This window comes from Streptopelia decaocto (genome assembly GCF_964273445.1).
Source record: "Streptopelia decaocto genome assembly, chromosome: 2".
In the NCBI taxonomy this organism is placed as follows: Eukaryota; Metazoa; Chordata; class Aves; order Columbiformes; family Columbidae; genus Streptopelia; species Streptopelia decaocto.
In genome coordinates this window covers 100,112,965-100,257,143 of record NC_138655.1, presented here as the reverse complement: position 1 = coordinate 100,257,143, position 144,179 = coordinate 100,112,965, and the positions used below count along the sequence as shown (strand labels likewise).

The window sequence follows — 144,179 nt, the reverse complement described above, 5'->3', positions numbered from 1 at the left end:
GTTGTCTATATAACCTTCAGTGCATTCGTTGGTACTTTCATTTCCCAACCCTCATCTCTTAAACAGACATGACCTTTCATTACTTGGTAGTTGAGCTTTATGCTAGTAGTTCCATCCAAACACCATTGTGTTACTTAAAAAAAAAAATTCTGTGCCATGGAAAATTTGGAGTAAGAATTGAGTGAAAACTTTTTTTTTTTTTTTTTCTCCTCTTTGAGTGTAGTAGTTTTAAAGGAGCTTTTTGTGATAGTAGATTTATTAGAATGCTTTATACCTGAAAGATATTACTGGCTCTGGAAGATCAGCTTACATCAGAGTTGTCATTCTCTCGTTGCATACTGTCATTGTCCCCTTCTAGAAAGGCATGTATTCATTTAAGTGAACTTGGAGACCTGACTGGTTTCTGTCTGTGTTCTTAAAATTACTGTAGTGCTTGTCTGAGTAGCGCATGGACTACTTGGACACAAAGCAAAAATATCTGTCTCCAAGAGGACAACAGTATGATTTTTTAAATTTTTTTTTCTTTGAGATTGTTTATAAGTGAAAACACTTCCTATAGGAATGAAGTCATTTAACTACTGTTGGTCATTAACATCTCATCCCACTGATGTTAAATTTCATCTACAGTGTGTTTGTTTGGTCTTTGTTCTTTTACACATAGATAAATGGAGAGTGAGGCATGGGCAAGGATATTCCATTTATTCTCCTCCTGGTATGGATCATTGCTGAAGAAGTTGAATTAGTTTTCCTGTTAGTAAAATATGGAAATTCTGCTGTTAGCCAGTTGAGTTGGAAGGCAAGAGTAGGAAGAGTGCTGAAGCATTTTTAATGTTTTTTGTTGTGTTTGGTTTGGGTTTTTGTTGTTGCTGAGGTTTTTTTGGTGTGTTTGTGTTTTTTGTGTGTGTGTGGTTTGGGGTTTTTGGTTTGTTTGTTTGCTTGTTGTGTTTTTGTGTTTTTGTTTTTGTTTTTTTTTTTAAGAGTATGTCCACTAGAGAGCAGCACAACCCTGTATTGCTAGAAGGTTTATGTATTCAGATCATTAGGCATTGTTTTCTGCTGTTAAGGGGTGGGGAGAGTAGCTTCAGATTTAGTGATCTATTTGTCCTGAGAAAACCATTCAGTTGTGTGTGACAGTAGACTGTGTCCTGGCAGGACACTAGAAGATAGTGGCATCAAACTGGAACAAAAGTATAAATTGTATCAAGTTGCACTCATTGGGAATCCTGTAACAAAGGAGAGCTGGAAACAAAATGAATGAGGAAAGTAAGACACCAAACACTTTATTTAGTGATAGAAGTATCAGTGTGTCTCTACAAATTCAGGAGATCAGAAAGATGAGTGAATGTAACAAAGTCAACCCAAATCTCATTTCTCACTTCAGGTAACTTGGCATCTGTACAGTGACTAAAAGTAAATATATCTTACTGAATATCTGTCTCTTACTGTAGGCATTCAGATGTGTATGCAGTTATGAAGAGCGAAGAATATTGTTTAAATAGAAACAAAGTAATGATGAAGCAAGATAAAGGCCTGCTTGTTAAGAAAGTTGAAAGAAGTAATGTGTGACTATTTTAAGAAACTTTTAATGGTTTTAATGGGTTAAAAAGTAATTTGTTCAACTGTAAATTACCAAAGGCACACAAACAAGAAATTGTCAGTTAAATATTCTCATAGTTAAACTCTGGCTCTCCTTTTTTTCCCCTCTGATGGGAGGGTTAGGGGTGGGAAATCTCATCTTCAAAAAGTGGTACTGTTAAGCTTTACTTTCTTTCCCATGTGCCAGTTCTAATTTTGTGTACCTTCTAAATATTTTTTCAATGATCTTCCTATTAAACAAAGAATTTTGCTGTCCCATTCATGGTGAGGTTTTTTTCTTGCCTTTTTCTGACTGGTCTATCACCTGGTGACTCTGAAACACAAGTTATCTTTCTGTAGTGAGTCCTAAGAACATTATCGTGTCTTTTCTGCAACAGTAGAGGATAATTGGCAATAATTTGTTTTGATTCAAAATCTTGGAGGAAGGAGGTGTTTTCAGAGAAAGGGGTACAACTCTGAAATCAAGACTTTGAGATTGAATGTATATTTGGGATCAGATCGCCAGTTATTTAAATAGAGAGGGATGTACATAACCAAAAAGATTATAGGCCTTGTAGTGTTTTGGATTTCTGTTTCTTTCTCTACTCAGAACATGTACCAATACTAATATTAATGTGTTTTTTTTTCTCAATACAGCATTACAGTGTTACTGCCACCTGTGTACAAAAGACAACTTTACATGTGTGACAGATGGGCTGTGTTTTACCTCAGTAACACGAACTGCAGACAAAGTCATACACAATAGTATGTGTATAGCAGAAACTGATCTAATTCCCCGAGACAGGCCGTTTATTTGTGCCCCTTCCTCCAGAGATGGTGTCATTACTGTGCCTCATTGCTGTGACAGAGACCACTGCAATAAAATAGAACTTCCAATTCCAACACCAGGTAAGGGCTTTGGCATATTTGGGGTTTTTTAATTATTATTATTATTTTTTTAAACAGAAAATTCTATAAGAGTGGAAATTTCAGTTTTGAAGTTGTAGGTGAATTTTGAAGGGCTAAAGTACACTTCAGATTACGCAAATAAAATTTCAAGATATTTGCAACCGGAAATATAGTCTTCTGGAGAAGGATGTTAGGGCCAGTTTTGAAGACTTAAATGCAAGTTAAATGGAATCGATGAGTAAGCACATAGTTGCTTTTAATACTTTTTTTGATTCTTGAAAATGTTATTGTGCAGAAGTTTTGGTAAATACAGTGAAATAATGTGAAGATCACTACAAAAGACGATAAATTTAGTTGTATAGAATGAAATATTTTTACCGTTTTCTTTTATTTTTATTGTCAGGCCCTACTCCAGGAAAACCATCTTCTAATCTAGGACCTGTGGAACTGGCTGCTGTCATTGCTGGACCTGTCTGCTTTGTCTGCATTTCACTAATGTTGCTTCTCTATCTTTGTCATAATCGTACTGTAATTCATCATCGTGTGCCAAGTGAAGAAGATCCCTCATTGGATCGTCCCTTTATAGCAGAAGGAACTACTTTAAAGGATTTAATTTATGATATGACAACTTCAGGATCTGGGTCAGGTAATGTCACACTTCAGCAGTAATTACTGTGCTTAAGGGGCTTGTAAGGCATCATTTAAAAAAAATGTCAAATCTACTTACACTTTTAATTCAGTAGCTATTTCCATGTAGATTCATTTCATATCAGTGAAGATCCAATATATAGAAGTAAAAGAAACACTGAGTTGCTGTCACTGTTCCTCATCATTCTCAGAGCACAGTCTGCAGGGAATGTCACAGTCAGCTATTGTAGATGTTTTGTTTCCTCTATTTGTAAGGCCTTTTTGTTCTGCACAGGATATCTAAATTACCATCTTCTGTGGTTTTAAGATAATTTCTGAAGTTTTTTCTTTGGTTTTAAACTGAACATTAAATTTTATCTGTAGCTATTGGTATATGAAGAATATTCTGAATTCCAAGTTAATTAGCCAGTTCTCTTCTTACAGAAGATGTGTTCTCAGTTGCAAGTAGCCATTTCTATGTGTATAGAATGGATGCAGTAGGCAGACCATGTCTGAAGAACTTCTATACCTTGATTTCATGAATTATTGTTTTAATTCTGACTTCAACAGATGTTGCTCTGGGAAGATGAGACATAGTCTCTGCTGCTGTAATCCTGCCATAGTTACTTGTAGAATTGTGGTGGTCTGTGTCACAGAAATATTATTTAATAGGGGTTGATGTGTCAGATAATTGTATAAATTAATTAATCTCTGGTTCATGTTGAACAGCGAGACATCAGATTGTGTACTGTAACCTCTTATCAGCCTTCTACTATATAAAAAGTTTTAATACTGAAAATTATTCCTACTACTTGCAAATGTATGTTCTGAAATCCATGTCCAGCCTGAATCTCTGCTCCTTTAGTTTAAAACCATTACCCCTTGTCTTATTGCAACGGGTCCTGCTGAAAAGTCTGTCCTCATCTTTCTTATAGGCTTCTTTTAAGTACCGAAAGACCACAATAAGGTCTCCCCACAGCCTTCTCTTATCCAGAATTGGAAAAAATGATAGTAACAAACCCCAACCATCTAGGTTGTATTTCTTTCCCAATGGCAGTAACTGGTAAAACTTAATAGCCTGTAGCTCTATCAAGTAAAATCAACATAACTTGGTAAACATGTTTAGAGTATAGGTCAAAATAATTAATCTTTAGTTGTATCTTCACTGGTGAGGTTGCACTGAGTCTGTAGGCAGTTATGTTTCAACTGAGAAAGCTTTTTTGTGTCCTAATAAGATTTGATTGTGATAGGGTAAGTTGCTTTCTGGTTAGAGCATTATTAGTTTATGTTTACCTCAATTTTATCTTTTGCTAACAGAGAACTAAAATAATGAAAGTGATTAGTAGTACTACCAACATAGTGGGCTAGAACTTGATAAACGCAAATTCTGGACTTCTCCACTTATGTTCTTTCTAGGGGAGATATACTGCAGTAAGAGACTTAGTAAGAGAATATGGAAGAGTCATACATTTTTTGGAATGCAGGAAGTTGTGATATATAATTGTTACACTATTAGAAGCATACAACTCTTAAAGTCTGCAGGTACAGACTTTTCCTAAAGGTGGCTGAAAACAAGTTCTAATTTAAAACAAGATAAACCTTAAAAGAGCAGGTGTTTATTTTATATATATATAGAATTAGTCATCCACAATGTGCTATCTGCTGTCACTTCAGTAAACCCTGGAAAAAAAAGCCTTTGAAGTCTTCCCCTGAATCTTTTAGTCATATTTGTTTTACTGTCTGATATACAGTTTGTCTTCTAACCTCTGTAGATAATCACAGCACTTCTGCCACTTTCTGCGTGGCTTCTTTCCCACACTTCTTTACATCAGAAGTCAGGCCTATGATAAAGTTAATTCAGACTTAGCTGTCAATTGGTCTTTCCATTTCTTATCAGGAACGTTCCTTCATTTTCCTTCTGGCCTTCTTCCCTGTGGTGCCTTTGTCTATTTACAAATTACACTTCAATTAAAAGCAACATGCTGGGGAATTACTTAGTTTTCAGAGCTTCAGGACAGTCACACTGGTCTTGACTCCCAGAGTGTTTGAGCACTGTTTACTATAGTGTTTGAACACTGTGCTGAAGTATGCCTGCAGCATTTGAATCGAATTGAAATATGTATTTTAATCCAGACTTTGGTACAGCACATTTAAATTTGAGAAGACTGTACATCTATGGAGTAAACTGGGGGTGCGGAACAGGGTCACTGAAGGGAGAAAAGTCAGAGCTGCTAAGTTAAAATAGTGCTTAAGCTTGTCAGAAACTGAACTGTGACAGGGATGTTGTTGGTGCAAGAGGTTGCAAGAGACATGATGAAGATGTACAGAACAAAGCAAATCCAGACCTAAGGAGCACAGCTAACGAAGCGTTTGATCTGGTGACCTAAAATAAATGTTCTGCTCTTAAATTCATGCTGAAGGGCCAAAAGAGCTCATAGTCAAATAAAAAAGATTGTAACAGTTTTGTATTACAGCATTGTCTGAAGAGAAGCATATAAACCAGAGAAGTGATCAAAACTTTAAAAATTAACATAGAATTCATTTTCTGCAATGCTGAATAGTAAGCTGTTGTTAATTATTCAGTCTTGAGTTCTGTTAACATTGCCCTGAAACCACTAGAAGTTTAATGAAAGGAATTGATGAAACATCTAAAATAGATATGCTGAAGCTTCTAAGAGAAGGATTTCAAAGTCTCCTGTAGCTGAGAATGATTTTCAGATCATGATACAAATCTCTGAATATCAACTACGTATTTTATAGACAGATGGGGATGCCAAGCTCTTACTTTCCAGCTCACAAATGACAGAGTAACTAAATTGGAAGGAAATAGGAAGAATTGCCAAAAACAGGGGAGATAAATTTGGTTATTATGGGTAGGTGACTTCAAGCAGGAACTTGGTATTTAGAAATCCAAAGGGTCACAAAAATCAATGTAAAGTTGAGTCAGTTTAAGTGAATGTAAAACTCCTTAAAAACTTATCTGCAGTTCATAGATGCTTGAAGGGAATGAGTTTTTTCACAGTTCTTGCGGTTGGGTTTTTTTATTACTCTTCAGAGGAAATATTATGGACAGGAACTTATGAACAAGAATAAAGAGCAGCTGCTTTTGTTGGCCACATTTAGTGCTTTAGAACTTAATTCCTTAATTCCCAAATTAATCAAATCAGATTCAAACTTATGCATTGGACAGTCATTGGTCCATACTAATCAGAATACAGTTAAGATACGGAAAAGCAAAAGAACTCTTTTGTTTAAACTCTCAGAAGGCTTGAGGATGCTTATGAAGATGATGATGGATGGATATATGAAGATGATGGAAGGCTCCAGGTATAAATTAGATGACTGTGGCTGAATACAAGTTGCTAAATGTTATGAGCTGCTTTTCAATTAAACATGGTCTTGAATTTTCTTATGCTCCTGATGAGCAAACTGACTGTCATCTTTTTTCCATGCACAGTTAAAAGAAGCTGTACACCAAGAGCTTGAAATACAGTTGCACCCAATGCGTATGTCAAAGGCTAACATTGCAGCTGTCTCCCGTGAGCTACTTTTCAGGCAGTCTGGTTTACAGTAAAACAATCGCTCAAGATCCATATTTCCTCTATAGCAAAAAGAGACTGCTCAGTTGCAACAGAACATCTGTAAGGAGTTCTTATGTATGTAAGATAAATATGGATTAGAATATTCTGGGTTTGTTCAGCAGCAGTAGTAAGGGAAAGCACAGTTGCAAAAAATACAAGCAAGCTGTATCTTATAAATATTGTAAAAAAAAAAAAAGCATAGGAGCAAGGTGATTAGATCACAGTTAACATGTACTGTGACATGCTAATGTGATGATTTGGCATTTGTAATGTTTAATGTCTGGAAGGTTTAGACCAAGTGTCTCCAACTTATTTTCACTGGGGGCCACATCAGCCTCGTGGTTGCCTTCAAAGGGCCGAACGAAATTTTAGGATTGTATAAATGTAACTACTGCTAAAATTACTGTATAAATGCCACAAATTTTAGGTGAAAGTGAGTTGGACACACCTGGTTTAGAGGTTAGCTGATAATCCTGGGACATCTTCTTTAAACAAGGAGGATTGTCTTTAAATGGTACAGCAAGTTGAGAGCGGTGCATCTGAAACTGAAAACATACAAACAGTTTTCTGAAGCAGCTGTAGGAAAAAAAATAATAGGCATGTCACCCATTTCAAGTATACAAAATCAAGTTGTATATAACATTTGTCAGTGGATTTTGCAGTAGTACATAAGTGCTAAGGAGGATGCTTTCTCTGCCCAACAAAGTCTAATTTTATATTTTCAGGTGTGAGTTTCGTTGTGTGTTTGTTCTAGTCTTGCCTTTTCTGCATTTCAAAAGTCTGTCCATAAAGAATGGAAGTTAGGCTTTTGCGGGTGAGCCTTTAGAGTTTGGGCACACAACACAATTGACCTGAGGACAGCTATTACAGCAAAAACTTTAATTTTCTCAGTAGGAATTATTGTAGCACCTGACAATTATTAAGTCACGGGTATGGTGCCTTTTTTTTTTTCCTTTCCTTTCTTCATGTAGGTATGTTGTCAGCACAGATCATGCAGAAAATTCCTGCAAGTCAGGAAGTCTTGAGGAACTCCTCTGAATGCTGTAGTGTTTTAATTTGCACTCCTCAGACTGAGACATAAGCATGACAATGCTGCTGACCACATCAGATGTTCTTCTAGTGCTGTTATTAGCAAAGAATATCCAGAGATTGGATAAAAACTAGTTGTTTGAGCTATTTGTTGGGATTTATTTTCCATAATGTAAGGAAATACAGATGTTCTTCTATCAGCTGTTGGAACAGTGATTATGGAGTAATAGATTATTTTATAAAGTGTTTAAATGAAATAATCTTGTACCAAGAGAGCTTAGTCTGAGCAGATAACCTGGCTGATGCATTCATCCTGTACTGTAGTATCACTACAGAATTCTGTGACAAGCCCTGCAGTTACAACAGAAAAGACATAAAATAAAGACTTAACAAAACAAAACCCAACAACAAACCCTACAAACAAAAACCAGACAAGCTAAACAAACAAACAATCAATCTTTGGGGGATGTTAGTGTTCTTGTTGTGTAAACTTACAGAAGCAAATTATGAGGTGCAGTGAGTTTGGAAGCATGTGGATGTTCTGAAGCTGTGAAGCCTTCATGAATGTAAGCATTTTTCTCAAGTATATCTATAGTAAAGGGCACAAGAATGGCCCGTAAAATGGGAAGATTGCATTACAGGGATGTGTTCCTGTTTTACTGTGGCTTGATAGTACTAGCAAGCTACTGGCATACTTGGGCATGAGTGTGAACATTCAGCAGTTAGTGTTGCTGATAAGCATGATTTCACTTAGAAATGGACCAAGTCATATCTAGTGATAAATCAAGTAAGTGAATCAGTAGTGAAAGTGCTCTTGAACTGCTTTGCCAGGGGAGTTATGGGCAGATTTGATTTTTTTTTTATTTTTTTTTATTTTTTTTTTTTTTTTTAGGCAGCAACAAAAACACCCCCACAAAACTCAATCCTGATCACTTCATGGTTTATTTTTTTCATTAAAATAAAACTTTATGGGTCAACAACTGCCAAAATTCTAAACTGAAAGGAAGTTTGTTTTCTGTGTAGACACAGTTTGTAGCATAATAACTTTGAATACTTTTATTGCTGGCCTATAAGGTTGAAAGCAGCATCTTCCCTACATGCTTGTTAGCAGTTCACAACAGCTGTTAAAATCTTAAGAGGGTTTATGTGCATTCTAAGAGAAATATCTTTTCAAATATGGATCTTGTATTTAGTACCTAAGTCCTTATTTTCTTAGTGCTGTTTAAGGCTAATGCTAAATCTGTTTTTTAGGTTTACCTTTACTTGTGCAAAGAACAATTGCAAGAACTATAGTACTTCAAGAAAGCATTGGTAAGGGTCGCTTTGGAGAAGTCTGGCGAGGGAAGTGGAGAGGAGAAGAAGTTGCTGTGAAGATCTTTTCCTCAAGAGAGGAACGCTCATGGTTTCGTGAAGCAGAAATTTATCAAACAGTTATGCTACGGCATGAAAACATTCTTGGATTTATAGCTGCAGACAACAAAGGTTAGTGGCACTATGAATTCATTTTACTGATTGTGTACTCAGAATAGATGGTATATGAAAGGGAAAATTAGATTGTGAGTATTCAATTAAGAACAGCAAAAAATAATTTTGTTACTAGAGCATTTCAGAGTTTGGCAGGTTTTTCATAGGTTTAACGAGGGAAAAAAGTACATTTTCCTTTCTCTGGAAAACATGCTTTGTTTACATCTAAAAAATTTGCATATTTAATGAAGTGTAATTTCTACAAGCAAGTTAAAATACTGGCTAAGTTTGGTATCAAAAAGGACATACCTTATCCTGTTGGCTTACACATCTGTGGCATACCTGTATGTGTACTTCCATAAAAAGATAAGTGTGGGACCAAAAGTGATCATGTCTAATCTTGTCCTGATATAAAGCAGGAGGCAGGGGATTCATTTCTCAGGCTGAGATACAAGAAGTTACTCATTTAGAACTCCAGTTAGAGAAAAAAAATGGAAAAAGGGAATTAATTATTTGTTCCTAGTATTAAAAAAAAACCCTGTACCTGTTTCCTGAAGCTCTCCTGATAACCCTTTAAATATCTGCTAAAACGAGCAGTTTAACAATTTTTTCCAACTTGAGTTGTTATGATTTCGGTCAGATGAAAGTTTCTTATGTTTTCCTGAAGTCCAATTTAAGACACAAAAGTTTGGCAAAATCAACAAAAGTTTTTAATTTCTTACATTAAGGGGAGCTCAAATATTATTCTGTTTCATTCAGTTATATTAATCTGTAATTCTGTGTTTCACCACAAACAGACTTTTTAATGAAGAAAGCATTAGCAGAAAATTCTGTCACCTTAGGGAGGAGTCAAGAATCCATACACATCCTGGATTCTTAAAGAGTTCTTAGTTTTGTGGGGAATTCCTAAATGGTTTTAGTGTTGTTGAAGTATACATGTAAATAGTTCTTTTTGATTACCTGTTCTTTTTAGTTACCAGTAGTTTGATGTCAAGTTTCTATATATAAATCTCTAGAGTTGGAACAGAACCCAAGAGGTTGTGCAGAACACAGGAAAGGGTTAACTTCTCCAGGAAAGGGTTAACGTTAGCTAAGTTGTCCTTAACAGTAGTTTGTGCAACTTGTTAACCTCCAAGAGCTTGCAGATCTACAGCATACCAGACAACTTCTTCCTGCAGCTTATTATGCTTCCCATTAGAAGCTGTCTTACTTTCATGCCTGAAGTTGTATTGGATATTAATAGCACCTGTGAGAGCTTGAATTTGTTCTGATGGACCTGCTAGAGTGTCTGGAGCCTGGGTGTAAAATTAGTAGATCAATCACATTAAAGACAAATTAAAATCCATCTTTGCAGAAGCCTTAGGTGCTATGTCTCACTTAAAAGCATAAATGATATATTGCATTACCTTAGCTATAACTTTTTAATACAATCTATCTATAGTATCTAACAATACTACTCTCCCATTTTGCCCCAAACCCATAAATAGTTTGTCCCAAAAATACGCTTCACTGCTGTGTGGAGGAGGTATGAGGAAGGTTTCCTAAATGAGTGAGTTCCTAAAATAATTTCCTGATTGCTGTCTCAGGTTCCAGATGCAATAGAATGAAATTCCATTTGACTTCATCATCTTTGGGTTCCTTGTAATATAATGTGATATAAAATTGTTTCGAATTTCTATTGTTAATATGCTCTACATGCAAAGAAAAAATCCTTAGTTGATAGGTCATGCCATTACTTGAGGCTTTAAGGCTTTAGGGTAAAGCTCTTCTCTTCTCTTGAGCTCTAGTTGGTAATTGATTTGCAAAAAATGGATGAGACACATTTTGAAAATGCTGCTATTCTTGTGTCTATTTTCTAACAGTGTTGCTGTCTGAGCAGATGTGGAAACTGGATTACTATTTTTAGTCCAACAGTGCAGAATTCTCAGTATAACATTCTGCATTCTCAGTGAGGAAATAGGTACACACCATTCTTTTTGTGGGTTAAGCATTCAGAAATCCTGAATATTGAAGGGGTTAATACTTAAGCTCTTGCTTGGAATACATCAGGCTCCCATTAAATGGGAGAACACAGAGGGACCATTAAGGAGGTAGTGCTTCCAGTTTAGTAGGTATGCTGTCATGGTACTCTGAGAGGAGCAAGTGTATCACAACATGGCTTTAGAGACCAATGGCTTAAAAACACCTGTTAAGTCTTTCATTGTAGATGCTGGTGCTAACTGATAAATACTTATTAGATGCCAGGTGCAAGATGAAGTATTAGTTCACAGCAATAGTAGCTGTGAAGGATTTGCCTCCATTTCTCCGTAGGGTAGACTGTTGAATGCATTCAGGAGTTACTACAGTTTAGCTGGATTGCAGTCATGAGACTTTTAAGTATCTGACTGTCTGAGACCTTGCAAAGATGACTACAGAGATATATCAGTACAAGGAACTGCTTGTGCAATCCCAATTCAGTGCTTGCTGGAAGCTTCAGTGATCTATGAAGAAGAATTAGGAGTAGGTTCTCATATATCCATCATGAATGCTGAGGACTCTTATCGCTTGACATGTAGTTTGTGGTGTAAGTGTGGACCAGTGTCATGCTGCAATTCTCCCTACTAGTAAAGGTTTTAATTAGGTGTCTCCTCTTAATGCAACTGTGTATTTTTCACAACTGCTGGGGAACATCTGGCTGGCCACTGTAGTTGTAAAATGGGAGGGGGGGGTACCTTCAAGTATAAGGGTGCATATATAGATTAGAAAGTGTTTACAAGTCAGATCAGTTAAGTCAGTGGCTTCAGCTCAGATAGTAGAGACACAGAGCTTGTGACTGGGCTACTGTCTTCATTCCTTGTTCTACACGGTTCAGATATTTCATGTGGGTTAATGGCACACTCTCCTCCTTGGCTTCCCCACAGCTGTATGGTGTTCAGAAGGCTACAGGAGCTGGTTCAATCTGTCTGCTTTCCCATCCCAAAATTTACTGGGAAATAGGTGCTGCTCTTAAGCCACCTTGGCGGCTGAGAAGCAATAAATGATTTTAACTGCAGTTGTGTTCTCTCTGGTTAGCATGTTTGTTTTCTGAATAACCCTTTACTTAGACAGGAGTACTGCCAGGTCAAGGAAATTACGTTCTGGGCCGTGTGTTGCCTTGTTTTGAACCACCTGAACAGGTGGCTTGGGTTTTGGGTGAGGTTTTTTTTTGTTTTGGTCTTTCTAACCTAGACACTTAATTGTAAAGTGTATCAGGTACTACTCATCTGTACTATTCTACTAGTAGAAGAGCAGTGGCAGTAGCCTTTATTTACAATACTAAAGGTTTCCCTGGATTAGATGTCTGTAACCCTAATTATCTGTAGTCATGTTACAAGTAATATGAAGTCTTTTACTGCACACTTTCAGATAACGTTGTGTTAAAATATGCTAGCCTCTTCATTCCTTCCTCTTAATTGAAAACTGTGCTTTTGTAGATGAAAGTGTTGTTCAGACTGACTACCTTACATGATAAGTAGATCTGCAAGAATGATGTTAGGCCATGTACTGTGGAGCAATGAGCATAATTCCGTCCTATTGAGAAAAGTAACATTTGAGCCATTTATTCTTTTTGAAGTTCTGGCTTTAGCCTGAGAAGAAGAAGTTTGACTGGAAGGTCTTGCTAATCTACACAGCTCAAGTGCTTTTTATCAATTTAATCAGATTACTATTTCAGTGTTAGAGTCAGACTGTTTCAGTAACAAAATATTAGTCCTCTTCCAGCCACAGACAAAAGTGTTTTCTCCCACATCTCTCTGAATACGTCATTTCTAAGAGTTTTCTAGTCATAGATCCCTTATGTATCTAACTTTTTCACTTCTTGTTCCCCTTTTTTTTTTCTCCTGTTACATTAGCCCTTTTTTGGCATGCAGATAATGTATCCCACTCCTTTCTTTGAAACACTTTACTACATGATACTAGTTCTGCAACTCCTTTTAAACATACAACTTGAAATCTAAGTCTGCAGTTCAAAACTCTGGTACTAAGCAATATTGTCACACCTTAATGAAGCATGTGTCAATTCCACATTTTTGTTTTGCAAGTACCAGTGTGGAAAAAGCATTTTTCACTGAAGTGGATTCAGTCAATTCTGTTTTAATTTAAACTTGACTATGTATTTGATAAAGCAGTTGTTACAAATTCATTTCTTCAAGCAGCAGCTTGTCTAAGATGGATGTCTCTCGGACATCACTCATGTTTTTGTTGTTTGTTTGTTTTTTCAAACTGTAGTCTTCTAACAACAAATCTGAAAGTTTATTTACTCAGTATTTTAAATTGTTACAAGGACAAAAGAAAAACCCTTTAGCGATTTTGATGGTCTAAAATACTTTTAGGTTTCTTACAAACAGATGTAATAACCATAATTATCTCTTAAATAGGTTTCCAAGAACATACGTACATTTTTTTCTAGTGTTTGAAATTGCTTGAGTTTCATGATGATAAATTAGTAAATTAGGTTACCTTCTCATGGAAGGCTGTAATTACTACTGGGTGTAATTACTTTTTCTTACCTGATAATGCAAATCCTGTGATTGAAGGCTTCATGGCAGATGCTGTTTACTGTGCAGCCTGAAATACTCAGGGTCAGGTTAATTACTTAGTAATAATTAACTAATGTCAACAGTAATAATTAACTAATGTCAACAGTATAGGACTTACATTAATCATAACATGTGTTCTCCTTAGATCGCTAAACAAATGTGTAGCTTGTCAAATATAGCCAGGTAAAGAAAATGTAGTAGGTGCTCTCTAATAACTAGACATTGTACTTAGTGCTGTGTTTCAGCTTGTCTGTAATTAATATTCATATAAGCTTGGATGTAACACTGTCTTTTTAAAATCTGGTTATGGGGCCACAAGTAGGACACACAATAGGAAAGAATCATGGCTCTTTTCAGAATGGATAGTTACCCCAGGTTTATATTTTCTTATTTGAAAGGAAGGTAAAAACAGACTGAATATTAAGACTTGTAGGTAGTAAATAAGATAAAACTGAGGTAGTCTGTAATCAGCAGCATATTCTGTTCATAGGTGGGCACCTGGAGTTAAGAGGGGAAAATCTTTATGCAAAGACACTATAATCTTGATTCAAAGTAATGATAATTCTTAAGGAACTTTGACATTTTTTAAAGTTTTCTTTATACACAATAGGTCTGGTAGACTACTTAAAATGTATCACTGATTTTCCTACTTATTGGTGTCTAGTTTAGACAACTGCTGAGCTACCCCATTCATAAGAAATGTAAGAAGAAATCAAATACAGGATCAAGCAAGGAGTGTGTATAGTGTTAATGCCCAGGAGAGGATTATTTCAGGCAATGTATAGTCGTAACTGGTGAAGCAGTAGAATAAAACCACATGGAGAGAATATTCTGAACTGATTAAGTTAACTTATTTTGAACTTCTACAGCACTTTAGAGCTCCTTGACTATATGTATTTGAGAGGCCTGTGAACACATACCTGTTTCTAATAGTTCTGTAAAACTGGTTCAGTGAAGCTAACACTGATGGAATGACTTTTCAGAGACCATAATTCTCTTTGGAAAAAATCACATATGCTGAGTTCTGCAGATTCAGACATGGATATGTGAAATAACAAAAGAAGCAGCAGTCCTGACTAAAAATTAATTGAAGATATTTTTTAAAAATCTTTCAGTATGGAAGTCTCTTCTGTGAGTGTATTATAAGAAGCTTCCCACTTCAGGAGCAACTTTCTAACAGTCTTTTCCAAGTATGATGGTTTGGCTTAGATAGGGTTAATTTCTACAAGTAGCTGGGGGGATGGCACAGCCAGGACAGCTGACCCAAATCTAGCCAAAGGGGTATTCATAGAATCATAGAATGTCCTGAGTTGGAAGGGGACCCACAATGATCTAGTCCATCTCCTGTCCCTGCATATGACAACCCTAAAATTCACACCATGTGTCTGAGGGCGTTGTCCAGTCTCTTCTTGAACACTGTCCAGCTTGGGGCCATGACCAACTCCTTCGGGAGCCTGTTCTAGTGCTCCACCACCCTCTGGGTGAAGAACCTTTTCCTAATGTCCAACCTAAACCTCCCTAGCACCTTTTCTTGCCATTCCCTTCAAAGTTATCATGGAGTCAGGTAGAAGATAAGTGCTCCAGGTGAGGCTGCACCAGTGCAGAGCAGACCAGGACATTCATCCCCCTCACCTGACTGGCAATGCTGTTCTTGGTGCACCTGGGACATGTTTGACCCTCTTGGCTGTCAGGGCACACTGGTGGCTTGTGTTCAACTTCCTGTCAACCAGAACTCCCAGATCCTTCTCTGTGGAGCTGCTTTCCAGCTTCTCATGCCCTGGTCTGTATGCGCAGACAGGGTTGCACTGTCCGAGGTGCAAAATCTGGCACTTGCCCTTGTTAAACTTCATGTAGTTGGTGATTGCCCCATTCTCTAATTTGTCCAGATCCCTCTACAGGGCCTCTCTGCCCTTGAGAGTGTCAACAGCTCCTCCCAATTTAGTGTCATTGGCAAACTTCATTAGTATTCCATCAGGTCCTTCACTGAAGAGCACTGCCCCTGCAGAACTCTGCTAGTGACTGGTTGCCAGCCCGACATAACCCCATTTTTTGTAACCCTTTGAACCTGGCCCGTCAGCCAGCTGCTTACCCACTGCATGGTGTGTTTATCCAGCAACATGCTGGACATCTTGTCCAGGAGGATACTGCGAGAGACAATATCAAAGGCTTTACTGAAATCCAAAAAGATCACATTGACTGGCTTCCCTGAGTCAACTAGGTAGGTAACCTTGTCATAGAAAGAAATTGTGTTAAGCAAGACTTTCCCCTCATGAACCTGTGCTGGGACTGATGACTGTTGTTCTCCAGGTGTTTTTCAATAGCTTCCATAATAATCATCTTCATAATTTTGTCAGTATTTAAGGTCACGCTCAGTTACAAAAGGGGGGCTGGCCATGTTGGCAGTCTCTTTTTCCTGCTGCCAGGCAACAGAGCAGTCCAGGATGCTCTTGGTTCTCTCTGGACTGCGTAGTTTAGTGCTATTGTGTTTTAGGTGTGAGCTTTTGTCTGGGACAGGGGAGGGAAGGTTTTGTCACAGGCTGTGGTTCAAAATTCACAAGTGGCTGCTTCAGAAAAGTTGAACGGCAATGATGGGATTATCACTTGGAGAGAGACTGTGCTGTGTATCCATCGCTTTGTATGTTCTTTTATTATTGTTGTTATTGTTTATTTGTAGCAGTTTTGGTTTTTTTTGGTGCTGTGGGTTTTTTTTTTTTGGTGCTGTGGGGTTTTTTTTTTTGGTGCTGTGGGGTTTTTTTTTGGTGCTGTGGGGTTTTTTTTGGTGTGTGGTTGGGAGGTTTTTTTGTTTGTTTTTTGGTTTCTTTGTTTAGGTTTTGTTTGTTTGGTTTTGTTTGGTTGTGTGGTTTTGTTTTTGTTTTTTTTTTTTTTACTGTTCTGTCAAACTATTCTTATCCCAACCCATGAGTTTTGCCTTTTGTTTCCTGATTCTCCTCCCCATCCCACTGGTGGCAGGGAAGAGGTGAGCAAGTGTGATTTTTAGTTGTGAGCCGGGGCTGAACTATGACAATAGGTTAGAGTACTTGACTGCTTTGTTTTGCCTGATTAAGTTAACCACTTAGTTGAGGCAATACTGTGAATGTAGCAAGGTAGAATTTTCTTTCTATTATCAGAGCTTTTTCAATGTAGCTTAGACTTTTATTTCCCTATTCTGAAGTATTTGGTGGGTTTTTAATAATCATTATTATTAATGGCATCACTGGCCTCCCTAGAAACCTCCAAGTAGAAGTGATGCTTGAAGGTTTTCCCACCACATGCTTATTTAAAGATAAGCAAAAGTACTTACATAAAGGTAGTTTCTGTCAAACTGTAGAATCGGGCATTTTGTGTCTGACTGTTCTGGGCCAAGTGTGTTCTTAGAAGGGAGGGGAAGGAACTGTAAGAACATCCTATTTGGAAATTAAAAATTTTTCAGTATGTTTATGATACGAACTAACTTCTGAGTTTACTTCTCTCCTTTCTATTTTTCATATTTACTTCTTGAGTATGCATTTTTATAATCCTTAGGGACTGCCACATAATGAGATACGTTTTTATCCTGTGCTGAGTAACCTCACTACTTCTTAGGGAATAGTGGCTGTATAATTCAGGATAGAAGTCCAACTGAAATATTTTATGGGATAACTGGTCTTTTAAACAGATGAAAGATGCTTCTACAGAAGTAGATGGCTATAAAAACAGATTTGCCACATGAGAGTTACTTCTATAACAAAACGAAATTGGAAAACCTGTTTAGTGGCAGGATTGTTCTTTTCTGGGTATATTTCTTCTACTTAGATCAAAAAAACTTTTGCCCGTGTGGCTTAAACTTCAAGGTATTTTCTGTCCACTGATTTAATAATGTGAACAGTTAGTACTTATCTGTAATTTGTATGCCTTGGAATATCTGCAAATATATTATGGCCTGTCTTATTCTTAATAGTTCAGTGAAAAATCATACAACAAACTGGATTTCCCATAATCTGTGTTCCTCATTCTCTTATGTCTTCTGGAAACCTGAGTTTTGTTGAGCAACTCAGAGGTCCCCAGAGGTGGGATTCAATTTTGCTTTTGAAGTTATGTGTCCAGTTGCTGCTTGTGAGCTTGTATCCAGGGGGGAAAAAATCTACCAGCTGCTGGTAACTGTGGAAACTGTCTCCCAGGCTGAGGCTAGAGAGGTTATGGGAAGACGGAAAGAGTTACGGGGCAAGCTTGAAAGCCATTTTTTTAACAGCTAGCCTGGACAATATTGTACTAGACCAGAATGACAGGATTAGTTTTACATTGTATATTCAGCACTTTTCCCCTCAAGCAGAAAAGTTAGTGGAAGGCAGAGCCTGGCTAATACCCTGAGTAGTTCACCTTGGAATCATAGGGATATCAGCTTTCTATGGTTTGTCTTTTAGTTTAAATAAGAGTGCTCACTAACCTGGTCACAAAATCTTGCATGGTAGTCCTAGCCCTTACAGAGGTGCTTAAATGTTACAGGAATAGAAGATGCAAAAGTCTGATTTGCAGAGGTTACTTGGAAAACATAATTTGTACTTCATAAGCATTGTATAAAAGTGGCATATGGTTTTCTTGTCTTCTGTGGGTGTATGTGTGATATTCATTACTGTTATTTTGCAGACAATGGTACATGGACTCAGCTGTGGTTGGTGTCAGACTATCATGAGCATGGATCACTCTTTGATTACCTGAACAGATATACTGTAACAGTGGAAGGAATGATAAAATTAGCTTTGTCCACTGCCAGTGGTCTTGCTCATCTTCATATGGAAATTGTTGGCACGCAAGGTAATCTTACAACTACTCATCCTCTCACATGGATAATACTAGATTTTTTTGAATGACACACATGTAGGTCTTTCTGCTATAATTCTCTTGTTAATTAAAACATTCAGCCTTTTCAGGGTGTAGTCACTTTGTACACAGCTGCTTATTTAAGTGATGAGAAGGCAGCTGAACTCAGCACAGATACCCAAGTTAATGCCTTGTAGAGTTTAGTGAATTGAAAAATGAAAAGACTTTTTGTTTTTTAATATTCCTTTTTATGGCATATCCAGGTCTTGCATTGTAACAGTCCTTCCTACAAAACACCTATTAAAAGCAACTAGGTAACGATACCTGTAGTATCTTTTAACTTTGAGACATCACTATGGGTCTGTTTCCAGAGATATTAGAAACATTTTTGGGGCAAGTAGTATGTGTGTGCAATAAGTATTTGCAGGAAGAAGGAAAGGAGCAGTAGAGTGGAGTGATATAGTAGACATTTAAGTCCCTTTTCTGGACAGCCGGACTCCTGAAACAGTGAATGGTTTCAGGAGTTAACCTTGATGTACGTAAAGCAGCAGAACTGGAAGAAATTCTGTAACTTAAGACAAAATCTGTACCAGGCTTAGAATAATAGCAATTCTCTTTTTTACAAATGATATTTCTATTTTTTTTTTCCCTTACAGGCAAACCAGCAATTGCCCACAGAGATTTGAAATCCAAAAATATATTGGTAAAAAAGAATGGAACATGCTGCATTGCAGACCTAGGATTGGCAGTTAGGCACGATTCAGCTACAGACACAATTGATATTGCCCCAAACCACAGAGTGGGCACAAAAAGGTAAAATTGTGTGATGTGTCAGGTGACTTTTATAATAAAATGCTTTGTTTTTTCTTGTCCCATATAGAAGATTTTTGTGGATACAAACACAAGCAGCAGGAACACGTAAATAATGGTGGGTAGAGTTCGTAGGCACTTCATTGCTAGCTGATAATATAGTTAGACAGTGGATGCTTAAAAGCATGTTGAATCTTGGCATCTTTTACTAGCATATGTAAAATAACAAAAGCTTGCAAAATATTGTAGGGCACAAATATATACGAAAACAATCAGGAGACTTCTTGAATGATAGTTTTAGAGACTTCACCGCTGTATCTTTATTCTTTCTACATTGTGTTGCGTGGAAATGTTCCTTGCAGCCAATCTGGATCGTAAGATGGGATATTGACAGGGAAAGTAAAATGCTGGGTTTTTTTTCAGTGTGAAGCCTGTGTGGTAGAGCATACAAGGTTCAGAGTCTTGAACGCGGGCTTTCATGGGATCATGTTTTTGAGAGAAATAAGAAAACTTAAAACAGCAGTCATCTTTGTTATCTAATGCATAAATAGAATTATCAGTGGATGAGTCACTGTACTCCCTTTCTTTTAAAGGCCTGCTTCTGAATTTGGAAATATGGATTTTCTTGTCCTCAAAAGAACTCAGAGCTGTTTATCTAAATCAACACAAGTGGAATTAAACTTATTGGCTGTAATTTATAATTACTGGACCTTCAGACAATAATAACTGGAAGCTGTTCTGAAGAGAAGATTAATTTCTGTTAGTAACGTGTGCAGCTATATAGCACACAGCAGCAATAACAGTGAACCACAGCAACAGTGTGGGCAACTTCTCATTCTTTTGATGCCTATAGGTCCAGTGGTATGTGAAATTGAATTTTCTGTGTCTGTCACGGAGAAATGTGTGGAAACCCAGAGGTTCAAGGCTGATTAACTCCAGTGTGTGTTGCCCGACACTGCTAGTGCATCAGTACCAAATTTTCTCAAATCCATGCATAAGAAAATGTTTTTTAATGTATCTCTTTAGTTATGTAGTGCAGGGGAGACAGGGCGTGATTGGGTTTATGCAATGAACTAGGATGCCCACTTAGTAGCTGTGGCTTTGTGGATGAAAAAAAGCTTTAAGGCTCAGTGAACAAAAGCTGTTAGTTAGAACGTGTACTGAAAATTTATTTTACTGACAGTTGTATCACTGACATTGCTTTGTTCTAAATCAGTGCTGTACTAATCCTTTGCCATCTTCAAAAATACCACACAAATGGTCAAATGAGATTTATTTTCTGAGCTACTATTACATTACAAAGTATTGGGCATTATTCCTTCTCAAAGTCTCCAGTAATCATTGGTAGTAAAACAGCAGACTACTTTGGAATTTGCCATTGCAAACCTAGCTGTGTGCAAGGTACATAGCACGTGTGACTTAGTATTTTCTACTATACCTACATGCAAAGAAAAATGATGTGCAAATCAGTTATTTCATTTACTTTGGTCTTTTGGGAAAGCATCCTTTCAGCTGTATCTGTAGATCCCACTTACAAGATCTCTTCTTGCATAGGTGCTACTGAATAGCTTGTTCATCTGCTTTCACAAGAGTAAAGCTGTATCAGCTTGGCTTGTTTGCTGCCGTGGGCAACAGCAGGACTAATTCTGTTTCCCACTTTAAAGACATTAATCACTTCTACCTCTCTGAAAACTGTGTCATTCTCAAAAGTCTTGGTCCCCTCTTGCTTCCTCTTGTGCATTCTTAAGTAACTCTGCACCTCTAGTTCATTTTTCATAAGAAAGTTCAAGTCTTATCTGTTCAATGACAATTCTAACTCCAATTGATTGCCACTGTTGATACATGAAAGCTCTCTGTGCAGGTTCAGGGCGATCTGCCTAAGTTTATATTTTTCTAGGAACTGTCTGTTGTAGAAATATATGGTCTAGGGAGCAAGCAAGACTCGCTCTTGGGCGAGTGATCTAGATTCTGAGTCAGACTGATGATCGCTCTCTCTGCCTGAATGAATCTTTATTTCTTTCCTGTTCAGAGGTTTAGTTTTACCAGAGGGTGTGAACTTTTTTTTTTTTTTTTTGTACCGGGGGGTATACTTTCACAGTTCAGCCTGCAGCATAAAGCAGGGAATGTGTGCTTAAAACTGAGAAGGAAAGAATCCCTCTCTCACTTCCTGAGGCAGGTTTTTTGGAGGGGGAAAAAAAACCCACAAAAACAAACAAACAAAACAATAACCACAAAACACAACACCAAACCCCAACTAATTCTACTTTTTTGTTTTGTATTTTGGGTTTTTTTGAGAGATTTTTTGGCCCAACTGTTACTTCTTATAGCTGAAATAGGCTGTGTTTAAAAGAAGTTTGGCTGCAAATCCCATGGTAACATGGGTGCTTTTCTGCAGTTGACCTAAACCCAATATGAGAAGAATTCTGTGCTTGTAGAAAACAAGCTTGGTGAAAGGAGATGTTGCACTCAACATGTTGTATATGGGTCCTGTTTTAAGTACTTGATGTTGTACAATAAATATACCCAACTAATACAGAGTTTTTTGACTAAAAGGGCTGGAGGTAAGAGGTCAGTGGGCAAAAGTTTGGCAAGGCCATGCTCAACAACATAATTTTTATACTTCTTTGTAGACTTATCCTCTCATTCTTGGAGGATACTGATCTGCAGACCTTGTTTAGAATGTCAAAATCTATGTAGAGTAGTTCTCTCCAGAACCTAAAATACTGCTTCTGACAAGCAATGCATTTCCAGTGTAGAAGCTGAGAAGGAGATGCATGTTTCTCTGCCTTTTGTCTGATAGCCATGAAACGGCTCATCTGCTAACCGCATTAGATGACCTACTTGCCTTTCACCTCTCTTGTTCCAGCAATAATCTCTCAAACTTTTTGAGCAGTCAGTCACCATTCTGAGTTATGGAAGCCAAAGACAATCTAAGTGCATTGATGGAGTACCATGGTAAGAGGTCAATTTACCAATAAATTCAATAGAAGTAACATTGGGAGCGGGGGGTATGTTCTAATGAGGGTATGAATTCAGCTTCATTGCTACGTTCAGACCTTCTATGGTCTTTCCTGTTAAAACCTTTGTCCTTAAGATGTTTTACAGAAACTGAGACAATCTCCTTTGCTGCCTGTAAAAGTGATTCTGGCTGACAGTCTGTCAACATGGTTGGAATTTTTGGTTTGTTGTTTTTCCAGCTTCAGCACTCTTCTCATCTCCATGTGATCTTAAGACAGAGCAAATATTCTTTCTTCTAGACCCAAAGCTGATCACTACTATACTGTCAAGTGCATGCAGTAGCATAAGATTATCCAATTATGCAAAATTCTTGGGAAGAATTAAAATATCCACCACAGTCTTGCAGTCTTGATTAAAAATTTTTTTATACAGTTCGCCCAGAATAATTTGAGCCTTGTCCATATCAGAGATTGTGGCATATGTAAACTTAAGATTCAGCTTCCATTCAATAAATACTGTCAAAGTAAACCTTATTCTTGAGAGAGTTGTCCTGTGCTTGTGATGTGTCATGACTTGTGGGGAATTTATATGCCTATACAGTGCTTAGGAGAACTCTGTCAGCAACCCTTGTTGAAGTTCTGGACTGTTTGCATTTTTGCTCTTTTGTTGATAGCCCTTGTTTCCTTGTTCGCATGTAATTTCCATAAGACACAGTACTGCTGAGAGAATTCTGAAAGGTCTTATCGTTCTGAAATTTAAGTGGCATGTGTTATATTCTGCCTACCATCTCTGGAACTAAGGAAGGAAAAATCCTAGTATTATGTTAATTAAATGAAATTCTGCATAGGTTTCAGTGGTTGTTCAGAGGTTGAGCTATTGCCTGAGGCTGTATTCCACTCCAGTAATCTGTACATGTTGCTTTTTTAACAGTTAACTGCTCTCCAAAGCCCTCATGTGATTGTTTGCCTGCTTCATTAATATGTCAGCTTGAGATTGACGAGGCAGTGATGTGGAGAAAGACACTGAACTCTGCTAAACATTACATATTGGGTTTAGCTGCTAGAGCCATACCACATTGAGAGAGCAATACTACAACTGATGTTGACTGATACAGCAAATAACATTCATTTTTTCCACCAACCAGTGGGAGGGATGCTGCTGTCAGTAACTCCCACAAGGTGGTTCACACTGACATTTTGCTTGATGCTCCCATATTAGACCTAGTCACTAAATAAGGTACTGATCATTTGGATGCCATGACCAGTTTTCAGTCCCTGTTTCCGAGTTGAAAGTCTGTCACAGATTTTTCTATTGCAGGTAATGTCAAACTTGTGAGCACAGTTGGTAATGTGTAACTCAAATTGGGTTTCCTGCTAAAAAAAAAAGCTTCACAAAGTGGGGGACCTACAGACCATATGATGAAGAATCGGTTATGGCAGTAGTAGGGAGTCTTAATTCCCAAGGAACCCTTAACTGTGCTGCTTTTATTTTTTAACCAGTCCTTTATCTCTTTCCCCTCTTTAGTCTTGCTAGGGGGTGTTACAAGTGGCTGCTATATCTTGCTGCCTTGGCTTCTTGCTGCCTGGCGTCTGGAGCCCAGCCTGATGTGTTCAAGAGCTGTGGCTGTGTCCATCCCAGGCCCTTGAATGTAGCTGCTGCTTGCTTTCTTGAATTTCTGCTGGTAGTGAGGCTGGATATACACAAACAAATACAATACTGACAGGGCTGATTACGCAGATTGCTGTATACCATGTGTTACTGTCGACACCCACATGAAACACTATCAGAACTTGTATAAAATATAAGTATAGACAGCCAAGTCTCCTTCCTTCTTGAACACCATCCCTGCCTTCTGTAGTCTCACCAGCCTGTGTGTGTTTGAATCCCTCAACTATCACTACAATACTCTGTGTCTAATGCTGCCTCCTGTGCTCCACAGCTCCCCTACTCACCAGCTGGGTGGGGTTAACCTGCAGTAGCAAACAGATGTGTGTACTCATATGCATACCTACATGCATGAATTCCCTCAAATACCAGTGCAGGTCAGACATCTCTGTCTGGGCCACCTATTTGCTAGACCAGCTTGAAGTTTGATAGTGAATTATACCAATGCATGCCTGCCAGGTTTGGGGGAAATATAAACCTTCCAGCTCACCCCAGGAGCTGGTATCCAGGCATGTAGACCTTATGACGTGTAATTCTCAGTCCAGTTGCTGGTGCTGAGAGGCTCTTACTCTGCTTTTCTCATTGCAGTTCTCTGTAGTGGGTACCTGTAACCATGTGACTCTGAAGCCTATGACCTCTGGTGCCACTTCAGTGGCTGAAGTAGACACCGTCATTTGCTCCAGTTACTGGCACCAGGGTGCCTTCACCCAATGTCTGACTGCAGTTGCTGGACCAGAATTCATTCATGCTCATGCCCCCACGGTGGCTCCAGATACATGCTCTTAAGACCTGTGGACACGTGCTCCTAGTATCCACAGTTCCCTTTCTAGCTGCGGATGCTAAGACTATTCCATTGCTGGCAGCCCAGGCCCAAGGGTGACTGCATTCCTTGTCTGACTCCAGTTGCTAGTCCTGAATTTACTCATGCCTGCCCCCAGTTGCTGGCATGTAGTCCTTACCACACACATGGACATGGGGTTGAAAGTGAGATTGCATAGAAAAATAGTTATGATTTAATAAGAAGATGGGATACACTGTGGTAAGCAGGTGCAGGGCTTGGTCAGACAAGCGAAGTAACTGGCTACTGTTTGTGCAACTGGCCCCTTTAATATCCTTTTCTATCTATTGCTCTACTTTTGTTCCTCCCATTTACCATTTTGCTAAATGTTCCTTGACAAGGACTGTATAATGCCACAGGCCTCCCTTGAATACCCTTGTGTTTCTCGTTTCCCACTTACTAGCAATTACAGCATCCAGACTGGCCATCTCTTAAGTTGTACCTGGAGTTTCTTAACAGCCCATTAGTTAACAACCAGAGGCTTTTGGTCTTTGTCATTGTCTCTGTTATCCTGTGTCTATCAGGTTTATGGCTCTGTTTGTTTATTGTTTCGTCTTTTACTTATTCACCCTATACCTTTGCTTGTTCCTCTCAGTTTACTTATTATTCTCATTGCACTGGATGGTCTTTGATTGGATAACCTTAATGAAGCAGATTTTCCTTTGTTTCCTTTTTCATACAAATATTTAAATATGGTGATCAGTAGCACTGAACTTTCTCTACAGTAAATATTTATGAAATAAAATGTTTTCTTCCTTTTTTTTTTTCATTGCAAATAGGTACATGGCACCTGAAGTTCTAGATGATTCCATAAATATGAAACATTTTGAGTCATTCAAACGAGCAGACATCTATGCAATGGGATTAGTGTTTTGGGAAATAGCTCGGCGATGTTCAATCGGTGGTATGTGGTAATCTTCACAAAATTGAATGTACTAAAGGAACTACAAGTAACTTACAGAACCTGAATTTGTTTGAGTAAAGTTTGCTTTAAGAATGGTGTGAGGTAGCAGCCAGTATGTCTCAGAGATACTGTTAGTCCTGTAAATGATGACTAGTTTATTTGACCTGTTCGTAAATTAATGAACCATACGTGTTGAAGAAAATAGGAAATATCCTTGTCTGTATTAATTTTTTTCGAAACCTTTACATAGAGGGGAGGAAAGAGTAAAGTTAAATGTCCTTGACAGCAAGGGGCAAACACCACAACTAAGGACCAGCTAGAATGTGTTCAGATAACATCTATACCTTATTTGAAATAAAACATGCTTTTATAAATCATATACTTCCAAGAAGTGTGTCTTTAGTATAATATATGAAAGATTTTACATAGCTTCTATCTCTTTCAAATATATAAATTTCAAAATTAAAAATTCTTCAAGGGTAATGTAAACACTCCTGTGATATGGTCAAGGATTTTTAAAATTTATTTGTTAGTCATTGTAACATAATTCTTAAAAATGAAAACTAAAAAAGAGAATGGTAAGGTACTGATAAGGAACACGGGAAAAAGTAAAGGATATGTAATTTTATATTAGCTAAATAAAGCTATTTTCAACCTATTACAGGAATCCATGAAGATTACCAGTTGCCATACTATGACCTCGTTCCTTCAGATCCTTCTGTTGAAGAAATGAGGAAAGTTGTGTGTGAGCAGAAGTTAAGGCCCAACATTCCAAACAGATGGCAGAGCTGTGAGGTATTAACTAACCTTACTAAAGCTGCTTTAATAGACACTAGAGCTTTTATTGATTTCAGTAGCTTAAAAATTGTGCTTGTGGTTGAAGGGAGAAGAGTTACTTCTAGGAGAACTTAATTTCATTCTGATCATTGTGGCTTTATTGGATGTTATTGATTCTTGATTATACATTAATATTTAATGTAATTTCACAAAAAATAATAGCTAAACCTGTGTGGAAGATTCTAGTATCTCTTCCTGTGAAGCATGGGTCACACTAATATAAATGAAAGTTAGTCTGAATTATATTATATAGGAAGTATCATTGCAAAGAAATTGTGCAAGTGGTGTTTTACTGCCTCTGACTGGGATTGACTTAACTTTCTTCATAGTAGCCTGTATGGTGCTGTGTTTTGGATTCTGAGCAAAATGGTTGGATAGCACACTCATGTTTTAGCTATTGCTGAGCAATGCTTACACAGCTTCAAGACTTACTTCATTTCTCACTCTCCTGCTGCTGCTGCTGGGTGGGCTGTGAGTAGACAAGAGGCTGAGAGGGAACACAACTGGGACAGCTGACCCAAATTGATCAGAGAGATATTCCATATTATGCAACATCATGCTCAGCAATAAAACTGTGGGAGGGGGTAGTTTTCCAGGGGTTGCTGTTGCTCAGGAACTGGCTGGACATCAGTTGGCTGATGGTCAGCAATTGGTTTTGTATCACTTGTTTTTCTTTGTTTTGGCTTGATTCCTGTCCCTCTTCCCCCTTTGCCTATTAAGCTGTCTTTATCTCAGCCCATAAGTTTTCTTAATTTTGCCCTCCTGATTCTCTCTGCCATGCCACTGTAGGGGAGTGAGTGAGTGGCTGTGTGGGGCTTAGCTGCCTAATGAGGTTAACCCACAACAGGGGTAGTAAAGATAAATAAGCTCATCAGGTCTGTGCCACTTGTTTTGTAACTAGGATGGCTGCCTCTTTCAAGAAGTGGACTTGCTAGTTTCAGCTCAGTACTCTGCCAGCACAGCAGTACTGCTCGTTGGGGCACAAATGGTATCTTGATCTGTGCCGCCTCATGTGAATGCTCACTTGGAACTAATTCACTTGGGAATCTTTGCCCTATCATTCCTACAGATTAGCCAAAATAGCAAATCCCTTTAGGAGGTTCTGTCTAAAACTGTAGTGGCCTTAGTACTTTGTGTGTCTCAGGAATTGCACTGTATGCACTTAGTGCAAGGTGTACACAGTTACTAGGGAGCTGAGACTCTATCAAGTTAAAGACTTAGAACTGAAGTGTGCATGCAGCAACCACTCCTGATCATGTGTCTGCAACCTGATTCTGGGGTGAGTTCACTATGCTGGTAATCACAGCACAGGCAGTAGTATAGAGAGTAGCAAACTCTTGCCTTTCCAGCCAACTTTGTTCAGATTGCTTGCTCTAGGAACCCAACTAGGGCTAGAACCAACGCTTTCTGACTGAGAGCTTCAGAAAATAGCTGCGGTATGCTATAGTGGGAGTCAGAGATTGATGAGATATGATGTACTTCGGATGGAAGAGGGAACTGGGTTGTGCCATGTGTGACTTGCCTGAGATAAGAGGTTGGGCAAGATAATGCAGGTAGGAGAGAAAAGTGATGACACACCAACACACTGTAGAGTAATTTTTGAAATGCTGTCATTCCAATCCTGCAAACTTATTTAGCAGCTCAATGTAATACAGCTTTGAGTGTAAAATCTTGGAATGTAGAGCTATTACTTTATTTCATCTTCAGTTTTTATGTTGTTTGCATTGTTGCTTGTGTAGTAGCATTTACAGATGTCAAAGAATGACTTTTTAAAGATAAAACTACTCCAAAAATTATCAGAGTCATTACAGAGCTTCAAGCTGAGGAAGATGCCTGATAAACCTCTGAACTGCTATACATTGAACTAACTCCTTAAAAAACAGTTTATGACTGAAAGAAGTAATTGAGTGCATTCTCAGCTACACAGTGCTTCTGTGCTAATACAGAATACCTCCTGTTTTATTACTGCTTTTCAACTGAAGGTACAATAAAGAAGAGTGTATTTTTGCCTAATGCAAAATTTCAGAAAACAGTTACAGACAGGCTACTAATTTTTCATTAAAGTATTTTTGTGGGGGCTGAAATTGTACTGAAAAGTACTAGTTCTGCTCTACAGTATTTTGAAGAATTTTATTTTTTTGTAAATAAAGAATGAGTTTTTTTATACAGCATACTTTCATGAAGCTGTAGTACTAGTAATAGACTTCAGAAATTCATGAAGAGGCTAAAGCAGAACAGAGGTTACGTGAGCTACATTAGAACTGCAGTATATGTAATTACTTGTCCTTCCTTTGCAGGTGTTACGAGTAATGGCAAAAATTATGCGGGAATGCTGGTATGCCAACGGAGCTGCAAGGCTGACAGCCTTGCGCATTAAGAAAACATTATCGCAACTCAGTCAGCAGGAGGGGATAAAGATGTAATCCTGGGTTTGCTACTGAAGAATACTGTAAAAATCCGTATCTGCACCAGAGTGGAGTGTTAAGAAGGTTTATTGTTCTACCTCATTGGGGGAACAGAAGGATATTGCTGCCTTTTAGTACTTCATAGGAACGTCACTTATTAGGATTTTTGTGGACGTGCTAAACAGTTGTGTTGGGTCCTTTCTGTGCACTATGAACCTCTTTCCCAGGTTACTTACAAAACATTGTGTAGTCTAGCTTTATTTTTACTAACCTGTAATTTTTTATTTGGAAAGTTGATAGCTGGTCCTAACTTCTAGTTAACTGTGCTAAACATAGGAGGTCACTTTTAAAATGGAACTAGTTGCCTATATTGTTCTAGAGTGTGTTGATGGCTCTTGAAGCAGCTTTATTCCTGGCTGGTACATTGACCATTCTGAATCACTGTCACAGTTCTTTGATTCAGACTGTGAATGTACTGTTGGAGTATGCTTTGCTAGCTATTAAGGTAGTATATCTTTTGGACTCTTACCTTGATTTACAAATTGGCCTCATTCAGTTGTGGGAACATAATTTACGCAACTATACTTCATACATGATTACTGGCGCTTTTTCCACTTTTTCAGAACGTTGCATTGCCTTCAAAGTAGATTGTATTATACCAGGAAGTGCCACTTTTGAGTCTTTTAATGCAAAACAGTAGGAGTACACAAAGCCTATGGTACTTTTGGTTTCAAAAATACAAGGTAAAAATCAATTGCTCCTTTGCCTAGCTAAGATTTAGTTCGCATTCTTTTCAGCAAGTGAGTGTGTAATTCATGGAATACCTTTAATTTTACCAAAATCTGACTCTTTAAGCCACTGTAGGAGTTTTAAATCGTGTAAGCTAGTTAATTCACTGTCATATTTTGTAATTGTCAAGTAATGAGTCATAATTTTTTTTTAATCAAATGGTACTTCTGTAATGCTTGAAGTACCTATACTTCAGAAAAGTAGCAAGAGGAGTAAGATGTTTTTAAGGGAGATTTTGCTCCATTAAATCAAACATGGAAAGGATATTTTCTGTGCAGTTCTGCAGAGTCTTAAGGCTCAAAGAACACTATTTGCAATTAAACAGGATTAAGTGCGCCTGTAATTAAGGAGAAGTTATTAGGGCTTTTGTACTAGAAAGTTCAAAGCTGCTTATAAATTATATGTGTATATTCTGTGTGTGCCTCATACATAGAAAGTGGTGATCTACAGAAAGTGGTGAGCTGCAGGTCTTTGGATACAAATACCAGAGGATTCCAGCAATCCTGTTCGTGGTTACAAGAACAACGCTTGTGTTGTCTTAAGAACACAGAAGAATGCGCAGGGCTTTAGTCAAAATTTGACTGAGATTTCAAGGGTATCACAAGTTTTTTTGCAAACTTGTTTAGAAATTGAATTTCTTCCTGCCCAAATGTACAATTTCTAATTTTTTGCTTTGTGATAGAAGCTTGCACAAAGAAAGTCCTTGATACAGTGTGTGACATTAGGAACATTGTTTTGGGACAACTTTATTATTCATATTGGAATGTTAGAACAGTAGAATTCTGGATAGAGCTATGTGTATACTCTGTTCTGACAACACAACTTCAAGCTTTGTTCTTCTTTTCCATTATATAAAACTGAACACCTTTTACAAAGGCTGTGTCTGTATATATTATGTAACTTTAAATGTTACCTGTGTAAGATCATATCTTATATATATGGACACAGGTACACGTAGGTATTTTTTAAATTAAGATTGTAATATCACCAGATCTGCTTTTGGAAATCCAGGGGGACCAAAATATTTTAGCATTCAGAATATTAATTTTGTATCATTTCAAGTATATACCAAAACAGTTTCTGATACTGATGCAAATGTTTATTGTAAATATTACAAACATTATGCATTCACTTATGTTTTGTGGATTTAATCAATTTGACATTTTAGTAGCATTGAAGCCTCAGTTGGGTTTACAGACTTCTGACCACGTGGATATGGACATGGAGAATAAAGAGCATTGGAAATGGTCTGATGCTGAAAAGCCCAAAACATTTTGGTTTTGGAATGCTGGAATTCTTCAGGGACCTTTCAACCTTAAAAGCTGGAATTCTGGGATGCTTCTCAAGCTGACTTTCCCAGTATGACATACTATCACCCTCCAGTGGTTCCACTTCTAATCCTGAGAAAGACTTTTGTATATAGGGTAAAGACATAGGGATTGACTCTATGGGGACATGAAGTTGTCAAGTGAAATAAGAGGCTATTTTATTTTTTTTTTTCAGTGGTGGTTCTGAGTCTGATTGCCATGAAATTCACCTTTTAGTTAGTTCCTTGTTTATATTGTGCCATTGAAGTCAGGGCAAGGTGTTAATCATTTTGTATTTAAAAAAAAAATTCACCATATCAGTTGCTTTAAATTCAGATTACCTCTTAAAAGACCAAGGTACATTTACCTCGTGTATATAATGTTTAATATTTTCCAGAACATTCTCCAGGTTTGCAGTTACAAGTTTCTAGAAATATGGGTATTACTCAATATACAGCTTCAGCGGTACTATGTGTATTATCTGGTGCCCCCAAACACTTTAATTTTCTGTATTTTATTGTATTAGCAAGTTTGCTGCTTTGTCACTGTAGCACCTGCCCTTACATAGCTGTGTGGATACTGCCTTGTAAATTTTACTTTTTGGATGATTTGAGGATCCTGTACAGATGAATGTCACTTTTCTAAACCTTACAAAATTGTGCATTTCCCTTACATTTCTGAAAATATATATTGTATTTGTAGAGTATACATTTCAATGGATTGTAAATAGGACAGTAGAAGAGTGGATGCTTATGTTAAGTGCTAACACTACAGTAGAGAGATGAAAGCAGTGAAAATAAATAACTTTTTTCAAAATGTGTGAGTTGTCTTTCAGAGGAAGAAATTTGGAGGTAGGTGTGGGTTTGGGCGTTGTGTTTTTACCTGCAAAAATGAGGGTTTATTGTGAGTTCCTTTCCTCAGAAGGAATTTCTGCTGGTATAAAAATGATGAAGGGATTTGCTAACACTGATACAATCCATCTCATGTACGCGATACAAATAATTATAAAAGTGCCTGATCTTCCCTGTGTCCTACAGTAATGTTTGAAAAAGTACCTTGCTGGTGTCTCTGATCACTCAGACAAAATAACTAAGGACAACATGTTCCTTCCCCCTGCTTACATTTACATAGAAGTAACAGCTGCTGAGTATTTCAGATTACTTGAAGGGCTGACCTCAATGCACTACAGAACAGCAAATAAAATCGACTTGTTTTGGAGTGAATTGTTTCTGTGCAAAACTTAGTTTTAGGCTGGTGTTACATTTTTGAAGGAAGATAAAGATATAGACAAAACAAACAACAAAAAAAGGACATCTTGCCCTTCTGTATCTTTGTGTGCATCTATTCAATTTGGTGTGGCTGCACCCATCAGCAGTGATGACATAGGTGACATCCTGGATTCAGGTGCCCTCCTGGGGTTTCAGATAGAGAACTAAGCATACTGCTGTGGAACACAGTAGTCCATATGATTTCAGGTGGGTTGGAAAGGCTTACTTACATCATCTCTGAGGCAGCAGAGGACACAGTGCTCACCTATGCTTTCTATGGAGAAGACAGAGGCAGACTCTTCTGAGAAATGTGCAGCAGAAAGGACAAGGGCTCTAATGGCAAAAGGAAAACACTGGGAAGGTGCTTAAACACAAGAACTGGTTGCTCAGAGCAATTATGGCCTGTTCTTCTTTAAGGACTTTCAGAACATGACTGAATGAGATTCTGAGCAACATGGTTTAGTTAGATTGCTCATAGAGGGCCCAGAGTGTGGACAGAGAGATGTTGGTCTCTATTGTCCACCAAAATTGGACACCTAGCAGTGGGAATATAGGCTCAGTCTTCCTGAAGAACCTGGTGAAGACATAACAGAGGACTTTGATTGTGCTTGTCCACATCTGAAAATTTTAGTGACTGTTGCCTGTTCTCTTAAAGATCAGTGTGTTGCCACCAGTCTGCGTTCATCTGGCATACTGAGAGTTTGTGGTAGGCCAAGGGCAAAGCAGTCACTGTGGTGAGACCTAGAAAGTTGTAACACCTAGAAAATAATCACAGAATGGCTGGGGTTGGAAGGGACCTCTGGAGATCATCTAGTCCAACCCATCTGCCAAAGCAGGTTCATGGAGAGCAAATCGCACAGGTATGCGTTCAGATGGGTTTTGAATGTCTCCAGAGAAATGACAGATGACTGGAACAAGCTGCCCAGACAGGTTGTGGACACACTCATCCTCCTCATGTTGCCTTTTGTTGGCTGGTGACCATGCCTGGAGCTGATAGATTGTTCAAATGGCAGACGTCACCTGTAACAAGCATTAACAGCAATGAAGCTTAAATGCCTAATAAATTTGTTAAGTAGGTAATGGACATATACTTCCATGCTTGTGAGACAAGAGAAAGGATGATGTGGCCCTTTCTAATGGCTCACTAAGGGCCCACAGTTCAGAAAGCAAGTTAGTGGTATAGCTTTTCATTTGAACAGCTTCAAACCACATGTTTAAGGGGGTTGTTCAATCCAGAGGGCCAGGTTAAGTATGATCTGAAGTGAAATCCTAACATACATTATAGATGAAGGATACTTAGTATAGCTGTTCTAATCTATCCATCTATTCTGATCGCTCTGCATTGCCTACTAGTGTAGACATACTCAGTTACTTGTTTTGCATGAATATTCGTGGCTGTATTCTGCAGCTGAAAGTATTTTTGAAATGTTTTTAAAAGAAAAAATTTCTGCTAAAGGCAGTATATTCAGTACACTTAAATTAAAACCAGTTTATTTAGACCATTTGAAACCTGGCTCAAGTTAAAGAAACTTATTTAATATGTGGTTCAGCAGATGTTTAAGTTCAGTGTTCTTCATGTCACATCAGTCTCATTTTTAGAAGCTGAATGACAGCTTGTCTCCTTTTTTTCATCCAGTGGATCTTCTCTGGTGGGAATAATTACACTGGTATTTTTGTGTTGCATTTTTTGTCTATTTAGTATTGTCATATGGAGAAAGAGACAAATCCAGCTCTCATCTTGCTTGCTCCCTCTTTTTTAGCTAATGCAAAATTCTGCTTGCTGGCTGTGTGTTGAGTCACAGAAGAGATAGCACCAGCTGCATTTCCTGCTCAGTGTGGGGAATCCATTTGGAAGTTCGGGGGAGAGTTGGTTTTAGTTCATTTGAAAAAGTGAACTTTCTCTGCAGTTTCATGAGCATCTGCCTTGCTTTTCTTCCACCATGTCTCTTGGAGACTTTCTTAATGAGCAACTGTTTGTGATAAATTTTATCCCAATAGTAGGTCTCCTTCTCCCTGCAGTCCTGCATTTGTTGATTGGTTTCAATTTGCATCAGCAGTTGCATTATAAAAGGACCCCTTGGCATAAAAACCAACGCTTTTTCTTTAAATAGAATGTAAGTTTTAAAAGCCTATTCTCCTAGTCCCAACTGTTTTTTCTCCAGGCCTTTTCAACCCAAAGGAAACATCAGGCTCCACTTTCCAGCTGCCATGAATCTAACTACTGCTTGCACTGTTGGATGTTTGGTTGAGAACAGGTAACATAGTCAATAATTGACACTACCCTGCATCTGTTTCAGGACCAAATCTGTCCTCATGTATGACAGCCCTCTAAAAATACACTATGCTGCCTCGATGATAGCCATAAAGCCATGAATCAGGGTTGCTTCTCTGCTTGCAAGTGGGAGTGCCTGTTCTGATTTGTATGTGTAGAGTACTTAAAAAATATACAGTGAAATAGAGCAAACTTGAATGCTTCATTTCTTCTGTATTATTTTTTCTGGTTGAAATGAGTTGGAATTGCAAGATTTCAATGTCTGACTTACAGAAGTAGACTTCTTTAATGATTTGTGATATCGTCCTGAGAAATACCTAAACACTAGCTAGATATAATTTCTTCAATGAAATAGTTTGGGAGAACAAGGAAGTCTCCTTGTTACAAGGCTAGAGATCATTCAGTGTTTTCTCCAGTGAAAGGATCATTATGATGTTATCCTTCATTTAACTGTAAAAAGATACAAAGCTGTTCTGATTGGAATTCTTAAAAGAATCTGAATGCTTTAAAGAGTACTTTGTTTACAACAACCCTTAAGAAAACCAAGAAGATAGAAAAATAATCAAATCAAAAGAACCGTGATGGCACTTTGAAGTACTAGCTCGTTAGCTTCAATATATACTGACATGAGTTTCCTTCAGTGTCCACCCCTTAGGCATGCTTAAGAAGGCAGATCTGCCCTGAGGTAAATAGATCTAAATTAGTTTGAGTTTCTCATTTGGAGGTTGATGCAGTCTTAGGTTACAGTAATACTTAGACATGGTGACTCCACTCCTGAGCTTCCATATCTGTTCAGAAAGCTAGGAGATTTAAAAGAAATTTGGAGGGTTTTTTTTATGCATTCCTGAGAGTAAGTTGCATCCACATGCTTTATGTAAGGGGTACTGCAAAAACTAGCTGGTCTGTCCAAGGCATAGGCAGACATGCACTTGTGAAGCAGCAGTTGTGGTCAAGGAGCTTCCAGGACCAGCTCTGTGTTACTGATTCCTAAGACACAACTGCTCAGGCAGTAATCTAGTAACTGAAGTTTTCATGTGGTTTGGTGTGTTTGTTTTTCGTTTATAGTCTTAAGCACTACTGGAGGTGATTTATATAGGTCAAAGTTCACAAAGCTTTTGTTTTTCAAGATTATCTGTTTACTATGTCTAAGCTGGAGTACAGTAACTTTATACATTATTATATATGTTTTACATATGGGTGGCTGATTAGGTTATGAATCAGTCCTTCAAATACAGATTTTTGGGCTTTTTCTAGCTCCCTGGCAGCTTCTTATCAATTATCTCCCCAGATGAATCCTGACACTCAGGAAGCAGAAACTATGTCTTAGCAGTGTAGGCGACTGTGGGCCTGAAAGAGGTGGCCAGGCTGAAGGGACATTAGCTCATCCCATTTTCCAAGGAAATACTTGGGAGGACTGATGGAAGAAATTCAAGCTGATTCTCAAGCGAAGTTGTTCCTGCCAGGGCCTACTCAAAGAAATGCATTGGAAAATTTCCATAAAAGCAAGGAAAGGGTATTTAAAATTGTCGTGGAATGCAACCCCCCTCCCCTCTTTCTCTGGTACTTGAGGCTAACAGCTTCTTTTGTGTGGCCCAGAGCACACCCTGCCAGGCCCATTAGGAGAAGGGAGTGCCCAGGCGCCACTGAGCCGCTGGGTCCCTGCGGCCAGTATGGGGGATGTTTGGAGGCTTCAGAGGCACCCACAGACAGTGTGGGGGTGCAGAGAAGCTTCTAGAGTGACTCCAGTCAGGTCTGATCAGCCTATAAAAACGGGACGCTCGTCGGCGACTCGGCCCATTGTGCGGGTCCCTCGGAGCACGAGCTTGGCCACTGCCGCCGGGAGCCACGGGCCCCCCCCGCTCCCCGGGATGGAGACTCCACTTGCCCTGCCGCCACGTGTGTAAGTAAAACTTCTCGCGGATTGCGAGCATATTTATACCTTCCGTGCACATTTGCACATATATTTTCCGTGCACATTTGCACGGATACTTTAAATTAATCCTCGCACAGTCGCGAGTGGCCGCTGAGAGCCCCTCGCACAACCGCGAGTGTATTTTCCTCCCGTGCTTTCAGATAAGCACGTGTAGGATTCCGTGCACACTGGCACGGGTAAGTAAATTATTTCATCGCACAATTGCGAGTGTATTATAAATTTACCCTCGCGGAATCGCGAGTGCACACTTCTCGTACTCACTACGAGTACGTGCATCTCTTTTGCACCGTGTTTGGCAAGTGTGTGCTTCTCCGGGACCCAAGGCTGGCTCCGGCATTGTTTTGGTGCAGCCACGTGCATGCACACTGTGGACCGCTGTTGTATTAGTTGCTGCCCCTTCAAATTCTTTCCTCAACTGATATCCGAACCTGTATTTAAGTCACTTGTGGAGTGCAAGAACCCTGTTTCTCATTGGATTAATAAAAGTTGTTGTGGACTCTGTTGTCCCTTAAATTAACCTCGGGGTGCCTCCGTGTAATATTTCGTGACAAAAATCAGAGATGACTACAGAGAGGCAAGGATGTGAGATAGCTGGCCATCGCTTGGTGATGCTTAGTCACAATTTAGTATGGATTGGTGGCTTTTTATCCAAGCAAGTATCTCCAATACCCTACTCAAAACAGCATTGAGACAATGACACATACACTGAGAAATGAAGTAATCTTCCTTGAAGAAGGCTTGGGAGTCATCTGACAAGCTAAAAATAATTATAGAAAGAAAAGCATCATAGCAAGGAACATAATGCAGGTATTTTTGAAGCTCTCAATAAAGAAATGCCTGCGCAAGACTACAAAAACGATCTTATACACTAAAAGTTCAAAATATGTGAAAACGAAAAATTAAATCAAGGGTAAAAAATCAGGCATAAGAAACTGAGAAAAAGGAATGAAGTTGTATTGCTAGCAGCTCTCATGCCATCTGTGCATATGAGGAGGTGCTAGACAGAATTTTGCCGATGCATCCTATTTTGAAGGCAATGTTGAAGGTAACAAAAGTATTGCATTGGCTGCACTGTTATTTTTGTTCTTTCATGTAGGAAATCATCCCAGAATCAGTTTGTTTTCATATGGAATTTGAATAACAACAACAAAAAGACCCCAAAACATGGAGCATTGTGGTCTAGGCAGCTAGAACAGAGATACGGAGAAAGCACAGCTCTCCAGCAGAGAAAAGGGGAGTGAAACGATAACCACTGAAGGAAAATACAATCCTTACGTAGGAGGAAAACAGTGATTCTTTTTATATATCAGCCATCTCCAGTATAGTGAAAGAACATAAAGCGAGCTGGAAAATACTGATGTAATAGATTATGTTTCTGCTGTGAATAAAGGGCATGTTACCCCTGATATTTCTATTCTGCAAGTGCATTTTGCTGACGGCTTAGGGGAGCCAGAAAAAGCAGTGAGCTTTGGTATCCTAGTCTGTGATGAGGTTTCTTCCCTTGCTTTCAATGGAAAAGCAAATGATAGCTTTACCTTGCGGCAAGTACTACTGGGCAGCTCTAACCTTTCTGTTAGCAAACACAGTCCATGTTTTAGCCTCCCACTGAATGCTCCGAGTCACCCTGCACTTACGTAAGGACCATAGTTAATTCACGTGGCACAAATACAATTGTACCCAAGTAGCCTATCAAGGGATGTGAAGACCAGAGCTGTAGGTAGGACAGAGATTCGTTGCTGTCAGGAGACCTCCAGCATTGCTAATGTTTCCAAACTGCCCACGTTGTACATTCCTGAATGGAAAGAGTAAGTTTTCCATTCAGGTGTGGTTTTATGCATGCGCAGTCATGTCATGCTGTAGTTAGCAAAGCTACACTTGGATCTTTTTGGAAGGGGGAACTTTTTCTGCCAGAAGCTCTACAAATACTAGTGTTTTACCTACGTTTACAGTACAGTAGTTTCCCATCTAGTTCCAAGAGTCCACGAATGATGGTGCATTGAGAAATGGAAGATTTTTTTTCAGAAACAGTTGTGCTTTACTTACAGTCCCCTAGGTTCGGCTGCAGGCATGCCTGATACTTCTTACATATTTTTGCTCTTGTCTTCCAAGTCACCATTTTGTAAATAACATGGACATCCAGGATATTTTAATATATTCAAGTTCATTACTGAAGTGATCTTCAAAAGCTAACTCTGGTATTTCACTGTGGCATGAGAGTGTCTGGATTCTCTTTCCATTTTCAGACATTCTTCTTCCACTGTTTTGTACAGTTTGAGTTCACTTGCAGAATTCAAGTACCTAAGTTTTACACATCTAGAGTAGGTTCAGTTGCCTAAACAAAGACTGCCGTAATGATGTCCTGGGATATCTCACACATTTACTTAAACCAGCTGAAAAAACACAAAAACGATAGAGACACACACCTTGCTGCAGTGACAACTGGCATGCACCAGCGTGTCTAAAATGACATTAACACTTGTGTATAGACTAAAACCTGTCCTTGGAGTGAGATGATGTGAATGTGTGTGTGTGTATGAGATTATGTACATAGGTATCTGAAGACTGTAAAGATAGCAACCAGACTTTTTGTAATTGCGATAGAAGCTTATCAGTTTAGGTTTTAGTTATTGTTTTGTTTACATCACAGGCACCTCATTTTTTTTTCTGTTTGAGAAAATGCTTAAGATGAGCCCAATGTTGTCATTATTCTGTATGCTTGCTTAATAATATCAAATCCTGTTCATTACAACAAGAAATCAACCTATAATGCTGATCTTTTCTGATCTGCTGCTCTGTATATTATCTGCCTTTGATTGTATGCTGCTCTGTGTGTTTACTCCACAAGTTGAAATAAAAATAGTAGACTGTGCAATATCTTTCTTTTTTCCTTTAACAAAGATTAACTTGGGGGGCTCTTTTAGCTTCATTTTAATATGAATTTTAAAATATTCTCTGCTTTTAAGATCAGTTTGGGACAGGCGTGACTGGTCAGAAACAAAGCAGTGGGAAAAAGCTTTGGGTTTGTTTTGTTTTCCTTTAAGAGAAAAGGAAATATTCTTCCAGGGATACACTGAACAGAATGACCTTTTGAATTAAGACTTCTGTCTGAAACAGTAGGCTTGTCCTGTGGGGAGAGCAAATCTACAGATCAAAAGATTACTTTCACTTTACTCGTGGTTAGAGTGATACTGTTATTTTAAGTTGCTCTTGTGCAAGGAAGAGCTGCTGATGTTCAATGTGAATATTTATATAAGCAATATTAGAAAGACATTATAATATCAGAGTGTGTCCAGAAGATGGAGACCAAGATGGTGAAAGGCCTCAAGGGCTGATCTCCTCTCTCTGGAGACTAGCGACAGAACACAAGGAAATGGAATTAAGCTGCATCAGGAGAAATTCAGGCTGGACGTTGGGAAAAGGTTCTTCACTGAGAGGGTGGTCAGTCACTGAAACAGGCTCCCTGGGGAAGTGGTCATGGCACCAAGCCCATCACAGTTCAAGGAGCATCTGGACAACACTCTTAGTCATATAGTTTTTAGGTAGTCCTGCAAGGAGGAGGGATATGATCCTTATGAGTCCCTTCCAACTCGAGACATTCTATGATTCTACTTGTGGCACCCTTTTTAAGCATGATCACAGAAAGAGAAGAGTGAGAAGCAAGATGAAGACTCTGTGTTCCTGTATCTTATATATATCAATAGTGTTTTAGTTGTTTTCATTTTGTAGAGCTAGTTAGGACTAAGTTTGTATTAGAATATACAAGATAAAACCCATTAGTAATTTAATAAATTTTTTTTCCACAGCTGAAGCTGTTAAATCCGTGCTATTTGAATGCATTTGTGAAGTGACTTCATGTGGTTGTCAGAATTGCTGCTTGGTTCAGCAGTATTTTGCTTCAGCGATCCTGAATGGCAAAACATATGTTTTCCAGAAAAGGTATTTTATCATTCTGGAATATGGAGAAACGACATGAAGGACTGTACCCTCAATAATTCAGGTTGTTTCATGTTGTTATGGAGATCTCCATAATTGGAATATAAATTAAGAGCCATTACTAACAAGGTATGAGTGTTTCAGTTTCTATGGTTCTGATTAATGTATTTAGTAACCAGATTAGTAAATATGAAACTACTTTTCATTTGTTTGTTGTATAATCACAAATCTATCTGGATATGTCAAACATTTTGACATGGTTACTACATGATTTATTGCTTTCATGCTGCTGAAGTTTTTTTGGTATTTTGGATTCTGCAACTGACCGTGCTATTTAGATAAAAATGGGACACTTCCTCTCCAAAAAACCTTACCTACAAAAATGCAGAACTATTCTGTGCAGGGAATCACAAGCATTCAGTTCTTGTAAAGTATTTTTATTAGTCTCAGTATGGTTCTGCATTGCACTATATAGGCTTGAAGTTTGTAATTTCCCACGCTCAGCTATGTGTCTTATGTGTCTTATTTACTGATATTTTAGAAAAAAGTTTATACAGAAGGAGGACGCACTTAACTGACCAAGAAATCAAGTTGTGGCTAAGAACTTTTCTCCTTTCTTTCCTTTTTTTTTTTTTTTTAATGCCTTTATTATCCTCGCTGCAATACCTGGAATTCTCTTTTCTGTCAATATATTTAGTAAAAAATTAGAACTATTTACATTTTTTTCTTTGACTGCCATGTTCAGGTAAGATGTATTTGTTGGCTTTGTTCTGTTTGTTTGGGGTATTTTGTGTGCTGACGGGGTTGTTTGGTTTTGATTTTTTTGTTGTTGTTGTTTGGTTTGTTTTTTGTTTTATTTTGTTTTGTTTGGTAGGTTTTGTTTTGTTTTGTTTTTTTTTTTTTGGTTTGGTTTGGTTTTGTGTTTGTTGTTGTTGTTTTCTGTTTCCTTAGTTTCAAAGGCATGAGCTCGACAGTCATGTAGGTAGATTGATAGGGTAACTGAAAGGAAGAAGACAGGCTGCTATCTAATGATGTCTGCCTCTGTTTTATGTGGTTATTTCATGTTCAAGTGCAATTAATCAGAGGAAATTTTCTTTGTGACAGGTTCTAAAGCTTCTTCAAACTGTAATACCCATATGGACTTGGCAGAAAATTTGAGTTAGGTAAAGTAAAAGCAGGTATGCAAACTGGTCATATCCTTTATTTTTTTAATATATCTGATGGAATACAATCCAGTTTTGATACTTTCCTTATTTGTCACAAGCCCTACTGTAGTGCTGCTAATTCAGTCTTTTTTGGCTATCACAACCTGTCACAAAATCAGCCAAGCTCTAACGTGTCAGTTATATGTCCACATTGATGCTGAACATGTAAAATAACTGTATTTACATATTACATGTATTTACATATACATGTATATCTACATATTACATTTAATATTCATTGTAAAATCTAGTTGATTTGGAAAATAAGATTGTCTTAATACTGAGAGGGAGGAGGGAGCAATTTAAGTGATGCCCGTCAAGAATTCTGAAACTCTGTATAAAAGCTGCTCTCTATTCCAATTATTTATTTGTTTCAACTGAAAAAAAATCTCCCCTTTGTTTAGGAACTGCTGAATTACTCTTGCATCTCAGCAAGTGGCTCAGCACTGCTATTTTAACTACAAAACACTAGGAGGTCAAGAGTTAATCATGCCTTACAGCAAAAATGCAAAAGCACCAAATCAAAACACTTTGTCAAAACTTACATTATACCTGTTAAGCATTCACATTTGAATTGAAAAAATTTACAAGTCTTGTTACATAAGATTATTCTATCTTTAAATAATTTGGTACACATTTTCTTCGTTGGAAGGAAGGTTGATTTGATAGTTACTCAGCTGATTTTAGTGACCTGCCTAAGTATAGTACAAAAACAACCATGCTATTTCACAGTTAAAGACAATGAATTGTAAATTATTATTATTATTCTCCTGCCTTCCATATTCTATGCACCTATATATATTCCTGTTTGGACCTGTGAGAATAAGAATGTATTTGCTGGAACCTCAATTAATTATTGTTCTGCTGCAATGGAATTAAAGATTTTGAGAAAGAACAGCACAGTTGGAAGAGGGAGAATGAGAAAGAACAGTTGTCAGCTCTACTTTCACTACTGAAGATCAAAGACACAAAATAGCAATAAATCTTTTAACAGTAAGTGGAAGTCTACTATCTTTATTCTTCCCCAAAACTGAACATTTTTGCTTTAGGCATCAGAGACACCATTTCTTAAGAAATGAATGGCAGTGAATTTGTTCACAAAAATCTATTTCAATATCACAGCTAGATGGTCTACTATCCAGAAGACTCACTGCACCACTTTAAAATCCTGAGACTGTCTCCCATCTTTAATCTTACTATAAAGGCTAAAAAGCTACAGAGAATAGCAAAGTCCTAAGTACATATCTGCTTAAATTGTGCCCAGGTCTGAAAAGAAATACAATAGGTATTATTCAACAAATTGATTTTTTTTTTTTTTAATTTTATTTTTTCTTTTAAGAAACGGCCCCAGTGAAGAAGTCTGGACAGCTCAGTGCAAGGAGAGAATGTTGCTGTGATAGTCTTTTCATCAAAGCATAAAAAAAGTAATTATTAAAAGAATCTGACATCATTCTTAGTACCATACGTCTTTAACACGAGCATATACTGATATCCTTTCCAAGTAAAAAGGGCTATTTTTTAATATATTTATCTGTTAATCTTAGTCATGTCCTTTTAGGGTTCTTAAAGTGGGGCAAAGGGAAAGGAGTTATCCTGTACTTAATTTTTGTTCAATATATAATTTACTTGAAATTTTTATAGAGAAAAGAACTTCTGAAGTATCTGAATTATACAGCTTTGAAATATTTTTTTACAAGCCTGTAATTTTGCAGATAGTTATCTCTTCGGTTTTGTTTGCTGTTTCTTGAAGAGAGGTTAGAAAAGAACATGATCTGTATGATACAGAGGCTTTTAATTTCCTTTTTTCAAACCGAAGTAACAAACATCTGGACTCCATTATATGTTATGGGACTGTAGGAAAGGGTCCATTACAAATTTGTCTAAAATTATCACTGTCATAGTCTATTCATTTACTTAAATCCCAATAAAAAGCAATTTTACATAATAAGTGAAACACAAAAATAGTTGTAAGAATAAAGCCTAGGATGAACTAATCTCTTAAGAGATTACATTTCTTACTGATCAGTAAGTTCATACTCATTGGCACAAAAAAGATGCTTTGATATGAAACAAGGATTGTGGTTTGATTTTTTTTTTCCTTTAAAAAAAAATCTGGAGTTAATTAATAGCTCTACTGATAGATTTACTGATCCACTCCTGCCACATCAAATTATTTTCAAATGCAAGCATAGTAACACAAGTTAATGAGAAGAATTTCCTTTTTGTTTTAGGGTTCATTGCATCAGAAACTACATCAAGAAATTCCAGTAGAAATTCAGCCTTGCTACCACAAAAATGAGTCACTGTATAAATACATGCAGTGACATACAGTTCATCCTTTATGGTTGTTTAAATTTTATCATTTTTGTTGCTGGTGTATGTCTACATATTAAAATATTTGGGTCTGAAGGTACACCAGGAATACCGTATCACAGACATTAAAAAGCAAAAATATCTTTGTTAAGAACTGTGCTGCTCCATTGCTGATCTCAGTAAGGGATTTTCATTCTTTGAAAAATAATCTCTTTTATAACAAATTCTGGATTAAAAATAACCTGTAGATCTGGCATGTTTTCGAATTAGTAAAATGTAGCATTTGTTGGACAACTCATGTTGCATGCAAAACACCGTATGATATTTAGCCTCAGGAATAATGTATCAATTGATCAGAAGCACTACTCTAATAATACTAATACCTTGCAATTGATAACACGTGGTTCACGATTTGTTCACTTGTACACAGAAAATGCTAAACAGGGTAGAAAGACTGTGATGAGAATATATAATGTCTGTTTAGCTGCATGGTACTTCACAAAACAATGTTATGTCTTTTAACTGCCAGTACTGATAGTTGAGGGAATTATAAAATCAGTGATCCAGAAGCAAGGCAGAAACCTATCAAGGATAAATTCTCAAAAAATTATCAATATCACTAGAGAGGATTCTCAATCTAAATTGCCTTTATTCATGACATTTTTTTGAAACCTTCCTGATTTTTGCCACTTGATACTTAGGATTAAATAATAAAATTATTGAACAATCATTTAAACAATTAATTTGAATAATTAAATAAGTATTTTAATATTTTTGTAATAATTAATGGGACTGTTAAATAAAATATTATTTAATTTTTTAATTTCCTACATTATAAAGTATAAACTACCACACATTTATTCATAAGTGTGCAAAACTAAATATTTTATGTCTTTTGGGATCTAGATAATCTCATTTAGCTATATATTTTCTATAGTGTGCTTTCTCAGATAGACTGATGCTATATGTTCTTTTGAAGAAAATAGTTCTATAAATATATTTAACTCAAAGCACAGATTTTGCCAAGATTTACTATTGTCAGTCAAGCATCTGCAGCAGCAATAAAGAAAGAAAAGTATATATAACTAATTTTCTTGGAATTAATTCTGCAGGATTATTTCTCACTTCTTTCATATTGTCTATAATTCCTTTAGTTTTCATTGCTAGTTTAAAAAAAACCCTTATATTATGGAGCAGAGGGTAGTGCTGTTAAGAGATTGCTGCAGTGGTTGACTGTGACTGGACTGCATATATAGAGCATTTGTGCTAAAGCAAAGTCATGGAAAAGTCACGTGAACTTTCATTGGTTTTTGAATGAGCTTTTTACAAAATTTAAGTTGACTTGGTAAGACCAAGCAATTAGTTTCACAAGAGCAAACAAATTCTCCTGCAACTATATAACGTGAAGTAAAAAAGCCCTTCATTTTCTGTCTCCTTTAATGCATTTGAGGTAGTACGTAATCCCAGTTTGTTTCTACTATATATTAAAATATAGTAATGTGTCACACAGAAGATGCATGGAACAGATATGCAACAAGGAGTTTGAGCTTCATGCTCAAAAAAGATAAAATCCAGGAAGTTTTAAATGTGGGAGACATCCTAGAGAGGAAACAGTTTTGTTTGTTGCCCTCTTTTGTGGTGATTAGGTCTTATTCTCAGACTGAAAATGTGACTTTTGGTTTTGAATCTCCAGAAAGGCTGAAAAAATTCAACAACTCCCTTGGATAGGTTTCTCTTCTTTGCCACAGTATAAAAAAGATATAAAGCTACTGGAAGTGTCCAGAAGAGGACTATGAAGTTGATGAAGGGTTTGGAGAGGAAGCTGTATGAGGAGCGGCTAAAGTCACTTGATTTGTTCAGCCTGGAGAAGGGGAGACTGAGGGGAGACCTCATGGTGGCTACGGCTTCCTCACAAAGGGAGGGGGAGAGGCAGGCACCGATCTCTTCTGTCTGTCAACCAGTGATAGGACCTGAGGAAATGGCAGGAAGATGTGCCAAGGGAGGTTTAGGTTGGACATTAGGAAAAGGTTCTTCACCCAGAGGGTGGTGAAGCACTGGAACAAGCTCCCCAGTCATGGCCCCAAGCCTGACAGTGTTCAAGAAGAGGCTGGACAATGCCCTCAGACACATGGTGTGAACTGTGGAGTTGTCATATGCAGGGACGGCAGTTGGACTCGATGATCCTTGTGGATTCCTTCTAACTCAGGACATTCTATGATTCTGTGATTCTCCTCTGGAGCCCACTTACAAGCAGTCACTTACAAAAGCCCAACCAGAACACGGTTGCTTTCCGCTGCTCCAGGTTTGTGGATGAGCACCTTCAGATCTGCCCTTTACAACCAGAAGCCCTTCACAGTGGTCTCTGCCCTGCTAGTCAAGGCCCCATTCATTTTCTGTGACACAGCCTGGAGGTCTGTGTGAAGAATCAGAGAAAAAGAGGCCTCAAAAAGATTCCGGAAATCATCAAACCTTTCACGCTCCTCCAAAAAGAGGCAACAAAGCTGTTGAAGGATCTGGAGCACAAGTCTTATGAGAAGCAGCTGAGGGAACTGGGGCTGTTCAGCCTGGAGAAAGGGAGACTGAGGGAGACTTGCTCTCTACAACTTGCTGAAAGGAGGCTGTAGCATGGAGGGTGTTGGTCCCTTTTCCCAAGTAGCAAGTGATAGGACAAGAGGAAATGGCCTCAAGTTGTGCCAGGGGAGGTTTAGATTGGATATTAGGAAACATTTATTTACAGAAAGGGTTGTCAAGCACTGGAACAGGCTGCCCAGGGAAACGGTGTAGTCACCATCCCTGGAGGTGTTAAAAGATATGTAGACGAGGCTCTTAGAGACACGGTTTAGTGCTGGAGTTAGGTTATGATTGGGCTCAATTATCTTGAGGGTCTCTCCCAACTGGAATGATACTATGATTCTAAACCATATCCATGTGCTTGGCAAGCGTTTGCCTAGACTATTTCTGAAAGATTTTCCAGACTCTTTCAGGTGGATATTCTACAACTTCCCCAGGCAATACATTCCTTTACTTCACTAGAAAGAGCTTTTTTTTTTTTGACGTCCAACCTGAATTTTCCTTGCTTCAGTTGTTATCAAGGGAAATGAAATAGATTTGCCACACCTTGTTCATGACAAAATGCTTGTTGACTTTTGCTTGCTGTTGTGGGGGTACTCAAAAATAATGTTGGATGACTCATTCCAGGTTTTTGTTTTGGTTTGGTTTTCCCAAAAAATCAAACCAAATTTGACTGGTATATAATTTCTTATCTCTTTCCTTCTTTCTCCTTCAAAAGAATCACTGCCCACTATCCCAGCCTTTCACTACATTCTCAGTCCTTCACAAGCTCTCAACATGAAGTCCCAACATTGTTTCAGGTGCTTCTTTAAACTCCTGTAATGAACGAATTACCTTGAAATAATTCGAATGCAGTATTCTACCTGGTTTTATTTTTTCTTACTAAGTGACACAGTCAGCTAGCCAGCAACTTCCAGTAATTTCAGAGTTTAATTAGCTTTGATGAAATAATCTGCCACTTCCTGTTAGAGTATTTCTGCTTTAGAGCACTTCAGCCTTTCTACAGACCTGATTTGGTATTAGATAGAAAATCCTGATTAATTTAATGTGATAACGCTAACTTCAAATCTAAATGAATTAAACTGATTTGGAAGTATTTTTTAATCTTAATTTTGGGCCTTACAGTAACACATTCCTGGACAAAAAACTGATCAGATATTGGAAACAATGCTAAACTTGGCACAAAATGGTACATGGCACCAGAACTTCTTGATGACTCAACTTTGGTTGATGGCTTTGATGCCCATGAGCATACTGACGTGGGCATTTGTCCAATAACAAGAACATTCAGTAATGACAAGTCCAAAAAAAAAAAGAAAAGAAAAAATAAATTTGAGGTTTTTCTAAACCTATAAACAGAATTAGGGATTCCTTGTCAATGGGTGTTTTAGTGACTAATTAGCAATATTAGAATTGCACTGCTTAATAAAAAACCTGCTTGGTAGCAACAATAAAAAGAGAAAAAATAACAAATGTTAACTTAGCCAGCCAGAAAATCAATATGCCAAAATGCTCTTTTCCCTTACCTGCATTGCATTTGGAAGCATGAGCTCGATGCTTTCTAGAAAGAATGAGTTTGCTCTGCTCTTTGCATACCACTTTTTAGGAGCAAGATGGAGTCTTCAGGCATTTTGTAGAAATGGTCTCTTCAAAATTGCACGCTGCTGTTTAAGATGGCATGTTTTGCACATATGTAAATTATTCAGAAGTTGCAGCATGTTTTACAGGGATATATGAATGGTAATATGCTCCTCCAGGAAAAATTTGGGGAATATAAGAGGAAGGGTAAGGCCTGTACGATGTACCTCTAGATAAGTGATCTGTTTTCAGCTGTTGTTTTTTCTATTCATTGGGGTTTTCTCCAATTTGTTTTACTTCCATGGTTGCATATTTTCTTCAATTTATATTCTGAGTGACTTCTAATAATTTATTTCTTCCCTATTTTGCTTTTCTAACATAACTGTTAAATCTTCCATGTCCTTTTCAAAGAAGAGGATCTCAAGCTGGTTATCGTAAGGCTAGTGACGCACAGACAGCTAGCTGATTAGGTGTCCTGGTTTTCTTTGGATTACAGACAATGTATTAAGTGATCTAAAAGTGAATTATATTATTTGGTTCAACATTGGTTTATGTGATAAACAGCTTGTCCTCACAAACACAGAGGAGCACAGAGGCACAGCAGCAAGTGAAGGAACCCCTATGGCCCAGTAAGAGGAATGGACGCTTCTGTCCCCAGGCTGTCCTGGGAAAGCCTTCAGCCTCACTGTCCAGGTGTGAGATGCAGACAATGAACCTGCTGGAGAGGCTCTCTGAACCACCCTGCAGACCAAGGGAGGGCCACCACCAGCAGGGCTGCAGCACATGGCATAAGATGCAGCTGAAGAGTGTGTGGTGGTTGTGCTAGACTTGCCATGGCACGTTTAGGGAAGGAATCAAAGGTGGGGAAAGGGAGGTGGTTTGAGGAGGAGCAAGCATGGGAAAAGAGGGGGAAAGAGGATAAAAGGGGCTTGTTGTATAAAGCATGTGGCCAGTCATTACACTTAAGGTCATTATGATTTGGTTATCACATTAAGACTGCACCCTGTGCTGTACCAGCACAGTCTTTCCTGTCGTCTCATGGAATTCAATTTCTAATTATTTTCCTAGGTGAGGGGCAGTGTATTCTTTGTGCACCAAGGTTCAAGTGCCAGCAAGTGGAGCTGTGCCACAGATGACAGGGCCCATGCATCTGTGCTGCAGCAGCTGGAACAAAGGAAGGTTCTACTTGAGTGCATAGTCATCAGGGAAGGTCAGGCTGGGTTTGGTGGCAAGTAGGTCACAGAATCACTGACTGGTTGCGGATATCATCTAGTGCAACCCACCTGCTAAAGCAGGTTCATCTAGAGCAGATCACACAGGAATGCGTCCAGGTGGGTTTTGAATGTCTCCAGGGAAGAAGACTCCACAACCTCTCTGGGCAGCCTGTTCCAGTGCTCTATCACCCTCAGAGTAAAGAAGTTTCTTCTCATATTCAGATGGAACCTCCTATGCTTCAGTCTGTGCTCATTGCCTGTCATCCTATCATTGGGCGCCACTGAGAAGAGTCTGGTACCATCCTCTTGACATCCACTATTGAGATATTTATAAACATTAATAAGATCCCTTCTCAGCCTTCTCCAGGCTGAACAGACTCAGCTCTCTCATCTTTCCTCGCAGGAAAGATGCTCCAGACCCTTAATCATCTTTGTAGCCCATGCTGGACTCTTTCCAGTAATTCCTTGTCCTTCTTAAACTAGGGAGCCCAGAACTGGACTCAGTACTCCAGTGACTCCAGGTCAAGTGGCCTGAGACTGAGTATGTGTGTGCCAGTCTGTGTCTCAGCCCAGTTACTGGAGGGATCCCAGGCGTGAGTACCTGTGTGCTGGTATGTGTATGGGGTGTGAGATCTTCCCCCAGCAGCTGAAGTGGGGCCGCAGGCCATGGAACTCACACACCCAGGTACTGGTAGCTGGGCAGGTGTGAGGATCCAGAGGCAGCAGGGACAAACTGCCTGAGCCCAGCTGCTGGAGGGATCTGCGCTGTACCTACACATAGAGGTCTTCCACTCACAGACCTCCATCCTGACCAGACAGAGAAGGAGGCAGGATGAGGCTGTCGGTGCCTTTTGCATGTGTGCCTAGTGTTTCTTGCTGTGTTGTTCTGTGTGCATGTGGACTGTGTCTGCCTCTGCCCCTGCTCACTGGGAAGAGCTCAGCACGGTGACTGGTGGGACGTGCAGGCAGGAGCTACAGCATCCTCACTGCTGTTCTGCTGTTGCATTCTGCAGATCCCAAACATGTTGTTCTCGTGACATTTGTTTTTTTTAATGTTTTCCTCACCTTTCAGCAAAATGACTATAATAACATTTTGCAGACTTCCTTTCTCTTATTAATGCTATGATTATGATGTTAATTTGCTTTCAGTTGTTTGCTTAGCAATTTGTTGCTCTTTGTTGCTGGATAGGTGTAGTCATAGTTGTTGAATAAATAAGTGAATAAAGTTTAATTTTAAAAAAACTTTTTCTTTAGGAACTACACAAGAATTTTAAGTACCATTTTAGGATTGTATTCCACTACTGTTCTCATATCTTCAAAGCTATGATGTACAGAAGAGCAAAAACCACACCAGATGACTTTCAGACCCTATAAATGTTTTAAAGACTGAAAATGGGTTAATTTTCTTCATGCAGTTAGAAACCTTCCTTTTCATAGCTAGTACTCTCATTATTTGGACTTAGTTTGAGAACAAGAGATAACACCCCAGCACAGAGTTAATGTTTTTAATTTCTCTGGTCTGAGAACCAAGGACACTCTGAGTGCTCTGCCCACAGGTGTGAGGCATCGAGGAAGGGGATGTGGATGGGGTAGAGCTTCACTGACATCCAGACTGATCAATAAGAGTATTTCATCACATTGGCATAATGCTCCATGTTTAAGGAGTCTTCTGCTCTCTCTCTGGCCTCTTGGGCACTTTCTCTTGAGCGCATTGGTTTTTTTTTCTTCTTCACTCTTTTTTTGTCAGAGCCAGGGTAATTTTTGGTGCAGGATGTTTCATTTGGCTTTTTTTTTTTTTTTTAATTTTGCAGAGGCCTCTGAGCCTTTCTGCCTTTTTCCTCTCTTTTCTCTCTCTGGGAACAGATGTGGGACCAGGTGCTGTTTCCTAGGACTGGCTGCTCAGTGTGTTCATGAGCAATTGCCTTGAGTATCTTTTATTTCTATTTTATATATATATTTACTAGTATTGTATTAGTATTTTGTTATTTTATTAAACTGTGTTTATCTCAGTTCAAGTTTCTCCCTTTCCTTTTGATCGTCTCCCCTGTTTTTGGGGTTGGATGAGGGGGTGAGTGAGCGGCTATCGTGGTTGTATTGCTAGCTCGGGTTAAAGCATGAGAAGAGAACATCTTGGTTCTGTTTCTGATAATACTCTTGCACCTCTAGATGTGCATCATGTATAATAAAATGCAGCTTGATAAAGTACACTGACAGTTCCCCCTTCCCCAGCTTTCATCTCATTATTGTGTCTTCCATATTTGCAATTTACTGAGTTAAAACATAATTTGTAGTGTGTGTAGGGCAGATAGGTACACATAAAGGCCATCACTTATTTAATTTGTGACATCACTGAAGTATTACTTGATTTACCTATTGGACACTAGTAAGAACATTTTTCAACCAAGCTAATTCTTCATTTTCTCCTTTTAAGGACTTCACTATATTTCTGAAAAGCTGAGAAAAGTGTAAGCACTCAGGAAGGTGAGGTACTCAAAGCTTTTGTCTGGAATGTCAGTGCCCATATACTGCCTCTGTTCCCCCGGAGGAGCTGAGATTTGGAGAATGGTAATCCACCAGGACAGAGGAGAATTTAGGAAGAAGCAGGTGCCAAAGGAACCCTGGAAGCTGAAGCATGAAGTGTATACAATGTCTACATGCTTCCAAGCAGTCAATATTTTTTTGCCAATTTCAATTTTAGTTGTATGTATCTTGAATCTTGATCTAGGTCACAAAATTTTACTTCAATCTTGCTGTGCTTTGTGTACATATATATATATATTTAATTTAGATATCAGTTATGAGAGAGATGTGGTGCTTAGTGATTTTTAAGGTCTAGTTTAGATTCACTAGCCAAGAAAAGTAAATACAAGCATTTTGAAGTGAAAAGGTTTTTTTTTTTTAGTCTTAGTTATCAAAGACAATAAGAATTTAGCTATGAATTATTCTTTAGGATCTGAATTCTGATCTGTTGTATATTACTTCAAAATTAGCCAGTTATTTTGCTGTAGTGTATATCATTTAAAGCTGCTTAACAGAAGAAGTTCCATTTGACCCTTGTGTCCCTGTGCAGTGATAGTGAGGAGAGGACTCCTGCCCATGGAGGACCCACTACACCGTGTGCCTGAGTGCCGTACGTGGCCCTTTGCTGTGGGACAAACCCAGCCAGCTCACCACACAGCAGGAGCCTGCAGGCAGCCTTTGCTCTTGCCAGCCTCGCTACCCCGTCCCAGCGCACCCTTCCTCAGTCTCATCAAAAACTGCGACTCCCTCTGACTGTTCTTCTCAGACAGAGCTGGCTTTTCCTTTCCTAGCAAAGACATCAGAGCTCTCTAACAACTTCCTTCACTGTTAATGGGGAAATCATGTATACCTATCTTAATTACGAAAGGTTACATAAGTTAGAATAGACTACCTTTTAACATTTTCATTAAGGTATTTTGAGAAGTATTCAGGATTCATGCATACTAGCAAAGTTCTATCCTAAATCACTCACGTCACTCAAGTGTGGGTAGAAATCGGAATAGGCATTGTTCTGTCATTCACATAATTATGTCAGCTTGACAGAACTTGCTAGCTAATGTATAAAATAGCAAGAATAAAATAATTTTATTTAACTAAAACTGATTTAAATAGCATGACACAACCTGGTTGCAAAAAAATGGAATTTTATGCTTTCTTCTTTTTAATTTTATCTGCCAGTTGACATTGATTTTTTTTCTGTTTGAAACTAGAAGCAACTGCATAATTGTCAATTAGCAACATAAATTATTTCATACCACCCACATCCATGTTTGCAACACTTGCAGACTGTGTTCACACAGAAATGTATGTAGAGCAGTGAATTAATTACAAAGAGTTATTCAAAGATTACTGATTGAGAAAGCATTATAATTGCTAAACATAAAGGAAGATGTATAAAACCCTTTGGGTGCTTTAAGATATATCACTGTAAGTGCTGGTTATGATGTCATTTTTAACACAATTGCAAAGTACAGCAAACCATAAAAATAACCTTTGGAAAATATTCCAACAGCAATTTGGTCCTTAAACACCATATGAAGAAGTAACTAATCCTATACATGACTCGATGGTTCAGTGGGATAATCCACAGAAGAATTTCCATATGGCATTCTCAGTATTCTTCAACACGTGCTTTTCTATCTCCAACCCATGCTTGTGATACGCTGGCAAATGCACTGCTGTTACTGAAGCCTGACTTGAAAAGCAAAATGATTATCTGTTTTATCTGTATTCAAAGACACAGGTGTGTCATCACTTGCTAAATGCTGTTATTTGTCCTCTTGGGATGGTGAGTGAAGGCCAGAAAGAAGACAGGATTTCAAATGGCACGAGCATGGCCCATTACTACTATGGTATAGGTATATCAGACTTTATATTTAGACACTTGAGTTTAGATTCAGATTTAGACCGTTAGGATGGTTGAAGGATTCAACTGGACTGAACACAATTCCATTTGAAATACTCCTTTCCACATTTTGAAGGGATCCATTTTCTACTCCCCAAACTCCCGAATCTTCTAGTGTAATTTCTCTCTTTTTCAGTTTCTCAAACTGAAAAAAACTTTTTCCTGTTATCAATCCCTTAATGTTATTCCAGAAATCAAATTGAAGTTAACTTCTGTCCCATCAGAGAGCCCTTTGCATGAAGGTACTCCACACTTGCTAGCAACCCTGGCCTTGAAGGAAGTATATTGATACTGTTACATTAACACATAACTCCTTTATAGAAAGTATACAGTACAAAGACTACAGAGCATACAAACCAGTATAGAAAGTAAAAAGCATCTGACCAAACAGCATGTGACAGCTTTTTTAGGCATTATTTTTTAGCATCACCCTCTTTAACATGGAAGAACATGGTAATTAGGTTTTAATGACACAGTTTTTCTATGTCAAAGAGAATGAATGGTCTTGATGTTTCTATCAGTCCACAACCCATTTTTAAATTATCCATTTCATAAGCTCTGTGACCAAGAGGTATATTTTACTTCACTCAATGTTCTCATTTGAAGAGAAGCAGACCTGTCTCTAATACCATTACTGATTTCAGGGGTTTAAAATTCAGACTGACTGGCAACTTTAGTTTCAGGTCATTTCCCCTGTTGAGAAAAGTTACACAACGTAAAGCAGAGCCAGATTTTTTTATGGTACCTTTTATGAACATGAAAACTGCCTCTTTCAGCAAATATTAAATCTATATCAAATTTCTTCTGAAAACTATAGAATAGTTTCTTAACTTATGCTCACTGATGGTGACAGAATCTTACTTCTTAATTACCTTCATAGCAAATTCTAATTAATTATATACTCCACTATTATTTAATAACTTTCAGTTGGCTATCCTTCAAGACTTGATGTATGCAATATTAATTATTTGCCTATAGCAAGATTTTATAAAGTCTAATATGCACCACATGTGCAACTTAACATTAATTGCAGACATTGTATTTACCATTAATGTATATCTTTATTGGCTTTAATTTCACATCTGTATTGCTTATATGCAACGTTCTTTATCAGTGTAACTGCACACTACTTCTGGTGTGTCTAACAACAGCCACTAAACCCTGCTTTTGTATTTGTGTTGTATCTTTTATAATAAAATTGTTTTGAAAGAAAAACCCACATTCTACTTTTCTGTTTTTTTAAAAAAAGTGAAGACATTTGAAAACAAATTAATCTTTATTATTCATTATTTGGAAAGTCGGATGCCTGAGATCTAATGGAGAAAAAATAAAGTAGTTAAGGGTTGCCTAAACAAAAAGGTTTGCCACTTTAAGAACAAAATCTGTTTGAAAGAGGCTTTGTTGCAGCAATCCATCTTTAGCCTGAAGAAGCAGGCAAAAGCCTCACTTACTAACTAGCAGCGTGTTAGGGACAGTTTCGGTCCCTCAGTTCCTACCAGTTTGCACACAGATGCATTTGACGTACCCTGTAGAGCCCTACTGAGTTCCAACACTGAGAAGAAATAGAACAAGCCTCATCACAGGAAAGCTATTTTCAACACACACTAAAAAAATCTGGCACTGGCTTATCAGTCAGGTATCTAGGTGTCGATACACAGATTAGACAAATTAATGCTAACTAGGGTAGGTCTATAAATGTTGAGAGTACCTTTCCAATTGCAAGGTCTAGCTATCCTAAACATTACAGCAACGCAATTTTGCTTAAATATTCATAGCTAAAATGCAATGGTTTTAGAAATTAAAATGCAATGGTTTTAGAAATTAAAATGCTACTGGCTTCCTGTAATGAGACAAAAATAGAAACAGAAGGTACATAAGCTGAAAACAACCTTTTGTCTGCTGATATACTGTGTTGAAATGGGTAGGTCTCTATATTGGTTCTTGAAGTTCTTAAAAGATAGGGAAAACAATTTTATGGTGCACAGAATTTATATACATCTCAAAACAGAGATATTAAATGTTAAATTCAAATATAGGACAGTATATTTTCAGTTCAGAGAGTACTCTACTGAAACATGCAGAGATTTGCCACAATGACAACATTTTTCCCTGGCCGTAAGAAAAATGTGGCATCATTTTACTTTCTGAGGGCATCCTGATCAGGTTGTATCTCTTTCAGTAAAATGTATGTTTGAACCAGTATTTCAGACCATGACTACTTCAGAACCTTCACCTGTTGGTGAAGGACACTTCAACATAAAATACAGAGTAACATTCAAACCTTTTAATGTTTCAGCAATTTTTAGGATAAAGGAGCAGGATCAAATGCAGCTCAGAATAAAATACAGTTACTATTCAAGCTAATACAAAAGAATGTAACTGAATGAGAAGATATTATTATATTCTAAGCAACAGGAAATATATAGAATAAAGTATTCCTTTTCCTTTAGCAGCTGACAGGAGCAGCAAAAAATTATACATTTGCAGAAGGGTTTCTTTCTTATTACCACACTTTAAAAGTATGCTGTCAGTATACTTGTATCAAACTGCTTTACACTGAGGCATTTAATAATTTCAAGCGTCAAAATTCCACTTCTCATTGTTAAAGGTTGGGTAGAAATCAATTTCAAATGGGTCTGTTTAAAAAGACTGATATGCATGGTTTAACTGGAAAACAGTAGTCTGCAGATTCAACATCCAAACTCCTAAGGAACAAAAATCGTTGCTTTCTAGAACAACTAGGTTAAAATTTATACTGTCTTTGCTGAAGGCAAATTTTAAAAGCTTGTATTATTTCAAAGTTCAATTTTCTTCTTCAAAGTGAAGGAAATAATTTCAGTGGTCTCAGTTATTTCTTCTGAAACTGAAGGGGTGACTTGGAGTGACAATGCAGAGCCCTTAAATTACCAGACATACCAGCATCTTTTCTCTGCCTGTTTGCTTGTGGGGTTAATTATTCTTGATAATGACTTCACATATGAATGGAATTCAGGGGAAGCAGACCGCACAGCAGTTCACCCTTACCCAAAATTGAGCCAAATTAAACCATGTAGCATAAGTGGGGAAAAAAACACATCTAATCGGTTCAGGCCCCTGTATTCTCAGGGAAACTAAAGCAGTTTGTTTATTTGGCCATTTGGCTAACTTTGCTTTTGAATCTGCTGCCACCTCGTGGGCCCATAATGAATGTTAAGTCCCAAGATAGCAAAAAATTATCAGAAGTTAAGCTTGGGTTTGAGGGAAAAGCCAAGTTATTTAACTGACATGTAAGCCCACTAACATATAAGCACCATTTCTGTCCTGGTGTCAAAAGTTTTTTTTATAATCCGGTTACACTTGCCACTGTTCAGTGTTTTGAATTCACAATTACAGCAACAACTTTAATTTATTAGATTTCAAATTTAAATACAACTAAATGTCCTGGCTTTTTTTTTTTTTTTTTTTTTTTACAGATTTGTTCCATAAAGAAGCAGTACAATTTAATCATTCTATACTGGTGCATATGTAGATGGACAAGAGACAAAAGTTTCTTATCTCATTGGAGTGCATTCCTGGATCACCTTAAAATTTTTCTCTTGACCATTTATGAATTTGATACTGGAATTAAAAAGCATTGGGTTCCTACAGATTCTCCAGGCTGTAAAAGACTATGGAGTCATTAATAGCTTGGTAGTTTGTGAGACTGCCTTTGGAGAAGGAGTTCATTGATATGATAGTTTGGAAAAAGGCTATAAGCAGTTTGTGGGACACTGAATTTTCTGGGTTCTTAGAAGTTTTCCTTTTACTATTGCCAGAAAATCCAATAACAGGGTGCCAAGGTGCTCATCCAAGAAGTCTGAAGCTGCCAGAAGCTGATCCATTTACTTTGGAATGGCCAGATAGTTACTAGCTGTGAAATGAGCAGGAATTTAAGTTTGCTTTGGATTCATTGATAGCTTACATCTAATTTCTCTTGAATTTAAAAAAACCCTTTTTTTAAAAAAAGTGATCATTTGATCTCTACAGGGAAAAGAGACTACAGTGGTGGCCCCACTGTACAGAGGCTTCTTCAGTTACAGCTTCCTTTGCAAGTTGTCTAAATGTGGACAGGCAGATTGCCTTCCTGCTGCCAGGGACAGGAACACCTTGCCACTGACCTGGGCTGCAGTGTAGACACAGAAAACCAACAGCCAAAAAAAATGTTAAAGAAGAGCAAAAGTAGTAGCAGCCCAGCAGAGCATTCCAGATTCCTTTCCCAAACTGAAGCCCACCATAGGCAACACCGCCAGTGAACGAGAGGAACGGCAATGGCTGCTGCATGGGCAGCCCTAAGATACGCTGGCCCTGGGAAGCTGAGACAGCTTCCCTGCCCGTCTGTCACCTTCAACCTGGGCATGAGCCATCCCCAGCTGCGCAGTGGGCTCAAACCATGTAAATACCTGCCCAAACACTTCCGGTAGCTTGACTCACAACAAATGCTTGACATGGAGCAAGTTACAAGAGGTGATGATGAATCAACAAGGTCCCTCTTCAACAGCATGGTGCGGGGGCGAGGCCATCTGTGGGGTCCCAAAGCCTGGGGTTTATGGCATTGCCTGCAGAGATGGGGTGCAGCTGGTGCCACAGGGCACTCCTGTCTTGCCCCAGGCGGGGGCGGGCTGGCTGCAGCCAGTATATTTCAACAAGATGGACCCAAAGCATAACCAACACAGTGGTGTTAAATGCACTTTGCATGAAGCTGGGAAAGAAGCCTACTAACAAATTTATCCATCCTTATATGGGTATGAGATCCACTTACAATTATATTATGAGAGATGGTACTTATCCTCTACAGACATGTCCATCTTTTTGAAACACCCTGTAATTTCAAGCAAAACCCAGTGTTATACAGAAGTCTTTCGATCCATACTCTATAAGTAATGTGTAGAAATATATTAATAATGCAAACATTATATAAATAGAAACCAACTAATTCAGTTGAGGTCTCTGCCTCCTTCACAAAAACCTTCTCTTAAACACTGTTTCTTCAGTCCTTAGCCCTCTTTCAACCCATACGCGCCCGATCTCTCCCCTCCGAGCACACCTCTGCTGCTCCATGAACCTGGGGGGAATGCTGCGGGATGCCTGTGCGGGCGGCGGCGAAGGTCGGTACAGGTACCACAGAACCGGTGCCCGCACACAGCCCAGCCACCCTGCAGCGGAACTATCGAGTCCACATCCGCGGCCGGGCCGCTGCGGGCACCGCCCTGCTGCAGGCCACGCCCCTTTCTGTCACCCGCCTATCCCCGCCGAGAGGGGCTGGGCTGCCGGCGGCGCGGGACGCCCCTCCCCGCGGCGGCCCCTCTGGCCCGCAGGAATGTCCGCGGCGGCCAGGCAGGAGGGGCGTGGCCTGGCTGGGCAGCCACAGCCAATGGGGGCAGCAGGAGGCAGAGTGGGGCTGGGAGCGGGCGCTGCCGGCGTCAGAACCCGTTTGTCTGGCGGGCGGGGGTCGCGGGGCGGAGCTGGGCGGCGGGCGCTGAGGCGCGTCAGCGCGCTGCGGGTTCGCGACCCGGCCATGGCGGTAACGGCCATTCGGTGGCCCTGGGCCCTCCTCTGCCTGGTGGCGGTTCCGCTGCTCCTCTCTGGGGCGGCCGGTGAGTAGCGAGCCGCGGAGGGGGGAGACGGCTCCGCGCGTCCCTCTTCAACAACATGGCGCAGGGGCGAGGCCATCCGCGGGATCCCGGAGCCTTGGGGATATGGCGTTGCCTGCGGAGCTGGGGTGCGGCCGGTGCCGCGGGGCGCTCGTGTCTCGCCCCAGCCGGGAGCGGGCTGGCTGCAGCTGGGGCAGAGGGGGCACGGCGCCCCGGCCCCCGCTTGCTGCCCGCACTTGCTCCGCAGAAGTGGGAGGCCGGTGGGCGCGATGCCGCAGCAGGTGAGGGTCGGGGGCGGGTCCCGGGTGCCCGCGGGGCGCTGGGAGGAAGGGGGAGTGTCGCCTTCCTAGTGTCGATCTCCCCCCTGCTGCTGTCTTGGTGTCCGCCTTCCCCACGCCCCCCGCTTTCCTGTGGAGAGCAGCCGCCTGACGCTCTGGTGGGAAGGCTGGCAGCCGAACGGAGGGGGCTTGCATGGCTGAGGTAGCGAGGAGGGGAGTGCAGGCCGTCTTTCTCATATGCCGCCTGGCTTTGTGATGGGGGTAGGCCCCTTCTTTAAACTCTCCGGGTTACGTGACTTGGGGCTGGGATTTGTGTCTTCAGCTGTCACGCTGGCAATATGTAAATTCACAGGATTGTGGGTTGAAATGGATAAGACCTGGTGTAAAACCCAACTTGAAATGTCGGAACAGCCCTTGTATTCTAAGGCTTGTCTTCCTTGTGGTTTTGCTAACGTTTTCAATAAGAAGAATGGTTCAGAACAAGGTGTTGAATTTTTTTAAAAGTGAAGGCAAGACGTTTAATAGAGAGAAGGACAGTGGTAATATAGTTCCTGCATTAAAGATGTGATAGCAGATAACCACTTGACAGGGCCAAAAAAGAGTAATGAAAAAAAAAGAAAAAGGCAGCACAAGCACAGTTATTGGCAAATAGCTTTTAATAAATAGATCATGTTGATAATGCTGTCACAGAAATGTAAAATACAAAATATGTAATACTTTAGAGCAGAAGACTGCAATCACTGAGGTACTTATAGGCATTTCACTGTTCTATAGTTCTGATTTCTAATGAGGCATGGTTTTGGGAAGAAGGCAGTAGAAAGCTAGTGGAATGAAATAAGGCATACTCTAGTCCAACTTCTGCTTGATAAACCTACTCAGATAGGAGATCTTATAAAAGAAAGAAGTAGGATATTTCATAGTGGGACATGAATAAAATTTTGAAAGGAAACCTGAACATTTTTTAGTAAAATCAGATAAAGTGGCAATAAGAAAGTAAGGGACTGGTTGAAAGAGATGTCATAAGAGGTTAACTGGAAAGAGAACTGAGGAATTCTGTTTGGAATGGATATTGTTTATAACTTTCATTTCTGACTTAAGCACTGAAGATCACTGTGGGCCAGTTTAATTTGCTGATAATTCAAGATACCACCAGTTGTTTAGGATTTTGTATAAAAGGAATGAAATGACCATGAAGTTTAGTATATTGCTACTTATTTGTTACACTCTTTAGCATAATTGCTAAGAGTTGAAGCTTGGTAATGGAAGTGTTTGAGGAGCGTTTAATAAACGTTGCCAAAGATACTAATGAACTCAGATTATAGTGATCTATGCATTTAAACCTATGCAGTGTCACCTAAGCCAATGTAAATTTTCTTTATAGACTAGGAACTCTGAATTCTTGAATCTCTTAAGTGTAGCAGTTACTCTCCATAAAAATTTATAGAATTAAAAATTTCTGGGATGTATGGTGAAACAAAACAACAAAAACTTGTTTGAGTAGCCAGCATTTCTGTTTGTAAGTAAAAGCCTATATTTAAGTACATTTGGTTGGATTTTTTTACTTAGGACAATTAATTTGCTGGCTATCTTTTCATTGTGAACCTGAATGTTTTCTCTGGCACTGTGCTATTGTTCTTGCAGTCTGATTGCGTAGGCACTAAAATTTAGCAATACTTCTGAAGTAAGTGCAACTCTTGCCTTAAGAAAAACTGCCTGTTCTTAGAAGTTAATGGTTTATATTGTTGTTACATATTTCTAATACCATGTCTTTATAACAGGACTAAGAGAGTATAAAGGAAAGCTTTTCTGTTGAGTGAAATAATGAGTTTTGAACATGGTGGAGCGTGCTCATGATGAAGTTGAGTGTTGAGACAGATCAGCTTACAGAAGGTCGCTGTGTAGCTCTCAAATAGGAAATATTTTTAAGCCACCTGTGCCATATCTCAGTCCTTTTCTCTGATGGTAGAAAATAATCAGAAAACGTTAAAGTCAATTTTACAATTTCATTATTTCATTTCATGAGGTTGTAAGCAGGATTTTGGTGCTGTCCTCATTTATTACAAGCATTTTGCTGCCTTGTTTCTAATTATTAATGGAAACATTCACCAGTTACAAGTCCTGCTTTGATTTCTCTTCTTTCCTCTTCAGAAATTATAGATTTCTGTATTAAAATATAGTTCATTCCTGTCACAGCCATTTGAAATTATGACTCTTTCAGACATCCTTTTCAGCAATTCTTCCCCACCCCTTCCCTGCCCACCCTTTCTCTGCCCAGTTCCTTGACATTTTCAGGCTGAAATTTACTTTTTTAATGTCATTTCAATATTGGAGAATTTTGGGTTAGCTGGTGGTGGATACTCTTTTTTTCTTCTTCCTTTTTTTTTTTTTTCTTTTTTTTAATTGATTATCTTCTTGTAACAGCTATGAACTTTCAGATGAAAACACTTGTAAGCTGTGAAATTGTCAAGGAATTCATGCCCAAGATCCCTCTTATTGGTTCAGTCAAAATCTATTTAGTAACTAGATATTGTGAAAGACAACTTTATATGTGTGGTATCATTGTACCGTATTGCTATTACGTTGTATCAGTGTGATACATAATTCAAATACAATTGATTAGAAATCTGTAATCATTAAATGTTCCTGTGGGTGAAGATGTCCGTGGAAATAAAAGCTTTGAAGGAAACCTCTGTCTGTCTGTTTTCTAATACACTATTCCAAACAGTGGGCAGTGAGGATGAAAATGGATATCAAAGAGTTGTGCAATTCATTTTGTACTTGCCAAGCTTAACTCTGAATGAAGGAATACTTGGATGTTGGGGGAACTAAGCACAACAAAGTATAATGTTAAAAATGCCACTTTAAACCTTGGCATTTCGTGACTTCTCAGTGCTTCATTTCTCATTTGTTTTGCTGTTGATGTGTTCATATCTGTGTTTGCTTCATGACTTTCATCTAGTCAGGCAAAACCACTCTTAATCATCCACCACACTGAAACGATTTATAATTGCATTCAAAGTTTCTAAGAAGCCAGAGTTAAATAAGCAGCTATGTTTACCTCTGTCTGAAAAGGGTTTCCTGCTCAAATTTTTTTTTCCACCTTTTCCTAACTGGTTCTTGTATTTTTCAGATTCTATGTGAGATGATTCAGTTTACAAAGGCATATAGTCTCCATACATGGAGTGGTTTGGTGGGTGTTCTGTTCACAAATCTATCTATCTATCTATCTATCTATCTATCTATCTATCTATTTTCCCTTGGGTTAATAAATTACCTCTGGAAAGAATTTGGCAGGTGCCAAGCTAGTGCATGTTAAGCAGCAGAAATGTGTCTAGAATCAGATGGACAGAGAGTGAGATCTCCTTTTGGTGGCAGTGAGTGTTCAGGGGTAGGTCTGAACTCAATTAACAGGTCTTCATCAGCTTCGGAACGAAACTTCTCATGTTCTTTTTCACCTTCTGGGAACGAAAATTTCTCATGATCATCTGTGAACCAGACATATGGTCCTGATAGGCCATCAAATGGGTGTTTCTGTTCAGAAGCGATAGATACATGCTTCAAGTCATTTTAATATCTTTTCCTCTCCCCTTGCTTTTCCAATAGGCTTGTCTTGTTGTTACCATGCAAAGGACAACTTAATGTGCCGTGATGTCTGTGAACAGGTAAGCTTCTTTTAAATGTAGTTTATCCTTCAAAGTTAAAATCATGCTCTTAAGACAATGTTGCGGCAAGATTAGAGTTATAAGCAAATTATTTTCTGTGTGAATATTATGTGTGATCGTGAGATTTAATATTATTGTTAAAGGTTTAAAACTGTAGTCCTCTTTCCTTTCATAGTGGAAAACAGGTTCTACTGAAGTTGAGGAGAAATAGCCATACAAATTTGATGTCAGGATTTAGTCAAGAAGTGATAACCATGTTAGGAAATGGAGGAGTGAAGGTAGGAATTTCTGGATCTTCTGTGTTTCAAAGCTTTAGGGAATTTAAAATTAAGAACAAGATGTTGGTACTATTCTTTCTTCTGGCAGTTCATATTTCTCAGCTAAGCATCTGAGATACCCCTTATAATATATGGCTTTGTGAATCCAGCAGAAATCTGCTTACTTACTCTGTTCATAAGGTAATAATAAAGAGCTGTTTGTGCTAAATTCAGGCTTGGAAAATATTTTTCCACAGCTTATGTTTAGATTTGTACCTTTGGATGGATGTTGTACATCTTTGTGTATGTGTATTTATACGAATTTATATACCTTAAATTTTGCATCGATAAAGCATACATACATATGTACGCAATTTTTACATTAAAGTTATGTCCTTGCATTGTACCTGCACACTTTTCTTGTCTTCATTGCCTGCCTTGGGGCTATTCAAGCACTAAACCTGATTGTGATTAGGTTTATATTTATCTGTGGTTGTACTAACAAAACTTTTAGTTTAAATTGCACTTCTCCTTCTCCAATATATTTATAGGATGCAACCCAATCCCCTTGCAGTTTTCATACTGTTAGGCCAAACAAGGAAAAGTCTTATAGTCTCTTTGCATAAGATATTCTCTCAATTCCTATAATTATTCCTGCAGCCCTTCCAGCATAAGTTTATCTATTTCAATACAGGCAAGCAAAACTGTACGTGGTATTATAAACAAAAATATAGCACTAAACCTTAAAAATGGTGTTAAAACTTTTTTGTGAGAGAAAGATACCCATTCCGATATATAAACAAATTTAATAGGCAGGTTTAGTAGTTGAATTGCGATGGCATTGGAATAATCTGTCCAATTCTTTCTTCTGTTCTAGTAGTTTGAAGTTCCTAGTTTATCATGTGAATTTGTGTTAGCTTTTGATGAAAGGCCTTGAGCTTTTTACTGTCAAATTTCATCCCATTTCTGTTATACCAGCTATAATTATTGTGTGGGGTTTTCTGTGGTTTTTGTAAGGTATTCTGATCTTGTCTTATCTGGATGATCTCTCTCTGCTCACATAATCAACATATTCAGTCTTTGTGGTGAGAGGTCTAGAACAAACCTGAAGCAAGACTGGCACCCCTCAAATTGTTCTGTAAGGAGCTGTCTTAGTTACCGCATATCAGTCTAGTAGCGTCATTTTCTGAATGGTCCTTTGATATAGGCTAACAAACTGGCTGAAGGAGCTGTATACTGTTTTTCTTCTGATTTTTCCTGTTCTGTAACTTAACCATTTTGTGCAGCATGATTCCAATGCTTTGTCTGTGTTGAATTCATTTTGGAGTGTATTATTTGATACTTACCCCCTTGTCTTAAACATAAAATTTGTAGAATGAAATTTTACATATACAGGGAGTGACTATGGGAACAGAGTTGGTTTTGTTATCTTTCCAAGTACTTTTTCTAAAATATTTGCAATATACTTACTACCTTGTCTGTACCACCACACTGTACCATCCTGACATGATAATTTATTAATAATTTAAAAACAAATGTTTTCCTGCTAGAGTTGGTAGTTCGAGCCATAAAACATTGAAGTTGCTTGTCAGGGATGGCAGGGAGAGATAGAGAGCAGGCTTATGCACCATATTTTTGTTTATCTAATGCTTAGGGAATGTCAGCAACCAGGGTGCACAGACAGGAACTGGGACATTAATGCAGCTGCTTCTTGTGGAGAAAGCCAGCAGGAGGTGCAGATGTGCTGCTTGATACCGTGTTTATCTGTTATGTCCAGCATGACAGTATCTGGAACTGGTGGGGCCAAAGACTCATGACATGTTGGAGGTCTTGACCCAGAGGGAGCTCTCGAGGAAGAATGTGTCCTTCCAAGTCCTGGGCTGCAGGGAAAGGCTAGTGTTTTTCCTTGAGTCAATGGCACTTAAACTACAGGAGTCATGCTTCCTGAACTGTCATATAAAGAAGCTGAGGATAAAAGCATGCCTCACTGTAAATGGGAGCTAGGCAAGCTCTTCATGGAGGACCTGCAAGGGCAATAGCCTGAACTACACATTGCATGGAAAGAAGGATGGCCAGAGGCTATGCTTACTGGAGACTGAAAGTTTGTGACTTCTGACTTCCAGGGAGGCAGTCACAACCCCAAACCTGACAGTGTTCAAGTAGAGACCAGACAATACCCTCAGATATATGGTGTGAACTGTGGCATTGTTATATACAGTGACAGGAGTTGGACTCAATGATCCTTGTGGGTCCTTTCCAACTCAGGACATTCTATGATTCTGACAGCAGTAAGAGTTACTTGGCCTCTCTTTGAATATGCACTTACAGAATAGAGTTAGGCCCTTAGGACAGGTGAGGAGAAACAGGCTCCATCAGGGAGCCATCCTGGCCTAATGAACTGGTGCCACCATGGGAAAGACTCCATTCTGCACAGGATGGAGGCACTCATCTGCAGATGGAGCCTCCTGTGTCGCTTCTGTAGCGATCAATCAGGAGTCACGCAGCCCACAGACTACGTCCCAGTCACGGTCCAGCCGAGCAGTTCCAGCTGGGGCTCTCTCCCCCCAGCAGTTGTCCCCCTTCCGTAAATTCTCCTTATGGATCACGTCGGAATCACCACTTGTGAGGGCGAAAAATCATGGACTCCACACAATCCAATATGAATTCAAGTGAAGCCATTTGTTACAGAAACAAGCCTCCTTATATATGCAGTTATTTCCTGATCATGTGTCCACGCTCCAAGCATGCATTAGCTACGCTCCAAGCATGCATTAGCTGATTGGATATTGTCTATGCTCACGAACTGTCCACGTGCCCGAGTCTCACTGCCAATAGGTCTGTTGATTTATGTCATGTTTTCAGCTTTCCAAGGTGGCCTTGAAATTCTTTCGGGCCTGGCTAGTTTAATAACAAATCTCCATCTAATAGAATCCCATCCACACATTAACTTCAAGAAAATCCCTCAAATCTCCCACAGTGCCCAGTTTTGTCTTCCCTGTTACAAGAAAGGCATCAGTTAAGTGGAACAAGTTAGCAAAGTCACCAAGGTAACTATAGATGGTTGAAGCACATGCTTCTAGAGAGGCTGGGGGAACTGCCTTTAGCCTGGGGAAGAAGGAGCACCTCAGAGCAGCCTTCTTATCCCTACTGTAAGATTGCTCAAAAGACAGAGCTGGGTTCTTCACGGTGGTACATAGTGGGACGACAAGAGAGGGCAGTCAAGAATTTACATTAGAGTTCTAGCTGGTTATAAGGAGAAATTTTTCCACCATGAAAACAGAGAGGCTGTGCGTTCTCTGTCTTCAGAGGCTTTTGGAACTTGACTGGATAAAACTCTGAGCAACATAGTTTGGTCTCCTAGTTGACCCTGCTTTGAGCAGGAAGTTGAAATAGATGATATTCCAAGATCCCTTCCAACCTGAGTTATTTTACTATTCTGTGACCCTAAGAGACCCCAAATACTACTGCATTTTTTTTGTGCTCTCATTTCAGAAACCAGTACTGTTACTCTCTTGTTTTTATTTCAATGACTTTACAGTTTTATTCTGAATTTGACACATGATAATGTATTTCTCCTTCTGAAAGATCCAAAATATATCCATGTTTCTGTTATTCCTGTGACTTCCAGTTTCATATCTCACATTATCAGGAATGTTTCAATCCCTCTTGTTGCCCATTTTTTTTGTTCTAATTTGTAAGTGTTTTACTTATTGGACTGCTAAAGAACTAAAACCATGACTAATGTGGGACCAGAAAACAATTTAAAATGTGCCGAGAGCTCAACTTTCCTTAACACTTCCATGAAACTTGGAAAAAACAAAACCAAACCAAAACAACAGCAACAAAAACAATGCCAAAAAGGTGATGAAGTAAAAGCATCTTGTTACAAGGAGATGAGATGAGCAACACTGCAAAATGGTCTGAAAGACACTTGAGAAAAAAAAGATTAATTGTCATGATTCAGAATTGTGTATGAAAGTCAATAAGGTAAAATCTCTTCCCAAATATAGCTGTGCAAAATAATTTAAGTTGGAAGTGTAATTTTGTCTAACCTGCTCAGAGGTGCAAGCTTCAAAATTAAATCAGGTTGCTCAGAATCTTGTTCATCAAGTTTTGAATATCCTCAAGGATGGGCTTTCCACAGCCTCTCTGGGGAGCACTTAAGTACTCTAATAGTGAAGATTTTTTTTTTTCGCTTTGCACCTAGTCAGAATTTCTCTTGCTGCAACTTATTACTTTTGCAGCTCATCCATCCACTGTGCAACTCTGATAATGGTTGACTCGTCTTTTCCATAATCCTTTCTCAGATGCCGGATGACAGGAAGTTAGATACCCCTTGCTCCTTCTTAACCCTTCTTCAGTTTGAACAGATTCTTTTACCTTGGCCTGTTGTGGTACATTGTAAAGTCCAGCATCCTTTGTGGCCTTCTACTGGACTCTCTGTAGTTCAATAATGTGCCACCCCTGTGCAAGGAACAAAAGTGGGTTTGATATTGCAGACGTTGCCTCATCAGCGCCTCATAGAATACTCATCTTCCTTTAACCTGCTGGTGGTGCTGCTGCTCAGGAAGTGCAGCATGCTGCATCAGTGTACTTCTGACCCATGCTCAGCTTGTTATCCACGAGGACCCAACATCCTTTTCTGCAAAGCTGCTTTCTAGCCAGTGAGCACCCAGCCCGTACTGTTGCATAGGACTATTCCATTTCATCTGCAAGATTCTGTTTGTCTTTGTTGAACTGCTCTTCTTGGGTTTATGTCAGCCCACTGAAAGCCATCTGTGTGGCAGCTCTACCCTCCAGTATATCGATGACAGCTCCCACTTTAGGCTCTTCTGCTTACCTGCTGAGGGTTTTTCTTGTCCCATTGTTCAGCTCACTAATAAAGCTGTTAACAGTATTGGTTTGACTCCCATATTGTACACCTTCTCAGTGGCCAACACTTACACATTGAACTGCTGACTACTGAGCCCTGCTGTCCAAGCAGTTTGTCACGCACCTTGTAGCCCATCCATGTTTCACCTGTTTGGTTTTAAAGATATGGTGAGAGATAACAGTGCAAAAACCTTTTTAAAGTTGAGGTAGACAACATAGACTGATCTCCATTTTTTTACTAAACCAATCTTTTCTTTATGGAAAGCTGTCAGGCTATATTTGCCCTTGGTATGCCTGTTTTGACTGTTTCCAATTGCCTTCTTTTCCTTCATGTGCCATGGCATGGCTTCTGTAAGCATTTGTTCCACAATCTTTCTGTGAGCTGAGGGTAAGCTGAACAGCCTGTTATTCCCCAGATTATCCTTCTTGCCTTTCTAATGGATATAATGTTTGGTTTTGTCAGTCACAAGGGACCTCATCCCATCACCATGGTCTTTCAAAAATGGTACCAAAGCTGCTTTGCAGTGACAGTGGCTAGCTTCTCAACATCCTCTGTTGTATCCCATCCAATCTCATGAGCTTTTGGATGTTCAGTTTGCTTAGGTGGTGCTTAACTTGATCTTCTTCTGCTGTGAGTAGTATTCATTCTCATGTTAGTTTTGATAATCTTTTTAACTAGTCAAGGTTTTGTTCATCTGTGTTCCACGGAAATTACTTTTTTCAGGGTTTTTTGGAAGGAGTTTAGTTGCCTGAGGTCATGTAACATGTCGGAGAAGGTTAATGAAGTAAATAGAATAGTATAATATTTTGATGTGTGGGGCAGAAATCCTGTTTTTCTCACTGCCTATTCAACAGAAACTTCTTGATTGAAGGGTTTGAGGAGGAAATTCTCATTCACTACTAAATATAAAAATTCTTTCTTCATAAAAAGTACAACATATTTGATAGACTATAAATAAATAACATTTTAATTTTACATTGTTTATGTATTAACCATTAGCCAAAGTTGTCAAAGGGTAGATAGAAGTGAAACTAAAAAGGACAAAATAAATTGAAAAAATATTCAATACATAGTTGCATTTTAAGTGTTTTAAAGTGTGTTTTGTTTCTAACAGATTTTGTCTTCGAAGAGTGATTCCCGTTTGAAGCACTTACTGCAGCGAGCACCTGAGTATTGTCCAGAATCAATGGTAAGGCTTGCTAGATTTAATTAAATAAAGCCAAACATCTAATTTTATATTAACAAAGTTTTGCTTGCAAAAATAAGTTTTTAAAATTACTTGAATTTTATTTTCTTGCTGAGTTTTGAGCTGGTAGAACATGTGCATATGTCTTCAAGCTTTTTCTTCCTTTTTATGAGGACTAGAAAAATTATTATAATTAAATTTGGTCTGCAAAGTAGTTTCATTTTTTTTTTCTTTTTTGTAAGGCCATCATATATTATGCTACTTGCAGTAAGATGGGACTTGACAGTTTTGCTAGGTGTCCTGGTTGTGTAAGCAATGAAATTGAATGAAAATCTGACCTATGTTGCAAAAAATTGTGCTGGGTGATTGTCACTTGGACTTGAATAATTTACATTGGAAAAGTCCCTTGAGATCATAGAGTCCTACCATTAACCTTCTCTTGAAATAAGGGAAGTCAACTGAATTAATGGGACGGAACTAGTGGATGTAGCAGCTCTTTACCCTTTTGTTTTGAGCTGACTTTGACTCTTATGCAAGAGTATCACAGATAGGGAGGCAGGCAGTTTTAGATCATTAGATACATATCCATTGCAGCTTTGGAAAATCATTAATTCTTGTGGTGACAGAATCATTGCATGACTATATAACTTGCTGTTTCGGTGTGATTGAATTGAACTTTTTGTTTGGTCTTAAAGAACATGTCCAACACTCATTTAAAGCCCCTTGTGGTGGGTTAACCTTTGCTGGACACAAGGTGCCCACCAAATCCACTTGGTCACTCCCCTTCTTCAGCTGAATAGGGGAGAGGAAATATGATGAAAGGCTTGTGGGTCAAGGTAAGGACAGGGAGATGACTTGCCAGTTGCCGTCATGGGCAAAACACAGTCAGATTGGGGAAATTAATTTAATTTGTCAATCAAAAGGTCAGAGTAGGATAAGGAGAATAAGAACAAATTTAAAAACACCTTCTCCCCACCCCTCCCTTCTTCCCAGGCTCAACTTCACTCCTGGTTTTCTCTGCCTCCTCCCCCCAAGCGGCATAGGGAGATGGTGAAGGGGGGTTGAGGTCAGTTCATTACACCTTGTCTCTGCCACACTTTCATCCTCCTGCTCTTCCACTGCTTCAGCCTGGTGTCCCTCTCACAGGACACCAGGCCAGGACAGTACTCCACTAACTTCTCCAACATGAGTCCTTCCAGTTGTTCAAGAACTGCTCCAGCATGGGTCCCTTCCACAAGGCACAGCCTTTCAGGAACAGACTACTCCAGTGTGGGTCCCCTGTGGGGTCCCAAGTCCTGCTGCAGCTTCCTTCAGGGGCACATCCATCTGCTCCGACATGAGGATGGGGTATCTGTGCTCCACTGTGGACCTCCATGGGCTGCAGAGGGACAGCTGGTATCGCCATGGTCTGCATCACAAGCTGCAGGGAAATCTCTGCTCAAGCACCTGGAGTAGTTCCTGCCTCAACTTCTTCACTGACCTGGATGTCTGCAGGGTTGTCTCACATATTGTCACTCCTGTTTTCCCACTGCTGTTGCACAGCAATTTTTAGCCTTTCTTAAATATCACAGAGGTGCTACTAATGTTGCTGATTGATTCATCTGGCGTCATTGGCTCTATCGAACATGGGGGTTCTGGCATCTTCTTAGAGAAGCCACCCCTGCAGCCCCCCTGCTACCATAACCTTGTCATGTAAACCCAGTACAGTCTTGTCACTTCCCTTCTTACTCTTTGCAGAATTTTCTTCTGATTTCATCTAATTAAGGTTTTCCTAGTGCTTGCTTAAAAAAAAATTGAGTTCAGTAACGTTGTACTAAAATACATGTAATCCTTCAAGACTTTTCTGTACTCTTGTAATTTTAAGATATTGTACTGTGATCATATCACCTAAGTGTAGTAAGACTCCAGTGGCAGCATGTTAAACATCTGGCATATAGTGCATAGCAACTCCCATAACTTCTTCAGCCCTCTAACACAGCGCATCCCCTGCAACTGCAATATGCACTTGTTTCTGACAATTCAACTAAAATTCTTACCTTAGATTCAAGTCTTCCTCTGCTGCCTAGACTTCCTTCTTCCGGGGCATTTGTAACTTTTATTGGGTGGGTAGCATAAGTACCTGTGGCAGACCAGTGTTGGACCTGAGATTTCTTTCATATTTGCCTCAGTCTAAAGAATTCCCTGTAGTCAGCTTGGCTAGTAGTCCTGGTAGTAACAGTAATGAGAGGGGTAAGAACAGCAACTCTTTGGTAAGCTCTTCACCCTCTTTTTTTGCTCTGGGCAAAAAAAAACAAAACAAAAGGGAATTCTTCTGTCTAATACCAGCAGCCACTTAGGTCATTTAGCAGGATGTGTATTTAGGACCAGAAGTACTTTGCAGTTGGGGGAACCGAACAGATCCCTATTGTAACCTTTTGTGTCAGTAAACTTCACTTCTACAGATCTTTCTTCCATGTATCTATCTTTCCCTGAAGCTACATTTCTCTGGTCTCTGAGGTACTTTAAAGCCTCTTTCCTTTGTTTTGTGTGTGGTGTTGGTTTGTTTGTTTTTTTTTTTTTTTTTAAAGCTGGTGGAAAGGAGCAATAAGTTTCTCCACAGGTCTTCGTCCTAGATAAATCTTTTTCATTGTCTAAAGAGTTGCTGCATAGTTCTCTAAACACTGGTGGAGAAAGTTCATTAGATAACTTTGATTACCTGAAATATGCTATGTTCTGCACCTACAAAAACACTACTATTGATTCCATATTCTGTAGATGGCAGCCTTCTCATCAAAGCAAGTGTTACTCATATCACATAGCACATTTTCAAAAGGTGTTTTAGACATAAGAATTCTTCCAGGAGGATATTTAAAACCCAGGGCAAAAATGCAGAAAATGCAGGTTTGTGTCTGCTGGAAACTCTCTTATTCTGTACACTTACTTTTGCTTAATTGCGTTTTCCTTTTCAGGGAGAAGTGTGGGATTGTATAAATTCTTCTTTGCCAGGTAAGAAATACTAGTTTACTATTGAACATACTGCTTTTTCACCAAATGCATGTTTTGATGCTGTATCTATCACCTGCACTTATAGATTTCACGACAATTTATGCTTCCATTATAAAATGTATTTTGCGTCTAATTTAATTTAGTCTAAACTGGGTTACCTGTGCATTTTAAACACTTATTTTCTTTTCGTAATTAGAAAGTGTTTAACATGTTTGTATGATTAAATGTGTGCTTCTGTGACATATCCAAGAAATACCAAAGTTTTTTTCCTTTAAAGTTTTTCTGTTATTTTTAGTTTCAGTATACTGTAGCTTGATCTATAAAATCATGGATTATTGCAGTTTTGCTTCAGATGCAATATAATTAGGAAAAAAAAACAACAGGGGGAATAATAAGAACTAGACAAACTAAAAAGCATAGAGGCTCAGAGCAAGAACTAAACTACTTGGTACAGGTGGATTAGAAAGTTAAAGCATAAATCACAAGACAGGATTGTTATGGTAAAAGGAGAGATCAAAAATAGCTTAAATTGTACTTAACTAGTGCTGTCACATAATATATCATTTCTAAAAGACTTTCGAGTGAAATTAACATGCTATGGCTGAAAAAGTGGCATGTGGAAAGATAACAGTTTCATGGCATCTGCTCAGACTTCCCTGCCCACGCTACTAACGCAAACTGCTGATTCCAGTGCAGGCAAAGAGATGTGCTGTCATAACATTTTGCTAGTTTTACTTAACCAGTAATATAATTTGGAGTTGTAATGCTTCTCTCATCTAAAACCTGATATAGTTTTAGTTTGACACAGTACCTAATCTTTATTAAAGCTCAGTAGCCAAATACAAATGAGTGGAAATGCTTTTACTGCAAGTGAGAAACAGATCTTTTGTTTTGAATGTTAGGTCTGTGTAAGCAATTGAAAAAGCACTGGAAATCTTTCTGTTTGAACCACTCCCAAATTGGCTTCCTGTACTTTCTAAACTGGTGTGAGGCCTCTCAGTGTCTTTATGGTAGGATTCTATTATACTCTGATTTATGAAAAAGAGTCACTTTTTCAATGGTGTTGTAAATCATGGTTTAGTCCTGTGGTAAGTTGTAGTATCCTAAGCTGGTACCCTGAACTTTGTACCTGCACAGAGCTCTGGTCTCTTTGCATTCTTCTTGCATGTGAAGTTATTGTGTTGATGTGAGCCTTTTAAAAAATTCTTTTAAGTATTCTTCAGTGATTCCATGCACTGTAGGATTTTGTAAATTAATGATGTGGTGTATATAGGATAGTATTATAGGGGAAGCTCTTATTCCTTTTCTGGGAAATCAATACAAGCTGAGTGCCTCTGTGAAATACCCGTTATGCTAGGGGATGCACCATGGGGAGCAAAGAGGAGGAGTTAGAAGTCTATGTGCAGTTGCAGGACTATGGTTTTATTGGGGTCACAGAGACATAGCAGGGAGGCTTCCGCAGCGGGAGTGCTGTGATGGACGGGTACAGGCAGGTGAGTGGGGCAGTTGTCATAAGAGTGTAACTGGCTAGGGGGGGGGCTCTGCCTGGGGATGGATGATGAGCCAGCTGAGAACGGCACATGGGCATAGTATGGGCATATCAACATATTAGCAAGCAATCCAACATGGGTTATGTTGTTGGTGTCAGCTTCAGACTGCCTGATTGGGAAGAAGTAGTAGATGAGACCTCCTTAATACAACTGGGAGAAGTCTCATGTCCACAGGCCCTGATGCTCATGGGCAACTACAATCACTTGAATGCCTTTTGAAGAGACAACACAGGAGGGCACAGGCAATCTACTCGTAAGAATCCCATGGGATATGGCCCTGGAGAGAAGAGGGATCCCAGATAGCTGATTGATTTTCAGGGATCACCCTGCCAATCTCCAGTTATGCATAATGGGGCTAGAAAAGCCAAGTCTATCTGGAGTTGATCCTGGTGAGGTTTGTGAAGAGCAGCCAGAAGACTGCTCTGTTTCTTTAACTACATCAGCAGCAAAAGGAAGAGTAGGGAAAGTGAGGATCTGCTGCTGAATGGGACAGGAAACCTGGTGACAAATTACTTTGAAAAGGCTAGGGCTGTCTTTGCCTCAGTCTTTACTGCTAAGAAGAGCATTCAGGAATGCCAGATCTCTGAGATCAGTGGTAATGTCTAGAGCAAGGAAGACTTGCACTTAATGGAGGATCAAGTTAGGTAACGCTTAAGCAGACTGAACACGTCTGTGGGACCTGATGGATTACCCTTATGAGGGCTGAGGGAGTGGCTTAATGTCATTGCAAGGTCACTCTCAGTCATCTTTGAAAGGTCATGGCTATTGAGAGAGGATACTGAGAACTGCAAGAAAGCAAATGTCACTTCTGCCTGTAGAAAGGGCAAGGAGGACCTGGGGAGCTAGAGGATAGTCAGTCACACCTCAGACCCTGGGAAGGTAATGAAGCAGATCTTCCCATGAACCACTTCCAAACTCATCAAGGACAAGAAGGTGATTGGTTATAGTCAGTATGGATTTATGAAGAAGAAATCATATTTAGCAATCTGATAACTGCTATGATTAGATGACTGGCTTGTTAGTTGAGGGGAGAGCAGTTTATGTTGTCTATCTCAACTTTGGTAAGGCTTTCAGCACAGCTTTTTTAACATCCTTATAGACAAACTGATGAAGTGTGTGCTGGGTAAGTGAACAGTGAAGGTGGATTGAAAACTGGCTGAACTGCTAGGCTCAAAGGTTTGTGAGAGGTGGCATAGAGTCCAGCTGGAGGCCAGTGTTCCAAACCTTGTTGCTGAGTCTAGTCCCATTTTAACATTTTCATTACTGATGAGACAAAGTGCACCCTCAGTGTATTTACAGAGGATTGTTGTGCTGCCATTCAGAGGGTTGTTGACAAGCTGGAGAAATAGGCAGACAGGAAACCTTATGAAGTTCCAAGAAAGGAAATGCAATGTCCTGCACCTGGTGAAGGCCTCATGCTCCACAACAAACAAGAGGCTGACCAGCTGGAAAGCAGCTTTGTAGAAACGTACCTGGGGATTCTGGGGGACAGCAAGTGCACCATGATCCAGCAATGTGCCCTTGTAGCAAAGAAGGCTAGCAGCACCCAGGCTGCATTAGGGAGAGTATTGCCAGCATATCAAGGGAGGTGATCCTTCCCTTTTACTCAGCATTGATGAGACCACATTGGGGATACTGTGTGCATTTCTGGGCGTCTCAGTACAAGAAAGATATTAACACATTGGAGCAAGTCCAGCAAAGAGCCAGTTTAAGGTGGTTAAGGGACTAGAACAAATATGAAGACAGGGTGAGAGCTAGGATTCTTTACCATTGTCAAGAAGAAAAAGCTGAGGGGTGTGGATCTTATCAATATGTATAATTATCTGATGGAAGTGTGGAAAGAAAATGGAGCCATGTTCTTCTCAGTGGTATCCAGTGTCTTGAGAAGAGGCAGTGAGCACAGACTGAACAACAGTAACTTCCATTTAAACATAGGAGAAAGCTTTTTTACTTTTACTTTTTACAAAGGATGACTGAACAGTGGGAGAGGTTGCTCAGAGGTTTTGGAGTCTCCATCTGTGGAGGTATTCAGAACTTTAAAACTTCAAAACTTCTCTCCCTCTCTCTCACTTCACCCCCGCCTCTGCCAGTATGACATGCCAGGCAGTTTAGTTAAGAGGTGGAAACCTGGTTTTCTTATGGGTTTCAGTGGCATCCTGTCATAACACAACATACGTGCTAAATAATTTGGGATTCTGCCTTATAATTTGCTGCTTGGTATGTCCTTCGTGTATTTTCATTACAGTTTGTGTTTTCTCCTCTTCCATTCCTTCCCTAGAGCAACTTGATATTGCTGATCTGTGTTAAATTTTGTAATTGTTTGATTTACCAGTAACTTCACCGTGATAGTTACCTTAAAATGTTAATATTCCCACAGCTGCCCATTGAGCTATGATTCTTTTTCACATTTGTTTCCATTTCCTTAAACCCATCATGGTGGTCTTCTATTAACTTTCTTTTATGGCTCATCCTCACAAAACAACATGAGTCTTTGCCAAGACAGTGTTGTAAGCCTTAAACACTTAGGACTAGATGTTCAGGAATGTAACTGTTCTCTGAAATAAAATTATTTTTCCATGTTTTCTGAAGGCAAATATCATTAGTTTGTCGGTGTTTGTTTATTAAATCCAATAGGCCTACGGAACATGTATTATTTTGGGTGACTTGTCTAGGAAGTTAAAGTTTATGACCATGCACACACAATACTGTTCAAGCAAATGCTTACAAAAGATGATTGAGTGATCCCTAGCTGGGAGGGGCAGGGTGGGCAGGAGCACAGAGGGGAGAGCAAACCTAGTAACCTATAATTCTAGGTGATACCTATGTTCTGATTTTAAGCTTTAGCTTTTTCTGTAAGCAGACTGTAGAAGACTTCAAAGAGACAACAGAATTTTGACGTGGGCTTTCTTGCACTCTTCTTGACACATGCAAGTCTTGAACATGACAGCCTAGTTGTTTTTCACTTATGTTTCCATCTTCCTTTTTGTTTTCCTCCCCATTTTCCTTGGGATCACAGTGATCCAGCATTTCTCAGATATTTTCAGAATGTAGAACGTTTCTCTCATCAAAAAATGAAAGGTGACATTCTAACTTTTCATGTTTATGCAGCTTTTAACCTCTGTTTATAACTTCAGTACTTCAATTATTGTGGAGACTGCAGCAAAATGTTTATAGTAAGGAAAAAATGTGCATGTGCTGTAAATCATATCACTAATGTGATGTGGCTTCTAGAAACTTTTTGGAGATGATGTGGGACAAGAGCCTGTGTTACACAGCCAGCTGATCTTTTATAGTTCAGGGATCTGTCTTGTACTTCTGTCAGTTAATTTGGTGAAAAATCAGACTGTGGACTCCAATCAATTAATTGTGCACTGAAGGTGTATATTAATCTATAAATGCATGCATTTTAATTGCCTTGACTACACAATTAATTTATAAGTTGCTGTATTAAAATTGCAGCTCAGCGCTTTTTGAACACGTGACATCAGTTTAATTTTCCACAAGTTTGTCTGCTACTACTAAATATTGTGAGGAGAGAGCTACTTGCCAAGAAGGTACTAACTTTGGCTGAAACTTATCAGCATTCTTAATTTGTCATGTATTTGTAGCTTGCTTCATTCTTTTAGTACAGTTTAGTTCCAGTAAAAGTATGTCTGAAAACCACAGGTTCCATATTGCACAAAATAAGGATGCTTGACTGTTCAGTGATGATTCACTGGTGACTGTCCAGTGTTGACATTGCTGCTAAAGCTGTGCACCTGTATTAATCATGTGTTTCTCCTGGATATAGCTAGTTATTTGTTGAGGCTTTTGACTGTGGGGTGACAACAAAACCCTGGCAGATGTATTGTTAATCTCCTCTCCTCTTTCCCTTCTCACTTCAGTCCCTCCCTCTCCCCTCTTCCCACTAAGGACAGGTGATCAGGAGGAAAAGAAGGACAGAGAGAAGAGAGTTGGAAAAATTAAAAATGTTTTACTAATGCTACTAATAAGAATAGAGAAAACAATACAAAATATACAAAACCAGTCTTGAAAGTCCCAGCAACTGCAGAGCCGGTACCCAAAGTCCTGGATTGGACTCTGCAGCCAACCGGAGCTGGATTCAGTCTATCACTAGGCCTCAGTTCGCAGGGACGACTAGCAAGGTCTTCTCCTAATGTCGGCCATAAGCACAAGGGGATGAGATCCTTGTGATCTCCCACTTTATATGAAGTATTCACGTGAATGGGATGTTATACTCAATTGGTGAGTTTCTTGGTCACCTGCTTCTCGTTGCCCTTCTCGCGAGAGGTGCTTATTAATAACTTCTCATTCCATTGCTATGTTTACCAAAACATGTGTCTGGTTCTCCAGGAAAATGCAGCTAATATGAAGGCTTTAGCTGACAGGCAAATTCACTAAAAGAGAAATGTGTTTTTAACAAAACCAGGACATTATTGCAGCAGAGATTACTAGATATCTTGTTTTCATATTGCACATGATATTTCTTCTGCATTTTTTTAGATTGCTTATGCCTTACAATATCAATCCTACTAATAAATATTCTACCAAACTTTACCGTTTTGATTGAAAGGAGTCTGTGTATAGGTCCATATATGTAAGTTATGCAGAAACAACTATTACGTTATTTTAGGCCTAAAGTAAAATGTAGCGGGTAGTTGATTTGGCAATTAACAGGATATGCATTAATAGTTAAATGTGTGTGCATGACTTCCATGTAGGCTTTTGAAATTAGTTTAAAACAATGCATCAAATAGTGAATTTTTGAACATCAATTACAAACTACTGGTGTGTGCACAAGAGCCATCTCTTTTAATACTTTCAGAAAGGTGCTTGATCCATGAAAAACTAATTCTATACCCTAATTATGGAAGTGGAAGGTGAGCTGAATCTACAGTTGTTCTTGGCCTTCAGGGCTGCTTAGAACTAGTTTGAATTGGAAAGGTAAGCCAATACTCTGAATAGATGTAAAGAGGATTTGGACAGTCTCCAAAAAGACAGGTTAATCATGGGCCCACAGTGCTGCCCAGGAGGTCTGGACCATCCTGATGGCAGACGGCCACTTCAGACTGACAAAATGTGGGCTGCAACCAACAGCTGTTCTTCACCTTTGCCTCTTGGCTCCCTCCACCTGCTTTGCATTCCTGCTACCTTGCTTATGTCAAGCATTAAGATTTTAATAAATGTAATTTATATTTTAATTTTCTGGGAAAATACGTTAATTTAGCTGAAGATTTTTTTTCTCCTCCTTTATAAATTCACTACTATTTGTTTTCTTAATCTGCCCATCAGAATGTCATGAAAGACTGATTCTGGTAAGACTTTCTATGCCACCTGTGTTTGTAAAGCCAACAAAGTGTATTTTAAAGGCAGTTTTGTTCATGAGAGATACATGAAATAAATATTTTGCATTGATGGCAATGATTTGTATTGACTTTTTTCCCAGTATTTTCTTGACATTTGAATTTAAGCTCACTGGTCTCATTCCTAGCTCTTTTACTTCCTTTTTTTAAAGTTGGACATCTGATGTGACTTTTCTGAAAATACTTGAGAGCATTTTTTTAAATTAAGTGGTTAATTCTTTTACTTTATACTTTTCATTTCTACATACAGAATTTAATTTGTACATGCCCTAAGATATTGCTTTATTTTTAAAATATTCATAACAAAAATGAGTGGTTTATTCAGGTAAATAATTCCACCCTTCTCACTAAGAAAAAGGTGTAACAAATTTGCCACAGCTGTTGGGTACCTGTGTAGGTTTAACTTTCCCTTTAATTATTTCTATCTTTGAAGTTATGTGAGAAATAGACACAGAAATGCATTCTTTTATTTCATTTCTAATCTCTTGAAAACATAGAAAATCTATATTTGTTAATAGATCGAGAGGATGAAACAACTTATTGCAGCAATTTGCTTTTCTATAACTTTATGGTAAGAAATTAAGATAATGAAACAAATGGAAAAAGAGAGGCAGGGAGATGTGAAACTTTTGTTGCAGGTGATTCTGGATATGAAACCACATTATTGAGGGGGATAAACTGCAGAGGAAGTGTTGTGGTTAACCCCAGTAGGCAGCTAAACCCCACACAGCCACTCGGTCCTTCACTCACCAATGGGATAGGGGGGAGTATCGGAAGGGTAACAGTGAGAAAACTCATGGCTTGCAATAAACAATGTAATAATTACAAAAATGGAAGAAGGAAAAAGGTTGGGAAAACAAAACAAAACAAACAAACAAAAATAAAAACAAGTGATGCAAAAGAAAACAATTGCTCCCAACCAACCAACCAGTGCCCAGCCAGTCCCCCAGCACGGCAACCCCCACCTCCCGGTTTTATTGCTGAGCATGATGTGATATGGTTTGGGATACCCCTTTGGTCAGCTGGAGTCAGCTATCCCAGCTGTGTCCTCCCAGCTCTGGTGAAGAAATTTAAGTCCATCCTGAACAAAACCAGTATAGGAAGATTGAAGAAAAAGTAAGAAACATATTCTGCATTGACAGAGTTGGTAGAAGAATATGCTGTTGAAACCAACAAGAGCACATGTCTGTGGGAGATAATGTTGTTAATTCTAATGAGTTTTTTTTTCCTCTTGGCTTATATTTCAGATTAGATTAATCAAATTATCAAACTCTGATACTTCCTGTGAACATAAAAATTAGTTTGCATAAAGCACATTTACACTTAGTTTGTAGAAGGTACTTTATAGTTGCTAAATTCAGCATTTATTAAGGCACATACTTGCCCTTTTCTTGCTTTCAAGTTGGTTGGGAATTATTTCGAAAATTCCAATAAAATATAATCTGTTAATAGACTTCTTGAATGAGAACAGAATTATAAAATTTGAAATGTAGCTGACTCATGGGAAGGGAAAGGAAAATGATGGCATAGTTTCTCTTTCTACTGTAATATGTAATGTCATCTTATTTTCAAAGGAGTTTTGAAGAAGTCTGATGGGTGGGTTGGTTTAGGTTGCTGCGAGCTAGCTATTGCTGTGGAATGTCGTCAAGCATGTAAACAGGTAAGGCTTTCTAATAGTTTTTCTATGGTTAATATCAAATTATGTCATGTTGAATTAATTTATGTATTACTGTTTATGAACTTCCGTCTTAGTGCATTTTTTTTACATCAAAATTAAATTATCTCATGAACTCTTTTTAAAATTGCAAAATATGTCTAGATACTTCCCAGGAAGTACTACTGGTGATAAATGCCAGCAACCAAATTAAAAAAAAAAAAAACAAAACAAAAACCCAAACGAAGAATTTATGTTTTTAAAGTGAATTTTCAGTAAAAAAGTCGAAGTTCAAGTCTACCAAGCTGAATACCTAGATTTAAAAAAGTGCTGGATTTTGGAGGGGGGATTTTTTTGGATACTTATTTTCAACTCTGCTGTAGGACTAGACTGCTTCCTATGACTTGATGAGCCTGAAGAAGAAATTTTAAGAATTTAGGGTTAGCTGTGTTCTTTTTGTACATTCTGATGCCACATATAACTGCTCAGTAATGAAGATACAGTTAAGATGAAATCGGATGGTGTTTATTACTTTGATGCTGTGGAAGTCGCAGTGTGAGAGCTGGTGAGCTGGCTGCTGGTGCATCCTTCCACCGCTGCACTTGGCAAATGGAGCTAATCCACTTAGTTTTGATTTGCAAACAATAGGCACGTGATTATTGCCAATACACTCTAGTATTTTACTTCGTAGTAATTTGTTGACTGAATCCATAAAGATTCTGCAGCTCTTTTTGGTTATGCTATATTTAGTTTCTTGATTTTTTTTTTTTTTTTTTTTGGTCACAATCTCTACGTGAAAGTCATTATTTTAAAATAACGCTGAGTGGAAGGCAACATGTAGCTGTTTTGACACTCTCTTTTTTGTTGCAGTGTAATGTTTAGTGAGGCAATATTGTGGTTACAGCTGCAAATAGATTTTTGTGCCTCTTTAAAGACGTTTTTGTTCATCAGATGGAAGAAAGTTGGTTTTGGTGTTACAATATCACTATTTTTGTCAAATGACAATTTTAAGCATAGTACATAAATTTAGCGGTTACCTTTTTATTAAAAATCTGTGAAATATGTTGTGTTTTGGTTTTGTTTCTTTTTTTCTTTTCCAAATATATGCTTGTGACCATAAAAACATCTTCAAAGTCAAAGAGCATATAATTATTAGTCACCATCCTTGTAACTCAGTTCTGGAAAACAGATGTACGTAATATTCACTGTAGTATCTTGCACGTTACCTGTGTAATCTTAATCTTGGACCAGCCACCTACTGCAAATTGTTGTCATGCAAAAAAAAAAAAAAAAGGCAACCTAAAAAAAAGCATATAGTTTGACCTACTTGACAAGAGATGAGCAGTGAGTACACAAATGTGAGTAGTGTGGAAAAGAGATGAGGACTGAGTAAACAAATGGTACTTCTGACCTTCTGACAAGAAGATACATCTATCTTTTTCCAAATGCATTCCTTATCAAAGTTTTCAAACTTATCCTAAGTATTTTCAAGAGCTGATAAAAACACTTCCATTTATTGCAGTGTTCTATAAAATTCTCTTAATTTTATCTTATGATGGTTATATAATTTCTCATTATTCTCCGATTCAGATGCTGTTGGGTTTGATAGCAGACTCTGCTATGTCATAATCTTGCCTATATTCTGTATTTAAGCTGACTCCTGTTGATAGGTTTCACATTATTGTCATTTAAATGAAAATATAGATACTTGTCAAATGTTAGGGATAATGGGAAATATTTGGATTTTAATTTTGATTCTTGAAACTTGAGGGGGTTTGGGAGGCATTTTGATGTGATATGATAGGTCCAAGGTCAGACTTTACCCTGGTATTTTAAATTATTGGAGGGAGAAATAACTAATGTTAGTAGTAACAATAATTTTGAATATCTGTCATCTGAAAAAGTAGCAAAAGGTACTCTACAGTAAAAACTGACCTGTAGTTTTTAACGGAGAATTTCTACTACTCAGTTTGACAATAGGAACTGTAGGACTGTGTATACAAGAGGGAGGAGAAGGGAAAGAAGCACGTAAAATGGTGCTGAGCATGCAAAATGGGGAAATTTTTATGCTCAAGTTCTTCCATTTCCTGAATGTTTTCTGTATTCTGCTCTATGTTGCAAACCTTTCACAAAAATAAAGTTGCTTTGTGTGCTTCCAGTATTAGCTAATTTGGTGCAGAAATACAAGGTTTTGTTTTTTAGTTAAATGTATTACTGACAGTCATGGATTCTGCTTTGTTTCTTTTTTTTTTTTTTCTTAAAGCTTTACATGGATTCTTTAGGTTCTTAAAAAGGAACATTTAAATAGGTTGTGAATCCATGGTTATCACAATTAATATAAAGGCAGAAACAAATTTCTCTGTCTTGCAGGCTTCTGCAAAGAATGATGTTTTAAAGGTCTGCAGGAAGGAATATGAGGTATGTATATACATGTCTGGATGTATCTTATTAAAAATCAACTGTTTTATAAATTCTCTAAAAATATCTTGTAGAAGAGAGAAGGTCCAGTCTTATAACTGCATTTCTGGATATGCTTATTTTCATCCAAATGTAAATTAACTCTCTACAGTGTTTTTTGTTTTTTTTTTTTAAGTACAGTCATGTTCTGTAAAAACGGCTTGTCTTGTTTTAGATTTGCATATACCTTAATTTGAATTAAAAAGATGCAATTTTCAAAATGGGAACATGGATTCCAAGCAAGTTTGTTTCATAGGAGTTCTGGTAAAAGTTGGCATTCATTGTGAGCATTCATTCTGTCAGAAACATTTCAGCTTCTATAGTGGGAGAATCAGCTGAAGAAATAAACTCAGGAAATAATAACTTCTAAGTATCCTGTCCTAATGTAAATAATTTCAAATGAATTTTTTTGTACCATCAGTGAAACTATGAATGCTTGCAATTATTTTTACTGTTCTGCTCTTAAAATTAATCATCAAGATATTTTCAGAAATCTGCCTATATTCTTTTTAACACATCTTATAGAAATGGTATTCTGTTAGGACTTCTTTCCTTTAATCTGTTTCTTAATTAAAAGCCATATTCTTTCGCCTCCCTTTCATCTTTTTGCCTCCTGCCTTGAATTAGGTAGTCCTGCATAAATCCTGCTCATAATCAAAAGTTAAGGATATTGGACAATTCTCCTGATTTGGGCAGTATTGTAGCAGGTTTCCTATGTTTTCTGGGAAACATTATTTTTTTCCCCTATGATCCTTTTATCTAAATAATCTACAGAGCATTTTCCGTAGACTCTTCACTGTTGAAGTTACCATAGCGTGTTCTCTTAAAAATGAATTTTCACTTTAAGTCGTTCTGTCTACTCTCATGCTATGATATGCTATACTGTCAACATCTGTAAACTTCTCCTCTGTTATGCTGGTCTGTTTCCTTCTTTTTTTCTGGATTTCTGCATTGCTGTAGGAGGTGGGCCAATATGGGTTGAAGGAGAACAAGAGAGGAAAGGTAAGAGATTAAAGAATGACTACAAAATGGTGATAGTCATCTTATTTACTTTTCCTAGTTCTTATTTTTCCAGTTTTTATCTGGAATTTTGGAAAGTGGGTCCCTGAGTCTTATTCAAGAATGATCTTGCTGTTATTGTACCTTAACTCTATCTGTGCAACACTGAAGGAGGGAGAAGAATGATGGAAGAAGGAATCAGTTTTCTGGTTGGTCAAAAAGGAAGGAGAACTTTTTAAATGAGCACTAAGAGTAGTAGATACTGATACTGTGTTAGGGATGGAAATTAAGTATCTGATGTGGTAGATCTTCAGTTTTTACAGAATTCTGTATGACAATGTTTTTTCCTGTACATCTAGGCTTACAGGTACTGATAAGAAATAGTACTTCCAATGCTCTCAAGAGGCCCATTGGTTATATAAAATTCAAGGGACTTTTGCCTAAGATAGGAGATTAAAAAAAATACTTCTGGAGAGAAACCTGCACTCTTCACACCCTAGTCATTCTTTCTATTTAAAAAAAAAAAAAAAAATAAATCTTGCTGTGTTGGTGACTGCGTCTTGCTCCATCTGTAGTCTGTAAGTAGCTTCTGTGACTGGTAACGTGCTTTGTACTCAGTTGGATTGGCTGGGGAAGAAACTGAACGGAGTGGCTAGTTAAAACCGAAAGAGATTACATATGATCAGAAACAGCCTGTGAATCACATAAATGCGATGTCATACACACTGTGTTTGCCTTTGTGTTTAAGAATTTTTACTTCATTCACTTAAAATGGGGATCCAATTTGAGAATTAGTGTGTAATATAGATCATAGTGCTTGTTCATCAGCTCTCTAGTCTGTCTGTTATTGAGGCATTGAATATGTAAGTACATGACATGTAAGTAAAAACTAGCTGAATTTACAATATAAAAGTATAATTCCCTTTTTGTGAACACTCTCATAGCTTACCAACTTTCATAGCTTACTTACATACTCACATAAGGATTTCCCAGAGGATTTCCACAAGCTTCTTACAGTAATTGGCTAACCTGTGCATAGTACTCCTCTGTAATTCTTTGAGATTAGGGAAGCAACTTCATGAGTTACCCTTCAGCTTCCCACTGAAGCATGAAGAATGAGGTAAGTCTTCAAGGGTAGGACATAGGGTTCAGAGCAGTGATTAAAAACCTGAACTCCAAGCAGGGAGGTAGTTTGCAAAGTGGAGTCTTAGGTTATACAGTAGCAGAATCACAACAGCATTGATGTGACAGCTTTTCACAGGATTAATTGAAGGTGCTTTTTCTGCTGATCTGTTGGATTACTTTTACTGTAAATATTTATCAAGCTTGTGATTCTTCTAATTTGGAGATTTTACACATTTTAGAAATAAATCATGTTGTAATAAACTATTCATTTTTGATCAGTGCATTGAAGATTGTGAGTCGTATTAAGCATATTTATTTTCAAGTGGCACTGCATACAGAAATGAAAAAATTTAACACAACTTGCTGAGTATTTTTAGTGTTACTGAAATGTACTTTATTTGCCTTCTTTTGAACGTTTATTCTGGCAGTTCTTTTCCCCATCTTCTGCTTCTCAGATACTCATTTTGCCATCTTCATTTTTTCTCTAGTTCTATGCATCTCAACTCTTATCTGTCATTACTTCTTCCAGCTTTCTGCTATCCTGTTCACCTTGCTCTAAAAAGAAGGTAGGTAATAGTCAAATGAATAAGAATGAAATGGAGAGTGTATGGATTGTATTTGGGATTTTCTGATAAAAGTTTTGTGTAAAGTTGAGGTTAATTTCTTGAAAAGACTGCATGGACTACATGTTTGGAGGAGTGTCTGAAAACAGTTTATAAAGCTTGAAATAAGCTGCAAAAGCTTTATTGCATTTAAGGTCACTTTTCTTTCTTCTGTGCAAGGAAAGGGTAGTACTAAAATTGCCATTAGATTGCAGTTCTTGAGTCTCTACACTGCATACTGTGAGTTCACGTCTTTGCACATTAAGAAGTCGATTTCTTATTTCATGTGTACTAAATAAGACATTCAGACTTCTCTAGTTAATTGGCATAATGAGATCTTTGCAGCAGCTCAGTGCCATTAACATCTGCCATGCAGTCAAAATATAATTGGAAATGTTGACAATTATTTAGCTTCTGCTCTTAAAACTATTTTTGACACACGGTAGTACATGCTTTTGATGTCCCTGGGCTGTTTAAAGGTATTTTTGCTCTCACAGGTTTGAGCACTGTTTATTTTAATGTGACTGTGCTTTCTTACAGTTTTTAAATGCAGAATCTTCAAATACAGCGCCTGCAGTTTCACGTGCTGTAATAGGGATTCAGAAAAGTGTTCACTGTGCTACACTATTGGCTTTATTTTCTAGGGTCATACAGTCCTGCTTTACACAGAGGTTTAGTAAATGCTGGCTACTAATTGACCTTTCTGAAAAATGCAGTCAGCAAATTTTAGTTCTTGTCTAATAGTTTGTGCAGATCACACAGAGACAATAGATTATAACTCAAGGAGCTGTTTAGAACAACGTTCACGAAAAGGTTCCAGAACAGTTTTAATGAACTGCTAAGGCATAGGGCTGTGTGTGGCCTCTGTAAATACTACTTAATGAATTCGGGGTGGTCTCTGACCATATACTACACATTGCAGATACTATTATTGTCATCTTACTTTCTGGTGCTTTTTGTCTCTATTTTCTACTGTTCAAAGAAGGTTGATAGAATACTCAGTGATCTTCCCAAAATTTAAGTTTCAGTTATTTTTGTTCTACCTGACTGTACAAGTGTTCTCACTTCTTTACTGGTTTATGTAATTGAGGAAAATCTTGGCTTTATTTGTTAATTTAAAGTTAACAGATGTGCAACATCATTTGAAACTTCAGCTGACTCCACTAAACCTCAGTGTGTTGCCTTCTGACTTTATCTTCTGTTGATAAATTTAAAGATTAAATTAAGTCAAGGAGAGATTAACAGGACTTTCATTGCTGTTCTCAGAGCAAAGCATTTTGTTTCCTAGTGTATTTGTAATACTTCTAAATTAAGATGGCCTTAATTGGATAGGATCTATATTCAAATATTTAACATCATTAAGTTGCCCAAGATAAGAGTACTAAACTTATTTTTCTGCCAGAGTTAGCAAAATACAGATACCATGATAATTTTTAGGGAGGAAAATAATCTTTGGTTTTTAGCAAAATACTCTTAATTTCTGGTGTGAAAGAACCGCTTTGCTGTCACTTTTCACTCAAGACACAAGAAGCAGCCATTTAGAAAAAATGCACTTACAACATAAAAACCTTCCTCAAAATGCAGAAGACTTCTTCCTTTCGCAAAATGTTCTGTTCTGTTTCTGTTTGTGTGCATGCATTTTGGTTTTTGAGCCGTTACCTGCAGCTGATGAGCTCCAAAAAGAGCGAAACCAGTTAGGTCCTGCAGTACTGGCTACAATCTTTCTTCAGGGAGATTCTGGTGAGGAAGACTGGACAATGTTCTCTGCTGGATAAACTTCAGTTGCTTTTTTCAATTTCCATAACACCAAAAGATCTTCGAGACTGTTTTCTTTAAGGCATACATGGTTCTCCTGTGTGTATCTGCCTACCACTTTCCATTCCTTTGCTTACAGTCTCACTGGCTTTAATTGCCAGTTTCAGCAACATTTGGTTTTAAAAAAAAAGTCTGAAAGGGATTAATGTACAAGTAAAATCATTATGTTTGTGTTTTATACATTTCAATGTTGCCATCTTTGTTCTCTTTATATACAAATCAAAAATGGAATATCAAACTGTGTGTCTAAACAGTTGTACCTTTTTATACTCATTTTCACAGATTTTGATGACTTAGTTGTTCCTTTAAAAAGAACATCCTTTTCTGCTCTTTTTTTTTTTGTGGGCTTTGTTTTGTTTTTCCTTACCTACATATCTATTTTATCTTTAGCTTTGTTTTCTCTGTCTTTCTCTTCTGAGAGTTAGCTAGCAGATTCAGAAGGAAGCTCGAGTGAGCAGAAAAGCTGATAATTCCTTAAATATGAGTGCTGATTTACTAGAGATGGACATTAACACTGTGTTCTGTAATGAAGTTATGGTTAGTAATTCAAATCAGACTGTCTAACGCTGTTATCAGCTTTATTTACAAGCAGGTGACTACACACTACTTTTTGTTTTCCTTAAAGATTCTCTCATGTCTGTATAGCTACACTCCCCACCTGTGTACCTGTACTTTCTGGGAAACTGAACAATTACCCAGACCTACACAAAGAGCAAAGTCAGCACCCAAGTTAGCACTACAGGCACACCAGTTTCGTGAAATAGGGTGGGTTGCTTTAAGAACTCAGTGCAGTTGAAGCTCTTCCCGTTCCTTCCTGCACCTGCCCATTCTCCACACACATTCCCTCCCACTGGTAGCCATACAAATATACTACTTCTTACCTTACCCTGCATCTGGCAGCTCCTTCTAAAAGATGACATCTAAAAGACCTATTCTATTCTATTCTATTCTATTCTATTCTATTCTATTCTATTCTATTCTATTCTATTCTATTCTATTCTATTCTATTCTATTCTATTCTATTCTATTCTATTCTACATAGTATTATACCTGTTGAAATCGCTGATTTAAATTCCTAGGAGATGAGAAAAAGGAGTTTTCAACAGGATCACTGAGAAAAATCAGGTCATGAGATGATGATTAGTGCCAGAGCTGGTGTAAAGGCACACACAAGACTATACAGCTGGGAACAGGGAGAGAAGAGTTGATAACAAGATGGAAAAGAGAAGACCACCTCATCTTAAGGAAAATATGAGGATTATTACAGTGATTCAGCAGTCTGTGGAACTATAGTTTCAAAGTACAGAAAGAAGAAGAGTTATTATCTGGTTAGGACATCCTGCTTGTGTAAAATCGGTGTATAAAATTGCTATAAGAAGATAATTTTGTCTCAACTTGAGCCCTTCTTAGAGGCAGAATATTGGTAGACATCATAATCTTCTCAACATTCTTCTCTGGTTTGTGTGTAGTTACAAGCTGCAATCTGAGCTAACAGGGCCAATGACACAGCTATCCCTGAACTCCTTTTGTAACACTCAAGTTACTTTTTTGTAACATTCAACTTCTAAATAACATGACAATTTTTAGCTGAGTTTATGTCATGATTCTTAAGCATGGCCAAATACTTTGGTATATCCAGGACAGACTTCAGCCTTTTCATGAACCTCTACTGTCTCAGTGCATTAACTAATAAAGTTACAGCGTTGCTTTCTACCTGGCTGGCTTGTATGCCAGTGCTTGATACAGGGTGGGCATGGAGAAGTCTAATTTGAGCACCTTCTGAGGACAGTAAGTTTTGGGTCAAACTGATGTTGTCTATGACAATTCCTGTCTGATAGTTGTTTCTTTTTTCGTAAGTGGAAGGTCCCAGAGAAACCAGATGGCCCCATTGAAACAGTGACTTTCTGGTAACTTTCTGGTAGCATTCTGGCAGAGACAGAATGTATGGTGCTGTAAATATGACATGGGCCTTTAGGCAGCAGTATAAATCAGTTCTTTAGAGATGTAGGATGGTGATTCTCTCTACATGTTCTGTTTCCCTGAGTTCTCTTGTCCTTCATCTGTGTTACATAGATGAATGGGGGACAGGATTTGCTTTGTGGGCAGTAAAAGGGAAAATCTGAAGTGGCTCAGATGAAAATGGGCTGCTGAGGAGTGTTGCTCCAAATTCATTCTCAGTCTCAGGGAAATTATACAGTGTCTGTGCTATTGGGAGAAAATATCTAAAATTTGGTAGAGGATATTAGAAGCATGAAAATAAAATGTCTGAGTTGTTACTGTGTGAGGTTTTGGCTGTTATTTTATATAAGGCAGACTTTTGAATTTTTGTATGAAGTGTTCTCAATAGATCCATGCTTTTATTCATGATGACTAAAATTATAAGTAGCTGGTGTTCATGGAAAACCAACTTAAATTTTCAAGTTAGATTTGTCTTTATTCTTTTAAGGTCATTTTAGGAGTGCCATATCTGCCGTGGTTTACCCATGGTTTAAATTAATTTCTGACTGTAAATAAAGTGGCACTGCTCCCTACAGTATTGGGACTGTCCTCTTTAAAATGTTGCATTTAACTATTAACATATATTATCCAAAAGATGATATAATTGTGAGACTGTAGAAAACAGGATTGTGGCACTGTGGTTTACATGGCATAAGGAATAATTGGCAAATTGGAACTTGTGATTTAAAATACAGCATTAAATAATATCATTGATGGCATGGTACAACCTGAAATATCAAGGCTTAATTCTTTTCAAATCTAAGTTAAAATGTGAGTTTTCCATGTTTTGGTATGGTAAATCATTCTTTTGGATCTTCAGATTTTCATCATGACTGTCTATGCAGACTAGTTTGAATGCTAATTCATGCATAGGGAACCAATCTGTGTTCTGAAGTGCTTATTCTTAAACAACAGAAAAGAGGATGAAGACAGCTATAGAAAAATAATATTTTTTAAAATAATCATGTTTTTACTTGGGTACTGACAAAACTTGCATGAGGAAAAAAAAAATTAAAAAGGGAAAGTGGGATTGTAGAATTCTCCATTTCTTTAGTAGAATACATGTGCTTAATGAGTAGTGGAAGTCAGGTATGGAGGGGGTTCAAATTTCTCTTCTTTTTCACAATCATATTTTCAAGTCTTTGATACTTGGCAACTACATTTTGCAATTTCAACCTCATGACTTAATCTTTTCACAGAGTTCTGGAAAACTTCTGTGCAATACCTATTTTTTAAGAAGATACGTGTTTTTTCAGTGTGGGGAAGCCTGTGGTTGTTTTGGGCAAGAGTTCAGTAGTTGTGAGGAAGGTGATTCTGCCCCGTTCCTCTGCTCTGGTGGAACTCCACCTGGAGTACTGCATCCAGCTCTGGAGCCCTCAGTACAGGAAAGAAAGACATGGACCTGTTGGAGAGGGTCTAGAGGAGGCCACCAAAATTATCAGAGGGTTGGAACACCTCTGCTATGAGGACAGACTGAGACACTTGAGGTTGTTCAGCCTGGAGAAGACAAGGCTGTGGGGAGACCTTATTGTGGCCTTTCAGTACTTCCAAGGGGCCTATAAGAAAGATTGGGACAGACTTTTAGCGGGGCCTGTTGCGATAGGACAAGGGGTAATGGTTTTAAACTAAAGGAGGGGAGATTCAGGCTAGACATGGCGAAAAAATGTTTTATAATAAGGGTGGTGAAATACTGGAACAGGTTGCCCACAGAGGTGGTAAACACCCCATCCCTGGAAACATTCAAGGCCAGGCTGGACAGGGCTCTGAGCAACCTGATCTAGTTGAAGATGTCCCTGCTCAATGCAGGGGGGTTGGACTAGATGATCTTTGAAGGTCCTTTCTAACCCAAACTATTCCATGATTGTTTTGCGGATTAGAGTCCTCTGAAACAAAACAGCAGGGTGTATATGTTTCTCTTCTTCTGCCATTTAGCATGTTATATATCCCCCAACCGTGCCTTTTCGGCAGCAGTTCGAGGAAGCTGATAGCATGCTTTAGCTTTTAAGGTATAGTGTTGAGTTAGTTGAGATTTTCTGCTTGCATGTGTGCATCTGTGCAGAGTTCTTTTTTCCGTAGAATCTTTAAAATTATTTTATTAGAAAAAAAAATAATGGGACATCCTATTATAGCATGCTGTTTCTAAATCAGTCCAGGAAAGTCTTCCTATTTATTTTCTTGAATATTTATCTGTTTTATTATGAGTACACGCGGAACTCTGATGACCCTGATCTTTTAATTTATCTATAGTGGTTTAGTTTTAATCCAATCTGATAGGAACAAGTAATAACAAAGATGGATTTATTAGCTCAGTATAAGAAATTACTGGATACTTAAGTATTTATTTGCAGTTTTCTGGCTTATAATGCTGTTTTTGTTTTGATTTCAGAATGCTCTCTTTAGTTGTATTAACAGAAATGAAAGTAAGTATGTAATGAATAGTTGGTCTTTTTTGTTTTTCTTTTATATCGTTCTATCCTTATTTTTCTAAAATGTAGGTAAATTCCGTAGGTGTACATAGGCACAAATCACATGGATTCAGTTCCATAGAAGGATAAACCACCTGCGTGAATTTTCTTGCTCAAGTGATAAGTGGCAGTTCATATAATTTATATCAGTTTTTAATTTGTGTATCTATATTTGTTTTTTTCTGTCCTATTTTGATGACTCCTTAGAAGCTAATTTTTCCTTTTGTTTTGTTCGTTTGATCAGTGTTAAGTAACAAATGCATAGATGAAATCTTTCACCAGGCAAGTGTTTTGTTGCCTGATGTCTATATAAAATGAAATCAGTGTCTCAGAATGAATTGCAGTGAAAGTACCAAATGTGAATCATGATAGCATCTGTCTTCTTTTGAATGACTTTTAAGAGACTACTCTCATATTTATTTGTTTACTATTAATGTTTGTCTAATAATTCAATTATAGGACATCTGGTTACCTTAAATAAGGACAAAACGGCTGAAGATAAAATTCAGCTAGCTTGCTGGTGTCTTAAAAGTTGATTTCAACACAGCTTTAGGGACTTTTTTTTTCCAGCCAAAGAAACAAGTGTAATTTGGCTGGTAACAAATATTCCTAGTCATTCTGTAGACAGATTATTTTAATAGACCATAGAAAAATTTCTTCATGTTTTTCACAGTAATACCTTGAGCATCATTGTGTGTGGTACAGACTTGATAATTTCTTCATTTCTCTGTGTAGGAACCCATTGATTTTCTGTTGCTGATTTTTTTTAAAATTATTTTTAATTTTTCTTTTCTCCCAGTGGGGTCAGTCTGTTGTAGTTATGCAGGTCATCATACGAACTGTCGGGAATATTGTCAAGCAATTTTTCGGACAGACTCTTCTCCAGGTCCTTCACAAATTAAAGCAGTTGAAAATTACTGTGCATCTGTTAGCCCTCAGCTTATACACTGTGTGAACAACTATACACAGTCATATCCAATGAGAAATCCTACAGACAGTAAGTATAAAAGACCCTTCTTTACTGAAATTTTTAATAAATACTGAAAATGTTTGACATTTTTTTTGCAATTTTTATATAAAATGTTATTGTATAAGTATATTGTGTAAATTGTATTAATTTATTTCTATATTATAATTGTAATTATATTAATTTCTATAATGATAACTTTTGTTTGTAGGTGCATTATTGATTTGTATTTATTTTTTTAATTCTACATATTGGTGGCATTTTTTTTTCCCCAGAGTTGTTTCTGTTTGCATTTAAAAGAAACAAAGTTATCTTCAATTTTTTAACAGGTTTGTATTGCTGTGATAGAGCAGAAGACTATGTGTGTCAGACTGCTTGTAAAAGAATTCTAATGTCAATGAAAACAGAGCTTGAAATTGTTGATGGACTTATAGAAGGCTGTAAAACAATGCCTCTCCCTCAGGACCCACTTTGGCAATGTTTTCTTGAGAGTTCAAGATCTGTTCACCCAGGAGTCACTGTGCACCCTCCACCTTCCACAGGCCTTGATGGAGCTAAGCTCCATTGCTGTTCAAAAGCAAATTCTTCCACATGTAGGTCAGTATCTCTCTACCCTCATTTACAATTGTGAAAATGGTTCAGAAGTTGTCTCATATCAGGCCTTTGCCTGAACCCTGCTATGTACATCAAATAAAGTGTTCTGTGTATTCTTAGAACAAATACAGGTTTAGGTAATCAGCTGGATGTCACATTCTGATCAATACTTAGTTTGTATCTCAAAAAATACTGTTCCGTAAGAAGAATCACATTTTTCTCACTTTTAGCAATGGCTTATAGCAGACACACCAAGTTGATGAAACCTGTACATTTCTTGTGGGCATAATATTGCAACATGATGAAGAGGCCTTAACTGGCTAAATAGAGCAAAAGGGACAGTAAACTGCACAAACTGAGGTACTGGGTTGCTGCATGTTAAAACCTTAGCAGTATTCCTTACTAGATGCTGTTCAGATATTTGTCAATAAAAAATAACTTAGGTTATTTAACAATTAAATAATGGAACAAACCATTCCAATATTTAAAAAAAAAAAAAAATCCGCCAATAGTTGCATGCTTGCAAATAACTGTAATTGGAGCATTTTTAGTTTAGAGTGGCTGTCTATCCACTTTAAAAGTAGAGCATTGTTGCATTTAAAATGCATCAATATCTCAAAATAAGTTCCAAACATTTATTTTTGAGCTGTTATTTCCTTTTGTGTCAAAGTTTCCAGTAACAAAACAACAGATCCCAAATGCGACAGAATCTTACAATGAGTTTAGTAGTAGAGTCCTTAGAACAACATAGCATAGGGCAGCTGATATAATACCTTTTAGTTGCTTACTTTGACAATGAGTTCTTAAAATGAGTTCTTTCATGTTTTTAATATGCAATAGATTTTAATAGTACAGTGAAGTTCCATACCTCCAGTTGAGATGGAAGGTGTGGGAACAGTTGTATTTTGTAGGATATTGCTCTGAGGAAAGTCGCTTGGGTATTGCTGGCACCAGGAAGCATCTCAAACACAAGCCACAAAGAGTACACCTATTTCCAACATCAAGGAAAAAGAAGAAATGTATTTTGCTTGTCAATCATTTCTGCAGGAGAAGGTGTGATTTGACGTCATCCATTATCATGTCAACCTAGATTTATTACAAGCAAAATTAGCTGTGATAGTTTTCACCTCAAAGTAATTAGTTCAGATTTCCAGATACTACATTTTTATTGGATATTGCACTTTAATATTCCAAATTATTTCAGTCTTACTAGCTTAAGATTTGCTAACATTCTTAGGCAAAACTGGAAAACAATGAAACTGGGTTATTTGCTTTGAGCACAACATTTGGATACTCTTGCAGACTTCGTGGGTGCTAGCATAATCTTCTACAGTGAGCGTAGGCTGTTGTGACCAATAAACAAATGAAAGGCTCTGTTATATCTGAATGACTGCTGTTCTTTTATTTTCTTCATCTATTTTTTTTCAGAGAGCTCTGCACTAAACTTTATAGCACCAGCTGGGGCAATTCACAGAGCTGGCAAGAATTTGATCGCTTTTGTGAGTATAATGCAGTAGAAGTTTCCATGTTGACCTGTTTAGCAGATGTACGAGAACCTTGTCAGCTGGGCTGTAGAAATCTTTCTTACTGCACTAATTTTAATAACAGGTAGGAGAGAGACACTGAATATTTTATAAAGGAATTCCTGTGTTCTGATTTAAAAAATAAAATGTGTTTCATGCTTATTTTGAGATTGTATGTAGCTCTCTTTCTGCAAATACTTCTTTAGATAAATTTAAAATAAATAGTTTTCTTGAGCATAAACTTTTGGAAACGTAGTTAACAACAGGCATAACAAAAATATACAAGAATAAAAGCTAACCATGAACTTGTAAAATGTCATAATGGATTAGCAACATATTCCTCTGGTTTACTCTATAGGCAAGTAAGCCACGATTACTGGAATGTTGTGTATTATAAATAAGGTAAAAATGGTTGTTACATTTACATGTTACTCTTTCTCAAAATTCTTTTCATTTCAGAGATACTTCTGTGTTTTTATACTCTGTAGGGCAAAATGCATTATTTGAAAGTGGTGTCTGAATTAGTAATTGTAAGGTTACAAATTGAATAGTTCGAGTTTTAAAAAAATGTTAGCTATTAGAGATCTCTAGATTTTCTTTGAGATGGTACACAGTGTCATGAATGTTATATGAGCAGTAGAATCACACATGTGATAGGTGGAGCCTGGGCAAATATAAAATATAAATCAACTTGCATTAGTGATTCACCAGGAAACATTCACAGAGATATTCGGGTTATCTAAGGTATTTGCTTTTAAGTCAACTTCAGGTAAGAAAAATTTAAGTGATATTTCATCTAAGATGTAGAGGTGAGAAGGGAGTTTCAGCCTTGAGTCTTAAAGAGCTTGCTTTCCTTAAAGAGAGAATTCAAATTGATTTTGATCACGCTTAACTGTGCAAGGCATTCATTTCTTTCATACTACAAAAGGCAAGCTATATTAAGGTTGTAGAATTCATATGGTGAAAGTTAAAATGTGTGTTGTTTTCTTTTTCTTGCATATGTGCCATATCTTAACTTCTTCTTTTAAGACCAACAGAACTTTTTAGGAGCTGCAATACTCAGTCAGACCAGGGAGCCATGAATGACATGAAGCTATGGGAAAAAGGGAGTATTAAGATGCCATTTATAAATATTCCCGTGCTTGATATTAGAAAATGCCAACCAGAAATGTGGAAGGCTATTGCCTGCTCACTTCAGATCAAACCTTGCCACAGCAAATCTAGAGGAAGTATTATCTGCAAGTAAGTACTGTGGGGCAAAAAAAAAAAACAGTTTAATGGTTTTGCTAAGGATTTTAATGAGAATTAGAAAGCTGCTGTAGGACTGTGTTTGACTTGTTAGCAAAACAGGGCAAGGCAAACATGGAAGGAACTGAGCTTGCATAGTTACCATTGCTTGAATCTCCATCACTGTAAATGGAAGATGCTTGCCTGTAAATGAGATGGATTTATATGTTTCCATTGTAAAGTTCATTTATTGTTGGGTTTTTTTGGCACTTTGTCATGTCTATGAAACCTTTCTTCTTTTTTGGTTTTGGAATCTACTGGTGATCTTCAGCAGTTAGAAAGGTCTGAAAAAAAACTAAGTTTATTTTTAAAAAAACAAATTTTGAAAGCAGGTGATAGAGTAGGAAAGAGACCAGGTAATAGTACAGGTAGTAAGACAGAGTTCAACCCATATTACACATTGGTGAATGAAAGAAATTCTTGGTCTTGAAAGATAGATGCATACAAAACCATAGAAAATAAAGATCATCAAGCACAAAGTAGAGGAAGAGTAGTGTAAGCAATAGTTCTTGTCTTCATGTCAAAAAGTTGTTCCTCCCCCTGCATGTAAAATGTAGCATATGCATATAGACATATAAAAATACCTTTTGAGGCAGAAGGCGTAAGTTGCGGATTCGGGGCAGGGAAGAACAGGGAAATCTTTTTCAGACAAGACCTTTCTTCTTCAAGTAGTGTTCATGAAGTTCTATTTCTTTATTTATCTGAAGATCAGATTGTGTGGAAATATTGAAGAAATGTGGAGATCATAGTAAATTCCCCGAAGGCCACTCAGCTGAAAGTATTTGTGAGCTCTTATCTCCAACAGATGACTTGGAGAACTGTATTCCTTTGGATACATACCTGAGTAAGTATCAACATACCTATGCAACAAAATTAGAAACTGAGATACTTTGAATGCTTGTAATTGCTTCTAATATTTTTCATTATTTCTTTTAGAGAAAATTGTATTAGATTTGAGACATTTTATTTAGCATATTAGAGAAAAATTGGATTTTTCCATTTTTTCATTACATTTTTGTGATTCTTTTTTTCTAGCATGTCTTATCCCTCAATGTGGAACACAGTTGTATTAGTAAAATTTCATCTTAGTTTTAGATTTTGCTCAACTGCATCTTTTTACATTGTTTTCCAAAACTGCTCTACCCTATTACTACTTCCTACTGCATACTTACTTCTGTAGGATTTAGACCTTTTTAGCTTTGTAGGACTTACCTGATTTAGACCTTCCAAAATAAGTTTTGATATTTCTTTATCAGGAACTCTGAAAATAGTAAAACTGTGGTTATTAAGAGCTGCAACTCAAAGCATGCCTCAGCAAATAAATTGTCCCAGAGAGATGGTGTACTGAAGCTTTGAGTGGTTCTTTCCATTTAGCTGCTGCTTTTCCATGTTCTCTTCCCTTAATCTTTGTTAAAGAATAGACTGCCTTAGCTTACTGAATTATTGGGCATGCTGCTTTTTGTAGAACTCGTTTAGAAACTGCTTATACAGAATTCTCTTAGCATAAGTAAGTTTGCATAGCATGACTTCTGCAAGGTGTGAACCTTTGAAACTTTCTGCTTTGTTAAGTAAAAAAGGCCTCAGAGTCTTCTAACTGTAGAAGATAAGGGGAGCTGCATCCTTGGAGTTAAGGGACAGAACTGTACCTAACAGGAGACAGAATAGAATGTTTTGGCTACTGTCAAGAACTTAGTTTCTCCAGCTGGAGGTGCAAAATAGCAACTGAAGGTCAGGGCTTTAATTGACAGTGCACCTGGCTAAAATGAAGAGATCCAAAGAAGAACAGGGAGACCCAAAACTCTGATTTTGCAGTTGGCCTGAGTGACACACAGGGGGTTGGGGCTTGGATTGTGGGGGTGTAATTGTCTAAGTTTTTTTCTGCTGAGGGTCTCTCTTCAGGAGGCACCCAGCTTCAGCTGCTCAACTTTACCTGCTCTTGCAGGTAAATTATTTATTTTAGAATAATTTCTGTAATCCATGCCTGAGTGCCTCCTACAGGAAACCTGGGGAAAAAGAACTTTCCTAACATCTTGTAACAGGAGAACTTTACTAGTCAGTTAAAGGAAAACAGAAACAAAAGTTTATCAGTGATTGCAAACTTGGTTAAATATCAAGTGTATTTTAAAACTCTGGTTAATTAGTCATTGACTATGGGACTTCTCTTGATTAAACTCTCAGTCATTGTCAGTTTGTAGTTTTGTCACGTAAAGAAAATTATTGGGGAAACAAATTAGCAAAAATATATTTTGGTTGTGAAGACCCATCTGAGACATTATTTCCAGGATTGAGGACTTTGAAATGAGTTAACTACCTTGTTACGTCAAGCTTCTACAGGTATAGCTAAAAAATAAAAAATATTTTACAGAATTGTCAAAAATATTATTTTGCTGAATGTAGGAAATGCCGAGCTTTACTGAAGAAAAGTAAACCATATTTAAATAAGTATAGATGCTGTATATTCTGTTTCCAGGCCCAAGTTCTTTAGGTAACATTGTAGAAGATGTTACACATCCCTGTAATCCGAATCCATGTGCAGCTAATCAGTTATGTGAAGTAAATAGAAAAGGATGTCAGTCTGGAGAACTGTGTCTTCCATATTTGTGTGTGCCAGGTAAGGGTTTTTGGACTTCTGTTTACCTGAGTTTTGCTTTTAAACATGTTACTGAGATTTTGCTGAGAGTTTTAAAGTAAATTGCTGATGTCCCAGAAGAACTATTATCATAATTATCTTGTGTTTTCACAATCTGTAGCCTCCCTTTTAGCTCTTTTCATTTCTCAATATGTTTCTATTTTTACTGTCCACCATAACATAATGTCTTATTAGAAGATATATCACTTATTTTGCATCAGAAGAAATACATGTCCATATATGGTCTCTAAGCAGCTTGCCTGCTATTTAAAATTACAAGCATGCAATACCACAAATACAGTGCAGCTTCTGCTGTAGCTTCTGCAGACGGCATGGTATGTATTTCTCTGTATTTCCATATGTTATTAGCCCTATCCACATCATTTTTCTTGCTCATGAAATGAATGGACATTGTGTCTTGCCTTGAAATTAATTAAAATTAGGCTGTCGGTCTTGGGGAGGACATTTTGAGAGCTCTGGGAAGGTGATCAAATGCAGCGTGCCTTGGGATGTGCATTTGCACTCTCAGCAGTTCTGGTGTTAAATTAAAGTTCAAGATGGTATCTTATATGTAATTATCCAAAATCCTTCTTCATAGGCCAGATAAACTTCTCAAAATCTCCCCAGCAGCTTATGAGTAACTAGTTCTGGTCTAAGTAAATTAACATCCAGATTTTTTTTTAAGAGCTTCACTGTTGCTGCTTCACTGGATTCAGAGTGCCCAGGTCAAGGGCTTTGGAAGGAGGTGGCATGGCTCTTAATTTATTTGCCTCTCCTTTCCTCTCTCTACTGCTTGATCTTGCAGCACTTATGCAGCATCTCTACACTTTAATGACTGACTGCCTGTGAGTTCATTGACTGGAGGAAAAAGGCAGAACCACAAGGTAGATTTAGCTCTGTGTTTCTCCTAGATCTGTATATAGACTTGCATTAGGGAGGAAAAAGACGCTGACTTTGGAAAACAACAGAAATAGGAATAAGGGATTTTGTGCTGCCTTATCCTTCCGTGAGACCCACGGTACTGATCCTCATTAAAGATAATGTCTGGAGATACAGCAGTACACAGCTGACTGAATTTGTGCCGCTGCTCCATTGAGTGATACTTTTAATGTAGATGCACCTCACTAGAAAGGCAATTGTGGTCATTTGAGAACTACATTTTTAGAATATAGGCATTGTCTAACTTCTGTTCCATGCATAAATGTGTGCTGACTGGGGAGAGAGATATGTGTAGAATGAGTTTCAGCTATCTAATTTTGAAATGGCAGGCTTGGATGGTGTTGATAGCAAGGGTCAAACCTACAAAAGGAGGTGAGAGACTGTATGATGTCCAGCTTCTACAGCCCCTTCATTGTTCCACCTTAGATGCCAGTAGCACTTGCTACAATTTTTCCCCTTCCTTTAAAGCGAAAGGAAACATTCAGTGATGTGAGGGATCACCTACGGTTCCTGAAGCAAAGAGGAAAGCTTGCATTTCGTGACTGCTTGGACACGTGTTGAGAGAGACTGAGCGAGAGAGAGCTGATTTTTAAACTGAATTGCATGAAGCAGCCTCCTTTCCAGAGGAAGTCATAGAGAACATTCCCTAGCTGTCTCACATCAGTTCCCTGAACCCCTTTTGTTCCAGCAGTTCTGCAGCTGATTGACGGTTTCTCCAGTGATTTTTTTAATTACAAACAGGAAAACTGGGTTTTGCATCACTTGTATATCTGCTACACTTCTGTTCTTCTAAAACTGAGGATAGATTTTTTCTGAGCCTAGGGACATCATTTTGTTAATGTTTCTATGACGCTTACAAAATAATTTTGTTATTACTAGAGAGGTTGTATTGTCTTCACTTGCTGCAAAAGTCATTCAAAGTGATCTGAAAACCAGAGCTTTTGAAGAGTTGTTTACTTCCGTTAAAGGTTGGAAGGTGACTTTTATGTTTGAATTCAGTCTTTTTATTGGTTGAAACTTTTGGGGGATTTATTGCTATTCATCACTCTAGGGTCATTATAATCTATTATTGTTTTCTTGCAATTTTTAAAACCATTTTTCTTCATTTCCATTAATTATTTTTTTTAATCCAGCTTTCCTGCCTTTTTTCCTTTTCTTCTCTCATCACATCTACCAATAAGAGTCCTTCAGTGTTCACATGAGAGGTACAAGTAGTGAAGGAAGACACAATAAAATATGTGAGAGGGGGGGAAAGGGTTGTCAGACCCTTTAATACAGTTTGTGTATTGGAGAGATTGAAGCGTATGTGGTATTTTCTTATATCACATAGGTTTCGTACTCCCACAGAACTGTGGAAAATGAGATTACTTGAGTAATGTTGGAATTACCAGTCTTCTCTGAAGTGAAATTTCTACAGGTACACTGTTTTGAGCAAATATCTTCTGTTTCTGCTACTTGCTGTCTCTATGAAATGAGTGAATTTGTCTAAAGGGCGAGAGCAAGGCCACGTAAGGAACACCTTAGCTTTTTCACAAGTTAAAAAGTAGTAGTTATTTTTGGTAGCGGCACTTGCCAAAGTATTTACTAAATATAAGCTAAATTTTTTCCTTGTATACAGGCTGCAAACTGGGAGAAGCCTCAGATTTTGTTGTCCGTCAAGGTACACTTATTCAGGTTCCATCCTCAGCTGGTGGTGATGTTGGTTGTTACAAGATTTGTACCTGTGGACACAGTGGATTGCTAGAAAACTGCATGGAAATGCGTTGTGTTGACCTCCAAAAATCATGCATTGTTGGTGGACAAAGAAAAAGTAAGTATTAGAACAGTAATTATATCTTTACACAGCACCTGTTCCTTAATTAATTAATTTTGAGATACATATGAAGACCCAGAGGATCTGAATGCGGAGAGTATCAGAAAATGCAAAAAGTTAATGTTTGCATCCCTATATATAATACTTGTTTAATTCTTATATATGCTGGAGGGTTCCATTATTTAAATCAACACTGAGCTGTGTCTGACTCAACCAATGAAAGTCCTGTGTGAAGCATGTACTTAGGTAGCTTCCTTTCTGGGAGAAGAACTTGTGGATGCAAGATTTTCTTGCAGCTCTTTGTTATTTGGTCCTCTCTACCCTAGTGTTATTAATAGGCTTCGTCACATAAATACTTGCATTTGTTTTTTGGATCACATATAAATTATGTTGAACACAACAGCCACTCCATATATCCTGGAGACTCCTCTAGTGACCTCCCTTCATTATCCATTTTTTCTGTTTCACGGTTATTTATCCGTGTGAGCACTTTTTTACCTATCCTTTTTTTTTTTTCTTGAAAGCCTATGTTAAAGAGCAATTAAATGTCTGTTGAGTACTGAAGTGTATCAATCTGATTTTCTGTTGTCCACATACTTATTGACTCCTTCAGATAATCTTAATATTTGTTTTGTCACTTGCACAAAAGCTGTTATTCCTTCTGATACCGAAAAGTCAGCAAAAAAGACTCTTTAACACTGTTTTCAAAGTGTTAAAAAGCAGGCACTTTTATTACAGCACACTGGACGCTCGGAGGACTTCACCTCTAATTGAGCGTGCACTTGATTTGCACTTCTTGGTATTACATATACCTATTTGTTGCTTTCCATGCGAGAGACAGAACCTGACACACCAATATGATGTTCAGAGTTCAACTTCATTGTCTGACCGCGCTAGCTTTATACCAAAAGCTGCCCTGTCCACGCACCTTGCAATAATATGATTGGTTACAGCACGCACTATACAGTGACATGATTGGCTGCATGCACTGTTCACGTGCTCTGCACGCGCGTGTTGGCAATTGCTCATTGGCTGGTACCTCTGATAGGATTCCTTCCGTCTCTTTTGTCTCTGGCTTCACCTTCTAGCCAGGCTGGCGACAACCCCATCCCCCCAGGATGAGCCCTGTCACTACATCTCCCCCTCTTTCATTTAATATAATGTTAACAACACACCGTATCATGCTTTGAAGACAGTGCAAAATACAGGGTAAGAACATTAAAGCAAATACAATTACAGTTAACAAGAACAGACCTGTTTTCAATATTCCTTTTAACCAAGCAAAGCATCCAACCCAAAAAACCCAACATCTTCTGTTATTTTCATATTCTGCAAATCTTTTATCTTTTTATGTATAGATTCTGAATGGACTTTTAGGTTCAAACAACACATACAATCAAACTCTTCACAACAGTGGCCATGGGCCAATAACAAAAAATTGATCGCTGCTCTGTTTTGCAAAGTGGTATGGTCAACACTGGCTACATCCATTGCTAAAGGCAATAACACATCTGAGGTTAAAGGTCGTCATCATTGCAATCGGTTTCTTCTCTGTTAGCTAGGCAAGGCCTCACCTACTTCGCGGGGATCCACAAATTTTTATGGTTACCTGTAGAAACACAAGCATATCCCCTTCCCCAGGTTATTAATGACATAGGACCTACCCATTGTTGTGTTATCGGATTAAACACACTAACCTTAGGTACATTTTTGGAAAAATCTTTGACATTTTTGATATGGTGCATAACAACAGGTTCCATTTCAGTCTCACTTTTAGGATTAAGCCAGTTCAGCAGATACCTCTTCTGGACCCACACTAATTACCCCTTTTTTTTTCAAAACAGACAAAAGGTTTTTCAAGGTGTGGTGTGCATGCTCAATAATTGCCTGGCCAGTAGAATTATAAGGGACTCCGAACAGGCATTGTACCTTCCACTGGATGAGGAAGGTTGCAAGCGTGTCAGAACGGTATGCGGGACCATTATTTATTTTGATCTGTGTAGGAACTCCCATGACAGCAAAAGCTTGTAATAAATGACGTTTTACCGCTTTTGCATTTGCTGAGGTCAAAGCTGTAGCCCACAGCAGTCCTGAACAGGTATCTATGGACACATGAATGTACTTTTGTCAGCCAAACGGTGCAAATTCAGTAATATCAGTCTGCCATAACTGGCCTGGCTGCAAGCCCCGAGGATTTACTCCCTTTTGTTGCAGAGGCACTATGCGAGCACAATCAGGACAAGCTGCGCTAATGGATCGAGCTTGTTCCTTGGTAAGTGCAAACTGTTTTTGGAGCAATGCTGAGGATTGATGGAAGAACTCGTGAGCTTGTCTGGCTTGTTTGAAAGGAGATAGATACATGTGTTACTGCCACGAGTTTGTCTATAATGTTTCCCTCAGCTAGCCCACCCGGTAGGTTAGAGTGGCTTTTTATATGCATTATAAATACTGGCGCTGTCCTATAATCTAACACATTCCACAAATCTAATAATGCCTCAAACAACAAGGAGTTGGAAACTCGCTGCAAAAGCGCTCCATGTATTCTTTGTACAACTCCCACAACATAAAGAGAATCTACTACCAGATTAATTGAGCAGTTATGCCATTTTTGTAATGCCGCTATCGCTGCTTGCAACTCTAAAATTTGAACTGATCCTTCAGCTACAACAATCTCTGAATGCCACTGACCATTCTCAAACCATACAAAACCTCCTTTGCATGAGCGACTACTTGCATCCGTGAAAATGGTTATCGCATCTAGTGGGTGCTCACTAGCAATTGACATAGGCTCCAAGGGGAGGTTGGTTTTAAATATGGGATGCGGTGGATAATGATTGTCCACTTGCACAGGAATCCGGGTAAGAGCTAAGGCAAGATCGTCATGTTTGAGAAGGATCTGTTCAAACAGATTGAGAGAAGATGGGGATCACAATTTTGGCAATATATGACCCAGACAAGGTCAGATATCAGTTTCGTCCTTTCACTACCACTTGGGCAATGGCTTTCCACCTCTGAATGATGGTTTTTTGGTTTTGATTGTTTAGAAATACCCATTCTAATACTAACAATGGATCCTTTTCTTCTGTACTCCACTGGGCCAAAAGTCCTGCCACCTCCTTATTGGTATTATAGATATAAAGAGAACAGGCAATTCTGATACTATCCGCTGAGCAGTATTCTGTGAAATTTTTCTTGCAATTTGCTCAAGTGCTTTTTGTGCTTCTGGTGTAAGGCACCGTGGTTCTTGGGGGTCTCGTCCCCCGCAGAGGAGACAAAACAATGGTTGCAAATCTGTATTTGTAATTCCCACAACATTTCTTATCCACTGCAAGTCCCCTATCAATTTCATTGCGTCGCAAAGGGTTGCTACCTTTGCTTTCAAAGTAAGCTTCTGAGGTCTAATCGTGGCCTGGGTTAGCTCATATCCTAAATATTTCCATGGTGCAGTTCGCTGCACCTTTTCTGGTGCCACAACCAGACCCCACTGACCTAATTGCTTCATCAACTGAATTATTGTATCCTCACTAATTTCCTTTTTATTACACAAAAGGATATCATCCATATAATGATAGATGATCATCTGAGGGTGTTGTTGCCTAAATGACTTTAAAGCCAAATCTACATACCATTGACAAATAGCAGGAGAATTTTTCATTCCCTGAGGCAACACTACCCAATGATATCTTTTTGTGGGAGCTTGATGATTAAGCACTGGAACAGTAAAGGCAAACTTTTCACAATCCTTTGGGTGTAATGGGATCGTGAAAAAACAATCCTTCAAATCAATAACAATTATATCCCAATCTTTTGGAAGCATGGTCGGAAGACCTGGTTGCAGTGCCCCCATATCTTTCATTACTGCATTAACTGCTCTAAGGTCTTGTAACAAACGCCACTTCCTGGCCAAATCTTTCCCCACAGCAGCTTTCGCCTCTGGAGTCAGGTTAGGAGAAGCATCTATAGCTTCTTTTAAACGGTCCACAAACTTCATATAGGGTTCCCCAGGATCCTGCTTTATTGTAGAACAGGGTGGCACAGGGTACCTATATTGGGTAATTCTTTCACTGCCACCAAGGCAAGCCCTTGCATTTGCTGTAAAATCCTTGGATGAAGCGCTGCCTGAGTGGCACCATCCACATATTGTCCACGACCCAGTAATTGGTCCATGCTAGCTAATTGTAATGGATCATCAGCTGATAAATGAACATTTTCTAATACGGCCAATTGCACCTTCCGCTGACACTTGTCTAAGAACATCAGATACCCCCTTGGGGGAAGTAATAACTCCATCAATGCCCGAATATCCGTCGGAGTTAGTACTTGCCCCTTAAAAAATGAATTGGTAGCTGCATCACATGCTTATTATGCATACCATATTGCATTACTGCACTCTGCAACTGCTTAACTGTTTTTCAATCAAAGGGAGACCACTGCCTTTGTCCTCTATTATCTATATGCACTGGCATTGCTGTAATTCTGCCAGGTAACATAATCCCGTCAATGGTTGCATCCCTGATTACCCATTGCCAGCATTATATGCCCCTGCATTATATGAGTGATCTTGAGGAATATCTCTGCCCTGATGTACAGGGGCAGCACACGAGTTGTCATATACTGTCACTACTATACAATTCCCCTGTATTTCCCTGTGGATCAGTGAGTCGACGCATATTCACGAACCGATCTGCTGACCCAGTCTCTAGCCCTTTTCCGTATCATGTTCGCAAATATTCATCTGCTTCCCTTATTGACCACATCCCATCTTCTACACATTGCTTTGCCCATTTTTGTATTCGCTCCTTTTTTATTCGGAGCTCCTCAGGAGTGAGGTCCAATTCCACCCCCTCCCATTCCTGTTTTGCCCGTTTTTCACATTCCCTGCCAGTTGCCTCCAACCTGTCCTTAATGGCATCTGATGCCTTTTTTTATGCAATTAACCATGAAGTTTTACTTCTACCACCATCTAGCCGCTTCATTGCTTTTAACACTTCTTGCATCTGTATCTCCTGCTGTCTGAGCAAGTCCTTCAAGCTCTGCATGTGTCTCTCCTGGAAATCAGGGTGATTTTGTTGTCCATTGCGGTACTCCATCGAGTCCTCTGGCAGAGGCACGTCAGCTGGATTAACTTGTCCTGCCTTATTGAAACTTGCTGGTTGCTGCCCTTCGTGTCAGAGGCAGGAAATGGCTCAAAAGCCGCAGACGGTATAAGCGACTTGCTGCCTCCCCAAAACTCCAAGTCTGATACGGGCCATACCACTGGCATTGACTTTTCAGAGTTCTCAGAGGAGGGGCAGCTCGCGGCGGGCAGCTCTGGGGGAACGGCACTAACTTCCGGCTCCCCTGAGACTTCCTCCATCAGCAGCCTGATCTCCCGCCACGGTCCAGCGAGGTCGCAAGCCTCGCGCCTCCCCCTTGTGACAGCCTCCCATAGTTCAGTCCCTATCTCCTCCCATGTATCGGGAGAAAAAAACTCGTCCGAAGCTCAAACACACCGCTTCCGTTTTTCAAAACGCAGGAGGCATTTCACCCTGTCTCTCTCTAAGTATCTTCCTGTTCGTTCAGCCAGCTACAGAATATTTTTCACTCTTTCTTTTTCTTCCACGATGCCGTGTTTCCCACGCTGGCTGATTCCCCGTAGGCCTACTTTCCGCTTTTCTTCGAGCGCCTGGCTTACCTTCACCAGCCCGGCGGCCCTCTCGTGTCTTCAGTTCCGGTGATCATCTTCGATACGAAGTATCATGTCGTGGTCTCCAAAATGTTGCTTTCCATGTGAGAGATGGAACCTGACACACTAGTATGATGTTCACAGAGTTCAACTTTATTGTCCGACCGAGCTAGCTTTATACCAAAAGCCGCCCTGTCCACGTGCCTTGCAATAATATGATTGGTTGCAGCACGCACTATACAGCAACGTCATTGGCTGCATGCACTGTCCATGCGTTCTGCACGCGTGTGTCGCCAATTGCTCATTGGCTGGTACCTTCTTATAGGATTCCTTTTGTCTCTTTTGTTTCTGACTTCACCTTCTAGGCAGACTGGTGACAACCCCATCCCCCCAGGATGAGCCCTATCACTACACCTATTGCATATTCATTTGTTTCTAATGCTTAGTTAATGCATTAAACATAAATTATTTACATAGCCCCACCCTTTGCCAGAAGTCCATCTTTAGTATTCAAGAGTCTTCATCAGGGGTCTCTAGTGGTCCCTGGAGGTCTTTGCAGCCTTGTGCCCCCTCCCCCAGTGTCAGCTTCTTGACCTAATTTCTTGAGCACACATATTGTCATTTTGTGCTGCTACTTAGCAAAAGTCACGTAGCTCTTTCTTCATTTAGTGGAACACTTTACCAGCTTGTAAGCCAAGGACATCCCGCTTGGCTTCATGTCCAGTCTCTATAGAGCCATTGTGTCTCTGTTAGGTTTCTGTTACATTATGCCTACTATTGCTACATTAGGTTTAGTCATGCTACATTATGCGTAAGGGTTTCTAAAAATTTTTGTTCCTCTTATCACTTCCCCCAATGTATCATATTTAGGTATGTGTCCATGGATGCATAGTTTTATACTTTTACTCCATTTGTGTTTTACAAAATTAAGTTTAGCCATCTTTATTATTCACAGAACATTTTTTATAAGTGTATCTATTTTAACCAATTGCATTGGTGTCCAAACACTAGGAAAGTTTAAAGCAAGAGCTTATAAATAAGTTTGCTTATATTAGCAGGTTTTTCACACTTGTTTTCATTTGGAGATTTTTGGTAAATGTTTCTGATCTTGCAGAGACTTTAGCATTCATCTGTCCAAGAGCTGCTTCTGAGGCAGGTTCTCTAACACATTGCCTGTCCAAAGAAACTTGCACTTTTTCAGATTACTGAAGAAAGTAATCAGAAATATGTCTGAAGTTTTATTTGTGTTTTATTTTTGCACAGAGTACAGCTGTCACTTGTTGTGGTAACTGTAACAACAGTATGTGTAATTGGTAGGTATTCTGTATTCAGTAAGTGCTGGCCATTTAAAAACAACAAACCACAAACAAACATTAAAACCCTACAAAACCAAAAGCAGACAGCTTAATCTCTTCTGCCATAATTACTCACTGTGTGTGTGCTGAGCAAAACTCTTGGTATTATAAAATAAAATATAAAAATTACTAATTTCCAAATTTGTTAGATGATGTATCAAAAACATAAAAAATTTACAGTAACCATATTAACTTTTTGTAGTTACTATACTTAATCTATATGTCAGTTGCAAAAAGCCAGGGTTTAAGTCATAAAATCTGAACTGCGGTTTTTAAAACCATAGTCTATAGCCCTGAATGCTTTACCTGATGCTAGGGATTTTTGTGTTGTGAATCAACTCCAATTATGACATGACTACTGATGAAGAGGACAGTGTGCTGTGTGCACTCTTTGACAGTGCTAACCTTGCAAAGTTTTCAAGTCAGTTACTCTTTACTTTGAAGAATCACCTAAGAGATTGTGTGTTTGGCATTACCTTCAATTCTTGGAAACTTTTCTTCTTCCCTCCTGACAAATTCCTCCTTCCTTGGGTTAAGCAGAGCTTTTTGTGCTACAGAGGATTTCTCTTTTATCCCCTCTTGTTCTGCCATCATTTGTCTTGTATTTCTTCTGAAATACTCAGATGCTGAGGATTTTCCTTGTACCCCTGTAATATTTTAAAAAATTTCTAATCCTTAATATCAACCCTTTGAAAAGAGATTTAATAACTGACCCTGGTTATGGATAGATTGGCTGTCACCAACATGAACTGTTTTTACAGAAAACATACAACACAGTGACAGGCAGTCATACATACAGTTTATGAAACCAAGCTGTAACTGTTAAATTGAAGAAACATTCCCAAAGTTTGCAATTTGATTCTTCAGTTCGGGAGTGAAAATGTTTTTGACTTATAAAATGCAAAAATTAGGCAGATTGCTCCATCCTCAAAAAGCAGCTGTGCTGGTATCCATTGCATTATTACAGGCTCCTTTCTGAACACTAGTGGATAAACACAGACTTCTGTATTTGTGGGTCTCTTGTGCTGAATCTAGGTCTGGGTTTCTCTTCAGCTTTGCTACAAGATTTCTTGTTCCTGGCTTTGGATAAAGCTGCGTTGTAAGTTGTACTGCTTGTTGAGGCTGAAATTAGGACTATAATGGATGTGACAAAACAATAAAGACTGGAATGAAGCACTGGCACTTTTTATGTCCCAACAAAAAGTACACACAAAGGGAAGAAATGAGCACCACAGAGGAGTTTTCCATTGCGTATGAGACTATGGCTGAAGGTCTAGTAGTCTAATAATGTAGAATAATGGAGAATAATGTATCTTACAAAAGCTTTAGCTTTAAAAATATGGTGCTTGCTAGCCAGAATTTATAGAAGTACTATGTACTGTGCTACCACTTCTTGTGTTTTCTGAGTGTATTTCCTTTTGCAGCTTTAAATTGTTCTTAAAAAAAACCAAAAAGTAACTTATACAGGCTTTGAAAGGATAAAGTGCTTGTTTACTTGTTTAACTAGTTAATCAAAAACATGTGAACAGACTTCAAGTGAATAAAGCAAAACTTGAAATCTAACAAAAGGCAACAATTTCAATGGGAAAAGACACTGAATAAGGGAACTTAGAGAAACAATATTGAAAATATAATATCTGTGTCATACATAAGAGTATATAGTCTTCTGGTATATTTACATTAATTTCATGCATTTACTTAATTTCTTTTATTTTAAGGTCATGGAACGTCCTTTAATATCGATTGTAATGTCTGTTCATGTTTTGCTGGAAACTTGATATGTTCTACACGTCAGTGTCTAACTGAGCATAGTTCAGAAGATGAACGTCGGAAGTTTACAGGTAACTCTCCAAACTATGGAAACTGTAAGCTTAATATTCTTAGAATGAGGATTAGCTTCTAAATTCTCTCTACAGTATTAATGGAAAACACCTGATCATTTGTTATTAATATGTCCTTTTAACTATTTTTCCCATGTCCAACCTGCACTTCAGGAAAAAGACCTTTAAAAAAAATTAGTACTGAAAAATAAAACCTCATGTATGTAATATGTAAAATGTATGTAATATTTAAAAATAGGTAGAGACAGGGTAATGCCACTGGGAACAAGAGATAAGGGGTTTAGGGAAAAAATGTAGGTAGCTGAGTAGAATTAGCAAAAAGGCAGGACACAGATTTTCCTTCCTACTACTTGTAAGTGCATACATGCTCTGGCATTGCTAAATTACAAGGAGGGAGGGAGTTGCTGAAGATATGGCACATCTTTGCATTTGCTGGACGGTAAAAATATCTTAGTGATCACTTGTGTATCTTCTGTCATGTAAAATAAGTGTGCACCAAATCCCTGTTTTGTGTGTTGCTTTTACAGGTTTGCCATGTAACTGTGTAGATCAGTTTGTACCAGTATGTGGTCAAAATGGACGCACATATCCAAGCGCATGCATAGCTCGTTGTGTTGGGCTCCAGGACAATCAATTTGAATTTGGATCATGCATTTCCAAGGATCCTTGTAACCCTAACCTTTGTAAGAAAAATCAGAGGTAAAAGTAGAATATGTTTTTAAGCTTTTCTTTAGCATCATATACTCATGAAGCAGATTTAGTTTTTCTTTGAATGTGTTATATATCGTAATTACATTCTACTTTTGGGGTACTTTAATAAATGTAACTGTTCGAAGTAACTATATTTTATTTACCATAGTTAGTAATGGACTGTAATAACTGCCAGTTCTTCATTCTATTTACATAGTGGTTTTTTAAGTTCATGCAGAGCTCAGTTTTAGCAGTAAAAGACAACTGATGTATACTTTCAAAAATGGGAGAATCAAATTATGTTGAAATGGCAATAAGTGTCTTCTTACTACTTTTTTTCATACCTTCTTCTAGGAGTTAAAAAAAAAAAAACCAAACACCAAAGCACCTGGATCCAAGACTTGTATTCACTCCTGCTTATTCATTCAATAATATGTGCTTTTTTATGTCTAAAATAGGAAAATACTGATCCCTCTGGAAGACTTGAATTTATCTTAATTGATATCTTTTGAAAACCATGTCTGTACAATGTCTGTTTTTCAATGTCAGGAAAAACAAAATCTGTACAGATAAACATATTAAAACAAAAATATGCTGCATAGTAGTGCCAGGGGAAAAGAAAATCTGACCTTTCTTACAGAAAACAAAGTCTGTGGCTCATAATATTGGGCTCTGTCTTCAATTTTCTCAGTTTTGTGCAATACTGCAATCTCCTTTGAATTTGTATTTGAAAGAAAGCCACCATAAGAAGTTGTGTAATACCAGGCTTTCATGAAAACTTATTATAGCAATTTTTTTTTCCATTTTCTGTACTTTAAACTTGATGCAGAAAACTGCAATGAAAAAATTGTAGTTTTGTAGCTGTAATAGCTATTATGGCATTGAAAACTGGAATTTCAAAGCTGCATTGTGGCTATACACTTTTTGCCTTTTATATTTTTAATTTGGAACATATAGAGAGATTTTTCAGTTTTACAGAATAACCATTATGGTTAGAGCCTCAGCTCTATGTCCTCAGTTCCAGTACAGGCCTGATAATGTAGCATAAACTAAACATGCCCATTTTAAAAGATCTCTGAAGTGCTTAGAATCTGTTTAAGATCTTATAGTACACTTGTAAAGTGTTTAAATCTCAGAATTTCTGAGTCTTCCCTAATATAAAATGAAAATGTGTAATGCATAGGACAGTGGTGCTGAGAGAGAATAAGAATTGTACGTAATCCGGTGGCAACTTTGTTGTCATCTGTAGAAGGAGGAGATTGTTAAAAAAGCCATTTGACCTTTCATCAGTCTGTTCATCAAACTCTATGGGCTGGCATTTCTCTAGCAGAGGGATGTCTTGCAGGGCATTTAGCAAACGTTTTGCAGGTAACACCATGGAAGGTACATATTTAATATAAAGGCAAAAAAAATTCTGCTGTGTACTGCTGCTCTTATCTGTGAAGGCTTAAGAGGGATGACATGCCAAAAAAGGAAAATCTTTCAATGCTAGATTTTTCTACTTGTTTGCAGTAATCCCTAAGACTGGATGTGATATACTGAACCTACAAAGCTAGAATCCCATTAGATACTTGTAGTTGACACCATATAATCCTGTAAGTCTTGTTGTCACTACCTTCTCAAGGAAGGGTGAGGCTAGACCTCTGCAATGTAATCTTTTTCTCTTGCAATTCACTGTTTTCATGTTTTTGTTTTCTTTAAATGCATTTACAAAATGAAGCTTGGAAGTAGGTAAGAAGTTTATCCAAGCCTTTTTCGAAAAATCCATTGAAAAATTCTTGGTAAAAGATTTGTTTTAGTAGAAAGTGTAGTTATATTCACATACATTGACTGAACGTGATATGAACCAGTTTCAGGTTTGTGATGAGACCTGAAATGTGCTATTCAGAATGTTTTATTGCATGTATTTCCTGCAGGTCTGCTGAACCATAGTTAGATTTCATTGAAAATATTTTCCCTGAAAATTTTGAGACATAAAAAAAGTCCTATGACATGATATGAAATTTTCATTACTTTATGCAGGTGCATACCAAAGAAACAAGTTTGCTTGACTAGTTTTGGAAAATTCGAATGTAGCCAGCATGAATGTGTGCCAAGGCAGTTAAATTGTGACCAGACTCGGGATCCCGTTTGTGACACAGACAATGTGGAATACAGTAACTTGTGTACTTTGTACCAAAAAGGGAAAAGTTTAGCATATCGAGGAGCATGCCAGGTAGGAAGTTGTTCTTACAATAAGTGTCAAATCTTCTTTGTTCTTTAATTTTCAACTTTGCAATACTCTGGTTTTTATAGCTTACAAAATGTTTTCATTGGAAGTAATCCTTTAAAAATGTAATTTTCACTAGGATAAAAAGTACTCTCACAAAATTATACTTACGATTTTGTCAAGTGTTTCTCTGCTTTAGTTAACAGTTGTCTCAAAATCATTCAAAAGCTTTACTTATGCTTTCTTGGTGATGATACTCTGGTATTTATATTAAGTCTTCTTATATTTTTCACTATTAAAGCTTGCACTGAGGCATGTTTGCAGTAGTTAGTGTGGTTTCTTGGTTAGTTAAATGCTCTTTTTCACCAGTTTGAACTTGTTTTAAATAAAAATTAATGCCTGGTTGTGGTCGTATAAAGTTTTGTGTGATTGTGCCCCAGTTTTACCAAGTTCATTGTTCAGGATCTATTTACACCTCAGTTTTGTTAGAGACCAGTCAGTCTGTAAAATTTTCTTCAGGGAGTCTGGATTGGATAAATCTTCATATTGATCCCTAAGAAAGATTAGGATTAGGTTTAGTTCTTCCATCCCACTCCTCCCTATGTTGTTGGGAGACAAGCTGTTTCTGTCACTTTAAAGAAAAGTCAGAAGCTACTCTTTTCAAAGTTTCTGGCTTTACCATTGATAGGCTCTTCATCTTCAGCTTTTCTGCAAATGATGAAGATTGATTTGAGACTTTCTCTTGGTCTCAACTGATGAATATTCTTAGACATACAGGACATTTTATCAGGGTTTTTCTCTACTATATTATAAATGCTGTTGCTCTTTTAACCCACTTCCAGTTTCTGCCTTTCTGTCTTTATACTGTCTTTTTCTTGCCCTTTTTCAGCAGCTTCGTTAAGTACAGATAATTCTTCTCATTGCACATCAGATATTTCATGAGATACTCGGAGAATGTTCAGCCCTTGAACAGTAAGGATCAGAGGAGTATTGCATGGCTGTTTTTTTTTTCTCCAGCAGTTATATGTCTAGTTGTATCCATGTTCACAAAGGCTTTGACACTGGTAGCTTTAAGTTTTCACTCTTCTTTTTATAAGAAAGATGATTGCAAGGTATGGAACTATTTGGTATACTCACATATACTTGTCCTCTGTCAGTTTTGTTGTTAGCTTAGGTGTGTAATATAGAAACTGTAATTGTCTTGCTCTTTTAGAGGATATACAGTGATCAAGTAGCTATAGTGACTTATTTGAAATATTAGTTAAATAAAATATTTAGACCTTAGCAAGACATTATGGAATGAATTATGTCATTTCACCAGACTTTGGACAAAAGTATTAGTGATCCCTTGTCTGCAAAGAGTCAGCAATATACGTGTGCAGGCAGAATAGGAAGAAACTGTATTGCAGTTTTATTTGATTTACACATGGGTTTGAATCAAATGATACGGTAGGTATGTTTTTTTCTGAGAGAAAATTGACACAATAAATATTTTATAGATATCTCAACAATAAATATATTTTTGTCAGAGAGGTATCTAGTAACGGATCTTATTATTTTGAAATAAATGTATACATTTATCTTCTCAAATAATGTGTTAGAAATAAATAAACTCATAGAACCATTTAGGTAGGAGAAGACCATTAAGGTCAGGTCCAACTGTAAACCTGACACTGCCAATTGCACCACTAAACCATGTCCCTAAGTGCCACATCTGCACATCTTTTAAATACTTCCGGGGGTGGTGACTCAACATGCACACACACACTAAATTTTAAGAACATAAAAATACACTGTGGTGAATTAATAAATAAATTATTAATAAGCCATCAAAGTATTAATAAATGAACGGTAAATAAATATTAATAAATGAACGGTAAATAAATATTATTAAATGAACGGTAAATAAAATTATTAGTAAATAATTTATTTACTAATAAATTCATTTGATTACTAAAGTAATATTTATTACATAATGAAATTACAGTAATCTTACATTTAAAAAATTTAATAAGTAAGTTAATTTGAATGACATGGTCATTTTATTTAAGCATTAGCAAGGAATGAAATTTGTTTCCCAAAACATGTCTTATTGTACATTTCCCAGATTCCATCTGACATTTTTCTGTCACCTTCTTTAAGTATTTATTCTTTGCATTTATTACCTATTCTTAAACCGGCAAGTTATTTACTCTAGATTTCCTACTTTTTTGAATGTTTGACAATATTATCAGCAAATTCCCATTAACTTTGATTTTCTTAATATTAAAACTACTCTGACATTTTGTCTGTAGCAGGGATAAATTAATCTTCGAAACATTTCTGTGTGTTTCAGCCATTTTGCAAATCAGTGGAACCTGTCTGTGGACATAACGGGGAAACCTACAGCAGTGTCTGTGCTGCCTATTCTGACCGCGTGGCTGTCGACTATTACGGCCCCTGCCAGGCTGTCGGTGTTCTCTCGGACTATGGCTTTCATACAGAGTGTGCCTTTGTTAAATGTCCCCAGCGTTCTGCTACAGGCTGCAAACCTGTTATTGCGCCAGGTATGTTAATTCTTTGTTAGAGTTGACTGCAGATAGGGGAGTCTCCAGGCCACGTGTATAAATAGGTGTCTATTTGGAACAAAACTTATGCTTTAAAATATTGTCTTTCATAATATCTTTGAAACATCTAAGAGAAAGGATGAAATAGAGATATTTCTTAGGGCTAGAATAAGCCAGTATCAGGACTCAGCCAAGCAATTCTGAAGCAGAAGTTGCCTTGGCTTCAGGAGTCTTAAGTCAGTCTTTAGAAACTTGCAGCTATGCCCATAGGCCTGGTTTAGGAGAAAGGAATGAGGTCTGTGGTGGCTAGGGTAGAATGTCACTGGGAATCAGATGGGTAAGTTTTTGGAAGTGGCAGCACAGATACCACACTGGAATTTTAAACTATTGTCAAAGTAGAGTTCCCAGAAGAGCAAAGATTGTATTTAATTAGAAGATAGAGTAAGATACCGTATGTATTTACAGTACTGTGAAAGAGGAAGACAGTAGGAATAGTTTTGCAGTTTTACTGTTCTGAACTGGTTTTTTATTGTTTTCACAAATACTTCATTTATGAAACAGTCAGTAACTAACCACAGGTAATACACAGAGCAAGGAAAGCTCAGTTTTTAAAAAGAAATGGTTTTACGTATTTTTCTCATTCACTGTTTTGAAAAGGGGTCTTTATGCTTTGGTATTACATTTAATATTGTAAAAGTCACTCAGTGAATATTAATTATATATAATAATTTGGGGAGTGTATTAAATATACAATCATAGGTAGAAAGTTGAAATATTAGCTTTTTGTGTTTTGAGATAGTGAGGAAAAACAGTAGAAATATGGCATGCTTTTGTGTTAAACATGAATCCGTCAGACAAAGTACTTTTTCCCTCCGTACTATATAAAGATTTTAAGCTCCAACATGGTATGGCTGCATAAATTGATGTTTGCAGTGTGCATAATTGCTTCTGTCATGTCTTAGCTATTTCAGCTCTTGAAATGGCATCATTTCTGTGGTTGTATATGCATGCATCTGTACAGAACTTGGCTTGCTGTACACAAAATGCCTGTAGTTTTTAGCTTACAATAATGTATCATCTTGAAACATATGAAAATCCATCTTGTTGCTTCATGTTGATAGTAGTAAATGTATACTTAAAGGTGACTGCTTTGCATTCTGCCATCAAATTGAAAGATTTACTTTGCCTTGGTAGTTTTGCTATTTTCTTTCTCTGTTTACATTCAACTTTTAACTTCTGCTTACTTGAAAAAGTGAAAAGACTATATGCTTTTGTGTCTGAGACTTTTTTATTCACATAGGAGCCTGCTGCCCACTATGTGCTGGAATGCTGAGAATCCTGTATGACAAAGACAAACTGGATGCTTTTGCAAGGGTAAATAGTTTAATCATGCCTTATGTTAAATGGTACATGGAAAATCCAAGTTACTGTATACTCTCTCCTGAAAAGTTAATACATTATAAAACCAATTAATTTTTAGTAGAGAGTGTGTGATTAGATTTTTTCCTTTATCCTGTTTATACTTTCCTCCATTTCTTAATAGCAGGTATAGAAATTGAAAGCAAAACAGAATTAAAGTAGGCACAATCACCTTCAGATTTGCAGTTTAACTGACTTGTAATAGTAAAAGACAAATTATATGGGAACTGCATCTATCTCATGCTAGTAATACAGTACATATTTGTTACTTTTGGTTAAGATTATTCTGCTAGCTCACTATTTCCTAATGTAGGTAACATAACTCTGACATTGTCTGATGTTTAAATTGGGCTGGATAACACTCTTTGGGTTATCTAGATAGTTGTCATAGATTTCATTGCTCATCAGCTGAAATGTTGGGTGTTAATTCAACATCTCTGTAAGTTAGATACCAGCATCCCTCATTGCTGCTCTTTGAAAAACTCGATGTAAGATGGATCTTCTGATGTTGATTGTCTATCACTGAACACAACTAACTAGGCCCAAACTCCCCATGTGGTGTATGAAAGGATTGCACTTCACTGACCCCTGCTTTTATGTTTCAGTACATGGAATAGAGCAGAATGCTTGATTTTGGGCATGACATCACAACAAAATACAGCGATCATGCCTAGTGAAACAAAACAGTTCATGTTTGCATCTACACATGATTTTTATTTTTTAAAATATCAAATAGAAATATAATTTGATCTAGGTGTTCCTGCTCTGGCAGGGGGATTGGACTAGATGGTCTCTCAAGGTCCCTTCCAATCTCTAACATTCTGTGATTCCCCTAAACAGTGTAAAACTACATTAACCTGTTTATATGTTTAGAAGTAGAGAGAATCAGCTATTATTGTAAAAATACAGAAAAAGTTAGCTTTAACAGGACCCCTGGAGGCATCTAGTCCAACTCCCTGCTCAAAGCAAGGTTGGTTCTGGTTAGATCAGCTTGGACAGCTGAGTTTTTAAAACTTCCAGGAGTAGAAGTTCCACAAGCTGAATGCCACTGGACAATGACTTTTGCTGGCTCTGTTCTTGCTGTTGCAGCCCAGTGTGTGGTTGGTCTTCATCTCAAGCATGTGCTGCTGATTGATGTTCTACTAATTTCCTCCCAGAGATGTGTGTGTGTGTTTGCACGTTGACAAATTTTGCTGAGTAACGGTGTCATTAGGTCATGACTGCATCCTGGCATGTTGTGGCTGTGAAGAAGAATTTTTAGTTTTAGTTAGGAGAAGGCTTTCTAGTTAAAGAAATTTATTGGGCTTACTCAAGTAGTTATTAAGTACTTGGTGATAATTCTCTCACCTACTAAGCACCCTAAAACCTGTATTAGGGTACTGAGTAGTTGCTTGCTTTCTTCTTTTTTCCACCTCTCTTTTTTCTTCCATTTGTCATCACAGTCTTGCTGAGTTTTTCTTTTCTTGCTCACCTAAAGCCACAGTACATAATGTTCAGATTTTCAGAACTCATATATATAAATTTATATGTCTCTTTACATTTAAAATATGTGATCTCTCAAACATTCAAGTCAGCATTCTCTTAGCACATACTAGAAGTTACAAAAGTTTGACAGAAGTTTTCTGCTTTGGAAACTTCAATCAGGGGTCATCCAATAAGCCCCCAGAGATGATCTCTCAGAGATGGTCACAGCCACCTGGAAACTGCGCATTGTGTGACACCAACCTGAGCATAGAGAGTTAGAAGCTTTGTGCTTTTGTCACTCCAGTGTGAGTCAGAGGCCAGTTAATATATCTTGATAATACAACAGAAGATGCCCAGCTCTGTATTTGAGTAGTTTTGATACTTCTGTCATCTACATTAAATTAATGTTAATACCATTGATAATCTCTGATTCCATCAATAAAACTATAGGATGGATGTGCAGCTGTTGCTTTTGACAGTGTGTATATATATATATATATATATATATATATATATATATATCCACTGTACTGGAGATGGTTAAGTCTCAGGTAGATGGAATCATTGCTGAAAGTGCTAGCATATGCTTTAACCAACCCAGAGGGCAAGGAGTAGTAAAGTATGCTTACTTTAGTTCAGACAGGTCATTCTGAAGAGAAAAAAACGCTTTAAATACTGAAGAATTCTGATTTTTTTTTCCCTCCTCCCACCACTCTGGCCTTTTTTGTAAAGATAGCAGGAAACAAAAGTCAGTGTCTACACAGACCAAGAAGTGTTAGACATCTGCTAAGATTCTAATCTAATCTACTAGATTTCTAATCTACTGGATTTTTAATCTAAACATCAAAATCCAAGTTTGACACTATCAGTCATCCTGAAAGTATCCATATGATTCTGTTTTAAAACTGTTTGAACAGGGTTTGCTAATCGTTCAGCATGTCAGACTGCATTTTAGTGGGGCTATGACAAGGAAAGCCTATACAAGGTTTGGTAAAAGAAGTGTGTGACACCCTGCAAATTTAATTCATGTAGTCTACTTTGATTTCCAAGATTTCCATTTGTTAAGGTCCTGTGTCAGTGTTCTTAAAAGCAACAAAGCTACAGTGGAATAACAAGGATGGATCTCTTGCAGCTAAAGCTAGAAAACGGAACATAACAGAATGACCAGAAGTCACAAGCAAACTGTTTTGGTGTCTATACTGTTCAACCCAACCAGAACTGACCTAGAAAAAAAGGTGAAAAACCTTCAAGGCGTGACAATCATTAAATAGAGCATCAACAATTAGATTGCTGTTTGCCAGATACAGACAGCAGAACAGAAATAAGAATTTTAAAATGAAAATATATTTACCTGGTACTTATGTAGTGATCTTGAAATGTCTCGTGTTTGCATATATACAGACATATATTTGTCTTCACAAAGCCATAGCTCTTCATTTCCGGTGGCTCTTGGAAGAGATACTGTGATGCTAATGGAGTGCCAGCTGGTAGGGCTGCTCTACCGCTTGTTTTCCAGCACGAGAGTACAAGCCCCTGTAGCAGATAACCATTTACATGATTTTGAGGTACATGATACATCCACACACTTAACCATGAAGGTGGGAAACACCACATATCAAAACTATGGTTAATTTAAGAAGTAACGCATTCTTCACCTTCTTCCTTTCACTTTTTAGTGGTTGTGGTGGGTTTGGGATTTTTTTGCTAGAGTTTAAAACTGAGTAGTTTAATGGCTGAAACAAATTTTCTGGTGTAATATAACGTTATTAAAACTAAAGAGGAAAACTGTAATTTCTCATAACATCACATCACCAACAAAGTTCTTTGTTTTCTTCCAGGTAACAAATAAAAAGCCTATAACAGTGCTTGACATACTTGAAAAAATCCGCCTGCATGTCTCAGTGCCACAGTGTGATGTGTTTGGATACTTAAGCATAGAATCTGAAATTGTGATTCTCATCATTCCTGTGGATCAGAACCCCAAACCGTTGCAGGTAGACTATGTTATTATGTTGTTTACCCAGCATGGAAGCATGGATTTACTTCATTTTTATATGAATACACTTTACTATCTTCAATATAGCAGTTTTTAAATTGTGCATTTTTCGGTGTACTGAATACATGGCAATTTCTCTAGTGACTCAAATCTGAATAGCTAGTATTATGGATGTTAAAATCTGTCTTGAAAATCCTGCTTTTCTGATAAGAGGCTTTTGAGTATGGGTAATAAGAGGGGTAAGGTAAAGGAAGGCCAAGGATAGAGTAGTATGATTTCTGTGTTAAAATTAATCAATGCAGAACCCTCAACTTCCTGTGGCTAAAGTAGCAGAAAATATAAACTGATAAAAATAAATTTCTGAATGACCTCTTAAATTAATATTAATCATATATTAAATGTATACCTGCATATGAAATGGTACTCCTTTGTCTCCAGTGTAATGGTTAAAAGTAGATTGAAGTATATGTGATATTAGGCTGAAGCACATCATACATATTGATATCATATTAATATATTGTGCATGTATTGATGCTAAGTAGTAGTTCATACCAAAGAGCATCTGTTTATACTGTTCTGAGACTATCTTGGTTTTGATATTCCTTTCCACCTTATGGTGAAAAGTTCTGGGAGATCCCAAAATGCTATTATGACCTTAAAGAGGAAATAACATTCCAATAAGCTGCCCAACTTGCTGTGCTGTAGCTAGTTCATACTAGCAAACAGGAAACTAATGCTCACAGTACTAAACTCTAAACTCAACAAATACAGCTCCAGGTTCTTACAGTATTTTCTTAGGAGCAGTTCAGAACAACAGAAACAAGGCTCTGGCTATGTATTGCATTATTATTGTCTTGGAGCTGTTGTTTCATTTTCACTTTCTACTCGTTGGCCTGTGCAAGACCAGTGAGGCTTTTTCCTATTAAAAGGAACATAATTTGTTGACATTTTATAGTTGTTTCTAATATTCTTGCCTGGCCCTGCTGACAGCACTTTATAATTAACTCCCCTGCGAGATTAGGTGCTGTGACTGGTTCATTCCGTTACCTGACATGTTGATGTGTGCTAGTGTACAATGAAGGATTTACCTTTGGAAAGGAAGGGGAGAGGAAACCTGCCCACAATCTCTCTCTTATCTTCTACAATACAAACAGAATTCAGGCAGATTCATTTCCTTGTTGTTTATTTTATGTTGATGGCTGCTACCCATTTCCATTTTATTTCTACAGTCTAATCTTGCATGCTCAGTATTGCTTCTGGGATAGACTACAGTAGTAGTGTAATGTGAGGGGACAGAATCACTGCCATAAAATTTGCAAGCTGCAGTATCTAATAGGGGACTTGTTTCTCAGGCAGCTATATTGAATGTATTTTGCTTGCCTGTGCTGCTAGAGCAACCCTGTTATGTGCAACAGAGCTTCAACTTACGTCTCCTTCTTTAGCAGAAATAGCCCAAAATGTTACCAGGACTTAGGAAACAAGGTCTTGAGCCTTGCCAATGTGGTCGCCTCTCATTCTATCTGCAGCAGTTGCTGTCAGACTCCTGGGGCGAGGAAGATTCTCTGAAATCAGAGAGGCCACCTGAAACCAGGGAGATGCTGCTCATCTCACTGGTGACAACCGTTGCTGAGCTAGAAGTTTCTCAATTTTCAAAGCTTTGGGCATCCAGATATTACATTTGTCAAGTTAAAATTTCACTAGAGGCAGCTTCCAGAACTGTTAAAGAGACCTAGTGCTAAACTGATTCATGGGTTGCAGTAGAAGGTGGAAAAAATGGATTTGCTAACATGAATTCATAATTATCATCACATCAGTGGAGGAATGGAAACCTGTGTTTTCTCACGTTTTCCTGTTGCTTCCATTCTTCCCTTCCCATAAAAGAAATCACTTTTCCGTGATCTGGAAGAAAAAGCGCAATAAGTAGAATACCCTGATTTTTCCAGTCTTGCAGACTTCAAGGTCAATCAGAAAGTAAGTCCTCAGTTTTGGAGTTACTTACTTTAATTATAATTTACTGTGAGATTTGGGCATCAACATGGAAACATCACTCATGATCAATTGTACGTAGCTTCCTTCCTTCCCCTTTGCTACTACTCAGGGCTTCCACAGTAATTTTGATGGTACCAAAATCTATGATGAGAGTTCCAACATGTTTTCTAAGAAATACTCCCCAAAATAATATAAATCTTATTTGCTGAGAGCAATAACTCGAATTTTCTTTCCTGAATTTTGCTATCTAGCAACATTTTTGCATTGTCATTTTACATGGCAGGAAGAGAAATAATAACTTTTTTTTTTTTTCTTAGATTGAAGCCTGCAATAAAGAAGCAGAAAAGATAGAGTCACTGATAAATTCAGACAGTCCAACATTAGCATCACATGTACCACTGTCAGCTCTAATTGCATCTCAAGTACAAGTTTCATTTAGCATTTCGTCTCCTTCTGTTAAACTGATGCCTGTTCAGCACTCCCTGATCATAAGCCTTTTGTTCACTTTGTCAGGATTAATATATTGTATATAACTGCTCAGAAAATATGCATGAGAATTGTGGTGTTTTGTATTGTGAAGGACATTCAGAGTTGTATATCACTGAACCAGAAAAAAAAAAAATTGATTTGATGAACTAATATTTTTTTCAGTGAAGAAAGTATTTTGAATAATGTGAAAAGATTATTCTTTTATTCATTACTAGTCAGTTGACTGTTTCAGCACAGTTACATTATTTTCCATTGACCTTAGAAACATAAAAATACTCTGGAAGGTTCTGACATGATTTTTTTTTATTTTTGCAATAAGGGATTTTATAGGGTTTTTTTCAGCAATAAAATAGTATTTTGAGTTTATTGAAGAATGTTAATTTTATATTATGCAGGTGCATATCAGTGACAATGAAAAGTAGGCACCTATTTTAAGCCTCATTTTTGGAAGAAATAACTTGCTGCTACTGAATTACCTTACCAACAATTTAAGAGTTTATTCTCATGTAAATATGCTTTCATGTTTTGTTGTGAAGAAAACTAACTATCCCTGGGCCTATTTCAGTGGACATCTTTACTTGGACTAGTGAAGATTTGCAGGACATTGGGCTCAACGCTTGTAAAATGACAATCAAGTTCTGTAATAGTACCTGACTTCAATGAAGAAATATGTTCTTTTTGTAGCTTTGTATATTTCAGAATCGCATATTGGATGCAAAATTATAAAGATTCTCAGTATCTGTATTTAAGTGCCATTTAAAATATCACAGTATTTGCATGTTATCTAATGAAATTTATACTTTAAATGTTTATACAAACAGTATGTTCTATTACGTATTGTATTTCATGCACCTGACATTAGTTTACATGAAGTATTTTCTATCAGTATTACAATAGCCAGCTTTTGAAGTATATACAGAAAAACTTATTGTTGCCAAAATGCTAAACTTTAAAAGAAAGCACTGAAAAGTTTTGAACATGTATGTCATTTTAGCATGTTTGTAGCAATTCTTCTCTCTTAAATGCAAAAGTATAAAATCTTTTTATTTTAATAAAACACTTTGTCACGTGACTTTAAACATAACGTATATATGGCAAGGAACCTTTCTGTCCTGGTTTTGTTAAAAACAAGACCAGTTCTCTTTTAGTGAACTTTCCTTTCAGCTAAGTTCTTCTGAGTACCTTCTAAGTAACTTCACTTTTCTGAATTTAGCTGCATGTTTCTCAGACACTGTGCTCTGAAACTGATAAGGATGACCAATGGAATGCAGGACCAGGCTCATGTTTAGATTTATTATTATAACAACTAAGAATTCAGATAATGTCCCATAATTGAGAGGGGCATATTTGCAAGGAGGGGAAGACAGAACAGGTGACTAAAACTGACCAACCGAGTATTCCATCTCATATGCATCACACACCCTATAAAAGAAGAAGATCACAAGAGCGATCTCTCTTCAACCATGGCCGGCATCTGAAGAGGAACGTGCCTGATGTCCCTGCAATCCAAGGCCTGGGACCGTGCATCCCTGAATCCAGTTTGTTTGCTGCCCAGGACTTCACAGAATCACATCCCAATAAAGCTGCCCTTCTGCAACTGAACTGTTATTCAATGCAACGGTAAGTGCCAACGTTTTTTTTTGGCTACAAAATAAAATAAAATTTTTAAAACTAATAATATTTTTATTGGGAAATCACATTTTATGGCTTTCAGGTGCTATAATTTATATTCTAGACATAAATATCTCCTTTTAAAAAGGAAAAATATTAATAATAAATACTAATTCATAATTAATACCCGTAAAATTTGGTATTAGCAGGACTTTGCTGAGTGAGGATGTAGCCGCCTTGGATGTGCAGGTTGATATATCCCAAAGGAGCCGATAAATATCTGAATTGCCCCCTAAAGCAAACATACTCATCCTATTTCTGATTAATAAATTAAAAATAATTTTTAAAAATATAGTCTCTTTGTTGAATTACCCACTTAAAAATTTTTGAATGAGAGTTAGTAAATACAGACTAAATATATTTCTTATATTATATTATATTATATTATATTATATTATATTATATTATATTATATTATATTATATTATATTATATTAATATATAATATAGCAATACATAAATATATGAGAAATACAGAATAACGTAGAAAATAAATACAAAATAAATATAAATGCATCCTAAAGAAGTTGTTACTGCAAATCCTTTTTTAACGCAGAACTACGTATTTTCAAGATAAAATCTGAAATTCTACATATATAAACTGATTTGACAACACCTGATAATCAGAGCGATGTTTGAAGCCTGAGGCCGTAAAAAATGTTTAAATTTTTTGTCTTCTTCCCCTCCATTCTTGGAAAATAAATTAGAATTTTCACTGAAGGGTTTAATAAAAATAAATATAATATTTTAAAAAATTACTTACTGTGTGATAATTGTACCAGCGAGTGTTGGGCAGGTAAGTGTTCACCACTACAGCACCCTGGAATCAAACGTTTTTGGTTTAAATCTATTAAAGCCAAAAAGTAACATTTAGCTCAAGTCACTTCTAATATTTTAATCAATTTCCAATATTGTCTAAATTTTACTCAATTTTTTTTCTGTTTTTGATATTCCACCTGTTCCAGGACAGGGCTGATGAACAGTGCTGGTCCCCACAGAAACTGTTGATAGATTTCCCATGTCAGTTTATTGTCCACATACCTGTAAAGCAAGAAAAAGTGATGGAACTCTCAGTGTCAGCATTTCCCAACATACTTCCTCCTTGAAGCCTTTTTTCTCAGAAAAACTACCATTACCTCAACTGTAAGCATGCTCCCAGTAATACTAGTTATTATTTATTTAGAATTATTAATATATAATTATGTAGACATAATAATATATAAATTAATATAAAATATATAAATATATATAATATACTTTATATAATTATATATAACATACATAATTGTATGTAAGATATGTAAGATACTATATAATTTTATCATATAATTATTATATGCACAGTGTATAATATAGAATATGTCATAATGTATTATTTTATATCATAATATAGTTATGTAATATTATAATATAATAATAGGTGATAATTATAAATAAATATTACATATTATAATATATAATATAAATAATATAAAATATATAAAACTATAAGTAGTAAATATGTAATAAATATACTGTATTATAAATATATATTATATACTTGTATATTCTCTCTATATTATATATTGTTGTATACATTTTATATAGTATAAAATTTTATTATTATACAGGTTATTTCAAAAAGATGGACCCAATGTGAAATCGCACAGCTTTGAAAGTGGGTTCATCTCTTTTGAAACATGCTGTAATAGAATAATAATTATAATAGTAATCTATTTCTTCATTATACATAATTAAGAAAAGTAAATCCCATTTTATTTACAAGTATATCAGTTAATGCTTGTCAAGATCCTAATTTGAAAATGTGTATTGAGATCCTGATGTGGAAATCGTTAGGGAAATACCACTTATTAATTTTAATTTCTGCTGTTTCTTTAGGCTTGCTGGTGTATATCTACATATATTTTTTTTTGACAGGTACTTTGTCAGCATCAAGTCTTAAATTAGGGAAAATTAGGTTGGGATTCCACACTGACAATTCAGTATTTTTTAGGGGAACATAAGAATTTGTAAATATTAGACTTCAAAGTTCAGGCATTAAACAGGTTTTGGCACATATTGCCCCTTCTGAACAGATACAAATAAAGCCTTATGACTCGAAAAATATGCTTAAAACAAACAAAAAAACACCAACCAACCCACAAAACACCTGTATCAGTAATATCACTCCGGATGATGAGAATGAGCTTTAAAATTTATATATTAAGTTTATTTGTAGTGAAGAAAAAAATGGTGGCCTCTGTTTTGAACCCTGAGGTGATCCTGCCACCTGTGGTGCCGTCATTTTGAGCCCTGAGGTGATTCTGGTGCTGCCATTTTGAGCACTGAGCTTAGGGGCCCAAGACTGACCCCAGGATTGTGGTTTGGCCTCCCCAGTGCCCAGCACACGGGATGGTCACTGACCTTGTCCTGCTGGCCACACTGGTGGTGACAAAAGCCAGGATGCTGGTGGCCTTTTTGGCCACCTGGGCACAGACTGGTTCATGTTCAGCTGCTGTCACCAACACCCCCAGGTCCAGATCCCTCTGTAGATCCTTCCCACACTTCAGCAGATCAACACTCCCACCCAGCATGGTGTCATCTACAACTTCCTGGGGGTTCACTCAATCCCTGGCCTCGATCCTGCGGATTTCCCTGGGAACTGCTGGTTAACACAGCGGGATGAACAGCACGACACGTACTCGTGCAGCAGGGGCCAGACGACAGTGCTGCCCCTGGCATTGGCTTCAAACATCAACATGAACAGATAGGGCAGGAGAGAATATCAGATATTCAGCATGTTCCTGGAAATGTCTTCAAATGTGGAATTCCAGGCAACAGGATCTTGCCTCCAAACAAAATAATCTCTTGATATTCAAAGAGGATTATTTTGTTAGGAAGTGATGGGGAACAAATGACTTCAGCATCTTTTTTTATCTTATTACCCAGAAATTCATATAATTTAGCAGCAATAATTGTCAAACATGCTTTAAAATCAACATAGCATAGCACAGCTGAGGAGATCTGAGTGGAGCTTTGCAAATTCCTTCAATTCTGAGTACTTTTATTTATTTCTCTGTTCTTTAGTGAAAACCAAACAGCTCTGCTCAACCTAAAGCTCTAATGTGAATAAAAACACTTATTTCCCTTATCACAATTTTCCCAGTTTTACAACTTTCTATCATACGTTCCTCAGCACAGTCTGGCATTTGGACAGTTATTTTCATTTATTCTTAAAAGAAATACAATATTTTAGAGCATGAAGTGGGCCAAGTACAGGAATTTTAGATACTTAGGTATCTCATTGCACTGGTCTCTTTTCTAATTTGCTGGAAAATAATGAATAATTAGGGATGAAGATACTAAGGTCAGTGTTGCCCCTTTAAATCTGTATAGTCATAAAAGTAATTATTTCAGTGTTGTAAGTGTGGCACATTGAAATAAAAATTAGCTGGGTGTTCCTGCTCCGGCAGGGGGATTGGACTAGATGATCTTTTGAGGTCCCTTCCAATCCCTAACATTCTGTGATTCTGTGATTATATCTTGTAGAGTTGGTATGTTTAAGTAGAATTGGAACATGTGAAAAATAACAACTTTATTTTTATGGTGTGTTTACATGAAAATGGCATAAATGGGGAATTAAAAAATAAAGGAAATGGGGAAAATATGAGAAAATAAAAAAAAAACCTTTGTGAAAGCAAATGCAGAAGTTGCCCACCTTTGATCCTTTGGCATTGTGATTCCTCGAATACCAGTAAAAGACATCATGCTCCATCCACCGAGCACACAGTTCATACTCCGAGTCTCCAAACAAGCCACAGATATCAGCTCCTGTCTGAAAATTAAAAAAAAAAAAAAAAAAAAATCCAAGGGTGATACTATTTTGTTAATAAAGATAACTGAAATATAAAGTAATAAATCAGGAGCTTACATAAGATATTCTGAAGAAACTAAATTCCAACATGCCTGCAATGAAATAAAAAATAATTCAATAAGAAAAAATAATTCAATAATAACAACTACACTTTTCTATTTGGTATAGTGAGGGTTTCTCAGAATGAGAAAAAGAAAATAATTTCTGGAATTCCCCCATTTATTCAGAAGCAAAGCAGCAGATTCTGGGTAACAAGGAAAGGATGAGTTTGAGGACGGTGTGTTGCTCAAATGCACGAATCAAACACAATGCCTTTCTTAAGAAGTGATAAGAAAGAGGTCAAGAAGAAATTGGCTGTGAATTCCAATTGCCCGAGTGAGTAGTCCATTTTGGCTGAAAAAAAATGTAAGGAGACCAAGACAAAACAGAATAAATTTGTTATTAAATATTTTTTAATTTTTTTTAATTAAGAAATTGATTTTATTTTATTAAATTTCTTAATTTTTGTAAATTGTGTTATCACCAACATACCGATGATGGATTCATCCAGCTGGTTCCGGGCAGCCGTATTGTCTCCCAGCCAATGTCCCAACCACTTCCTGCTGCTGGGGAGGGTTGAACGGGCGACGATTCCTTGCTTCCTCGAGATGCTCTGCAAGGTACCAGCAGTTCCCAGGGAAATCCGCAGGATCGAGGCCAGGAATTGAGTGAACCCCCAGGAAGTTGTGGATGATGCCACGCTGGGTGGGAGTGTTGACCTGCTGAAGTGTGGGAAGGATCTACAGAGGGATCTGGACCTGGGGGTGTTGGTGACAGCAGCTGAACATGAACCAGTCTGTGCCCAGGTGGCCAAAAAGGCCACCAGCATCCTGGCTTGTGTCACCTTTCAACGAGTCCCCATCGTTCCGTTCTAAATGATCTATAGCTGTTACATTGCATAGGTCTGATTTTGCTTGAGTCTTTCATAGTTTTTATCTGATCTTGGGGCAACACGTACACATACTCCTTTAACTTTTCAAGAAAATGCTGCAGACCCTCATCCTCATCCGAGTAATCAGATAACGTTGGTAACAGGGGGGTTCGGAACAGTGCACATTCTCGCCAATACTTTCTAACATCATAATTATTTGTATAACCTGAGTCCCCAGGAGCACCCCCTTTCCCGTCGCGATCATCATAACTGCATTGCCGACTGTCGGATTCACTCGCTATTAGCTGATCTAATCTGTCACACAGTTCTGTTGTCCAGTTCTTATCCAGTGACTCCTTCTGCTCTCTCATGGAAGTTGGAGGGTTAAAAGGCTGTAAAGGCAGGTACAAATTCGTAAAATGACTGATAGTACACTTGTTTACGACCTTGGCATTCTCAGCTTTCACAGGTTCTTTGAGCAAGTTGTCTGACTCCAATCCTCCGGACTTGCTGTTCTCACCAAGGTTGGGCAATGGTACAGGAGGCCACCCGCTTGGCATTTTTCCTCCCCCCGCCCCAGACTGCTGAACTGTTGGGGGTGCTGAAAGCACAGCAGGGGATGGAATAGGGAGGGTATCAAAAACACGAACCGCGTGAACTTCACAGCGACTTTCAGGATACTTATCAGCCTGCAACGCTGCAAAAATTCTGTCAGCAGCAGACTGTTCAGCCTTAAGATCTTTTAAGGTAGTGATTATAAGCTTCCATGTAGTTACTAATGATTTAGCTTATTTATCTCCATTGCTGACTTTATCCCATAGTTTCTGCCCTGTGTCATCCCAAAGTTCAAGTTTAAGTTTTGAGTCACGAATGCTCGTAACAGTCTTTTCAGGTTTCAATTGCTTCACTGTAGTAATTATCAGTTTCCAGGTGGTTACAAGGCCGAGAATATATTTTTCACTGTGACTGATTGCCTTCCACAACACAGTTTGCACTTTATCCCAAGTCTCTATTTGAAAAACTCCTAACATGTCAGCAGGAAACCCATTGCCTCTACACCAAATTAATAGTCTTTTGAGGTTACTCTCCTCATACTTCACCCCTCTCTTAGAGAGAATATGCGAGAGGAGCCGCAGTATTTCTTCTTCTTCTTTAAAAATATTCTGCCCCATCTCCTCTCGCCCCCAGCTGCTCACCTTTTTGGGTGTCCGTTGCAATGATATCGGATCCTTTATCCCTCCTCTGTCGCTTCTGTAGTGATCAATCAGGAGTCACGCAGCCCGCAGACTGCGTCCCGGTCACGGTCCAGCCGAGCCGTTCCAGCTGGGGCTCTCTCCCCCCAGCAGTTGTCCCCCTTCCGTCAATTCTCCTTATGGATCACGTCGGAATCACCACTTGTGAGGGCGAAAAATCATGGACTCCATACAATCCAATATGAATTCAAGCGAAGCCATTTATTACAGAAACAAGCCTCCTTATATATGCAGTTATTTCCTGATCATGTGTCCACGCTCCAAGCATGCATTAGCTGATTGGATATTGTCGATGTTCATGAGCTGTCCACGTGCCTGAGTCTCGCTGCCGTTTTTCAGCCTTCGGGCTGGCCTTGAGATTCCTTTGGCTAGTTCAGAAATAAATCTCCATCTAATAGAAACCCATCCACACAACAACCTCAAGAAAATCCCTCAAATATCCCACAGTTGCTGACAGAATTCACATCTCTTAAGGTTAGCATTAACCCACAGGATTCATTCTTTAAGTGGTAATGACTACAGATAGATGGAGGAGAGAATCATTGTCAATGTCTTCCTAGGTTCAGGGTGGAAAAGAACCTGCCTAGCTCTGAATGGCCACATATAATGCCCAGGGATAAAGGGTTTCTCATTTCTGGCACTGTCTGGCCCACTTTGAACACTCTACAGATGGAGGGAGCTGAGCACCTGAATGCTGGGGTCTTTTTCCCATCTGTAGGGAGATTCCAGGACTTAGTGAAATAGAAGTGAGGCAATGGGGGAGGGAGCAATGCAAGTGACAAGGCTGTAGTAGGTGGATTAAATACCCATATGTGAGGAGTTAAATGCCTTGCATTTGTGAAAATTGTGCCCATCTTACAGGTGCGGAGTGCTCCATAAGTGCTCCAAAGACTCAACGCTCTTGCGTTGCTTCTATTCGCACAATTATTGCATATTCATTACAATTTGGGGGAATTTTTAACATACAGCACATTCGGCTTCGTTGGGCTCTGTTGAGTTTTGTCAAGGTCTGTCCGGCTCTTGCAGGCTCTGTCAGTCCCTGGTGGGCTCTGTCAAGTTCTGTCAGGCCCTGTCAGGTTCTGTCAGGATCTGTTGGGCTTTATCAGGCTTTGATGGACTCTCTCGTGATCTGTCAGGCCATAATAGGCTTTGGTGGGCTTTTGTGGAACATGTAGGGCATTGTCAATCTGTGTCATGCTCTATTGGGCTCTGTGAGGCCTTGTCAAGCTCTGTTCAGGTGTCTGGCTCTGTGGGGCCTGCTCGGGCTCTGTCAGGTTTTGTTGGGCTCTGGCAGGCCCTGTCAAGCGTTCTTGGGCAGTGTTTGGGCTTTTTCATCCCTCTCAGGCTTTGTTGCTGTTTGTTGGGCTTTAATGACTTCTGTTAGGAACTTTGGGGCCCTGTTGGGACCTATAAGCCCTTTTTTAGGCTCTGTCAGTCTCTGTCATGCTCTGTCAGGCTCTGTTGGGCTTTTTCAGGCTCTGTCAGTTTCTGTGTTTCTTTGTCAAGATCTCTCAGGCTATGTCAGCCTCTGTGGTCTATGTCAAGCTTCTTTGGGCTCTTTCTGCCCTAGCAGGGTTTTCAGGCTCTGTAAAGCCCTGTGATGCGCTGTCAGTATCTGCTGAGCTTTGTCAGGCTCTGTCGGTCTCTGTAGGGTTCTGTCAGTCCCTGACAGGTTTTGTCTGGCTCTGTCAGACTCAGTCAGTCTCTGTCGCACTTTTGTCGGTCTCTGCATGGCTTTGTCAAGATTTGTCAATCTCTCTTGGGCTCTCTGAGATTCTGTCAGGCTCTGTTGGGTTCTGTCAGGCTTTGTCAGGCTCTGTCTGGATTTGTCAGGCCCTGTCTGGCTCTGTCAGGCTCTGTTGGGCTTTGTTTGGCTCTGTCATGCTTGGTCAGGCTTTGTCAGGCCCTGCCATGTTCTGTCTAGCTGTGTGGGCTGTTTTGGGCCCTGTCGTGCTTTATCGAGCACTGTCAGGCTTTTTTGGGCTCTGTCAGAACCTGCCAGTCCTTGTAGAGTTCTATCAAGTACTGTCGGGCTTTTACAAGCCATGTTGGGATGTGTCTGTGTCGGGCTCTTTAGGGCTTTGCCAGGTTAGTCAAAAATTGTCAGGCTTTGTTGATCCCTGTTGGATTTGCTGAGTTCTGTCAGGCTTTGTCAGGCTCCATCTGACTCAGTCAGGCTTTGTGAGTCTCTCTCTGACTCTGTACACCTCTGCCAGGACCTGTCATGCTCCGTCAGGCTCTGTTTGTCAATGTGGGACTCTGTCCAGATTTGTCAGGCTCTGTCATGCTCTGTCAGGCCCTGTCACACTCTGTTGGATTTGGTCTGGCTCTGTACGGCTTTGTGGAGATCTGTTGTCCTCTATCAGGCTCTGTCAGGATTTGTCTGGCTCTGTCGGGCCCTTTCAAACTTTGTCAGGCACTGTTGGGCTTAGTCAGGCTCTGTCAGTACCTTTTGGGCTCTGTTGGGCTTTGTCGGGCTTATTCGAGCTCTATCAGGCTTTATCAGGCTCATTCTGTCCCTGTCGGGCTCCTCAGGCTTTGTTGAGCCCTGTCAGACACTGTCGTGCTCCATCGGGCTGTGGCAGGCCCTGTAGTACTCTGTCAAGCCCTGTTGGGTTCTGTCAATCTTTGTCGAGCTCTGTTGGGCTCGGTCAGAATTTTTTGGGCTCTTTCAGGACCTGGCTGGCTCTGTCAGACCCTGTCAGGCTCTGTCAGGCTCTTTCAAGCCCTGTCAGGCTTTGTTGGGCTTTGTCAGGCTCTGTTGGGCATTCTTGAGGTCTATCGGTCTCTGTCAAGCCATGTCAGGATTTATAGGGCTCTGTTGGTTTTGTTGGGCTCTGTTGGGTATTATTGAGCTCTGTCAGGCTCTATTGGGCGCTGTTGGGCTCTTTCAAGCTTTGTTGGGACCTGTCGGGCTCTGTTAGGTTCTTTCAGGATCTGTAAGGTTCTGTCAATCTGTGTCAGGTCCTGTCGTGCTCTCTAATGCTTTGTTGAGCACTTTCAGGCCCTGTCATGCTTTGTTGGCCTCTCTAATACCCTGCCAGACTCTATCGTTCACTATCATGTGCTGTTGGGCTTTGTTGGGCCCTGTAAGACTGTGTCAGGCTCTGTCAGGCTTTCTCAGGTTCTGTTTGGCTCTGTCAAGCTTTGTCAAGGCCTGTTGGGTTCTGTCAGGCTCTGTCGTGCCCTGGCGGGTTCTGTCACACCCTGGTGGGCTCTCTCAGTTTTTAGTAGGGTCTGTTAGGTCCTGTCGTGCTCTGTTAAGCCTTATCGGGCTCATTCAGGGCCTGTCTTGCTCTTTCAGGCTCTGTCACGCTTTATCTGGCTCTTTTGGGCCTAGTCGAGCTTTGTCGGGCACTGTCAGGCTTAGTTGGGCTCTGTCAATTCCTGTCAGGTTCTGTTGGGCTCTTTAAAGCTCTGTTGGGCTCTGTCAGGCTGTATGGAGATCTGTAAGGCTCTGTCAGTCTCTGTAATGCTTTGTTGAGCTCTTTCAGGCTCTTTAGCACTTTGTAAGCCTCTGTCAGGTCCTGCTGGGCTCTATCATTCTCTATCAGGTGCTTTCAGATTTTTTCAAACCCTTTTGAGGTCTGTTTGGCTCAAGCAGGCCCTGGTGGGCTCTGTCAAGCTTTGTTGAGCTCTTTTGGTCTTGGTCAGGATTTCTTGGGCCCCGTCAGGACCTGTTTGGCTCTATCAGGTCCTGTTGGGCTCTTTTGGGCTTCGTCGGGCTCTTTGTTGCACAGGTATTGAAAGAGCCCTATAGAGACCAACAGAGCCTGACAAACCCAACAGAGCCTGACAGATTGCGACAGAGATCGACAGAGCCTGAAAGGGGCTTACAGAGCCCAACAGGGCCCCACAGGTCCTGACAGAAGCTGTCAAAGACCAAGACAGACCAACAAAGCATAACAGGGATCAAAAAAGGCCAAAAAAGACCAACACTGCCTAACAACGCTTGACAGGGCCTGACAGAGCCCAACAAAACCCAACAGAGCCCAAGCAGGAATCGCAGAGTCAGACAGAAGCCAAAAAAAGCCTGATAGAGCCCATTAGAGTGCAAATATGCCCTAAAGAACCCAACATAGATAGACAGAGCCCATCACAGCCTAAAAGACCTGGACAGAGCTTCAAAAAGCTCGACAGAGATGGACAGGGCATGACACAGATTGACTTTGCCCACGTGCCCCAAAAAAGCCCAACAAAGCCTGATTAAGCCCAAAAGATCAAGACAGAGCCCAACAAAGCCTGAGACAGCCCAAGAGATCCTCATATGTCTCATGCTGGCTTGACATCTTCAGTCCTGTGGGTGTGCTTTTAAGTATTACAATGAGCAAAGTTCATCTAAAGGACACCATCTTACAATGTCGAGATATACGTTAAAAAACTCATCGATCAGGCTTCAAGATGTCTCCGATGAAAAGAGCAGACTGACCTGAAACTGGTCAATTGCTGACAGAATTCACATATTTTTAAGTTAGCATTCACCCACAGGATTCATTCTTCAAGTGGTAATGACTACAGATGGATGGGGGAAAGAATCATTGTCAATGTCTTATGAGGTTCAGGGTGGAGAAGAACCTGCCTAGCTCTGGATGGCCACATATGCCCAGGGAACAGGGTTTCTCATTTCTGGCACTGTCTGGTCCACTTTGAACACTCTACAGGTGGAGGGAGCTGAGCACCTGAATGCTGGCTTCCTTAATGCTCTTCCCATCTGTAGGAATATTTCAGGACTTACTGAAATAGAAGTGAGGCACTGGGGGAGGGAGCAACACTGGTGACAAGGCTGTACTAGAAGGATTAAATACCCACGTGTGCGAAAATAAGAGTCTTCCTTTTGTGAAACGTGTGCCCATCTTACAGGTGTGGAGGGTATTTTCCTGATATCGAAAGAGGTACCCTGGTGAAACAAAAGTATGAACTTAACAGCAAATCATTGTTTCTGTTCACACAGTTACTGCATAGTCATTATAGTTTGGGAGAATTTTTAACATACAACACATCTACAGTAAGAAAGAATTGCATAAATGGAGGATTAGACTGACGTTCGTTATTTCACGGTCTTTGCTGCCATCTAGCATATTCTTACAGGGAAAACCAGCTGTTGCGGTGAGGCTTCTGAGAGTCTTTTCATGTGTCCTCTGACCGACATCTCCACGATGGCAGCTCTCCTCGAAAGCGAAACTAGCACGCACTCACATAAGTAATGGGGGAGGGAGCAACGCAGGTGACAGGGCTGTACTAGAGGGATTAAATGTCCGTGTGTGCAGAATTAAAAGTCTTGCTTTTCTGAAAACTGTGCCCTTCTTACAGGAGTGGATCGTGTTTTGCTGATATCAAAAGAGGCACCCTGGTGAAACAAAAGTATGAACTTAACAGCAAAGTCTATCCACTTAAGCAGACATTCTATCGATTAACAGCACTGAGTATTATCCTCCATAAGTGCTTCAAAGACTGGATGCTCTTGCGTTGCTTGTATTCACACAATTATTGCATATTTCTTACAATTTGGGGGAATTTTTAACATACAACACATCTACAGTAAGCAAGAATTGCATAAACATAGGGTTAGACTGACGTTAGTTCTTTCATGGTCTTTGCTGCCATGTAGCGTCGTTTTTCAGAACATGCCACCTGTTTCGGCGGGGCTTCCTTAGAAGCTGATCCAGCTTTCCACGATGGCAATTCTCCTCGGAAGCACAACTAGTACGCACTTCCAAAAGTAATTGATTAGTTTCCAACTTACAATACATCCGTTAATTTCTAGTCAAACATAAGCTAAGCACCCTGCTTCCATACAACTTAATCTTCTGTCTCCAGCTTCTCATGCAGGAGGACCTAAACTTTGAAAAATATCCCTTCCTTTCATATCCCTTTTGTGCCCACATGCAAGCAGGGGAGAGGTCAGCTACGTATATGCAGAAACTCTTCCCCAGACACACACAGCTACAGCTCTTCTATCAATTAGATTCCATATAGACACACGTGCCTGTACACCCTGATGAATGGTCTCACAAGCGTGCATAAACACAGGACCACGTCCGAAATTTTGCATCACTGCCATCGTGTATAAACAATGCCTCTTTTGATATCAGCAAAACACCATCCACTTCTGTAAGAAGGGCACAGTTTTCACAAAAGCAATACTTTTAATTCCGTACACATGGTATTCAATCTCTCTGGTACAGCCTTGTCACCAGTGTTGCTCCCTCCCCCATTGCCTCACTACTATTTCACTAAGTCCTGGAATCTCCCTACAGATGGGAAGAGCATTAAGGAAGCCAGCATTCAGGTGCTCAGCTCCCTCCACCTGCGGAGTGTTCAAAGTGGGCCAGACAGTGCCAGAAATGAGAAATCCTTTTCCCTGGGCGTTATATGTGGCCATCCAGAGCTAGGCAGGTTCTTTTCCACCCTGAACCTCATAAGACATTGACAATGATTCTTCCCCCACCCATCTGTAGTCATTACCACTTGAAGAATGAATCCTGTGGGTGAATGCTAACCTTAAGAGATGTGAATTCTGTCAGCAATTGACCCGTTTTAGGTCAGTCTGCTCTTTTCACCGGAGACATCTTGAAGCCTGATCGATGAGTTGTTTAATGTATATCTCGACATTTTTAAATGGTGTCCTTTAGATAAACTTTGTTTATTGTAATAGTTTTTAAAGCACACACCACAGGACTGAAGATGCCAAGCCAGCATGGGACATGTGACATGATACTCCTCCCTAGTGAACATGCATAGTACTAGAGTTATTGTGGAACCAACAAGCAAATGTGTGAGCAATTTGCTTTTTAGGACTGTCAACATAGCAATGAGTTTTGGTATATAATGGTATATAATGACTGGCAAGCTGCTGTTCTAGCACCTAGGTCTTTGCGACTCTGAAATGAAGACTATCTCATCTCTGTTTTTAAAACGGGTTCGATGCACACCGGGAACGGGCTCCCACTTCAGCAACATCTCTACTACCTGTTCTCCTGAAAACTCCAGGATTCCTGGTCTCCGGAGAAATGAATGTCCACCCTGAACCTGTTATAAAGCACTTCCTGCAGCAGGTATGTGAGAGGAAAAGAAGCAGCTGGGAAACTATGTTTGGGGAATAAGGGTAAAAGGAAAGATGTACACACTTGAAAACTCGTGTGTGGATGTCTATGTACTAACATAGACTGCACATGCAGACAGTTGCTTACACATCATGGTGCCCACTGCTATACATTCTATGCTTATTCCTAAACACTTACAAAATTTCATACACAGGCATTCCATAGTTGCAATCTGGGAAGCTCTGTCAAGCCCTTTGTGGACTCTCACAGTTTCTGGTAGGCTCTGTTAGGCCCTGCTGTGCTCTGTCAGGCCCTATTGGGCTCTTTGACTTTCTGTTTTGCAGTTTGGGGCTCTGTCACACTTTATCTGCCTCTGTTGGGCCTTGTCAAGCTTTGTCGGGCACTGTCGGGCTTAGTTGGGCTCTGTCAATTTATGTCAGGTTCTTTTGGGCTCTTTCAAGCTCTGTCTGGTCCTGTCAGGCTTTGTCAGGCTCTGTGGAGATCTGTAATGCTCGGTCAAGTGGTATCAGGCCCTGTCAGGCTCTGTAATGCTTTGTTGAGATGTTTTAGAGTCTGTTGCACTTTGTCAGCCTCTTTCAGGTCCTGCCAGGCTCTATCGTTCGCTATCAGACACTGTTAGGATTTGTTGAACCCTGTGGAGTTCTGCTGGGCTCTGGCAGCCCATGGTGTGCCCTTTCAGCCTTTGGTGGGCTCTGTCAAGCTTTATCGAGCTCTGTTAGGCTCTTTCAGGTGCTTGCTGTCTCTGTCGGGTTCTGTTCAGGATCTGTCAGGCCCTGTGGGTCTCTGTCAGGCTTAGTCGGTCTCTGTGAGTCTTTGTCGTTATCTGTTGATCTGTCTCAGGCTCTGTCGGGCTCTGTCAGGTTCTTTCAAGATCTGACGAGATCTGTCAGGCTCTCTCAGGCTCTGTTGGGCCCTGTCAAGCTCCTTGGGGCTCTTTCTGCCCTACCAGGCTTATTCAGGCTCTGCAAAGTGCTGTCATGCTCTGTCAGGCCTCTTCAGCCTCTGTCAGGTTCTGCCAGGCTTCGTCAGGCTCTCTCTGGCTTTGTCAGGCTCTGTCAGGCTCTGTCGGTCTTTGTTGGGATCTGTTATGCTCTGTCAGGCCTTGTCAGGCTTTGTCGGTCTCTGTCAGGCTTGGTCAAGCTCTGTTGGTCTCTATCAGACCCAGTCAGGCTCTGTCTATCTGTGTCGGGCTCTGTCGGTCTTTGTCAGCTTTGTTGAGCTCTGTAGTGCTTTGTCGGCTCATTCAGACTCTTTCAGACAGGCTCTGTCAGGTTCTGTTGAGCTCTTTCAAGCTCTCTCTGGCCATGTCAGGATCTATCAGGTTCTGTGGAAATAGGTAAGGCTCTGTCAAGCTGTGTCAGGCCTTGTCAGGCTCTGTAATGCTTTGTTCAGCTCTTTTAGTGTCTGTTGCACTCTGTCAGCCTCTGTCAGGTCCTGCTGAGCTCTATCGTTCGCTATCAGGCACTTTCAGGATTTGTCACCCTCTGTCAGGCTCTTGCAGGCTCTCTTGGTTTCTGTCAGGATCAGTTAGGCCCTGTCGTGTTCTGCCAGGATCTGTCAAGATCTGTCAGTCTCTCTCAGGCTCTGTCAGGCTCTGTCAAGCTTTTGGGCTCTTTCTGCCCTTCATGGCTTTTTCAGGCTCTGTAAAGCCCTGTCATGGTCTGTCAGACCTTGTCAGGCTCTTTTGGGTTCTGTCAGGCTTGGTCAAGCTCTGTATGGCTTTGTCAGGACCTGTCAGGCTCTGTTGGGTTTTGTTGGTCTTTGTTGGGCCCTATCAGGCTCTATCTGTTTTTTCTGGCTCTTTATATCTTTGTGGAGGTCTGTTGGTCTCTTTTGTGCTCTGTCAGGATTTGTCTGGCTCTGTGGGCCCTGTCGAGCTTCGTCAGGCTTAGTCAGGCTCTATCAATACCTGTTTGGCTCTGTTGGGCTTTGTCGGGCTTCTTCAAGTTTTGTCGGGCTTCTTCAAGCTCTGTCGGGCTTTATCAGGCTCATTCTGTCCCTGTCAGGCTCTGCAGGCTTTGTTGAGCCTTGTAAGATACTGTTGCACTCCACTGGGCTGTGGTAGGCCCTGTCATGCTCTGTCAAGCCCTGTTGGGTTCTATCAATCTTTGTTAAGCTCTTTTGGGCTCAGTCAGGATTTCTTGGGCTCTCTCAGGACCTGGTTGGCTCTGTCAGGTCCTGTTGATACAGGGAATTGACAATTAACTAATTAACACTTAAGGAACTAACCCTACCCCACATCACTAAAGACACTTAGAGAGCTAACCCTTTAACCCACATCACTATCGCCTAGCCTTGCTTAACTCTGTGTAACTTATTGTACAAAAAACAGGGCTTCACTGATGCCTTGCAAAAATAATAATCCTTGGGTGCATCCTTGGTGCATCCTTGTGTGAACTAGATTACAGAAACTTGGGCACAGGACAGGAGATACACCAGTTTTAACCAACTCAGCAGTCTGAGACCTAACCAACTCATCACACTGGAGCAAAGGTGACCGTGTACAGAGAAAGAGGACCCGAGTTCACGATCACTGTGCAGCTGCAACCAGGAGGAGCCGGAGGTGGACACTCTGGAAATGGTCTCCCGGAACACATTGTAATAAGAACTGCCTTCTCAGGGACAGGTTATGAATATGTATAGGCATTCCTAAAACTTTCATTAATATGTAACACTTTACTGCATTTAACCAAGCTCACAGCTACTGTAATTTTACACAGGTATTAGGTGAAAAGATTCCCTGTGTGTCTGGCGTCATAAATAAATGCATACCTTCTTTATAACCTCAAGGGTTGTAAGGTCATTCCACGCCTCACTGTAGGGTTCTTTTGGGCTTTGTCGGGCTCTTTCAATCCCTGTTGGCCTCAGTCAGGTCCTGTTGGGCTCTGTCAGGCTTGGTCGGGCCCTGTGAGACTGTGTTGGGCTCTGTCAGGCTTTCTCAGGTTCTATTGGGCTCTGTCAAGCTTTGTTGAGCTCTGTCATGCCCTCTCAGGCCTTGGTAGGCTTTGTCGGGCTCTGACAGGCTCTGTCAAGCTCTTTTGGGCTTTGTCAGGCCCTGTCTGGCTCTGTCTATCTGTGTCAGGCTCTGTCGATATTTGTCAGGCTTTGTTGAGCTCTGTTGTGCTTTGCCAGCTCATCCAGGCTCTTTCAGGCTCTGTCAAGCTCTTTCGGGCTTTGCAGGTCTCTGTCAGGATTTATCGGGCTCTGACGGGCTCTTTTGGGACCTGTCAAGCACTGTTGGGCTTTTTCAGACTCTGTCAGGCTTTATCAATCCTTGTCGGGTTTGCTGGGCTCTGACAGGAAAAGAAGTGGCTGGGAAACTATGTTCGGGGATGAGGGGGAAAAGGAAAGATGTACACACTCAAAAACTCATGTGTGGATGTCTACGTACTAACATCATTGCACATCCACACTGTTGGTTACACATCATGGCACCCACTCCTGTATGTTCTATACTTATTCCTGTACACTTATAAAGTTTTATAAGCATTCATTCCACACTTGCAATCTGGTGGGCTCTGTCATGCCATGGCGGGCTCTCTCAGTTCTTGGTAGGTGCTGTTAGGCCATGTCGTGCTTTGTCAAGCCCTATCAGGTACTTGCAGGCCCTGTCATGCTCTTTTGATCTCTGTCAGGCTCTGTCGTGCGTTATCTGGCACTATTGGGCATTGCGGAGCTTTGCTGGAAACTGTCAGGCTTAGCTGGGCTCTGTCAATTCCTGTCAGGTTCTGCTGGGCTCTCTCAAGCTCTGCCTGGCCCTACTGGGCTCTGTGGAGATCTGTAATGCTCTATCAAGCCCTGTCAGGCTCAGTAATGCATTGTTGAGCTCTTTTAGTCTCTATCACACTTTGTCAGCCTCTGTCAGGTCTTGCCAGGCTCTATCGTTCGCTATGAGGTGCTGTCAGGGTTTGTCGAACCCTGTCAAACTCTGTTTGGTGCTGACAGGCCCTGTTGTGCTCTGTCAGTCCCTGTCATTCTCAGTCAGGCCTTGGTGGGCTCTGTCAATCTTTGTCAACCTCTGTTGCACTCTGTCGGGTTTTGTCTGGCTCTGTCAGTCCCTGGCGGGCTCTGTCGAGTTCTGTCAGGATCTGTCAGGCCTTGTTGGGCTCTGTCGGGCTTCGTTAGGCCCTGTTGTGCTCTGTTAGGCTTTGTCAGGTTCTGTCATGGTCTGTCAGGATCTGTTGGGCTTTCTCAGGCTTTGCTGGACTCTGTGGTCTTCTGTGGGGACATATCAGTCTTTGTTGGCCTTTTTTGGGGCATGTAGGGCACTGTCAATCTGTGTCATGCCCTGTCATACTCTGTAAGGCCTTGTCAGTCTCTGTCGGGATTTGTCAGTCTCTGTGTGGCTTTGTCGATATCTGTCAGCCTCTCTCAGGCTCTGTTGGGCTTTGTTGGGCTCTGACAGGCTCTGTCAAGCTCTTTTGGGCTTTGTCAGGCCCTGTCAGGCTCTGTCCTTCTGTGTCAGGCTCTGTTGGTCTTTGTCAGCTCATTCAGGCCCTTTCAGGCTCTGTCAAGCTCTTTTGGGCTTTGTAGGCCTCTGTCAGGACTTATTGGGCTCTGCCAGGCCATGTCAGGTTTGTAGGGCTCTGTCGGGTTTTGTCAGGCTCTGTTGAGTATTGTCGAGCTCTGTCACGCTCCACTGGGGGTTGTTGGGCTCTTTCAAGCTTTGTTTTACCCTGTCTGTTTACAGACAGAACTCTGTACGGTTCTGTCAGGATCTATAAGTCTCTGTCAAGCTGTGTCAGGCCATGTCATGCTCTGTAATGCTTTGTTGATCTCTTTCTGTCTCTGTCATGCTTTGTCGGACTCTGTCAGGCCCTGCTGGACTCTATCGTTCGCTGTCAGGCACTGTTGGGATTTCTCGGGTCCTGTCGAGTCCTGTCAGGCTTTGTCAGGTCCTGTTTGGCTCTGTCGGGCTTTATCGAGCCGTGTGAGACTATGTTGGGCTCTGTCAGGCTCTGTTTGGGAATGTGGGAGTCTGTCTGGCTTTGTGTGGCTCTGTCGGGCCCTGTCACGATCTGTCGGGTTTTGTCTGGCTCTGTATGGCTTTGTGGAGATCTGTCGGTCTCTGTCAGGCTCTATCAGGATTTGTCTGGCTCTATCAAGCTTTGTCAAGGTCTGTCGGGCTCTGTCGGGCTCTCTCAGTTTCTAGTAGGCTCTTTTGAGCCCTGTTGTGCTCTGTCAGGCCCTATCAGGCTCTTTCAGGCCCTGTTCTGCTCTTTCAGGCTCTGTTACACTTTACTTGTCTCTGTTGGGCCTTGTCGAGCTTTGTCAGGCTTAGTTAAGCTCTGTGGGGTTTCATCAAGGGCTGTCAGGCTCTTGCATTCTCTGCCAGTCCCTGGCACGCTCTTTCAGGTTCTGTCAGGATCTG

At 38.8% G+C, this 144,179-nt stretch overlaps 2 protein-coding genes across 8 annotated transcripts in view; both read left to right on the top strand.

The window, feature by feature from the left end:
- The window catches only part of TGFBR1 (transforming growth factor beta receptor 1), a 36,565-nt gene extending 4,349 nt beyond the window's left edge, over nucleotides 1–32,216 (top strand). The window contains exons 1-10 of one of the 4 annotated variants that reach the window (XM_082044211.1): nucleotides 1,328–1,381; nucleotides 1,449–1,555; nucleotides 2,233–2,484; nucleotides 2,888–3,130; nucleotides 8,973–9,203; nucleotides 18,365–18,532; nucleotides 19,195–19,351; nucleotides 25,589–25,713; nucleotides 26,378–26,508; nucleotides 28,848–32,216. In XM_082044211.1, coding sequence (XP_081900337.1) covers nucleotides 1,335–1,381; nucleotides 1,449–1,555; nucleotides 2,233–2,484; nucleotides 2,888–3,130; nucleotides 8,973–9,203; nucleotides 18,365–18,532; nucleotides 19,195–19,351; nucleotides 25,589–25,713; nucleotides 26,378–26,508; nucleotides 28,848–28,973 — 1,587 coding nt within the window. In that variant the 5' untranslated portion in view covers nucleotides 1,328–1,334 and the 3' untranslated portion in view covers nucleotides 28,974–32,216. The other 3 variants (XM_082044212.1, XM_082044213.1, XM_082044214.1) reach the window with 3 other exon arrangements.
- Nucleotides 32,217–59,182: 26,966 nt separating this feature from the next.
- Nucleotides 59,183–124,345, top strand: RECK (reversion inducing cysteine rich protein with kazal motifs). Of its 4 annotated transcripts, XM_082044842.1 has the most exons (23): nucleotides 59,183–59,376; nucleotides 63,255–63,313; nucleotides 69,558–69,632; nucleotides 72,578–72,614; nucleotides 81,102–81,187; nucleotides 83,552–83,599; nucleotides 84,599–84,640; nucleotides 86,251–86,328; nucleotides 92,564–92,597; nucleotides 93,442–93,639; nucleotides 93,939–94,206; nucleotides 95,632–95,811; nucleotides 96,756–96,968; nucleotides 97,721–97,857; nucleotides 99,484–99,624; nucleotides 102,200–102,391; nucleotides 111,133–111,255; nucleotides 111,783–111,954; nucleotides 113,968–114,160; nucleotides 116,490–116,700; nucleotides 118,001–118,074; nucleotides 121,422–121,577; nucleotides 123,886–124,345. In XM_082044842.1, the coding sequence occupies exons 1-23, from the start codon at nucleotides 59,298–59,300 to the stop codon at nucleotides 124,099–124,101; spliced, it is 3,012 nt and encodes a 1,003-aa protein (XP_081900968.1). In that variant the 5' UTR covers nucleotides 59,183–59,297; the 3' UTR covers nucleotides 124,102–124,345. The 4 variants fall into 4 exon arrangements, with proteins under 4 accessions (XP_081900968.1, XP_081900969.1, XP_081900970.1 ...); XM_082044843.1 differs by lacking the exon at nucleotides 86,251–86,328; XM_082044844.1 differs by lacking the exons at nucleotides 84,599–84,640; nucleotides 86,251–86,328.
- The last annotated feature ends 19,834 nt before the right edge of the window (nucleotides 124,346–144,179 follow it).

Coding starts and splice junctions, on each gene's coding strand:
- RECK (XM_082044842.1), top strand. CDS start 59,298: ATGGCGGTAACGGCCATTCGGTGGCCCTGGGCCCTCCTCTGCCTGGTG. Junction 83,600..84,598: donor TCTGCAGGAAGGAATATGAG/GTATGTATATAC, acceptor GCATTGCTGTAG/GAGGTGGGCCAATATGGGTT. Junction 111,256..111,782: donor TGAACGTCGGAAGTTTACAG/GTAACTCTCCAA, acceptor TTGCTTTTACAG/GTTTGCCATGTAACTGTGTA.